Source organism: Blennius ocellaris (genome assembly GCF_963422515.1).
Source record: "Blennius ocellaris genome assembly, chromosome: 20".
NCBI lineage: Eukaryota > Metazoa > Chordata > Actinopteri > Blenniiformes > Blenniidae > Blennius > Blennius ocellaris.
In genome coordinates, this window is record NC_137669.1 from 11,389,945 (window position 1) to 11,514,785 (window position 124,841).

Below are 124,841 nucleotides of genomic sequence, written 5' to 3' on the forward strand. Positions count from 1 at the left end.
GTCAGAGGAGCATCTTAAAGACTGCTGATCAAAATTACATTCTGTGCATTTTCTTTTAGTTTGCATGTTCTTCATCTGAATCAGTAGGTTCTCTCAGGTTTCATTTGAAGCAAATTGGTGACTTTAAATTGCTCGTGCATTGAATGTGACTGCTTTCATCCATTCAGCTCAAATCAGCTTCCATACGCCGCGATCCAAAGATGTACTTGTACTGAATACAGACTAATAGAGAGCGAGAAAGCCATTGAGCAAGTGTAGAAATGCGATATTCTGTACCGGGGGCCCAAATTTCAACCAAACATTATTAAGGATGTTTAAAATGTATTCTTACAGATTTTACAAGACCAAGAAACGTTACATCTTCATTTCTTGTTTATGAAATCAGCAGACTTTGAGGTTTTCCTCTTAAAAGTCACCTGTGAAGTCAAGAATTTATTGGACTTTTGAATCTGATTTGCCTCAAAAAAAACGTGGCCTGAGTCTGCAATGGAAAATCATTAATTGTTCTATAAGTTTGATTTAACTTCACTGTCCAGTTGTTACACGCACACACACACACACACACACACACACACACACACACACACACACACACACACACACACACACACACACACACACACACACACACACACGCGCGCGCGCGCGCGTGCGCGCGCGCACAGCCAACGGCACACTTTTCTTCTTTTTCTCCTTAAAATCCTCCTCCCTCTGACTATATTCGGGTTTCACAAGCTCCACATCATCACCCCCCCCCCCTCCTCTTCTCAGTATCTCTTCTTCCCGGCCTATAACACAACTCGTCAGACTCCATGGTTCTAGATCTCAAGCCAAATGTTGAGGTTTGCTCTCCAGAGAAAACACCACATGAATTCAAACGCTGGGAGGAAAAAGAAGAGGAACTCTAGTTAGTTCCGAGACTAGTTTACTGGTGATATACGTATTTTGCAGAAATGCCTTTAAAGCCGTTTGAACAGATCTTTGAGAATTCAGAGAGAAAGATTGATTTGATTCCACTTCGTGTTAATGACAGCGGTCTCACGCCAGATGAGGAGGCTGATCTGATGCCATGGTATGAAGTCTCTTCTCTCTGCTGCAAGTTAAATCTGCAACAAACGTTACACTAATAACCCCACAGACTGCACGCTAAAGAACCCCCAGCTGTTTTACTGACATGAGGGAAGTTTGACTACATTCAGTAAAGCTCTTAAATCTGACACAATAGTGGTATGGAGTAAAATACTGAGACACAAAACTTTGAATCTCCATTCCCAGCATTAGATTGGGAGGGAAATCCATCTTTTATAGCTCTTAATCCAACAATCCTCCTGATCCCAGCAGACTGTGGGTGACGACTGCGTGCACCAGGACCCCAAAGCACACCTACTTGCAATATAGAGAGTCCAGTTAAACTCAAAAAAAGTTTTTTTTTTTTTTTTTGGAGAATTTGCAGAAAACCTTCTGATGAAAACCTCCCACAGAAAAGCTAAGCATCATGCAGGCCTACTTCAGTTGGACTGTTGTTGGTATTAATTAGTGAAAATGTGGTTCGGTGCAGGAAAACCTCAGGTGTGTTCCTGCTGGGCTGCAGTAAGTGAAGGTACTGTACTTTGTATGGGGCTTCAGTCTCCTCACAGACATCCGGGCCTCCTGGTGACTTGTGGTTTGTGCAGGTGACATGAAACCAGCATGGGAACCGTACTGATAAATGCAAACAAGACCCTGTAAAGTGTCAAATAATAAACCTTTAATGGACTGTTTTCAAGCAGGGTCATACGCTGCAAGAAACTCCAAAGACAATTTCCTCCATGTTCATTGTAGACCTGGTTGAATATTTAAAAAACGAGGGCAGGACAAATAGAGGGACTTAACAGGGGTAACGAGCATTACATATCCTGTACTTCCTGCCTGTTTGTGTGAACAAGTGTTATATGATAACTTGACAGTGATGTGGTGTCCTTCCTGCAACGTTGAATCCAGCAACTTTACATTTCAGATTTGTATGCATTGCACATGCATGAGGGGATGCCTCCATGTTTTTCTGTACATTCACAAACGTCATGCAAAACCAGCACCTGGAATGCATTACAGACTGAAGGAGCCATGTGTCGGGCACGTACGTTTTAAAGTGGTAGGGCTACTTTTTCCCACATTATGGTCATTAGTAAAGTCTGCACCCCCCACCAGCCTCACCATTTCGACTGGACCGGTGACGTCGCCACATGCTGCCTGAGGCGACGTCGACCCCTCCTTGTCTTTTTAGGACCAAATTATTTCCTCAGTTGCTTCCACTTATTAGCCAATTTGTGTGGCAACGTCTACCTGCAGCTATTGGCTCATAGATTTGGTCTTTTAATCTGACGTTGGTGAAGTTTGTGTTCACTAATGCGACCAGATTCTGTATGTGTATGTGTGTGTGTGTGCTTCTGGTTACATTTGGAGGTTTGGCTGATGATGGAAGAAATTCCATGAGAGAATTACAGATGGTTTTATTTTTTTTTCCAGTTTCTTTTGTCTAGTCCCTCCCATTCTCTCTCTCTCTCTCTCTCTCTCTCTCTCTCTCTCTCTCTCTCTTGCCTTCTTTTTTTCTGAGTACTGAATGGAAAATCACCATCATAGCAATTCCAACCTGTTTTCTCCCAATCCTACAGACTGTAGGGAGCATTGCATCAAACTAGTTGCTGTATTTCAAGGCTGCATGTTCATTTTTCTCACTGGACGAGCAGAATTCACGATGACAATGCATACGTAGCCCATGGCCCATCTTCGTCAGACATCTGCTTATGCAGCGGTGTGACTCAGAAGCTAGTTGGGAGAGGGGGGGGGGGGGGTTGAGAACATGGCGAATGGAGAGGCAGAGAAAACAGGGGTTACAGAGGAGAGATCGAAAGAACTGGAGAGACAGAGGTGGGGGGAGTAAAGGAAGGGGAGGAGGTTTAAGGGTAGAGCAGGCAGCCCATGACATAGCTGAAGCATTAGTACATGCCTGTTGGCTGACGTCCACTGTGGAAGTTCTGCATCTGGTTGAGATCTACTGCCTTTGCTTTCCTTCTCACTTCCCAAATACTTCTTTCTTTCAATTTGTCTTAATCTTTAATTCTGTTTTCTGGGTTTTTCTCCCTTTCTTTTTGTACTTACACTGTTTTCCCCTTTGATCAGTTTTTTTCTGTTGTTTCTCCATTTTATGTCCTTATATATGGAAACTCAGACAGATAGGATAGGAAAGAGGAGGAGATCTAAAGCGTTTAGCTGTTTTTCAGTTAGAACACTGCTTGTAATCACCTTTCCCTACTTTAAACGTGTTTATTTTTAAAGCTAAATGTAACGACGCCACTTGACTGAGCTACACACAAAGAGTGGAAACTGACAAAGGCACTGAAATGAGCGACGTCTGTTGAGGTCATTTCTTAGAACGTTCTATCTAGTTTTTGATTCTTTCAAAACGTACTTACTTTTGGCTGTACGTGTGAATGTGTGAGAGGGATTGTGTGTGTGTCTCTCTGTACATGTGATGAAGTTATGACCTCTCACAGAGTTGTACTTGGCTTTTCGCCAAATGCCAGGTAGGATATCGGCTCTAACCCTCCAAATCCGAACTTGGATAAAGGAGTTGTAGTATATGGAAGCTGGTTAACTCCATGGCTTGTCTATAAAAACATCGTCTTCTGCCTCTTTGATGCTTTATGTCAATCCCTGCCATTCTTCTTTTATTGTAGGAGTCTCAAGTCTGTCTCAACTGATCGACTACCAAACCATCACAGGGCTAACCTTTTAAAGTAATGATTTCCACTTATGTGTCTTGGTAAAATAATCCAAGAGTAAGCAGAGAAATCCCAACCAAGCACAGGGAGAACATTTCAACTGAAAGGCCAAACATTGACAACCACCGATCCACCGGGAACATATCCACCGTTGTTCGATGGACAATCACAGTCCTTTTTATAATGAATTATTGTGAAACAACTAAATCTTCAATCTGAAGACTTTACGTGTTAAGTTCTGAAATGATGATTTCTGCAGGTAAAGCATATTAATGAGTGAGAATTGCTTTGCAGTGTGTTTATTTACATCTTCTCTGACCCAGGCAGCTGAGCACCAGTTTATAGTGTCAGTAAAGGTTATTAGTTAAGACCACTTGCTGAAACATTGCGGTGGTCCCGGCTCTTATTAACTCAGTCATTCCAGGGTTTTCATGGGCAGTGGGACAGGCAGGGGCTTGTTTCTGTCAGTCACACGCATAAATCCACACGCTTTGTCTCAACTTTACCCAGAAATAGTCTTCATCTGTATAAGTTATGATGATTAATGAAGAATCATTTAATTAGTTAACATATTTTCTTATTCATTTGAATCTATAGAGATCAATGTCAACTTAACCAAGACTGCATCTCATTTTTGCATCTTTTCTTCAGTCTCTTATTGTCTTTCCCTTTTTTTCCCCTCCAACACACACACACACGCTCACGCACACGCACACATACACACGGTTTCAGGGCGTGTCGACACTTCACCAGTTCAGTTTGCTGACCAGATGATCTCCCGCAGCCAGTCGTCACGTTGAGGCGGAGACTGCACTTCTTTTTTGTTTCCTCCTCTGCAGTCTTGCTTTTTTGTCTGTCTTTTTTTTTTTTTCCTTCCCCCAGCTGAACCCAAAACTTCATGATGATCAGAAAATTCTTCCACGTGTCCACTGCAGGATTTGGTTGGAGGAGGGGAAGAAAAGAGAATGTCTGAGGATTTTTCTTTTTTATATCTCTTGTGCTTAAATAAAGATTTTGAAATGTGTATTTTCAGTGGACAATGAAACTTCTCTCTCTTGCATACGTGGCTGGCAACAAACGGATGACTGGGCCATAAAGAGTTAATGCTTTTCTTTGCAGTGCAGCTAAAATGTGTGAAATTGACTTTTTCTCTTGATTGAGATTGAAATGATCTCCTCTAGCCAAGCAAACTCAATAAACTATATTGTTATGAAACACATAATAAAAAAAATGCAAAGAAAGCTGTCAGACGAGGACAAATCCAGGAAGAAATAGTTGACTATGCAAACTGTAATTGGCTGCTTTCACTAGTTTAAAACTCCAAACATATCTTTATTAATGTGATGATGAACTTGGGAGATGCTGAGTTCAACACTGCTTTCTTTTGACCCGGGTAACCCGGACTGTGAGGGGAGGAGAGAGAGCGAGAGAAGAGGCGGTCTGCCTGGGGGGGAGGTTTGAGACGGGACAGGCCCCGGCTGGTGATCGAGGGAGGAAGAGGGAGAGAGAAAGAGAGAGACATATAGTCACACTCCTTCATTTTGATTTTATTTAGGTTAAGAAGGTGGAATACCTAAACCTCACATAGGCCACGTCATGTTTTTGATTCCACACGAATACACAGAGTGAACCGTCATCCTTGTGTAACTGTGAAAGTAATAAAGAAGAAATGATTGTGAAAACTTGCTTGAAAGTGGAAATAGAGTAAATTTGTCTTCTGGAGTGACTAAAATGAGCGGAAGATCCTCAATCCATGAGACAGCTCTTTTGTGAAGCTTAAATGATCATTTCTGCAAAGCCCAATACTCAAATATCCACTTATATATTAACGATACTATTGACAAACAAGAATTGTTACATTTCTACAGGTAATCAAACATGGATTTATCCCTGGAGCTTGAGCAGAAATCCAAGAGAGGACATCATAAGAAGGAGAAATAAGAGATGTGACATCCTTTGAAATAAAACTACTGTTATTTATGAAACCTTCATACCTGTCTATGATCAAAAAAGCACCCTCAGGGTTTCTTCAGTTGCTTCATTTTCACTTGCATTAAAAGAGGGAGGAAATGACTTTGAAGGAAATGGCACCATGTTTTGATCTAAACAGGGGAGTAATAACAGTCCAGCCAGCGGTGGGCTTTAATTTTGAATGGAGGTCTGTTTTCCATTCTATTTGTACATCTATAGACTTCACAACGCAACTTGTAATCGTCTCAAGCCTTGTCGTTTGATGTTTTGACTGAGATCTGTGCATCTCCTTAAAGCTGCTGTTGTATGTGGATGCATTTCTTCTTTTGCAGTGATCACATGAATAACATGAGTGGGTCTGCTCTGTCTATGTAATGATGAGAGTTGTAATGGGACATGCTATATTGTGACATCATATCATACAGGCCCTAAAACCCTAACATTTCCCAATCGTTTATAAGGCTTAAATGTGATATAGGGCATTAAAATGTGTGTAGAAAAAAACCCACGCTCACAATTTTTAAGGTGTATGAAGATAACGCAACAATGCATCTATGGTTAATGTCCAACTTGGGCTCACCTGACCCTGGAGCTGATCCTATGGCTAATTATTTGAGTTTGCAGACAAACAGAGAGAAACATGCACTCATAAACACTCACTTTCACACTCTAAGTGTATAAGTCTACAAGTCAAGGCGATAATAGCCTACACACCCACACACGCACATACAGGTGAGTATGTCTGCATGGTGGGGGGGGGGTTGGGGGGGGTCGTGTTTCAGTGTTTTCTTAGCTTGTGTCAGACAGGATGGCCACACTGAGCAGAGATCAGTGGTGTTTCCTCTGACTGCTCCCCAAGGTCTGCTGTGTCCACACACACACACACACACACACACACACACACACACACACACACACACACACACACACACACACACACACACACACACACACACACACACACACACACACACACACACACACACACACACACACACACACACACACACACACGGTGCATGAGTCAGAGAAGAAACACATTTATGCCACCAAAGACACGTGTTCCTCTCTACTTCTTTTCTTTTCTCTCTGTTCATCAAAAGGATGAAGGATTTTGCAGATTCTACACGGAAACAGTTTAAAAGAAGCTTCACTGTTGTAATGATGTTAAACAGTGAATAGCAGGAGCAACATTTTGACCTCATCCAGTCTTTATTTTGGTTTTAAGGTACTTATTCAGCTGCTTTCATACGGTTTAAGTGTTATTTTGTAATACATCCCTTGACTCTCTTTCTTTTATGATTGCATAGCTTAATCTATATACTACTGGGTTCAGGATACACACTTTGTGCCTCAGTGTGTTAAACCTATCTGTATGATGATAAATTCAATGTTTGCCATGGAGGAAACTCCAAAGCATGGCGCCTTCTCTCTGCTGAATCTTTCAGTGCTTTGCTGAAGCACCACCTCGTTTTGTTCGTGTTACAAGACTTACATTTCACAGTAAATGTTGAGAAAGATATGATAAGTTAAAGCAAACTTGTAGTCTGAGCTCTGAATCTGCAGCCTCCAGCCTCACAGATCTGGTCTTCTTCCAACATGTCTGGAATTCTCTCCCCCCCCCTTTCTTCTTCTTCTGTCTTTTCTTTTCCACGTCTGTTGACCACTCCCTCTGTGGCACTAATTACAGATGAAAAAAAGTATATGGCATCTTCCTTTTATAATCAAAAGGGGTAGCATTGCTGCCAAGAAAAATCTACCCGTTCTCAAAGTCATGCATGCATTTATATTGGATTTGGTTGCAGAATAGTTTGTTGAATAGATTTCGTTCTGTTTTTGAGTCCCATTAGTTTAATCGATAAACTCATTGCAATGTTTTAATCTTTAGGTGTTGAACAAAACTAAGACACGCGGGTCTGAGACACACGACACGTCAGTGAAATTTGCACCTTCGATTTAATTTTCTGTTGTTTTCTGTGTAAAGATGTGATGCACAGTGATCGTTTTCCTCCACGCAGACTTTCAGATGACGTGGCTGGGTCGGGCTCTGCATCTCATAGCTCCAACCTATTTCTAAAAGAGAAACAGAGGTGGGGGAAGAAAAAAAAAAGGAAAAAAAAGAAAATCATAATGACAAGCTCCAGCAGCCAGAGTGAATACAGAGCTGGCAGCGGCGGGCTGTGCTTCCCTGCCTCTGCTCTGATGGGGAGCAGTCGGTGTTTAGGGAGGGACGGCGTCGCCACTTTAGAATAACATGGCATTAAAGTCAAAGACGACACTCTTCTGACTCCGTTTCCTCTCCTTCTCACTGTGTAAACTTTCAGCTTTCTCGTCTTCATTTCCCTTCACACAACATCTCCCTTTTTGCAAACAAGAAACTTTTTTTTTTATATTGTTCCAGAATATAAATGTTTTCAGCTATTCTCTCATTCCTCTTCTTTTTCTCTCTCTTTTTTCCCCTCTTTTTTAACCAGATGTGTTTCTCCTCTGCATCTCCCCCTTTGCAGGCCCCCATGATTCATTTTCCACAGACATCTTAAAAGGTCCGGCGTTCTCCCCTCCCCCACGCCGCCTCCCTCCCTCCCTCCCTCCCTCCCTCCCTCCCTCCCTTCTCTCTGTGCTGAAGCTCCTACTGCTGGACTGTGGCAGCAACAGTGGAGGAAAAACTTGGGGAAGGAATGAAGCTCATGAGGAATCTCCATAGCCAAAGGGTTGGAGTCTGAGGGAAGATCCTCTTCTCTCCGCCCCGTGTGACGGCGGAGGGGAGGCGGGGCCTTCCTGCCCAGGTGTGTGGGTGGTATTGGTGGAGGAACTCACTGGCTGACGCCCTCTGGGAGGGAAACACGCCTCCAGGCAGAGAGGAAGCCTGAAGGGAGGCGGATGGGACTTCTTATGGGCGACATAACTTTCACTGACGGGAGGGAAGAGAGGAGCGTTGGAAACGTGTATTTACAGTCGCTCCTCATCTTCCTCCCTTCCTCCAACCTCTCCCCACGCCTCCCTGTCCCACCCAGACGCTCCTCTTTCCTGCCCACCTCCCTCTTTTACTTTTCCAGGCTGATCACGTGTCTTTGTGATTGGTGGAGACGTTCCCTTTGTGGATTATACCTGGTCTTGTTTGAAAAAGGGTCAAACAAAAATCTGCATACTTAGTTTATCTGCAAAGGGTGTTTGTCGAGTTTGAAATTGTTGTAATTGAGTTTTGAGAGGCCGTCTTTAAGCTTGGCTGAAAATGTTGCCGTTTTTGTCGAGGCAAAGTTTGTGCAGTGGAATACATTGCTCACTTTAGTTTTACACTTATAAGAATAACAATAACAGTATATTGATCTTTGTAGGGAGTTTTCCCTCAATTAGATTTTTAAAATATCGTTTCTTTTCGTGTTTTCTTATTATTTCTCAGCTGAAATAACCACAATAGACTTGAACTCATCATCCATCTTGTACAATACTTCCTCGGCTCAGGATCAGCTGAGTACAGGTGAAGGTAGAGTTCACTTATAGGGAGGTCATTCTCTGTTGAGTTTTCATTTTTTTTTTTTTCACGTCACAGGATGAGATGCAAACGTCAGGACAGGACTGGTGCAAAGCCGCACACATTCACACTCACCGGATTAAACACAGGGACATCACGGAGTACACATAAACCCAGAGAAAACATGCAAACCACACAGAAAAGGCCCCCGTTTTTTTTTAATGAAAATACACATTTCTGAACTGAATGTAGTCTGAATATAATGAAAACTCATTTAAGAAAATGAAATGACCTATTATGAACAACCCTAACTGAAACAGGAAGGACTTGTGCAGCTCTATACAGAACTTAACTAAACTTTGCCAATTAGTGTGACATGTGCAATATGAGAGTGATTCATGTGAATTTCACTCTCAACGTTTAATATTTGGAATCCTGTTTTTACTTTTCAAATGCAAGTATTTGACGTGTTTCATAGGTCTGTTGGATATTAAGGGTTTTGTTTTTTTGTTTTTTACATATAAACAAAAGTTTGTTGTTTGCAAAACTGTGTAAAACTTTCACTGTGTGAAAGGGTAAGTAAGCCATAAACACACCTGTAAACCTGCGTGTGAAGACTGTGAGTGTGTCTGCCTTGTCTTTAAGGGCACGTGGCCTGTGATTGCATGTTGAGTGAATCCCCCCCATTTCAACAGCAATAAAGGGTAAAATTGAAAGGTGGGACACCAGGAGGTGAAAGCCATAATTACCTGCAACCTGCTCAGCAGTATATCAGTTACCCACCCCCACCCCCCCAGTGGTAAAATCTTAATGTGGGGTCAAACTGAAACCTGTGTCAATGGAAAATGATTGTTTTTTCATATGTTTGCTCACTTTTATAATTCATAACCCACATATAAAAAAACAGGAACTATTCTATAACTTCAGTAATTTAAGAAAGAAGAACCGGGATATCAATTTTTTTTGGCATTTCTCCCAAATTACTAATTGTAAATCGATGATTAAATGGTGGTGCCACACACGAGTGTATTTGATTGATTGATCCATTTGGATTAAAAAGAAAAAAAAAAATCTAATCTAAATGGTACGCCATATAATAAACCCTAATAGTCTGTTTCCAACCTGTTTTCGAAATACAAAAAAACTCCCAATCTATCTAGGTTAGATGATTTTGAATGCTAGAAATGGTTGGATATATATTGAAGTTTTTGCTGTTTGATGCAACTGATTAATGAAACGTGCATAAAATATTGATTTACACTGACTTTCAAGTTTCATTAAAGGGCTGATATGGGCGAAAAGACATGAAGAAGTTTTATTTATTCAGAAAATTCAAACAAGTCATACTGTGAAGTATGACTTGTAAATCAAACTTATTCCAACTGCTGCGCATTTAATGTTTTTATCTCAGCGTAGAGTCTGTAATAACTGTGAAAGGGATTTGTTGTACTTGATTAAAGTACATTATTCACATTTTGAATTGCCGTTTATTGAGCCTGGATGAAAGTAGTGAGTTTGTTTATTTTGTTGTTGTCGTCCTTTTGACCGAGCTCATTTTAATGTATTCAGATGCACTGCCAATAGAGTTCCATTCTATTCTATGACAGACTATGGTTAAACAGGAAGCCTCTTTTCATTAGGATGGTCAGAGTACAGTGATGAAGTCTCTCCACCGAGACACAACTCGAGGACAGGAGAGCGCTGTGCTTTGAAAACATAATAAATGCAGTCCAACCACCACATAATACTTATGCATTACATTCTGGTACTGTTATTATGAATGTATTATGCTCATTTTTGGCTTCATTGATGAGAAAATGGCTTATATTAGGCATCAGGCAGATAGCGAAATGTGAATTACACTGTATGAAAATGCCTCATCTCCTGAACGGCGCAAACAGCAGTTAAGGAGGTTTGAAAGTTAATGACTGTTTAGTCGCGGCAGACTTGAATGAGTGGCTGCACAAGAGATTTCTACCGCCACTCATCCTCAGATGAACCCGGAGAACTATTGTCCCGTCCAAGGTCTACATCAGAAGAAACCTCCTGCCACGTTGTCTCTGCTCTTTTCTCTCCCCTCCCTGTTTCTCTCTCTTTTTCTCTCCCAGTCTTCCGTCTCTTCCTCATTCCCTCAAATCACATTTCTCACAGCAATTTGGAAAAAAAAAAGGATTTTTTTTTGTGCCTATCCCTACTTTTGCACTATATTTCCTTAGCTTACCTATAAATACCTATTCTCTCTCTCTCTCTCTCTCTCTCTCTCTCTCTCTCTGACTGGCTGTATGATGTGGTTTCTGCAGGGTCAGGGCAGTTGACCTGCTTCCTGTGCTCGGCTCGCTCTAAATGCCACCTCGGTGACCACGCAGCAGTGCATGCAGGGAGCACTGATGCTTCAGCTGCTGCTCTTCAGCAACAGGCCATTCTCACCACTCTCCGCTCTCTCATTTGGTTCGAGACTCTCAGACGGAATCGCCGTCGAAGCGTAAGCGCCTTCATACATAAGTGATCGCTGCTCCCTTGACTTTGAAGTTTGGTTTGAACTTTTAAAGATTAAATGGGCAATTTTGAAAGCAGTCCTGCAGTATCACTTAGTTTTTTTCACTCCATAAATGAACTCATCTTCACTTTTAACCATCTGCTACAATATCGTAAGGGTACACTACAAATCAGCACACAATTCTATGTTTACTGTAATCTCACTGAGAGCACATTTGGTTCGATATTATTGATTTCATGAGAATCAGTTTATTATTTCTTTGTATTCATTGTACAAATAATATTGACTCAAAGGGAGACTTCTTCAGAAGACCACATATCAAGGTTTAAACTCGACATCATGTGACACAGAGACCAAAGCTGCAGGTTATTCATGTCACTTCCTGTCTCATTTATAAATGTTATATATTGAAAGACATGCAACAGAGAATCTTTTTTTCTAATTAACTAGTGAAAAGAAATTCAGTCTCCCAACATAAGAAGGCACTTTCTAGAATCAAGAGCAGAGCTGATGACTTTGTATGTATGTGAAATGGAGTGTTCGCCAGTGTTTGGCTTCAATATAACATTGCATGCAAACTAGCCATCAGAGAAAGTCTGCAGCCTTACTGGGGGAGCGGCTCTAAGAAAATAAGGTTGGAAACCCGTTATATATATGTGTATACTGTATATTAATATCAACCTTTTTTTTAATTCCCTTAGAAGTATTAAAAAGCCAGTGATCAGTGGGGACATAACAGCAAAAAACGGAAAATATTGTTCTTGTTCATAACATATTCAACATTGACAGGGCACATCACGGCCCTGGATTATGGCAATACTGCAACAAATATCATGCCAAGTTAGATTTAAATTACATTATTCAAAGTGACTTGTGTGTATCTCCAGCCAACAGACAAACACTTTCAGAGGTAGACAACATTTTTCATCATTTCACATTGTGAAATGTATAAAAGAGAGTAAAAACCATACATATGCTTCAAAGGCACATTCATGTGGTTCATTTCACCAATTCACTTTATCACAATCTCCTCCGCTGTTGCAGTCGGCTACATGTCTGTAAACTGTAGCTCTCGCTACCTGCCCATTACTACATTTAAACATATCTCAGAGAGCCATCCCTACCAATCACCTCCTGCACCTCTGGCAGCAATGTGAGAAACGTGAAGAGCCCATACGCCTCCCACAAGTTTCCTGAGGGCCCGCCTCAAACATCTGTAGACTGAAAGAGAGAAGAAAAGAAAAGAAAAGAAAAGAAGAGGAGAGGGAAAAAGTTAACAGCTTCTCCTAAAATAAATGCAGGGAGAGAAGCAAAGTGAGCCACGAAGCCCAAAAAAAAGAGTTTAGTCTTTTAACATTGTGCAAAAGTATTAGAAAGAAATCGTCCCTTTTTATTCGATATGCCATTAAAAAAGAAAGAGTTTGGGTTTTAAACAAGAAAACCTATCGTATTGAATCAGCTACGCGTGGAAGTCTTATTGTGTGTGATTATTTTCCTTTCTTTCTCTTCACTCGTTGACAGTGGAACAAAAAGTTTCCACCCCAGTGATACTGTAAACTCTCCTGTCCAGCCTCAGCTCAGTTTTCTTCCTCTTTCTTTCCATGAATGAGGGAGCAGCATCCTCTTCTGGTAAAGCACACTCATAAACAAGACTCTCCCCATGTTAAAGTCTCTCCTCTTTCACCATGTAGAAATAGTCTGGAAACCAACTGAGAAAGTGATCGTTTCATTACTGCACTATTCAGTCTGCCACTGCAAATTAACAAGTGTCAGGTTTTGTGAACACACACACATGTATTCACGCAGGAGGAACAAACCTCTGTTTTGGTTTTGTTTAAGTCAAGTTGTTTTCTGAAACTGATCCAAAAAAAAAAAATGTTTTTTGTTTTTTTTAAATCACTGTGATGTTATCCACTAGGGGGCACTAAAGTATCACTCACAGACACCTCACCTGTTGTTTTTTTTCATGAAAAAAATCCAGTAATTTCACTCACACACACGCGCGCACACACACACACACACACACACACACACACACACACACACACACACACACACACACACACACACACACACACACACACACATCACTTCCACATCTCTATATTGAAAACTTTTATAACTGAATTTCTATAAAAGATTGTCTGAACACCTTTGAATGTAAATATTGGACATTATACCTTATTTGCAAAAACTGACCTGAAAAAAAAAGCCGTCAACATGATTTACTATAAGGGATTAATTTGGCCTAATAGAATATGGTGAGAGTATCACTTGTGATTAATTACCCACACTGATATTCAAGGACGGTTTCATAATGGCTTTGGAAAAGTGGAAAGCATCACTCATGCTCTGACTGGGAGGAAAAAAGGTTTTAACAAGCAAAAACATCAACAGCGTCATCTCACTGTTCAGCTAAAAAAGTCAATCTGTTATTTTCATCAACTTGCTTGCAACAAAAACAAATATTGTCACTTTGGAAAAAAGGTCAACACTTCAGTCAGGTGAGTTCGGAAACAGGACTTATTTTATATCGACACAAAATGTGTTCATGACCCATATTTACCCATTTATCTGATTTCCAACATCTTCGTAAGAACTGGAGGCCTGGCCTTCCGGGCTCTATCGCTAATAATCCTTTCAACGATAGTGAGAGAGTGTATAACAAATAAAGAATTTAAAAAATAACGAAATGCCAGGGCAGCCTAATCCATCTTTGTCTCTGTGCTTTCCGCTCAGTAAACCACAACATGTCTCAATCCTTGACAGTATTACGAAAGATGAAACCTTGAACACTTTCATCTCTGGAATATCTAATAAACAAACAAACAAATAAATACAGCTGTTATCGTTTTTCTTTTGATCAGTAATGGTCAGAGTTGTAACAAATGCCAAGATAAGCACAACCAATATTACATTGTTTGAGTTTCAAATTATTATTTTGTCTCTGATCATCAACCAACATGGTATTCTAATTCCTATATAAAGGATAAACAACTTTTCTTGAACCACTGTGGATTTCTGAGAAACACTCAGGCCCTGTTTACACGACAACGATTACGAGTCGATCCGCAAAACTTTCTTCACTGTTGGAGGGTTCGAGTACAGCACCAGTGTACGGATGCATTTTACCCGTTAAATTTTTAATTTTTGCTCTCAAGGTGGAAAGTTTCTTTCACGGCCACTAATCCCTCCTGCAGAGACTGCTGGACGCTACAGAGCCTGTTACTGCGCGTGCGCAACTTTCCCTCCCCAGTCCCCTTCTATCCCTTGTAAACAAACATGGCGACCCGCAGTGGTATGACTCGCGGTTGGTATTCTAGTTTTATCGTCCATGTCAGTAGTTTTATAGTTGAGACTCACCCCTGATAGCATCCGATGCGTCATCAGTCCATGCAGGTGTCGGGTTCTCTCCAGTTTCTTCACGTTTGTAACGTATTCTTCTCTGCATATTTGTCTGTGTGGTTTCATTACAAAATCAAGCAACAGCGCCCTCCCATGGCCCGGCATACTAACTACATCGTTGTTTCTGTGTCCACTGCTGCAGCGTAAACACACCTTTTTTTAACGGATGAAGTGTTAATATAGTTACAGAAAAGTATAATACAGAACATATTTTTACACAATTGAAAGGGTGAATACGTCAACACGGCCATTTATTTTTACTATGATAATTGAACTTTAAATGATGATTGAACTGAGATTTAAAAAGGAATTTTATTTTCTTTTCGAGGATTTGGATGTTTTGTCAACCATTCGTCAGACTCTTGTATTGCTATTGTTAAAACTAATACACTTGATTAATGCCTTTAGATTGATGTCATGGAAACTTTAAAAAAAAGCTTAAAATCAAATGAACTGGATCATTTTTTAGTTAAATTAGAGTCAACTTAAATAAAGTCCCTTTTTCCACTTCCTTAACCTTAAAAACCACTGAAATCAGAACTGACTTGAAACAAGAGGACATGCTGATAAATAATAATAATTTATTCAGTGTATCATAGTGTTTAATCAGCAGGTTTTCAAAAACGTATCTATCCCATGATGAATTTTTCAGCATAACAAAACAGTAAAAGATATAATGATGATTTAAATAAGTCCAGGCTTGTAATAAAGGAGTTCATAATATTGTTTTTCATAAAGATATATATTTTTTCAGTGTCCAGTCAGTTCTGATTCATTTTCTCCACTGCAGGTTTTGCGTTGTTGTTGAAGATGTAATATTTTCTCTCTCTTGCGACTTGCCTTAATGCATCCAATCCAGCTGCAGTCTCCACCGAAAGTCACAACCATATATTACCCTTCAAGCTTTGTGAACACTTAGAGAGACTGCCCCCCACACGGTAGATAAAGCTTCTGAGTACAGTGTGACCTGACTGTCAGTCAGCAGAATAAATGTTATTCCATTTCTATTTTCTCCCGCGGCAGTGTTCGACTCTCCTCATGCAGGATGACAAACAGGTCAACCGAACTGTCCGATGAATGAGCGACCTGTCAATCCGCATTTTAGGTACTGTAAGGGGACAATAAATCATTTTGTATTCTGGGCTGGACAAAAGCAGCCACATATTGAGTGCCTGGAGAAGCGTCACTTCAGAGAGGAGACGAATCAGAATGAGATATGAACTTTGCTTCACCCAAAGTGGGTAGAAAAAAATTTTTTCTTACTATTTATGCATGTAAAAGAATAATCTACTCATTTATCTTTCATACTGTTTTAGCCAGTTTGTGGCCAAATGCCACGCAAATCCATCAGATTGACAGGGATTCAAAATAAACCTATATGAGCAATTTAGAGTCCCCAATAAAACTCTGTAAATCTGTCGTTCTGGAAGTATCTTCATCTTTATGACGCTGATCTTCACTTGAAAAGTTTGGTGAATGTCTGAAAGGTTAGAAACTAAATCACATTTTTTAAGCATTTTATTGTTGTTGTTGTTGGAACCCGAATGGTTCTTAAATAGCAGCTCTTGCTTGTGTTCAGTAATTACAGGGAGGAAGACATATAACTTTATAACTTTATTGATACTGATGTACAAAAAGAAACCACAATGATTTGCCTCAGATCCAGTTCTGCAGCTGTATTCTGCTCTCTAAAAAGAATCCTCTCCTCAGTCTGTCCTGATGTATGTTATGCTAAAGGTGCGATTCAGTCATTCGAGAGTCTCCGGGAGACACGGTGTAAGGAAAGGAAAGCTTCATCTGCATAAATTAGAATTGTAAATGTTGTCAGATGCTCACGACAGCAGACATACATAAAGATTAGTTTCAAAAAGTGTCAGTTTTTAATAGACAAGCTTAAGGGAGGGAGAAAGGCAAAAATCAGCTGAGTAAAGACAGGTGGGCCACCAGGACACATAAATAATTACCTATATGATAATCAGCTCAGGTAACTCAAATGTGCCCTTGATGAGGGTAAAAGTATTTTTGGAGCTTTAAAGACTTTAATTTCAATGATAATGGGTATCCTAATGGGTCGTCACTTTAATTATGAAGCTGGGAGACAGCAGAATAAAGACGCCATCGACGTCTGAATAAAACTGCGATCTATGAGTGTCCTAACTCTTATGGTGTGGAAATGAACTTTATTTTATAATTTCACTCCCTTTATTTCATTCATGGTGTGAAAAGGTACAACCCTCCCCCTAAAGTATGATGTTTCTTGCTCCTGACCCCCCCCCCCCCCCCCCCCCCCAATCCACCCCCCCGAGGAGTTCGTCGACCCTCCACATCCTCGTCTGTTGGCCACTTCTGCTCCCCGTGACCCTGAAGATTGCAGATGAAACCATGACTAACAGATAAATGTATTCATCGCATCCTTGCAAATGAATTCCCGGGAGGAGGACGACCATGGCTGTGTCCGCCGGCGCCCCACTGACGGGCTTCTGCCCCCTGCTGATGGTGCTCTTCATCAGACGCCAACGTGGACCATCAGGGGGCCGACGGTTTCCAGCCCCACTCTCGTCACCCTGAGTGAAAGTGTGCAAACGATTGACTAGCTGAGCGTGAGTCCATGACACAGCCAGCACACAGGTGATTACTGTCGGCCTCGCCGGAAAGTACGCTGATTTTTAAAGTACGCTCTATGATGAGGTGAACTGAAAATACAGTTCATTGTGAATCCATCCGTTTCTTAACGTCTGTTGTTTCGGGTTTATCTTCTACGCTTAAACGTACAAGTATTAAAGACTTTAGTGATGTTATTTTGTGCACTAGGTGGCAGCAGTGAGTCGATTCAGTTACAGGAATAAGTTGTCAAGAGATTCAGCAAAGTGTGAAATATCTAATTCTGATTCTTATAAGTCTACAGCTTCATAATTTCTCAGATTGAATGCAGAAATACATGTACGAGAGCACACTGCACCCACTTGTGGTGCAAAGTGGTATTGCAAGACTAATGAGACCAGCTTATTGAAATTGGTAGATTCCAACCTATTTTTAATCTGTTTTTTTTTAGCTTGTACTTGATTCAAAATATATTTAAACCTTTCTAAACACCCCCTCTCCAGATTTAAGCGGCTTTCACCTGTTCACTTATCACCTCCTCCGAGGCTGTCTCCTCCAGCTGGATAAATCAGGCATGGAGGATGGATAAACGAATGGAGATTACCTCTTCTGTTTATCACCTCATACGCTCAATTCCTCACTCCATCTTGTGCATTTGCGATTGTGGTCCACAGCTCAGTTCTGGCAAAACATCAGTGAGCAATCATTGCTTTGTTTGACCTCCATCACTGACCTGAATATGGACGAAAAGCAGGTGGAGAATTATCTTACTACCTTTCAAATCTAAAAGAGCGAGAAAGTGCTTCATGACTCAGCACAGACGCAGTGTCGGTGGCTTGACCAAAGAAAAACAGCTGCTCTGAAGCCATAAGAGAGAAAAAAAAGAAATAAACAAAACAATTAATTTTTCATATATGACCATATTTGCACTGCTGCTTGGGTTATTTCCAGGTTATGGTAATCTAAATTTATGAAGATGAGCCTACTGGTGCCAAGAGTTGCAGCAAGAGTTTCCCCTGTTTTCACATAACTTCTCTGACGACTTAAGGATTCCGTTTCAAATTGAAACATCTTTTTAAAAACTGTTTTCAGAAACAGTAATCTTTCCTCTTTGTTGTCTCATTTCATACAAAAGCACTACGTTTATAAGAGGGATGCTATATAAAAACAGGTAGTCTTGTTAGTGGGGAAAAAAAAAACCCAACCTTATTGATGACTAAAAAAGCCTAATTATGGTAACGTTGCATTATATGTTAACTATTGCTTCCAATGGATAATATAGATTCATTTCTTTTGATCATTTTACAATTCTTTGTCTGCCTTGTTTTCACCTCCAACTTAAAATTTTGTGCACATTTGAGTGACAGTCCACCGACTTATTCCCAGAGACATGGCAGGAGATTGGATCGAGGCTTTGGAGACAATATCTGGAGGAGTCCTTTGATTGAACTGTTTAACTTTCCCTCGCACCGCGGCCCTCGAACGCATCCGTCTGCATTGTGTTTTCTAACGCTGCTGTCAGCCTCGCCATGACTCATCTGACCATGGATCCACCTCAACTCTGCCATCCACCCCTTCTATATTTAAACATAAAGCTCTTTGGGTCTGCCTTTCTAAAGACACGATGTGAGAACAAAAAGATGAGGGGAGCATTGAAGCTGAGAGACAGCTTTCCTGCAGTACAGAGCAGAGGGGGGAAAAAAAACCCTAAAATGAGGCAAAAAGAAAGGAAAAGATTGGAAAACATGTGCGGCGGGGAGAGTGCATATCTGCATTCACAGTGTTTGCATTTCAAATCCTAAGAAAGGAGCATCAAAAGAGACACTTCCCCGGTGTCTCCTCATCAGCGTCCAAAAACACTGCTGACTTCTGATTGATATCTTTCAACAAGCAGCATAGCAGATCACTTTTAGAACCCCCCCCCACCCCCAAGCCTTTTCTATCAAAGCTCAAGACAAACACTTTTCCCCCAGGTTTCTGTGGTGAATCCAATAAATCATGCTCTGCTTTGGAAGGGAATTCTTAATGGTGCTTTTAATATGATTGTGTTAGGTGAGAAAGTACGACGACAAGTCGTCTATCCATTAATCTTTTATACCGTTTTATTCAGTTCAGGCTTGTGAGGCGCTGGAGAAGCCCTCATGTTAACTTAGGAACGAGGGCAGGGTAGAGCCTGGACAGACCATCACACACACACACACGCACGCACGCACGCACGCACGCACGCACGCACGCACGCACGCACGCACACACACACACACACACACACACACACACACACACACACACACACACACACACATCGACAGGTGATTTAGGGTCACATATTAACCTAGCATGACCCAGAAAAGGAACAGGCTGAAGTCATTGGTGAATTAATGCCGATCTTGTCTGTAGAATAACCTGGAATATGAGTAAAGAAGCACAACAACAACAACAACAACAACATAAATAGTGATAATCACCTCCACTTCCCATCAGTCTAAACTGTCACCCTTAATTATTCTGTATTTTTACAGCTTTTCTGTAAGTTAACAGCCAGCTACTAAATCTAATTCCCTCAGTCACAAATTAACTCCACAGTTCTCACTTTACACAGCTGAAAGATAAACTGCCGTCTTCAATTGTATTTGATTCCTCAAAACACGCACAGGAAGGTTTTTTATTAATGTTTTGGTCTAAAAAAAATTATGCAAGTGTAGAAACTGAATACATAATTAATAATAATGATTGGGCAAACATGAAAATGATGGTTATCTTTCTTTTTTTGGGGTGGGTCCATATTTTTTTGTATGTTTTTTAATTTAGATTTTTTAGCAAGTTTTACAAAGCATACATTCATTAAAGCACTTCACAAGCATATCATCCACAATCCATACAGCGACAACAGGTTTTACTTAACAATAGGTCTGAAGAAAGAAGAAAAGTATAACCTAAGAGAATGGGGAGAAGCAAAAATAAATAAATAATTTTTTTTTACTTTTGTATAGAACAGCAACACATTTTAATAATTTTTGTGACTTTTGTTTGTTATAGTCTTTTTTTATTATTATTTTTATTTCTTGAACTTGCTCAAATTTCAAGCAGCATGTTTGCAGGAACCTGAGACTAAAGAGAACAAATTTCAGCTAAAGGATTTGGGAAATCTGAGATGTCTGAAGACTAAAAGATGCTGTTGGACTTTACTCCTGTATTTCTCCCTCTGTGGGCTCTATTTGAATAAAAGCATTTTAATGGATGTGTGGCATTAGCGAGGTGGCGACAGCTGATCAGTCTCTTTTGGCCTCGTGCCATTTGAGGTTTTGCCTTTTGCTTTACGATAACGTGGACATTTGTCAGCAAACCGTTGTTTATGAGAGATCCCTCTCGAAAAAGAAAGATAGAAATGCCTCAATTTTTAAGAGTGCCTCCTTGGAGTGCTGTTGATCTCCATAAATGTTGCATTTTCAATATAGGCAGAAAGAAAAACCCTCTCCAAAATATCAGCGACAATGTAATGAGGGAAGATGATGGTTCTTCGCTGAAATAACACCGCAGGAAAATGTTTTTTATTTGAAAATAGGCCCTATTTCTCAAGACCGCATAAAAGCCCTTGAATAAATGGAATGGGTGCTATACATGTGGGTTTAACATCTTCTCGTCTTTTATGTCTTTGTCTGCCAGAAACAGTCTTTCCACTTTGAATAACCCTCTTTCTCTGGGACTCTCTCCCTGAGTTCAGAGTTTTTCTTGTAAATAAAATATACGGGACAAATAATTTGCTTTTGTTTCTTTGTGTAACTTATTCACAATGTTTGAGACGTATCATTATGACGGTTGGTTGGAAACGATGTCGAACAACTGACAAGCAGAAAGGACTTAATTGACGCGCCAATCCGAGGGCTTTAGATTTAAAAGAAATTAGCAGAAGATCCATGCATCCTACATTTTTTTCTTCTTCAGTGACTTCAAGCGCAAACAGAAGCACTTAAATGTGCCTGACGTGTGCATTCTGCTTTGTTTATACTGGGAGCTATACTGCTGCTTGTGGCCACAGCAGAGAGCTGAGCCTGCTCCAGCACCGCCAGTGTCAAACAAACACTGAAAATCCCGAGCTTGTTTGCGTCACCGTCTCATTTGGGTAAGATCTGATCCAATAATAAACAACACAGGCATTTTCAGTGGTCACACTGGCAATGGCAGACAGATCTGGCTCACTTAAACCTTAAAAGTTCTCTGGACTTTAAGCGAATGAACCAATGTGGGTCTTCTCTTTAAATTTGTTGCCATTGACTTGGGACTTTTTAGTGCTGATCCGTGACATATTGTCCATCAACATGCCGGAAGTGTCTCTGACCCTCTGACACATTCCTCCGCGGTGCGATTTAGATAAACAAAGTCACGAGCTGAGCAGTTTCTAAATTAGCCTTGAGACTCACTCACCCAAACAAAAGGGGGATAATGCAGCCTGAAAGCTTCCCTTTCAATGCAGAAAACACTGAAACATTCACACTTAAATAGGTTAATTTGTGTGGTCTTGAATAACAATGACAGGCAAAGTAAGGGCTTTATTTTTTTTTTGCCACAGTTTCCATTTGTTTGCTTGCTCCCTCGACAGTGTTGTGATGACTCACTGTTTGAGCTGCTGTGCAAAGGATGTTGGGAAGACATCATTTGCATGCCTTCAGAGGAATTAACAAACCAACAAGGAGCGAATCTCGCACTAATTAGTGTTGTGTCCGTCGGTGGCCATGTCCAATGCGTCCCTCCAATAATTTTCAAGAAGGTCATGAGTAAATGTCTTCCATACAGAAATATATTCATGTGAACTTCACTTCTTTGACACAGCGAGAACAAACATGCTGTGCCAGCAGATAATCACGCTCATCCATCTTAATACACAAGACGCCTGATTATAGGTCCTATGATTGAGGGACAATGCACCCTTTGACACAGGAGAGAGAGAGAGAGAGAGAGAGAGAGAGAGAGAGAGAGAGAGAGAGAGAGAGAGAGCGAGAGCGAGAGCGAGAGCGAGAGAGAATCATATTTTACTTTAAATGAGGTGTCACTGTTGTTCTTCTCTGAATATCACTGTTCTCCAGAAGAGAAAAATACATCCCTCTGTAACATATTTGGAATTCAGCACTGTGCACATCTTTAACACTTATTAAAGATTTTACCAAAGCTAGCTGCTATAACATTACTCATTTAAAAACCTGAGTCTTGAAAATGACTCATGCACTCAGACTCAATAGGCTAAGATTGACTTCATAGTATTTTGACTTCAGAGGAAAGTGGGTCAAAATGTTTCATCATGATAAAGGCCGCAGAAGGCCAACTTTGTTTTTGTGCACAAAGGTTATTATCGAAGTTTATCAATGCTCTCCAGATTCACTCATTTATGATACGATGAGTGTGTCTTTATCTGTTCATGACAGGATGAGTCAAAAATGGCTGATTTCAAAACTGTATAAATTTGCTACAATAACAATCAAGTGTCACTGATATGGATGTAAAAGATGATTGAAAGCAATAACAGATGATGAATGGGAGCGGAGATTTCCCAATGAGAGAATTTCTTTTTAAAACCTGTGAAGAAGGAAACAATAAAAAAGTTGAGATATATTGAGTTACACCAAGACCTGACTATGCACATATTGGAGATATTACCTGAAAACCTGTCACTTAATAGCAGTGCTGTGAGGCAAAAACTGTAATTTTAGAGAAGAGGGTATCTGTGTTTTTGAGATGGTTTCTCTTGTGACGTACACTCCTCTATAAGAAGATTGGATGATGGATGATTTGTGTTATCACTGAAACTTGAACGTTTGTATTTGGATATATACTGTATTCATCCATACATCCCCACCGCAGGATTGTGACTTGGGATGGGTGTGACTTATTCCACATCTCAATATATGTTCTGTGTGTGGAAAAGCCATAAATATAGTCAATAATCAGAAGATTTATCCTGAAAACATTATTTAAGGATGGAATCTGGCACCACACAAGCTGTGGTTCAATTCATGAAAAGGCAAACGTTGCCAAATTAAACAGGCTGCAAGAGTTTTATCTGTGTGAATTTTGCAAACAAGCCGTATTATGTGACCATATGGGTCTTTCAGTGCGGCGCACAAGGCGCCTGGGTTTAGAGGGGATTCTCTCTACAAACACGGCCTGAGCCCGTCCTCCCCGAACATGAATACACACACTGAGCCCGGGTCAGGCCTCCAGCCGTCACAATAACTATTCAACGGACACAACGTGACAGGAGGTTTGACATTATGCCACATCCCCGAGGGAGGCGTCGTTGTAAAGTAATTCATTGCGATACTCAGCAAACTATGAATTACTTGTCAAAGCTTGTCGTGCGGAGCACCTGGAATTTAGGAAGGTGTTGGAATTGAGCCCCGGTGATACTCAATTATAGCAGGACAAAGGGTGCAGCAGGGTGACACATTGAGGGGAAGAGAAGTGCAGCAAAGCAAAGCTTCTGCGACATAAAGGACACAGCCGTGCATAAAATTGAGATTCAGTTTTCGGTGCGTTAGTAAGCCCTTCAAATGGGATTCACATTGGGGTGGAGACTTTGTCTGGTTTGCTCTTTTTTACTGAGGGAGGGGTCTTCATCACCTTTAATAGAAAGCTGTCAGGCCGGTGGCAGCAGTGTTATAATTCACTGGTGTATCAACATGTCCGCAAATTCACTTTTCCAACTTTTATCGCCCGTAAAAGTGAAAGTGCAAGACTCTTGTATAAAAACGAGCACATAAGCAGCTTGCAAACGAATACTCTCGTCTCACCGCATCGATATGAAAGAGCCCCACTTGGCTGTGGGAATTAAAGGAGATGACAGAAATGTTTAACCAATACGATCAAAGAAAGCTCGCTCAGGCTGCTCCTGGCTGGCTCATGACTCACTCAGCTAAATCGCTTCTCAGTGACTTGCAAACTTTCCTCCTTCAAGTGGATGTAAAGGAGCTGCTAATTAGCTGCTTGCTTGATATTATTATGCTGTTGGTGTGGAGATGCGCGGCACTAATTGTGACCCTGAGGTTCAGTGAATAGCACAGTAGGTCACGCCTCTCATACGTGTTGCATAAAAGTTATTTCTATGTGCAACAGTTACATCAAACATGGGTCAAACATTAAGTAGGAATATGAGAGATACAGTAAAGTCCAAAGATGCCATTACTCATGCTAGGAATGATGTCATTTAACGTCAGACATTACTGTAACACTACTACCTATTGGCAGTAAAACATTGATTACTGATTACCATTAGTAAACTATTAAAGTGATTCCTTAAATTTCTTCCTTGTCATTTGCTCCCAAAGACATCGGGTAGCATCAGTTTTAACTACAGTTTCTTCCTCAACCTGTCTGCATGTTGGTAGTTTTTTTTGTATCCCGTTTTGTTGCTGCTCCTTGTATTTGTCATTAATTTAGATATCTTTTGTAAGAACAGCTGTCATGCCAAGTTCTGCATCACGGCCTGAAATGATATCCACTAAAAAATACAAGAGTTCAAATTTGACTGATTAACTGAAACGGATCAAAATAAGATGTGTGCACCACAATCTGTTTTCCAACGTCAGCTGAATAACTGGATCATTAGCAATGAGTCGTGAGCAGAGCTGGAGTGAAAAAAGGACAAAGAAAATTGACCCTGGCATTATAGTCCAGACCAGTGGGACACCGCCCTCTATCACGGTTAAAAAAGTAATAATACTGATTTCTTTAATAGAATATATGGATCTATATAGAGGTTGAATGATTAACGTCTTTATACTGTATGTAGGGCTATTCTTCCTGCTGAAACCTACTACTACTACTACTACTAAAGAGTGAGTGAGGGTAAATTAATGTACAACACAGTAGAAACCAGAAAAAAAGTAAAATGTTTTGAAAATAAAATACCTTCTAATTTTGACATAGAAGCACAACTCATTGAGAAACTAGTGAAAGGGACATGTGATTAGTTAATGTCTAGAAGTGATGAAAATATAAAGTGTAAAACTCTTTCACTGATTTAACACTGCGATTATTTGTTTTATCCAGTTTTTATGAAATTAACTTCTCTTCTGTTAAAATAATTGAATCAGGTCAATTGGACATGGCCGGTTCTCTTAAGAAGACATTTATTAATTTATTATTTTACTCGCAAAATTGCTTCGCGTCTGTTTTGTGTTTAACTTGTAAATACTTCTTAGGAGCTTTTAGTTTATTGCTTTCATGGCTTTGGTACCCCCTTGCCCCCAGTAGGGGGAGCTCTCTGGCTCAAGAGTGGTGAAATTGGCCCTTAACCTCAAATGGGAACCAGTTCCAGCAATTTTGATCCGCCTCACTTTCACTTTCTTTCCATCTTTGTAAAATGTCCACTGTGCCAGACGGCCAATCCAACCCTGATCATGACCCACACTGTGTTCACAGCTCAGCCAATCTGCACACCATTAGTGTGTTCATTAGTTTGGATTAAAGGGTTCACTGTGGTCGTAGCCATTGTTGTTTACACGTTGCCCTCTGCACATGTTGAAACTGCCTGTGGCTTGATTCTTGTGACTACAGTGAGATTACAAGCGAAACCACTAAGATTAGTCCAACCTTGTCTATTTGGTTTATGTGGTAAAGGTATAAAGGTAAGAAACATTATACTTACTAGTTAGTTGGATGTTTTTTTTTTTTTTCTTCCTCAAAATAAGTGAGAAGGAAACTAATACGAGTAGATAGTAGTAGATTCACTCACATCCTGTTTCATCGTTCTTTGAAGAAAACAACCTGCAGCGAGTGCTCGTGTGAGGCTACAGTGAAGGACAACGTGTTGAGCAAAGCCTCTTTCAAGTGCAGCCATCGACCGCACACCATAGTTCTGGATGACTCAGTGCAGTAGAAGAGCAATAACTTATTGAATTCTGCAGACTGTCCGTGTGCCAATACGGTCCACGATATGATGCAGGTCAATGCTCTTATTCATTAAGCATTTCCAACAGTCTTAATTAAATATTTCATAGCATTAGATGGTTGTGGTGGAAGCATAATGATTATTTTCACTTCTGTAGATTAAAATAAAAGTTATTCTATATTCTTTTATTGAATTAGCCATCTGCAGACAGACTGAACTGGATCCAAAGCCCAACACACAGACACACATATTTAGTTTCCACCCAAACTAGATTTATCTTAAGACTTATAAACAATCCAGTTTGAGGCATGAGGATAAAAAAAAAAAAAAAAAAAACCCCAGCTCAGACAGGAAGTGAATCTGAAAACCAAATGCTGTTAAGAATGCTTCCATTTTCTTTGGCCAGTACAAGCATTATGGAGAAAATGTTGCCACATGAATTATCCATCAGTACAATGGACTGGTGCTGTTCAGGGTGTATCCTGCTTTCAGCTACATGTTTGCTGAATTAGTCTCCAACCCCGTGGACTATAATCTAGATTAAGCAGGGATGGAAGATAGATCAACTTGAGTTATGCATGTTAAAGGAAGTAAGTGTGCATGCTTAAAGAAAACCCAACAAAACAGAGTGGAATGATGCAAGACAAAGACTGGGAGCTATGCAAACGTCTATTTAAAGGTCACAGTGCTGCAATGTGCGATCTGGAGCACAAATGAGTGACATTTATTGATTGAAGAGTCCTCAGTGCGAGAGGGCTAAACACCACTCTGCACATCATAATCAGGCTGAGAACAAACCCACTCGAGCCCCCGGCTCCCAGCGGGCTCAAGAGCACTGCGGGGAATCAATACCTCAATTCAACTGTAAATAGTGTTGCATCACCTTTGTCAAGGAAAAACTGGTGTTGGTGTCAATCAATGATCAAAGTGCAATTTGACCAAGACAATAAGGAAACACGCATGTTCAAGGTTCTTTTTTTTTTCTCCTCCGTGCTTCTCTGGTAATCAAGGGAGTCGTTAAAGTTTGGATTCACTCATGTACACGATCGCCCTTAAGGACATTGGCAGTCCAATGGGATGAGTGAATGACAACATTAGTAGAATGGTGCGACGGCTTTCTTTAGTCTGAGTAATAGTCTTGTTCATTAGGACTGACGGTGAGCCCCGGGGGAATTTAGCCACCTCAGATCACTGTGAATCTATAGTGCAAGCTTTTAAAGAGAGGAATTCTTCTCTCTTGCTCCGAACCCTCTTCCACCTGCACATTTGCAGTGATCATTCCTATCAAACCATTATTTAAATGACCCCGATCAATACAACATGAACAAAGTGGGCAGAACTTCTAGACTTTGTATGAAACACAAGAGAGTTATTAGTCTTAGACCTTGAAAAACGAGACCTCTCGGATCCTGGCCAAGTCGTGGTGGAAGGATTTGCATTGTTTGTGTCTCCAGAGCTAATGACGGACATCCAATAGGAACACAAGCAACTGTGTAACCTGCCTGGACGAGGAGCCACGCTTGGAGCCAGGCCGGAGGCTGACGGATGCCCTGGGGTGGAGGAGGTCCTGAGAACCCACTGGACAGATTCTTAGTTTAGAGGCAGCTGCAGGAAAGCTGAAGGACGTTGCGGGGTGACTGCCTGGGCGTCTGCGCTCTCCGGACTCCCACTGTGACAAGTTAATAGATTTTCATTTGTACATGGAGACTGTTTCCAGCATTTGAAATGAGAAGACATAATATAGTTCATTACCATCTCTGGGTCATAAACGGATTAAATAAGTTATATAGATATTTACTTTGAAACAGGTTCAGCTATCAAGAATGGTTGTTTATTTTATTGCATGCAGTCTTTTTATTTGTTGAACTATTCTGTGATCTGATTGGCTCCCCTCGTCACCTTCATCCTAGTCTTATAAATTAATGAGGGAGCAGGAAATCTTATTTAATCCAGGGGTGTGACACTTACAGTATATGTGAGATATTCGATATAACATTAATTACTTGGTATTACAACTATTACTTGACAATACTTGATATTTACTACTTACAATACTGACTTTCAGGAAACAGATAAAATGAAACTTAGTATTACAGTTGTTGTTTTGTTAGATTGATTTGTATATAACATGAGATAAGAATTAAAATATGGTGAAAAGAGGATCGACTCTTTTTTCCATCTTTCACCGGATGTTTTTCTGTGATCACCACAGCAGATCATGGAATCCACTGGCTGAATCGACAGCCACACGGTCACTTCCCCAATACAAATCATAGGCGGCATGAAATAAAGTTGAATTTAAGAAAGTGATAGAAAACACACACATTCATGCAAATACAAGCCTCCGTTTTGAGAAAGCTGCTTTCCTGTCGTGACAGATGTCGCTGTGTGTTTAGAGACAGCTTCTCTTCTGGCTTTTTTTTTTTTTTGTGTGTGTTTTTTTATTTAGAAAGGAGAGCAATCTGGCATTTTGGAGGCTGCAGAGCACCATGCTTCATCTGATTACCACACAGATTTATCCATAATTACTTAGGGTCCCACTGGTCACACACGCCTCCAAGAGCTATGAAAAAGTCAGTAAATCCTGGTCTGGTGTCTTCTCATGGTGTCTTCTCCATCCTCCTGCAAACCCTCATGCGTCGCCTTTCTGGAGCTGTTTCTTGTTTGTTTGAATGACTCAGTGAGCACACTGCCAGGTCTGCGTGGAGCCCTAACATAATCAGTAATTTATTAAACAGTGGGAGACGTTAAAATAATGGTCTATTGGGCCACTTATGTACATACAGCAGGATTTTTCACCCGTTCATTTACACCATTGGAATATCACAGTAGCATTATTAACATCTCATGTCGACACACTTAATAATAATGAACGAACGAATCTGTGCCCATTCTGAGCCGTTCGTTAAGGCACAGATCCGCCATATATTAACCATTTACAGCGGCGTCGGCACAGTTCAAAGCGATGTTAAGCGTGAGAAACAGAATCCTTTCTCCTGAGACTAACAGTGGGGAGCACAATAACGTCTTTTTGATCCTCTTTCCCTCCACATTTTCTCCTCCTCCGTCATCTGACTCATACAACGCTCCGCTCTCTGGAGAACTCATGCTAGTCAGATCAAGAGAGACACCGTTGCGCATCAGTGGCATCCAGTGAGAGGTGCAGTTCATTGATAGGTGAGGTTCTCATTTTCAACTATTTCCGAACCCATTTTGACAAATCATATGCAAAATTCACCGACTGATGAAGAACATCTTAATGGCATCATTAGAACAATACGAGAACAATAAGTTATGTGTGGAGTTGCCAATGGACAAATAAACTCTTATCTTCTTTCACTATTCATTTTATAAATTGCCAAAAGTTGAATCAGCAGGGGTTTTTGTTGTTGCCCTTTTTATATTTTGGGGTAAAGCTGGATTGAGAAACAGAAATCGGTCACATTTAAGACAACAATAATCTTCCCAGTCGTGTCTCTAAAGCTTGGGAGCAACATCACAGTGCATAAATGACATTTCTAAGTTTTATTATGGGACTGAATTTGAATGAGCTACATCCATGATATCTGCTGGCTGCAAAATGATTAATAGCCAAGAAAATTCCGAATCTGGTCCTGCACAGTTTTCCTTCTGATATAAATGAGTTTTTCCTTTCCACTCATGCTTCTGATTGCTCGTGTCGAATTTTTAGATTTTACTCTAGAAAAGTGCCACGAAGACGATTATGTCATGATTGGTGTTTTATAAAATAGAATGAATTGAAAGAAAATTGTAAGGTTTAGAAATAGCTTGTTTTCTTCTTCTAGTAACACTTAGCTGAATACAGGTTCACTATCCACTCACCAGCCTCAACATGAGGTCCATCTAAATCTACATTTTGGCTTCAGAAATGTCCATTCTTCACGTCACTGATCAAACCCACTGAGTTTTCCTCTGTAGTAATGCAACAGCATTGTGCACATGCTGCAGATTTGTCGGCTGCACATACATAATGTGGTTGTCGAGTTCGATCACATCCCAAAGGTGAGCTTCTCCATCTCTTCTCTATCTCTATTGATCTTCTTGCTAAAGCAAAGCCATTGACGTCTTCAAGTAATGAGTTTTGAGTATTTTTATCGTGGTGTGTAAACCTGCTGGATGTGGCCTTTAGAAGATGGTACACATTGGTTATGAAGGAAGAGACCTGGCCAGCAATAATAGTCAGTTATAGACTGTGAATTTTAAACCACGCTCAGTTAGATTGAAGCCCATTTCACCCGCCGCAGCAAGCTGATACAAACTACACATGGATTCATGCTTTCATGTTGTTTTTGCCCAATTCTGAACTGATTATTTGAACGGTGCAGCAAATTTGTTACTCATAAACATTTAGTAAACCCCCCCCCCCCCCCCCCCCACTGGAAAAAAATGCACCTAGAAATGTTTTCTGCTGTTGTTGATCATCTGGCTGTTCAAGTTCCCTCTTTTCTTTCCTCGTCTGATTCAAATTTTGATCATATTTATGTTCCTAAAGCACCGAGCTTGGCTGATTACTTACTTCAAGTAGTTGAATAGGGCCACTAAATGCTGTAACTATTGAGAATTGGGCCATGAAGGGTATTCACTTTATAGATTTGAATGGATAGTGTGAATGACATCTCTGATTAGTTTGTTTTTTTGGTATGGAGTTTATTGTGATGTACAATTATTCTCAGCACAAAAAGAATTTCCTGACGGATCGACCTGTGATTCAGAGATTAAAACAGACGTAACATCTACACAACATATCAAGAGCAGGAAACACAAAGTCGTCATTGTGTGGAGGGCTGCTCTGGCAATGTGCATGCAGATTATTACATCAGTGCAGATCCAAATCCACCAGGATTAAAACCTTCTAAATGTCCAAATGCCTTCCTCCACTTTAAAGACCCCTTGTGATAAATCCTGTCTGCACAGATCCACTAAGGCAGTGGAGATGTGTGCAGGCAGTTCAATCAATATCCTTTGTTTCTTTGACACTCATGTCAAGGTCATGCATACAGGCAAAGCCTTTTGGGCAAGACATAAAAAGATGACTGCTGTGGCATTGAAATGTATTATGGAAGATGGGAGCTTAAAGTTGCATTTATTTATGAGATATTGGATTGGAATAAATTAATGTCATATAAGTCATTTTTATCTCTTATATCATATTAGCTTTCTCCTGTGATATTGGCGCGAGGCTCATGGAGGGATGATGTATGGGAGGATAAGGAAAGCTAATCACTGCTAAACAGCACCTCCAGGATCGTGGAAATATTGAGAAAGTCTTTTTCAGTCGCATGAAGCCCAGATGGATGTGCCAGTAAGCTCTGTTATTAAACCCACAAAGAATATTTGTTTCCATCATTTTTTTCAAAAAAAAAAGACTCAAAGGAAACAATCTGTCAGCGTCTAAAAGGAACATCCTCTCATTATATTATCATGCTCTGCCACCAGCAACACACTAAGGCAGCATCGAAGACCTGTTGGGTTTCAAAGAAGGGCAATGATGCAATGAGGAACCAGAAGTTTCATTGTTAAGATCATTTTTTCTGATTTTCATTTTAATCTCTGTACATATAAAAAACAAATTTAATGAGTTTTTCTGTCATTTAATATGACACAATGTTTATGAGAACTTTCTCGTAAAAACCCCAGGAGACTGAATTCTGAGGAATCGTGAGAGCATTTTAAAGTTCAAGAGGATTTTAATACATTATTCTTGTCAGAAGAGACAAGGTTACAGTACAACTGTTTGTCTGACAATTAAGTCGCAGAGCGCTTTCTGAAAGGCTGAATTGTTTTGAGAAAGATCCACGCACTGGAACTCCAGACATTGAAGGTTCCAAATGTGCTGACACAGGCCATCCTTGACACAGACTGTGAAAACAAGAATTTATTCTCTATGAAGCAAAACAAGCTTCCTACAACATTTTCAGGACTATATTGATACTGTATACTGTTGCTTGTTTAAAACACTTTTTTTTAACATCACGAAGAAAACCAATTTCCTCATGACAATTTGCATCTCACTCTCCTGGGTTATTCTAAATTATCTATTCAACCCCTTTTCAGGCATGTGAAACTAGATATATGTGCTATGTGTGGATTTCTTTGTGAATGTAAACAAGTATGTTTGTTGAGATAAATCACTTAAGATTGAGAGTCTCAATTTCTTGTTTTAATGTATTTCCTGTAATTCCTTGTAACGCACTTGTACCTGAATAAATAAACTTGTCTTGCCATATTAAGGTAAGAGTAGGCCTTTTCAGTTTTGGGGTGGTTTATTCAAAAACGGACTATTTCTTTTTAAAGTAGGTACATTTTATATTCATGTCTTACATTATTATTTGTTATCTAACGATTAACTCTGCATGTGTTTCCTCATACGCGCTTCAACCAGAGGAGATTTGAGCTCCTCGGCCACCGTATGATGTCGTGGCGCTAGCTTCTTTGATTCCTCCTTTCCTTCTGACTCCTTCCTTTCACTTTATTTACTCTTTACTCGTTTCTCCACATCTCTCGTTCATTCGAGGACCGTGCGAAGCACCAGAGGCTGAAGATGAGGCGCGCCGGGCTGGGTGAGACTCACAACACGACACATTAGCTCGTACCTCCGCGGCTAGTCGGAGCTAGCTCACTGTGGACCTGGTGGACGTCAGGCACCAACACGTTCTTTTATATTTGAGGAGAATAAACCAACAGCGGCGTGTTACGGTGACTTCTGTGACTCCTGGTACAGGTGAAGGGGGATCTGGGAACTATGTGGCGAGTGGATACAGCGTGTATGAGGAGGAAAACGAGCACCTGCAAGAGGGACTGAGAGATAAAGTCAATGCCTTGAAAAGTGTAAGTAGCACCCATCAAGAGTCAAGCACCTAGTGTGTGACTATGGAAATGTATCCATTGGAAGTGTTGCCAATCGTGTGATGACGTGTGTGTTTACAGTTGTCAATCGACATCGGAACTGAGGTCAAATACCAGAATAAGATGCTGGACGAGATGGTGAGTGTTTTTTCTCTGAACTTAACACAGCTACATTTTTCTTGTCCTTGTTTTCTATAGGTGTTGCTTCCATCATGTTCAGACAGTTGTAATGACACGGTTATTAAAATGTCATGTTTTAAACGTCTCATATGTTATTGGGGCTTCAGAGTGAATAATGTCTATAGACTAGTCTAAGTCTAAAGTCTAAGTCTATAGACTTACATTCTTTAGCTATAGAATGTAAGATCACTGTCTACATAGAGTCCCAACTGTTGTGGATTTTTGATTGAACAAGGATTTTAGTAATTTTTTTATGATTTATATTAAAAAAGTCTTACACAAACTTATGCTCCATTGACTTGAACTATAAAGTTGCTCCATAAACAATGTCATTAATACACCACAGTGAAATGCTGAGCTTTGAGTTGGTGGTTAAAATTCCTCTCTGCGAGCCGCATCATTATCTGGCATATCAGATGAGTGTCGCCTGCCAGCTGGACTTCGGACTTCTTAAATCTCTTTCCCACCTCAGGACACAGACTTCGACTCGACGGGTGGGCTGCTCGGCGCCACGATCGGCAGAGTCAAGCAGCTGTCCAGAGGCAGTCAGACCAAACTGCTGTGCTACATGCTGCTCTTCTGCCTCTTTGTCTTCTTCGTGCTGTACTGGTTCATCAAGCTGAGGTGATGAATGGACTCTGCTGGACTTCTCCCTCGAGCTCCTTCCCAGTCAGTGCCACTTTGATGCAACTCCAAACTGGACCAACTTTTTGGTGATTTACAAAAAAAAAAAAAAAAATACTTTAGATGTACCCAAGTGTCCGAGCATTTCATCCAATGACTCTGATGTGAGACGCAAAATTACTTTCATAGTTTTTACTTGATTGAGGAAAAGCTTAGAAATGTGAATGTGGGCTGAAATGATAACGGGAAGTATTTAAACTGGATGTAAAGCAGAACCTGGCTGATTCACAAACTATAAGGTGAAACCTGGAGATGAATGAGATCTAACCTAAAGATACAATCACAAGATGAATGGTGGCATTACATAGCTTGCCATCCAGTAGTAGTACGTCTTATTGTCTCTATTGTAAAAATGTTGTTAATGTAAATAAAGAAATTTTATGCAAGTACACACAAAGACACACACACACACACACACAGTATTGTGTGCATTATGACGCTTTATTCTAGAAAAATAGGGAACGTCTTTTAAAAGATGATCATTAATTACAATACCTTTTTTTAGATGTCAAACACATTCACATTACATACAATGTTCAGTCGTACAATTGTAAGTGGAGAAATAAAGAACCTTCATTATTTGTTTCTGCTTGTGAGAAATCATTTTATTTGGATGGAGTAGTGTTAAAACAGGAAATTGTGTTTTGTGACTGAAGAGATTTAAGGCTTTATATTCATAACTGCACTTTGGTGAGTTTTTAAAATATGTCTGGTAGCCAGGCCTTCCAGAAAAGTGTAAATAGGTAATTGCAAACAAAACAACTGCTCAATAACTGTTAACTGTAATGCATGCAGAGTCATTTGAAGCCTCATCAACAGCTTGTAGTTTATGTAAAATACCAAGTTGACTACCAGAATCACGGAAAGTGCTTGAAAAACGTCTGTTAACATACCGAAGTGTCTGACACTTACTTTAAAGAGGCTGTCCTCCTAAAAGATTGTAGATTTTTTAATGATTAACTGCAAAATCAAAGACAGAGAGACGGCAGTCCTGGATAAGCTGATCAGCCCTCCGTCACATCAGTTCTTGGGAAGTGTGTCCATGTACTTGCAGATGATTCCCAGCATCACCTCGTCGGCTCCTCCTCCGATGGACAACAACCTGCCGTCTCTGCACAAAAGACAAATGACGCTCGACTGGGGCAAAATCGTGTGCAGTATCTGCCACGTCGCTAGATGTCAGCACAGTGCTGTGGTGGTGAGCACGTTTTCTCCCCATGACTCGGTTTTATAAAGTGGAAGATTGACGGATGCATTTCTTTTTGTTGCAGTGAAACAAATTAACAATCAGATATCTCACCCATCCAGACTGAAATCCAGCAGCTTCTCACTCACCTGCTGCTGAGGCCGCTGTTTCCATGGAAACATTACACCCTCACATTCTCACACTCCGCAATAAATAGCGTTAAAGTCACTGGTGCTGTTTTGTCATGTGGTATGATGTGGTGAAAGAGCTCCTCTGTGATATACACACACTTATTGTTTCTCAGCATTCAGAGTAACAAAGAAAGTGCATCTTCGTCTTACCTGAAAAATCTGCTCACTGCCACTTCGCTGGTGAAGCCCATCCCTCCCCAGTACTGCAAACAGCTGTCGCTGATTTCCCGAGCCAAGCGGCCCCCCTTTAATTTAGCCATGGATGCCAGTTTGGTGACATCGTGGCCTTTAATGTACAGTGCTGCGGGAAGACAAAGACGCACAGATGTATTCAGGCAGGGGAGGGTGTGAAGAGAATGTGCCACCCTGGTGAGGAGAACGTAAAGAAGCAAACAAAGACCCCCCCCAAAAAAAACAACCATACCCAAGACTCAGTCACCTGCAGCTGGCTCCACTTCAGAGTTTTTCTCATTCGGCAGCTCTTCTAAAGGAAACTAGAGACCCTCGGGTGGAACATGTGTGAACCGCATGATTTTTCCTGTTTTAACGTGTTCGGAGGTTTGCGTGTCCGTGTGCGCGGCGATCGATCCGTGCCAAACAGACGCAACGGCTTTGATTTGTAAGCAAACAAACTGGACTTGAACCGCTATCGGCCAGATGAGTCCATTCGGAGCTGCTAATCACGCCACAAGGTTATAAACAGGACCAGGAAATCACAAGACCTTGGGCGTTTGCCCGGCGCATCCACCCACAACACTGGTTTCATCCGTCTGCATTAAAGTCAAACTGCGATATTGCTGCTGTCGGCCCCGTGTCATCTGTCAGTCAAAATACAATGCTTCAGACAAGGAAATTCAAGTCTGACATCCGTATCTTTCTTGGGAAACTCTGGTTTCAGTTATTGAGGTTCTAGGGTCATCTCCTGCTCATGATCTTCCTCAATACAATGCACAGGCTTTGATTCAGGATGTGACTGATGTGAAAATACACATGCGAGGAAACGTTATGCACAGTAAAACAAAAGGAGAACACATTCATTGCATAATTTCTTGTAGGCATGAATAGAAGTGCGTGTGTGTGTGTGTGTTTGCTCTCTGATGGGCTGGCGACCTGTCCAGGTTATACCCAGGAAAAGCCCACACACGGTCAACAGGGATCGTCTCCAGCAGCCCAAAGTTGAATAAAGTGATACAGAAGATGGAGGATAGTGCAGTAAGGTCACATTTCAAAAACCCTTTACAGTGCATTTACTATTGGAGGCCCGTCCAAGACTCAGTTGCGTTCCTGACTTCTGAAAAGCTGACTAAATAAATACTAGAGTAGAATAGACTTCATGGTTTTACAGGTTCTAACCATGGAAACACTAAAATGGAATACATAAATAATGTGAACACAGACTGTTAATGCAAAAGAACAGTTAAGGTTTCTCAATTCTAAACTTAAAAAAACCCAATATAATGTATTTATTTCTCAATGGACTACAGATTATGTTTGTCCTACAATATGATGTGTTTGTACTGACTGTGACTTCATGGATGTACTGTGTGCCTGTTCCATAAAAATGAACACAATGTTTTATTTCCCCACACCATATGCTCGTATTTAGTATTTTCAATTTTAGGACGTCAATAAAATTTACTGGTGTCCTGAGGGGGAGCATAAATTACAAATATGCTGCGTGTTATTAATTTAGCAAGTATCAAAACTCCTACATGTGGTAGATCTAACTCAACATTTAGTACAACTGTTCAGTCTTATACTTAGTGACTATGAAAATGCAATTTTGTTGAAAGAGGACAAAATGGTGAAATTAGCTTGATAAAAAAAAAAAGTTACAAGAATCCGGTTTTGCGAAAGTTCCGGGTATTTTAATCCTGTCTCTGTTTTCTGTCTCTTCACTTGAACCCAGACTGACATCATAACACCCAGACTGAGGCCAAATGTAGATTTATCCTCTGACGTCGGAATACTTTGTCTTGATTCTGAAGAGAGATATTTATGGCAATAATCCCAGACTGTGTGGAAAAAAGTACTTTTGTGAGTATGGCACTGTAATTGATGGGTACATGCTCTCCACAAGGTTGATGATATAAAAAATAAAAATAAAAAACCTGTCGTCCTGTGAATGTAATAATAATAGGGTCACTCTATGAAGGGACCTTACCAACAGCGTTGAAGAGGAGAGCGCGGAGCAGCTCCACCTCCGTCTGAAGCTCAGCCAGCCTGAAGTGAACGGCCTGGTGGTAAAGGACGGGCTTCTGGAAGATCTTCCTCTGACGGGTGTACTGGATCGTCTCCTGGATGACGTTTTCCATCATGGGTAAGACTGGAGGTGTGGCAGATGAGTATTAAAATGAAGCCTCGGGTTATGACAGTTGCAGATATTTTACGAAGACTTAACTCATATTGCAAATTAAAACCACAGAATAGCTTTTTATCGCCTATGTAGACATTGTCCTTTATATCTTATAATGTGAATAGCACCAGGAAATAAAAGTAATGTGCTGGTGGGAGTGCTGTGAGGGTTCATCCTCCCACATTTTGAAAAACTGTGTTCCACAGAAAACCGGGAATGACGCTTATTGGAAATAACAACTCCACAGAAGAATAATGGCTTGAACTATGAGACCTCAACTCCCTACTTTTTGTAAACCCGTATCACAAACTAGAATTCTGCAGTGAAATCAGCAGTACACGACTTTAATGTGACGTAAAAAAGCAATGACATTTAAAAGCAAAAGACACAGAGAGCTGATAAAAGACGACTGAGAAGACAAATGACTTCTCTCTGTGATGTGCACTCACCGCTGGCCACGCCCCACAGCCTCTCTTCCTGGAACTGGAGCATCTGATAGGTGAAGCCCATGCCTTCCTGGCCAATAACATTCTTACAGGGAACACGGACGTCATCGAAAAACACCTCGGCCGTGTCAGACGACCACATCCCTATTTTATTAATCTTACGGGCAACCTGGACTCCTACGGTGGGGAAGACGGGAAACAACAAAGGGAAACATCGCCAGCAAATCCACGAATGTGAAAAATGTCACGTTGCCTCACGTAAATAAGGCAGTAAGAATGATTTCGCCATGCATTAAGAGAAACAGCTGGGCCGTACCTGGCAGGTTCATGGGCAAACAGATGAGAGATTTGTTCTTGTGGGGGGGTCCGTCGCTGGTGTTGGCAAGGAGACACATCCAGTCCGCTTGAACCCCATTGGTGGTCCACATCTTTCCTCCATTGATCACAAACTCGTCGCCTTTCCTCACCGCCTTGGTCTTAATGCCTAACGCAGAAGCACACGGCGGCGGGATGAATATGCCCTCCCGATGAACTGGACCAACTGTGACAGAGAAAATGAGTGAAAGGGAACACGTACTGGAGACATCGGATCCAGCTCCGACCTCACTGACTCCCAGGCAGGCCACTTTGTCCCCCGCGATGGTGGGAAGGAGGAAATCTTTCTTAAGTTCATCTGTACCAAATCTGCAGAGATGCACACAAAAATACACCGAATATAAGTGACTGACACCACATTATTACATTAATCTCTTAAAGATTGCCTATTTACTAGGATTTCACTCCATTTACAAAATGTAACATGGAACAGTCGGATCCTACACCAGGGGAGTCCATCAACAACTATGTCAGTGCACAAATCCTCTGCGGGGCGATTTGTAGCTGCATTTTGTTGTGTTGTAATAAGGAACTACAATACTGCTGACTTACGTTAACGTGGATGATAAATTATGTCACACAAATATTGGGCTGAACACATTTGTGTCTGGTAATAAAAACTGAGCTTTAAAGCAGACCTGTTATTGTTCCAAAAGACAAGAAACCTTGGCTTTTCTTTATGAGGTTATGTATGTATTGTTCCGCAGGGAGCAGTGAAGGAGATACTCTCTCGCCATCACGTGTAATTAGTCGTCATAAACCTGCATTGTTGTGTAGTGGGGGTGGAGAATTCAATTCAGAGGGGGGGAAAAAAACTTCACATTGACCAACGCTCAATCCTGAATAGAGCGATGACATGACTTTAGATAACAATTCCGATGAATGTTCACTACACATTGATTTCTACAACGGTCTTATTGACTTGCGAAGGCGAGATACACATTGGACAGGTCGTCGGTCAATCACCGAGAAAATTCAATCACGCTTGGATTTGTGAACGTACCTGGCCAGAGCCGGAGTCGACATGTCGCTCTGCACCCCGATGGCCATGGGGATCCCTCCACACCGGATGTGACCCAGTTCCTCTGCCACTGCTACGCTGTAGCTGAAGTCGAGTCCCAACCCTCCATACTCTGCACGGGACCCAAAAACAAACAACACATAGTTTACTGAATGTTATCTGGATTCTTAGAGGGCATTCTATGCTTGTCTTATTAACGCTAACAAGATAAGAGATGTGGAGTGAAGTTCAAAGAAACAAGCCTGTTTTAGATAAATACACCCCATCACCACATTAGTCACTTCAAAAGTAACCTCGCAGCAAACCACCTGGTCTCACTTAAATCCTTCCTGTTGCTTCTCTGCTAAAATCATCACTGAACTGGTTTTTAACTCCCCCCCCCCCCCCCCCCCCCCCACCCTGCACTCTGGCATACATTGGTAATATTTTGAACTGATCCTTAGGCGCTGTAGCGTTCACTCAAATTAATCACAGGATGTTATCATTAATTCTGTAACAACATGTGAAAAGCATTGCTGGGGGATCTGCAGCTCAGGGTCACTTTCATCTCATCTGTTGTACTTACTACTGATTTTGATCTCTTCAACAATGAAAAAAATGGGGGGAAAAAAGAAATGGAAGCTTGTTTTTGCTTCATTCAGGCAGCGGAGACATTTGTGAGGACCTTAGGGTCTTTAATGGACTTGAACAGAACATAATAAACTATCCTGAAAACACCACTTTCATAAAGACACGTCTCTTCCTTTCTTTTGCCTTTGATCATCAGACGCATTGTGAAATGACTTTTCTACTTTTCATACCGACACGTTCATTGCTACAGGCCAAATTTCCATCTGCTCTTAAGTTAGCTTGGTGGGAAAAACAACGATTTTGAAAACAATATGAAAGCAAGTAATTGTGTTGCACCAGTCGTCTCATGCAAAGCAAATGTAACTTGGCAGTTATTCATTGTGGAAAAAAGACTTTCATGACATCTGTGTGCGCGCAGTTTTCCCACGACTAAATTCTGAATGTCCGCCGCTGAACGCAGGATACCTCCTCAGACTGACAGAGAATAATGGTGAATGCCTTTGCCACATGGAGGCCAGCGAACTGAGCAAAGTGGTTGAATATCACCTGTCAGAGTCGCTATTGAATAATGGACGGCACAGTCTGACAAACTGTTAAAGAGACGGCCGGGGGAACCGAAGAAGAAGCGGGGGGAAAATGAAGGCTTGGGACATGGAAAAATGGGAAGATATAGCAAAGCGAGACGTAGCAAACATGGGAGTCGGGGTGCCAAAAATAAGAGGAAACAGGTGCAGCTGTGCAGCGATAAGTCTCCGAGCATTGGAGACCCCGCGGCGGATAATGTGAACCAAGGGAAGCACCGAGGTTTATCCCGCTTTAAACAAAACAGCAGGCCGTCCGCTTGAACAAGCAAGCAGAGGAAAGACAAGCAGAATTCAGACGAAGATGTCAAGCCCGTACACACGTGTTTCTAGGGAGCAGCAGATGTTCCCCGCCGGAGGTTCTGATGCGGCGGATCGCCTCGCGGAGCCGAAATTGAGGGATAAAGAAGCTGAAATTTTAAAAGGTGCAGCACCAGCAGGTGCCTAAATGATTTTGTGAGCCACATTATGTGCGTGTGTGTGTGTGTTTTTACAAAGAGGTGACTTTACAAAGAGGCGAAGGATGGAAAATATTCCCTCTCCCCAGAGTGAGTGGCTCCACGGGGAGATGAATCACTGTCAAAAGCCCCTTCCCCCTGGACAATTCTGTCACTAACCACTGCTACAGACCGCACATGTGTGATTGTGTAGAATTTGATCGATGAATAAATGCATCATCATCACACTGTGAGCTCATAGAAAGTCACTACGTTAGTAATGTAGAAAAAAAAAAAAAAAGCCAGTAGAAGTAGAAATGATGAGGATGGAAACATACCGGACACAAATCTAACAGAAAGGCCGTTCGGCCGAAGCATTAGCATCACAAATATTCGGTTGCAGGGGAGAGAAAATATGCAGGCTGTCAGGTTTTATCTGTCAGGCAGGACTGGAGGTTATTTCCATGGTGTGATGTGCAGAGCCTTCTCTGTCAGAGCAGAGGAAATCAGGCGCAGAGCCAGAGGTCATCCCGATCCTCTCCCTCAATGTGGCAGCGGCAGCAAAACTTCCTGTTCTCGTGTTGTTAAAGGTAGCCGTTCCTTTCCCGCCAGCATGGGAAAAAAAAAAGAGGGAAAGTTCATTTTGTCCATGGGGCTCATAAGAGGACATGCTGCATGACTCAAAAAAAGCTGTAAACAGACTCGTTAAGCACATCTTTTTAAACATTAGGCCACATGAGGTTCAAGAAACCGCCTTCATTCCACAATGTCCTGTTTGACTGTTTTTCCAAACAGAACTTCATCAGAGGGCCTTAAAAAATGATAACAGTAACTTTCAGGACACAAGCATAAGTCATACTGCTAAACTCCTCATTTGGTCCTTTTGAGATTTGTGTGCAGCCTTGTCTTGAGTTGGGACATTTTATCTTGAAAGTTGCAGAATAGACTGTTGATAAGACACCCTCCCTGGATTCTAATTAATTCCAAAAATGTATTTAATCCACGTATATACATTTTTTACATAATTGTATTTGCTTTGTGAAAATAAGCTTTTAACAAACTTCAGATGTTTCACTGCAAAGATATGTTTTTGTAGTGAATCCATCTTTTGCTGTTGGACTTTTTGTCCAAGATACATTTTTTTTTCATTATTGTACTTGGCTTCATTTATTTCCCGATCAAGGTCGAGAACTCATTCCATCTGATAGATCAGTTTTTCCATTAAGCAGACGCCTAAATCCCTGTTCTCACTCTTGTAATCCAAGCCTCTAAATCAACGAACCCACAGCACCGTTCTCAGAGAGTCTGTTCTGTTAGTCGGCAAAAGAAAACATCTCACCTTGAGTGGTTGTGTTGTTGTTATAGCAACTGCACACTTTCTTTTAAAAACCTGGCCCCGCAAGCATGTCTTTTTAACAACATATATTCTCACTATGCATTGAAAGGTCTGTGCATGAAAAGAGAATTGCTCGTAAATAAAACCATTTGGTTGGAGCGGTATCACCAACGTGGTTCTCTTGCTGTACACGGCAGTATTTAACCTACCTCCTGCTCATAAAGTCTGTCTTCACTCAGTGTTTCACGGGACCGATCCTCCGCTCTAATCTTGTCAACGGGCTAATGCCCACGGCTTGTGCACTCAGCACATTGTAATTCTGTTGTCCTTCCTCGCCTCTGACCTACAGACCTGTGGCGGAGTTGTCCTCGTGATAAAACCAGACCAAGTGCACATGTTTCCTGAATTTCATATTCTTGATTTTCATGGAGAAAAGTCGATCTGCTCCGTCGCTGTGGGGAGTTTCGAAAGAAAATATGTGCCCAGCGAAACCCGTTCTCATTTTCAGAATGCATTACACATCCCAACCGCACATAGTTTGTGGTCCTGTACTGCACTTAGCCCAGTCCCTCCTGCACCTCAGCAGTGACCCAGCTGGCTTCGCGTCAGGAAAATGGGGATTCATCCTGCAGCAGGCAGCTGTTGCGGGATGATGCTGTGACACCGGCACCCATCATCGCAGTGGGAGCATTTGAACAGCAGAGCGGCTGCAATGTGAGGGTGTCAAGACAGAAAGCAAACAAATGGAACCTGAATTCAGCTGTAAGAAGAAAAAAAAAAAGATGTGCCGAATGTCTTTTCAAGCAGAAATGGGTCAGAATGGGGGAAAGTATTAAGGGATTTCACATAAAATAGTCATCCATAATCTGAGGGAAACTCTATCCTCCATCTGACAGCGTCCATCACGAAGACTGATCAAACCCCCTGGAATCTCCAGCTGTGGATCTTTTTTTTTTTTTTTGCAAAGTCAAACCAAACTACTGTCAGAACTATATTTAGAGTGAACACACACATTATTCTATCTATTCACTCACTTTTTTTTACAGTAAAAATTCATCATATTGCACAAAACCCGCAAGAAAAAGCATTTTTAAAGGGTAACTTGAGGCACCTTGATGTGATGGTTGTTATCAGTACCCAAGAGGTTTGTTATCTCTTTCAGAGGCCAACATCAAGCGTTCTGAGTATCAAAACCAAATGAAAATGAACGACCCTCTCTCTGTTCCTGATAAACGATGAAACACACTAGATTAGCGTGTCCCCTAAATTTAAGCACAAAATCCCTGTAGTAAATTCTAGACAGGTTGGATTGTATCCCAGCATGCACTGAGTCCTCACCAGATGGAATGACCGATACCAGACACCAGGCTAAAGCAGAAAGTTCATTTCTGTTGTCAAAGTCGCAAAAAGAAAAGAAAAGTGGGTTTATGCAAATAGTGTAACAATGATATTGTGGCTTCTTACCGACTGGCTTGTTGACACCAAGAAAGCCGGCGCTTCCCAAGAGCTTGAAGATTTTGTGGGCTGGAAACGACCCCTCGGCTTCCCACTGATCCACATGGGGGTTTATCTCCTGGTCGATGATCTGCGACGCAATCAAAACATGTCCGTCATTTCTTTATCGCTTATTTGTGACGGTTCAGGATAAATGCAGGTGTCTTGCATGTTGCTGAACGAACACATTTCTTCGCCCCTCCATCGTAATGCCATTCAGAAAAACAAATGACAAACCTGCTATCCTGTCTCTGGGTATAAAAACAAAAACGCACACACAATGAGTTTTTATGCATTCGTCGGGCGGCTGTTGTGTGGAGCACACAAGTCTGTCTAATCTGTCTCTGCAGACACAGACATAAGGTATAACATATCAATGAATGTAAAGCAGCCTGGAAAAATACATTACATGCAGGCTCTATGATGAATGCTGTGTCAGTAGGAATGATACTACAATTTATTTATTTTTTTTTAAATATATCCATAGCATAATGTGGAATTTTGAAGGTTGCTACTGATACTTTAGTACAAATGCAGCATGAAGCCAATGTTGTGCCAAAATTGACAACCCCTGAAATGAACCATTTTTATGCCAATATTTAATGACTCAGTGATTCCCCAATCATTTTGTTCTTTGGCAGCGGAGGAAAAAAAAAAAACTAAAAACCCTTTAAAAATGATATTTACATCGGCTGGCACAACCGGGCCCAGTCCCGAAACCCAAACTAATGACATTCCCTGTGAGTTAGCAGTCACTCCATCTACTCAGCCACAAACTCCGGGACGCAGCTGCTGCCGAGGATGAAGGATGACGATAAACCGTAGCATGCTCTTTCACCGGCGAAGAAAAACAAGACAAAAAAAATAAGCATATGCAGCCATGATGGCACAGCTTCCATCAGATAATCAGATTGGGGGGGGGGGGTAAATGATAACTCTGCAAATTCGCTACATGATAGTGTGCATCACGATTAAATATTACCAGGGTAGAGTCATTAATCTTAATTAGAAATGAACCTTCCACATCAAAGGCTGACCCACGAGAATATTAAGTCAGAAGATTGATTTTTTGCTATTATGTGTTCTTTAACTGTGAACTACAACATTTGTATCATAGACTTACACAATAACGAGACTTTTGAAACTGTATTTTCCACTTTTTCGGCAGCAAACTTGAAATGTGAAATGTAACAAACGTGAAATGAAAAGTCAGTTCAGATGTGGTCCTGAATCTGAGATTGTATAAACATTATAATATTTAATACAACACACATGAACCACTCTGACTCCAGGAAGTTATCAGTAACTACATATAGACGCCATCTTCACGATTGGCCTCATTTTTCAAGTCTTCACCTGTTTTGACAAAGCAATAATTAAGTAAATCAGACCCTGATGCAATGAAATCATAGAGGGAGAGTCTTGGATTGTGGGTATTTAGTCATTAAATTTCATGAACTTCTTCAAAATTGAGCAGAGTTTGGTTTTGCGATGCGTCACCGTGCCCGCGTTTGTGAGTCACGGAGTTAAAAAAAAAAAAAGAAAAGAAGTCTGCAGTGAGTGACGAGTAGGTGGAAGCCTGCTTTTGGAAGAGACGCCCGAACCTTTCGACTGTGACTCATTTCGAGCACCTGGAAGTGGTCGCCAGCTGGAGAAGCACTTGTGAATGGCCAATCCATCTCCCCCCTTTCATAGACAACAGACTGCGGCGATATCGTGTGGGCTCCAGTTCATGTGGTAGCGCATTGTAATTCTTTTCAACAACAATTCTGCTTCTCACAGCGGGAATTAGATGGCAGGCGGCTACGGCGCACAAAAGATTATCAACAGCTTCGGCAGAACAAGGGCTGTCATGCGGGAAAGAATCAATTAGCACATACATATGGTAAACTTTAAGTGCTGTGACATTTCGCTTCTACTTCTTTCAAAATGCTGCTAAAATTATACACAAACAATGCCAATTGAAGGCACAACCTTTTTTTAATGAGCCACATTTTTAATAGACATGACAATTTGCCCCTTGAATGTGTTTATCTGCTCAGTGCAATGCGCTCTGGATGAAGCCGATGAAAAGTAATGTGTGTAATAAAGGAGGGGATTTGTTGGAAACGGGAAATCGTCAAATTTCAGTCTCAACCAATAAAACTGTGCCCCGCATTTGATTTGTAAAAAAAAAAAAAAAAAAAGCAGGTGCAGTTTTATGTTGTGATGATAACTTATTAAATAAAGTACGGACAACGTGTCCCACCACTTTACTTTCTTCGGGGTTGCAAAAAAAAAAAAGTCAGGTTCACTTTCCAAACCACTCAAGACTCAATGGGCCAAGAAAAACGAACTGGGTGAGAAACATCTGAGCACGAGGCAGCCAGAAAACACTGTTTCCCCCATTCAGAACAGAACAGTGACACGAGAGCCAACGCATGAGGCGAGAAGGACTACGACTAAATCCGTGAGAGGAAGGCTCACTTACGGAGAAAAAAAAACAGGACGCTTGTAAAAAGAAAAAGCGAAGGCAAGTCATTTGTGCTTTTTGACCTGCAGTGAACCTGTACAAGGTTGAGATTCTGAGGAGCAAGAGGGAGGAAGGACTAGTTTCTGGAGAGGAGGACATAAAGGTCACGTGGGAGTCGACCCACACCTCCTGACAAAGGTTACTGTGAACCGTTTCTACTGCACACCACAACCATTTCACATCCCTGACATGTCAAGTCGTCGGGGGTTTGGGGTCAAATACATTGCATTGCGTTCAGTTGAGTGAGAGGATGGTGTGGGTTTAGAGTGGGATCACTTTTCTACGCAACTGTATGACCGACGCGGCGCTCGTGACTAACTGAAGTGGGGAAAGTTCCAACTTTCAAGGAAGTAAAAATACTCATGGAGGACATCTGACAGAGGAACTTCCTGCCCGGAAAGCAGGACGTTTTGATAACCCCTTTTTTTTGTGTCTACTTATTAACTTCACCAAAGCATCAGAGTTTGCCAGCTACAAATATCTTCCGTCATTTGAAGAGTGTTCAGAAGGTCAACGGTACTTTACGTTTCATGTGTGGTTTGGCTCAAATGAGCAATTATTTGCCAATTTTTCCAGTTATGTGGACATTTACTTGCCCTTTCTTGCCGTCATGTGGACGCTGCCCACTGGGGACTTTCCAAACTGCCCTGTCATTGTGATGAGAAGGATCAAGACATTAGCCTTTTTAACGGATGTTACAAAATTGTATTCAGTCATGCATGAAAAGAGATACCAGGTGGGAGGCACTTCATGGGGGTTACTGGTGCCTTACAGTATTGTTTCTTCCTGGGGAAGCAATGGCTTATTTCACATACTCCAGTTTACTTTAGACAAGCTGAAAGATCTCGGCAGAACTACCATAAGATCTGTGACACAACTCATACAAAAAGATAGTCGTTTTTACACAAGCAACTTTCGTTTCTCCTGTACGTTTTATACAAAATGTCTTTCTTTGGAGACTTTGGTTTGTTTGTGATTTGCTTCTGCGTCCGGTCAAAGCTTTGTTCGCTCAACAGCTCGGCAATATTGCAGCGAGAAACAGTTTCTGGTGGTCCCTGTAAGTCCCTGGTCCTCCCTACGGATCCACACAGACTCACTCGCCTCTACGTTTTTACAATTTTGTGCCATTTTGTGTGCCGACTTGTCAACAAAGTCTTGTTGCATTACAATGATAGTTTGACGTTGAGCCAGTGGAAACACTAACGCTGCACACATGATGTCTGGATGAAATTGACAGCCCGGGATTGACATGAAGGTATTTCTTAGTATAAAGCCAGAGAATAAATGTACAACTAACAGAGAAGGTCTTTAACAGCAGATATGTGCCGACAGTTTCTTTGTCCGGTGGGGGGAAATCCCAGTCTGACTCCAGTGAAGGTTGCACATGAGTGACCTCCTTCCTAGAAATGTTTATGAAATATTTTTTGGCTCTCTAATGACAAAAGCTGGCCTCCCATCGGCTCTGGACAACTTGATGATGTGCACACGCCTTTTTCAGTTTATAAATGAGCGCGGTCCCACCCACTGATTGAACATTTCTAGTGGAAACACAGGCACTCTGGGAGTCCAGCCTTGACAAGTAACTGGAGGATTTCCTATTACTTGGTTTGTATGCCGTCTATAAACACACACTATCCTACAGTGAATTGTCAGGTTCCCTTTCCGGCGCCGCCAACTTATTGTTCCACATTTCCTATTCACAATTTCATCCTTCCCAAAATTCCCATGGCAAGTTTATTTTCAACCTCTTGGCATCCTATGCAAGGTTAGTCAGACAACAAGCTTCCCCTCATTTACTGAAACATCTTTGCTCAGTGCCCTAAATTAGGCTCCCATTGTTATTTTTGTAGCTTTTGTTGACAAAGTCTGTGGCTCAATATATATCCACAATGAGTCACACTTGTTACCAATTCTTTCCCTCTACCTGCATTTTGTCAATTTCTCAAAAATAATTGCTCCGCATTTCAGAAATGGCGAACTGGATCCGGAACAACATGCAACAGACTGTGAAAAACTACATTTGGTGATAAATTTGAAAAACAAAAAAAAACTAAAGCTAATTTAACAGGAGCGATGCCCTGATGGATAAACACAGGATTTGAGGTTTTGGATCGGGTGCAAAGCTGCTGCCAGTAACCCTCATCTGGACTGTCTGGCAGCAAGAAATCATGCAAATATGCAGCTGATAGAGGTTCAGCTCTTATACAACTTGTGTGTCACAGAAACAACAGTAGAAGTCAATCTAGGAAGGTCAAATGCATACTTCAGATTGAAACCCTACAACTGGTAAGAAAGAAAAGAGTTATGTTTTCCATTATCGTTTGGCCCCATCGTCTGTTAACAATAAGGCCTTACAATGTGGAAAACATCAGACACTTTGAAAATTAATACTTGGCGTGACACAGTGTGTGTGTGTGTGTGTGTGTGTGGGGGGGGGGGGGGGGGGATCTGTTGTGAGGAGGCTTGAAACAATTAGTGAAAAGCCGACAAAAGGCGTTCATGCATTTAAACTATCCCCTCATTGCACAATGCCAATAACTCGTGGTCATGCTGTCTGGCTGTTAATGCACCAGCCAGAAAACCAGAATACCAATCATTAATTCTGCATCTATGATGTTTGGCTTCGAAGTAAATGGGATGCAATATTTCATTCATGGCCAGCTATGAATGGGACGTAATTGAAATGTCAACGCCTCAATAACTTGCCAAGAGTATTATAGTGACCAGGTCTCACTCAGTCATCCAGCCGGTTTCTACTACTTACTCAGAGATGTTTTCACCATGAAAAATGGATTTGTAATAAATCTGGACGTCACCAAGACCATCACGCACTTTCTTCTGCAGAAAGCTGACACCTAATTTGCTCATCTATGATCCGCATGGACCCAGGGTGTGTAACCATACATAAAGGAAATGACTAAAAGATGTAACTTCTGCTGCTGCACTGACTTAAATTCACCTCGGGGGATCCCTGCAGGTCATACCACAGCTTGTTCACATTGATTTCAGTGGGATCGAACTCCATGTTAAAGTGTGCATCCAGGCCCACCTGTACAGAGACCCTGTACATGCAGGAAAACGCACAGCTGACGTTAATACAGCTGGACGTGGGAGTGAACACTGGGTCATGAAAACACATCCAGCCGGCTGATGTGTCCACGTCTGCCTCACACTCTCCTCCTTAAATAGTGTTGGCGCCGTCAGAGCATGGATACTGTGCAAACAGAACCTTAAATGACACTCTCAAGATGTCAAAAGTTGCATGTTTGCGCAGAAAGCGGTTCAGTGGAAGACGAGCTGCACCGTGACCTCTCACCCACTTCCAATCTCTTCCGCTTATTACTTCTTTATGTCACGTCGGGAGGAATAACACTGCTGTATTCCACGGAAATGAAATTTCTCTACACGTCAGCAACAGACAGAAAGAGAGCAAAAGAAAAGCCATATGTAAAAATTCTTTATAACACAGCCATGGTTCGTGTGAGCGTACCTTTCTGAGCGACTCCTGTAAGGCAAAGTGCTCTCGTGTGTAGATTAAATGATGTCCCGAAGTCTCTGAGACACTGGACGTGACTGAGTGGGACGACCCAGTTACAGACAAGGCCCGGACGCCCTGGTATGAAGTGCGTTTGTAGAGAAAGTGGTTGTTGAAGAGCAGGTTCAGACGCGGAGACCCCGCACGCAGCGCCATTACTGTTTGCAGGGTTGATAATCTGCGCATGCGCACCATGCAGCGGCTCTGACCTGTTATGAAAGTGCGCAGAGGATTCTGCTTTTTGGTCAAATATTTATCCTGGGGGAAAGTTTTGTAAAAAACATTTGGAATATAACTTCAAATCCTATCATTTGAGGAAATATAAATAAGTATTCTTTCAGTTATGGTACAGTATCTCTTATGTTCAAAGTAGAGATGGACTGAAATGTGGGTCGGCAGTGAAGAAAAAGACATAACTGCTGCAATACTGGACATTTTTGGCACCTTGACCTCTGAAAAAACAAACAGCGAAAGGGAAAGATAGTTCAATGAAAGTCCCAAAATTCATCATTGTAATTAAAACGAACACATTTTTTTTTAATGGCATACTCCTGAGAGTGTCTATCGATTGTAATGAATTGTACTGTTTTACAAAAATGAAATGTTATTTTTCTATTGGTGTGGCATCTACTGCATTTAAATGATATCAGATGAATTGTAAAGTATATTATTGAAAAAAAACATTTTATTTTATTTTTGTAAGCGAAGGAAAACTGACAGAACAACAATACAATATATTTTGTTGCCAGGAACAACTGCTTTTGCTATGTGAAAAAAAAAAAAAACCTGTAAAGATGTGCAATCTGAGTCATGAAATTGTATGTGTCTGCCTTGTGAAACCTTCAGTAAATTACAGAGACTGGCTGAGTTGTAAACATGCACATTTAATGACAATTGGGTCTGGGTGTGATACAGCACATGGGCCCTTTTGCACAGACTATATACACCACATTAGAGAGAAGCAGTATGCAATCTTTTCCAAATACAACAATTATTTATTGCATCTTTCCAAAGATTCGAATCATAAGGCTACAAATCTGGCCAAAACATGGGGGGATGGTTTATATGGAAAAACACATGCAGTTTTACAATTTCTGTTTTATCGTGTCCTTCTAGTTTTCTCAGTTTGCAAATCCATTTCAGGAAGGGAGGGGGATTGTCCTTGGGTGCTAATCTGAGTTATGAAAAGCTTCTCAAGTCCAGTCTAGCAGATGACACAGCCACCTTTCTCCTTGAAGGGGTTCTTCTCCTCTGAAATGCCTTTGACGAGGGTGTCCTCCTCCACTCCAGCCTGAATATATTCCTTGAGTTCCTCACAGCATTTAGATGTCTAAAAGAATCACACACAAGTGATTAAATAATGTTCTATACAGGCTTGTTCCAGTTATACATTTTGCTCACTGATGTGATTAACTGAGATTTGTATGACAATACTGACAAAGACTAAACGTTTTTTGATCCTGTGAATAACTTACCAACAACCTCTCAAGTTTCACTTCGATTTTAAGTTGATTTACTTCCATAACAGCCTTGTCCTTGTCTGTCAAGTCCTCCACATTTATGACTGGCATTTTCTGTCAGACCAAGGATAAAATTTTGCATTATTTCAATGTTCATGGCTTCAAAAAACTTTTTTTTAAGGATTTGACCACAGATAAAGAATAAAAAATTTACTTACGAATGGTTACAGGGAGCAGTCCTTCTCCCTCGAAATCCTGCTGAAGAGTCCCCCTGCTCTGCCTAAATCTGGGTTATAAAGTAATCTGTATAAACAGTTCTAATCCACTAATCTGATTAAATCAGGGCCCTATTTAATGACCCAGTCAGTGTGTCATCTACACTATCAAAGAAAGAGGAAAATCACACAAGTGTCAACTTCTTTCATGTAAAAACAACAAAGTGTGTTCAAAGAGTTTTAGAGAACAAATGTTGGTTTGTTATTTGCGTTTTCATAAAGTATGGATTGGGCTTATGGGTGGTGCTTCCTGTATGCGGTCATTGCAATAAGTCGATTAATCTGTATTTAGCCTCCACCTGTCAAGGTGGAGACTCATCATTGCTCCAAAACATGACTGCACTGCAGTTTTCCTGTAACATCCTGTTCAGAAATGAGAATAAAGCGAATAAGTAATTCTACAAAGTTCACCTTTAAAATACAACAAATGAGCACCTTGAGTGCTTTCAGGTGTAAGACATTGGAGATACCTGTAGTGATAGAGTGGTGTGGTGATATAATGAGCTCGTAAGTGAAAGTGAAGTGTGTTTGTGGGAACTTGTGTGTCAGATCCAGTCAGACTGGTGTAATGTGGGAATTTGGCAGGAAGGCTCAGACGAGTAAAGACTCGGTGTAGTCTCCAGTAGTAAACTGGTGTTTCTCAAGAGTGTCTGGCCCTTAAGAGTCCAAAAAGTGAAGCTCCAGTCAAGAGTAAATGGATCTGTATCGTCATTTTATTCTGAATAGTGACAGTAACTGCATGACTCTCCTCAGTCAAAACTTGTTTTTTCACCTGAATGTGCCCTTAGTCACTTCATTAACACTCTTTTACGCAAATATCACGACGCAACTCTCCTGATGTCATAAATCAGTTAATCATAACCCTGTAATTTAGTTGCACAGCAATATGGAAATGAGTCACTGCATCCCCGCCCCTACATTCCCCCTGGGAAACACTTCTATAAAGCTGGAAGTGGCTGGGATTGTCTGCAGAGCAGAAAAGACGGAAAAGGACGCACTCCAAAACCTGCACAATGGACTTCTGCATAGTGGCGCTGTTTACTGCCCTCTCCTCTTTTTACAACGTTTTCGCGATTTCACCAAAAGGTAACGTCACTACAACTCTCTTATTACTGTTTCCAAAGCGAAACAAATAATTATAATAACACTTTTAAAATGTTGTCAAACTTATTGTCACACACTTGAGGCGCGTAATTGCGTAAAGTTGCGCGATGGAGAGAAAAACAAAAAACAAAAAAACAAAAAACAACGTTACACGTTAGTTGTAGTCATTTTGTGAAAGTTTTAAAGAAAACGTGTTGCTTTCAGGCGTGTGTCTGCTTCAAGTGGACGAGGGACCCTGCAGAGCGGATATCGAGCGCTTCTTCTACAACACGATCACACAGAAGTGCGAGATCTTCTACTATGGAGGATGCCAAGGGAATGCCAACAACTTCAAGACGTACCAGGAGTGCCAGAAGACATGTTTCAGAATACCAAGTAAGACACCCAGTGAAGTTGAGGTTCATACATGTTGTGAGGGATGAGGATGAGGACGATGATGGTCGCTGTGGTGGTGACCCTGGCCACGTCAGACAGTTTGATACTGGGTGTGGTCTTTCTCTTTGTTAAAAGTGACATTTGAAGATTGGTGATTTATACATGCACCTTTGGGCGCCATACGCATACATCTTGGAGGTTTGCACTCAAAGTAAATCTTCTGCATTACCAAAATTCCCATTACAAGTAAAATTACTGCGAAAGAAATAGTAATTTCTCAAAGTTTTCCCAACTTTTTTTTTAGCCACATTTAAATGCAACATCAGTTGCAGGCATCCAACCTATAAAGAATAACTGCATTTAAAGCACAGTTGTTAGGAAAATGAAGCAAATTAAAACTGCATAGAAAACAAATGCATGTTACTTTACAAAGTGTTTTTTTTCTCCAAATATTTGAATATGAATTCAGATTACAGATGTACACAAGTGAGTTGTAAAATGTACTAGAGACGTCCACAAAAACATGTTTATATTTGTATTTCCTCACTTTCATTCCTGCATACATCTAAAGTAACCGTATTCTTTTCTACAGAAGTTCCCCAAATCTGCAGATTCCCCAAAACTGAGGGACCCTGCCGTGCCCTCTTCCCACGTTACTTCTTCAACATGACCACCATGCAGTGCGAGCCCTTCTACTATGGCGGCTGCCAGGGGAACGCCAACCGCTTCCAGGACCTCACCTCCTGCAAGGAGTACTGCAGTCCCAAGAAAAGTTAGTGGACATGGTGTAGAAATGTGGAAGCCATTTTGAAAGAATGTTATGGAGCATCTCCATTCATGCATGTGAGCTTGCCCAATAAAAACATGTGGTCATCAGGAGAGGAATTCAATTTAATTTGGGTTAATAGAAAGCAGCCAACAACACCACTTCAAAGACTTTTTTTTATTTTTTATTTTACTGGCTGGCTCACTTCTGCGTCTTTTGTTGTACAGCTGTCCCTGTGCTGTGCCTGGATCCTCTGGACAAAGGCAAGTGTTCAGCCTCCATCACTCGCTATTACTACAACACAGCCACCAAGATGTGCCAAGAGTTCGTCTACTCGGGCTGTGGAGGGAGCAGCAACAACTTTGTGTCGCGGCAGAGCTGCATGGACGTGTGTGTTAAAGGTATGCAACTTTTTAAAGTCCCATGTCCCGCAGTGCAGTCTTTACTGGGGGGGGGGGGGGGGGGGGGGGGGGGGGGGGGGTGCTGCTTCATCCATTAAGGACAGAGTTCACACTCACTGATCTGAAATTGGAGAGCAAGCAGAGGGGGATTGGGAGGAGACCAAGCTATGCTCAGCTGATTCCATTATCAGGCTGAAAAAAAAAAAAAAAAGCTTGGCATAAAAAAAAAAAACATTAGCAATAACACAGGGTGGACGATGTCCTCCAAATAAAGTACAGCCGGTCACGATGATGTGAAACTCTTAAAATGTGGGTCTCGTTTGCATAATTACAAGTATGGGTTGCCAACAGTCTTTCGAGCCATACTAATAAATTATTGCCCCTTTTCCTTTTTTTTTGCAGGAGAGAAAAAGCACTCGGCGCAAGTAAAAGGCCGGCGGATGAGGCGGAACAGGCACAACTACATTAAGTTCATGCAGGCGTAAACCTCCGACAGATGATTTCTGTCAGCAATCCTCACATGGACAATATCGTTGTGGAAAGCTGACATGCAGTTTATGTTAGAAAAAAAAACAACATTGACCAGGTCAATTTGGTGTGAAAGAAAAAGCCCTCACACACAATTTTGGCTGGATTTATGATGCCTTATGAGCAATTCTTCAAAATGTGATTTCACTCTATGCTGTTGATGAAGTTTGTTACTACTGCACTATTGTTCTTCAGTGTTTTTTTGATACTGTATGTTTTTTTAAGTAATTATTAGTTATTATTATTATTACTATTATTATTATTATAGAGAAAGATTTTTGCGACATATTTGATAAACTACAGAATTTGTTAAAGAATTTTGCCTTTTTCTGTACTTTGACGCTGCTATTTTAAGCACTACACTGTGTGGTATTTCAATAAAAAAACAAACAAAAAAAAACAAGCCTTGTTTGGGTTTCAGCTCCCGAAAGTATTTGCGTCCTTGCATGTGACCTTAAGCGGTATTTTATCAGCAGAAAAAAAACAAAGATAAATAAGTGGTTCAGCTGGTTCTCTGGCTTTCTTCGAGTCATATTCACTTTTTCTTCATGTTCCGTCTCCATTTCTTACAAGAAAGTTGAGCGTATGTTGATTATATCGCATTCGCTTTGAATCAAGAAAGGATGCAATCAACCAGCAATAAACAATGCTGTTTATGCTTGAAGGAAAGTGAGCTGCAGGTTTACAGAATGTGAATCAGGAGCTTTCGGAAGAAAGGCATGGATTGCTTCTAGCAATTATAATGTAATTACAGTGGGGAAGATACAATAACAAGTGCCTGGTAGAATACACCGAGGCAGACTAATGCATGCACACACATCTTCTCTCCCAAGCTCGACCACTAAGAGGCCTTTTAAGGTTTGTATCTCCTTTTGGTCAATACTACCACTCCAATTTTCTTATATAGTGCATCAACAGAGAAATCAGCACAATTTTACACAAGTAGGAGAGGGGTGATATTAATGTCAAGATGCTCCATGTTTCCTGAATATCCTAACTGACCTACATTTGTGCTTTGCTCCATCTCCTACAATAGAATAACACAAAGTGCTGCTTGTTTTTTTTTTTTCAGACAATACATATTTATGGAAGATATTAAAAGAAACTACTCACAAGTTTATAAATTTCAATTAAAATGCAGTACAGCTGGGTATTTGAACTGCAGTTAAATCATCTCTGAGGCAGCACTGTGAATGAGGTCGTCGTCTCGAGAGTCAGAAAGCTCCATCATCTTCAAACGTCACGGCGGCTCCACTGGTGGGACAATTGAGGTTAAGGCTATTTTAGCTTCCTGCCCTGTGGGAGGCAATTTTCTCTCCAAACTCAAGCCATAAGATACAACCAATTGCATAATCCTTTATATGTATTCATTTTACTTTGACTTTTCCATTAGTACCGCCATCATGTCTTGCCTATCTTTCATCTTCTTTGTGGCTTTCTCCATATTTAGTGACGTGTGGTGCCGATTCCAGCTGACTATGGTTGAGTTACAAGGAGACGCACGCGCACATTCACACCAATAGGCAGATTTAGCATCAACAATGAGCCTCAAACACATGATTTATGACTGTGGGAGGAAACTGGAGTGTTAAAACCCCCCAAAAGACAATGTCTGCACAGGGAAAACATGCAAACACTGCATCCACAATGAAACCCACAATGAAACCCTGCCTCTTTGAGGCTTTGGGGTCTGCCCTTTGCTGTTTGAGTAATGTAATTATTTATTCCTTCTTATTTTTTGCTCATATTTTCCTAATTTTATGTCTTAATTTATATTTTAAAATTTCATTTACAGTATTAATATCACATTTTAATGGTTTCATCTGATTTCAAAAATCACCTTCATCTTGTTTAATTTTTTGTTATTTCCTTTTGTTATTAATCATATTGTATCATATTTTTAATCGACTTCTTGCACACTCATTTTAAACAATTACTATTGGTTACTGTAGGACTGCATTTTTCTTTGTTTATTGTTGTATTGTATTTTTGTTGTACTGTATCAAGCACTTTAAATTGTCTTTACCTGAAATAAAATAATCTCTAAACAAAGTTTAGCTGATTGAGTTTGAGTTCCATAAGCCAGATAGTTAATAAATCCAGCTCACAGATGTAAACCTGTAGACACAAATAAAACAATTTTGGCATGAACTAGTTTAAACCAGCTTGTATTTTTGTTTCTGAACATGTAAAACATTCACAATCATAATTAGCCTTTTCTCTTTGCCTGGTTACGCCTTATATCTTCCAGACTCATCACCTCCTGAAGTCAATCTGCTCAGTGACAAACATTAATCATCCAGAAGTTCCCTCTTCGGATCATTATTAATGACACTGACTGCAAATGGTACAGTGTACTTCTAATATTAATTGATCCTGGTCTGGTTATGATTAGCATTTATTTTAACACAAATGATCAATAATAAATACAGGGATTTTACAGAGAAACATGACAAAAACATTTGTGTTTCTATTAATCCAATAATGAACTGTAAGAGAGAAGGAGCGCCTTAGACGCCCCCTGGTGGCACAAGTACAAACCTTAAAATTAAAGAGGTTGGTATGTTTGCAGCACATATACTTGTGCTTTTCTAACTTCTAGTTAAACACTGATTATTCATTGAAATTCGATTTTTTTAAATGTTGATAGTCAATGTGCGTGTTCTGCGATTTCTTTCAGTAGATATGATAATCTGAGTATTCGAGCAACAACAATCCAAATTAAATAGCCTCAGACAACAGATCCAGTTTATTTGTGTGAGTGAATATTTCCCTCTAAAATAAACAGTAAGTTGAGTTGATGCTTTGGATAAGGTAACCCTGAAAAACAACAATGTAGAGCCGTAGCTATTGGAGGTGATTTATTTAGGCACAAAGACGTCAACAGTCACTTTGTGTTTTTGCCTAAGAAACGTGACATCTTTAAATGCTCAAAATACTAATCAGCACTGGTGATGTTCGGTCTTTTTTAAAAAAACAATATTTTCCACACATGGAGAATCAATTGGAGGTATTCGTATTGTCAACAAAAACAACTTTCCAATTTCATCATAGCCTTTAACTAGCAGCAAACACCCCCCCACCCCCCCACCCACAAGGTAAAAAAAGACCACAAAAAAAACCTAGTCTTATAACACAGATTTGCTGAAAGGTTATCTCAGCATAGGTCTTCGTAGGTGGAGTGATTAATTATTCATGGAGTGAGTTAAAAGCAGAGAAATAATTTCCCCAGGGTGACACAGGCTGTGGGAATAAAACAACATGATCTCTTCACTTAAGGATGTATGCTATTTTACTGGAAGTGGTCCGCATCACCAAGAGCTGTTCTGGAAGAAAATGACAACTTCTGTGTTAAAGAAAAAAAAGAAAAAGAAAAAAGAATAGTTTATGAATGTGTCGATATGTAATTTTGGCTCCACTGATCAAAAAAGTGTGAGTGATTGTTGTTCAGAAGAAAAAAACATATTTGCTTTCAAAACTCTCATTACACTGGACAGAAAACTGCAAATCTTCAAGGAAATTGTGAACCAGTCAAAATGTTTATTCCTTCCTCTTGTTTGGTATTGATGAATCCTTTAGAGAGGGATATTTAAATCCATAGCAGTGTGTATGTTATCCTTTAACGCTGAAAAAGACCCAACCTGCAAACAGATGTTGAACCACAGACGCAACATTCTGCAAGACAACTTTCTATTTGCTGTTCCACTATTCCCCTGACTGTAGACCAAACATGTCAGCTGGCTTCCTTGCCCCGACGCCGCATCACAGTTTCCCCAACGTTCGCCGCCCCGTGTTGCATAAAGTGGAACGTCTCGGTCCTCCTCTCTCCTCCTTGCCGACAGGAGATTGATGTGTCTGCTGATGAGCTCCTGGGCCGTTCCTCAACCGTCCATCTGGCAGCCAAACACATGTGGCTGCTGAATAAATAAGCACGTCCGACACCGCCATGCTGCTGCGTCTGTGATGTTTCTGAAGCTTTTGCAGGTGAAGATTACGAACTGATTCCCAGAAGGATGTGAAATTTGAAGAGACAGGTGTGCACATGCATGTAGTCGTGTCACATTACCTCCACGAGACCTGTTTAACTTCCTGTGGCTCAGGTGGTGGTGCACCGACAGATTTAAAACATTTTTTTAAAGGTGAATTCACATTTATTTCTGTTTTTTCTGAATAATGGGCTCTAAAATGTTGCAGAATATATTATTTTCATTGATTTCAATTCATGCAAACGACTGTTGTTTGTAGGCAGTCTTTCACAGCCAATGACTCATTGCTGTGAATAATCCACTGTGCCACAATCGTTTTTCACTAAGTTCTGGAAGATTAAAACTGATTGAAGCACAGCAGCAGAGAGGATGCTTTTTAAAAAATATTTTCTCTCACTCACAAAGTTGGATGATGACTTTTTTCCCACATAGTTGAAAAGTGTTGAGAAAATGAAATAAATAAATGTAAAGATTTCCATCTGGGCTAGAGCCTCTACTTCCCTTTTGCCTGTATGCTTCAATTACTTGCTTCCCAGAAGTCAAAGACTCCATCCTGAGCCCTTCTGCAACAGATCTCTGCAGATTTGACAGCACAACACATGGGCATAATTGCATTTTCTGTATTATAACAATATGGTTTTTAAAAAAACGCGCACACATTTTATATTGAGACAGCTCAAATGGTTGATCAGCGAAACCTGACGGGAGATCTGAAGAAGCTGTTTGTTTTACAAACAAGAGCAGAAGCATTATATCAGGATAAAAAAAAATAAAATAAAAAAAAGATTAAGTAGAGCATCGTAAGATTTGGTCGTCAGTATTTCTGAACACTGGACGGTGAAAAAGCTTGGATTCTCTACCTTTTCATTTTTCTCAAGGGTCTCACATGGCTCATTTGATCTTACCCCATCATTTCCAGAGGCGATTTTGCATCATGGCAAGCATGTCACGGTTTGAAATCTGGGCGGGGCCTTTTCAAAAAGTCAAAGAGGTTAAATATTTGATGAGCCATCTGAAAAAGTGTTTGTTTTTCAGTCTCCGCGGTGGCTTGGCTCCCTGTCCCTGCTTTTGCCCTCAGTTAGATGGAAACGGCATCAGTGACCCTGAACTGAATGAAGCAGTGCAGAAGATCGATGGATGTCAGGCCAAAGTACCATCCTCCAAGCAGTCAGTGCGTTTTGGACTCATGTTTCCTGAAAGGACATATACATCAAGAAGCATCATTAGTTTATTAAAAATGAGCATAAAATAAATGCAGTTTGGCTGCTCAGTGGCTTCTTTTTTTATGACAGACTCTGTCTTGATGCATTTTCTAGTATGAGACATTCCCACAGGATCCCCTTTCTCTTGAATCATTTTTATCCAGGGGGAGATACATTTGCTGCTAATACTGCTCTTTCAGTTACTGAAGCTGTTTCACCAGTCGAGCAGACAAAACATTAAACAAATGTAAACGTGTCAAATGTTTTTACACCATGTAAGGTCATCTTTCAGCCCTATTGGACCATCTTGTGGTCCAATTCTGACCCACTGGCTGCATATAAGACACTTAAGAAAAAAAATCAACTCAGCAGTAAAGCTGCACCTTTTTTTTTCTTGCAGAATAGATTTATGACAGTTATGTACATAAATGTTTGAGATCTCAATATTTTTCTGACTGCTTCAGTATGTTTAATGGCGTCATTGGTATGTTTACACTGACTTCACCTCAGCAGATGTTTTGGTTGGACCTCTGCAGATTGATGTAAAAGTAAACCATGATAATGTAACTCTGAATGACCCGGTGTTAAAATCTGAAGCGGACAAAAATTACGATCAGTATTGCGTTAGAAAAGCTCAGCAGGAGCTAATGACATCCAGGTAAAACGCAAATATCAACTCAGGCAGACCGGAACACAGAAAATGAAACACAAAGGACCATCTGGCAAAAAGCGGCCTGAGACTGTAGCTCACTGTAGATCTGATATCGACAACTAGCAATTTATAAATGTTGGAAACCTAAGCTGCTGCTGACCAGGTGAGGCTGAAATCAAAGAGAGCCAAAAAAAATAAAGATAAATAAGTAGAGTGGCTCAGAATGAAAAGTGGAGGCTGAGCACGTGTCAATGATCACAATGAAGGATAAGGTCATATTTTTACAAGTGCGGCTTAACAGGGATCTATTGTGCTTTTTCAGGGATTGTGTTCATATTCAATAACTCAACAAGAGCAGTTTCCAATCAAAACAATCTCTAGAAGTACTTGTTTCTCCAAAGCTGGCTTGTTGTGCAGCCCCTCAGCTCATCCTTTTTCTTAATGAAGCCTTGCTGGATCAGTTCATCCATAGTTATAAACAAAAAAAATACTGACTGCTCTGCTTTTGATGCAAATGTCAATACGACACAATCCAGTGCACTTCAAGGCCCCATGAGAAAACTCATTTTGGACAGGTGCAATTGCAAAAAGGATTTAAATCAAATTAAATATCCCATTTCATTATTTTTTGTATTGTTTGTAACGTTGCTCTGAAATGTTTTTGCATTGATGAAGGCGTGACCAGGAACATGAAATACAAATTAGCCTTGGCTTAAAAACCCTCATGCATAACACATGTAATGTTTAATGTTTATTATAACTCATTGCACTGCAAATACATCTGAAACATTTCAAGTAATGCAGACATAAACTGGTGCACAGATTCATGCAAACAGTTGCAACAAAATGAACTGCGTATAGTTAAACGGCAGCCTTGGTTCAGGTCCTAGTTTCTGAGTCTGAGTCTCTGAGTATTCTGTTTAAAAATGGGTTTTTGGGGCCATATGGTGATTCAAAATGTTCCATGCATGTGAATGTGAGCCTGTGTGACAGTCTGTCTCTGTGCTTGACCTGTGATGGACTGGCCAACCTCCCGGGGTGTAACTTGCCTTCGCTCAAAACTCAGCGTAGGACATGGATGTATGGATGGATTGTGGCAGAAAACATACAAAAAGGGGTTCTTTCATGTCTGCGAGCATGCTAAAATATAGTACCATATGAATTAGCCGACGAAGTACAGACACAATCTACATTTTTTTTTCAGAGGTCCGAACTGTTTTTTCTGCTCGACATCTGTGGATTTCAAATCTCATCACACACAAGTGAGCTGGAGAGGGAGCATGTTATGTTAGCTCTCTCTACACCCTCCAGCTAAACTGTGCCTGCTGGGTGATGGAAAAAGACTCTTACTGGTGATTTTTTTTTTTTTAATCAGGAAGGGCACCACCGACATCTGGTTATGCGGGTTCTACTTCAAATCTAAAGTCTGGCAGTGGGCAACATGCTCTATCGCCACTGTGTGACCATTTATTGATTGGAACTAAACAACATTGATTTAGTACTAAAGAAAATCGTACAAAAGGAGGTCTTGATGAAATCCAAAGAAAATGCTGATTTGTCAGAAAGCTTTTTTAAACCTGTATTAATGGGTTTTCAGTTGCTTGAAGACGGTAAATGTTGGGATCTGTGCTTTTGTGGATTCTATGGAAATAATCTGTATTTTAGCAGAATGCTCAATAATGTCCTCCAGATGGTTCCTAAATGTCTTTGTCTGATGTTCAGTGCAGCAATTTAAAAAAAAACTCCCTGAAAAGAGTTGACCTCCTGCCACGATGAATAACGCTGATTTACCTCAATCAAGAAGCCACATACTGCATCATTTAACAATTTAATATCGAGCTATTGATTGTGGGCGCTTCACTTTTTCATTTCATTCCAAATGTGTGTGGGCTGCTTCAAAAATATTGTTGTTGGTATTTATTTATTTTTCTCTTCTGAGCTGAGTCGCAGAGAGAGACTAAAGCGATTATCTCAGGCAGAGACAAATCGCAGAGCTGAAAATACTGAAGTCTTTGACAGTGAAGGTGATTCTACTCAAATATGGGTTTGTATTTCTGTTTCATAGTTGGACACTAAAATCCTCCCTTCATACATGACATCCCAAACAGTCAGCGAGCCCTCATTATCGCATGACCAGCCTCCATGCTGTTGTAAGTTCAGCAGTGGATCCAATACTCTTCTCTTCTGTTGTGTGCAAATTATTAGTCAAGCAGTCTCGGGGTTTTCATTCGCAACAAACAACATTCATTTCAGCTTCACGTATGGATTTCAGTGAGTCCTAAACAAAAAACAACAACAATAATTGCATTCCTACATGCAGGCATGCGATTTACTGACGTCCTTTTGAGTTGGAACAGAGCACGGATGCTGCCAGTGCACTGGCACAGACTCAGATAGGACCTTGCTCTGCCTTCATTATCGCCCACATTCGCAACACGCAGCAGGTCCCACAAAACGGGCTTCACTCCAGCTCGGCTTCACTCATCCGTCCTCCACCATCCGTCATCACCGTGGCTGACCATAATGAGGGAGATTCGCTGAGGACCTTTCAAGCAAGTGTGTCCTTGAACCACAACGCCACCGTCAGCACAGTTCCAGGAGTGACCAGGGAAAAGAGCGCATTCTGCCAGAAGGGTTTTTTTTGCTTCACAACAGGATATTTGGATTGGATTCATTTTCAAATTCAAATGGACACAGATTGTAGCTCTGTGAAAAAGTTTCTTTTTTAATTATGTAAAAATGACAATTTATGGAAACCTGGAGAAGGACTGACAGACAAGACGAAACAGTGACGGGTGCATGAACAATAAGCTCAACAAAGTGAATGCACCAATAATCAGAAATGTGGGAGTCAATAGTTAGAGACTGATTCAGCAGAGTGATGGGCAATTTGGATGATTGTGAGGGTGACAAACATTTCTTTGTTACTGCCAAAGGCCACCAAGTACATCTGCCACAAAGACTTATTCAATTTATGACAGCAAAAAAGGATTTCCCTCTGGTATTAATAGAGTAATTCTATTCTATTCTATAACAATTACTCTACTCTTAACCAATATGTATGCATTTGGTATTTTCTGTCTTTAAGTAAACTCAGTCAATTATAAATGACACCAGGTTCAAAATGGGAAAAAAAAATGTTATCATACTACTCCTACTTCTAAAACAATTCATTTGTTTAATTTTGGAAATTGGCAAGCAGTTTCTTATTTCTGGGACAGCAGATGAAAAGGAAATCCAAGGGCACCGGCTGTGTGCAGGGTAAAAAAGAATGACCTCTCCATATCTTCTGGTGAAGCCTGAGCGAGACTGTGAGGTGAAGCCTGCATGTGTGGATCCATTCTGTGAGCATGCAGGAGAAGGTTGAGACCACACAGGCAACCCAAGTGATTAATGGGCAAAAATACAATTAAAGTGGAAAACACCAGTTACTGGTACCACAGCCAACTCAAATACAAGTGGTTTATCTTTGTCAATTAAAAGTTTTCGTTCACATTTTTCCCCCTTCTGTAGCATAATTTAGAGCTCATTAGTATGTGCGCAGGCCTGCATGTCGAATGCAGCTGACCAAGCTGACAACTTTTGCTGAATGATTACTGACATTCCCAAGTAGATTGTGTTTGTCCACTCCTCTCTTTCTCCTGGCTGGATGTCCTGTCTTCCTGCCAGTTTGACGGCAGCACTGCTTGTGTGGGGATCGCGTGGCTTTAGGGATGACAGGCTCATCATGTCTTTCACTGCTATAATGTTCTATAAATATGCAGCTACATGCTCACTGCTGCATTGTCTCTTGTGTGTGCGTGCGTGTGTGTTTGTGTATGTGTGTGTGGGTGAGATGAAGAGAGATGAATGTCAAACTCGTGATGACAGTAAGAGCAGAAAAACAGCTGCTTGTGTTTTAATTAGGCGAAAGCAGAAAGTTGTGGAACAAAAGACAACAATGAAATCCATCCTGTCTTTTTGAGGACTGCCTCAAGTGCTGGTTTCTACAGATGTTTTATGTTACGTACATTACTTGATGACAAAATTCAGAGTTGGGGAATGAAACACTGGAAATCATGGTCAAGGTGGACGTTTGCTGTCGATTAAATTATCATGATAATTTTTAAAAGAGAAGATCAATAACTTCTCCAATTTACTGAATCCACCAACCGAAAATCTTCGGACCTGCTTGATAGTTTGTTTTGATGATTTTCATTGCAATTACCACAGGCAAAGATGATGTGGGTGGGTCAGAGGGGGAAAGAGTTTAATAACGTGGGCAAAGTTGCATTAAGAATATTGCAGTAATGAGGCTTCACCCCTTTTAGTTCTCCCTTCAGTTAGCAATTACCACATGATTATTTTGGGTGTGATGATTTTCTGGTCTTTTACTGGACCTAAAGATTCACTGCTGCCTGTAATGCCACTAAACAGTGTTCCACATTTAAAGGAATAGATGAAGTTTTTAGATTTAATGACTTCACGAGTGCTGAAAGGAGTTAAAGCAGCATTGTAGTCATGGTACGGAGTGACCTCTCAGTAAAATAGATGGGTTCCGTATTTATAATTGTTGTGCAAGCTTTTACCAGTTGATTGTTTTAAAAATAGTAGCTATAATGCAAAAATGTAACTAGTTCATCAAAAAACAATGTTTTCTTCTTCTCCTCTGTCTTTTGATCTATCTTTATAATGTGCCCAGAGCTGTATTCTTATAATGTTGCTGTGACACATGAGGTGACCTGACAGCACTGTGTGAGTCAACCTAATGGGCCATTCACTCATTGGATTCAGCTACAACTCCATCAGTTCATTCAAGAACGACACTCAGAAAATAAGATGAGCAGCAAGAGTCAGAAGCAACCAAACAGTCGAGGCAAACTACCAACATGCAGACATGCGCGACGACATCAGTGGACACAGTTTAATGTTTTACAGTTTTACAGGAATTTAAGTTTGTTCATTGTCCTGTAAACAGGACCTTGCTAGTATAACAAGTGTTTTAACAACCACATTGATTAATAATAAAAACAGTTTCCAGATATGACAAAAATAATTAAAGCGTGCATACAAGAAAGTCATTGAAACCATTGGAACTAGTGTTATAGTGACAAAACACCTCAATTTAGATTGCACCATTGTGGGATATTATAGTTACCAGTCGGGAGAGGTCCAATTTCCCATCTTGAAGGATTCACACAACAATAACAAACCAGGCATTACTATTAATTCCACTAAAGCAGCTACCAGGTTAAGCAACATTAGACCTGGACCAGGGAATCCTGAAACCTCACACTTTTCATGTGGGAAGCTTCCCTCCGAGACATTATTCCTACTTGGAAGGGGAACCTTTCCCAACCAGTAACTCAGGAATGCTCCATTATTCATAAATTAGTGATTTCATATAAAGTTGTTATATCACACATTGTTACATTTTATGAGGGGCGATTTGATAAAGAGGAGAACACGAGAACAGCAAATTTAGCATAATGATTCAAATACAGTTGTTGTTTTTTGTTTTGTTTTTTTAAACGTAAACAAAGGAAAGAAGTGATTGAGGATAACCTGGTGATACATTGAAGTCACACAGTCAAATTGCGTTGTGTCACATGACTGTGGCCTATTATTTTTTATTCTCAGGGCTGGTGTTTGTTTTAAGAGCCGCGGTTCAGAGGAGGGTCCAGTCGCGCGCGCACACCCGTGAGGAGGTTTCTCCTCTCCTCTCCTCGCGCTGTGTGTGTCTTTAACGCAGAGGACGAGGTGAGGCGAGGAGGAGCTCCGCAACCACACGCTCGTCCGCGTAAACCGGGGTCTGTACAGACGCCGTTGGATTACCGGCAGTAAGCTGTCACCGCACTCAGCCGCTCCACACGGGCGCCGCGCAGCGCGCACCGCCGGTCCACACCTCGTCTCAGAACGTCACCGATAACAGTACAGAAATTAAGACAAAGGGACCAGAGGAGACACCCGGGAGGAGCAACGGCGACAGTAGAAAGCGTTTGATTGATTTTTATTGTGTGGATAAAAAAAGGAAGAAGAAAAAATAAACTTTTATGCGTAAAGAAGAGCGCAAAAGCTGGGAGCCGCTCTCCGCTCATTGTCCTCAGCATCTCAGTCTTTAACTGGGGCTTCAGTCTCTGACATCTGTAGAAAGAAGGTAAGTCACATTTAGGGTTTTGTTTAAGTAAGTTTATTAAACGAGTCATTATTGCTTACTGGAGACAGTGACGTGGGTTTATTCCCTCATTTCTTCGCATTTGGCATAATTTTGGGGCTGATGGAGGTTTTTGCGTTTGGCTGTTGCACTGCGCTGGATTTACAGGTTTCTGTGTTTCTTTCTGCACAGCATGTAGCCTGGAGGAAATTAGTTCATTAGAAAAGGAGATTGACCTTTGATTGTTTCAAGGAAAAGATAATTGAGAAAAGAGCATGTGCGTATTGCAGCAGTCTGTGGTGGTCTGTTAACAGTAAAATACTCAAAGTCATGTTGAAAATAATCCACCACAGAGGTATAGTGCAATAAGGAAGAAAAATATTCAGCATTTTCTGGAAGGGAGATGGGATGTGGTGTTACTGAGGGAATCCTGATCCACTGGGTATTAAATACAGAATTACACATGCACACACAAAATCCATAATTAGGTTTTGCATTGGACACTCTGTGATGGATACTTGCACATTTAATGGATTTCCAACAGTAGAACACACACTGCACAGTGAAGAACCTCGAGAGTCCTTTTAAATGTGTCTTCTCTGTAGCCAGAACCGTGAAGAATTGTTTTACGTATAATCCCATACATCACACGGAAATACTCTCTGCAGATTTACTTGCTGGTTGGTGTCCACACAGAAGAGTGACTCCTATTCACGCGGGCGACTGTTTGTCTTCAGAGAAATTAATGAAAGAAAAAAAGAGGTGTGCTGTACAATACATTTGCAATAATGTCCATTACTGTTGAACATAATTCACAGAAGTGGTTATATATCAAGGGTCAGTTGAATGTAACCTTTCTGCACTGCGTCTGTCGAGCAATAAAAGGAATGGAGTGTACATGTAGATGGGATTCCTTGCTCCCACAAAGTCACATTCACACGAGCCAAATCCACCCAAGTATTTCTTCCCTTCGTTTTCTCTCTTCTCTTCCCCTCTTTCTCGTTCTCGCATTCATTTCAATACAGCTTGAAGCCAATCTCATATGTTTGCCTTCATATCGATTATATTAGCAAATTCAAAGAAGGGGAAAATGGGCATTCCTTCGTGGATCCATCGGCCCACAAGCCGGAAACACACCGAGCCAAGATCCCTGCTGAATGCTGCCCGACTCACTTCAGTCTCCAGTAGAGGCAGACACAGCGCCGAAACAGAAGCCTCTGCCGAGAAGACGTCTGCAACTATATCGGGATTCGTGTTTCGGGGATTCCTTTGTGTTTGCATAACCGTGCTCAGAGTAATAGCCTGTGTCATGAGGTTTTATTAGAGGCAGCGGTAAGGGAAGTGGCTTCAATGAGCTGATATGACTCCAAACCCCGAGAGCTTCACAACACACCCAGAACGACGATGTGCACATACTGCGCAACACAGAGGGAGACGAGAATAGCAACAAACACACAGCCAAGCTGTCAAAGAAAGAGCGTGAGGCAGAGATAGGGAAACAGCACCGAATGAAGATGACGGCCGTGAGGAGATACGTGCAGACAGGCAGGCGGCGATATGAACTGTGCCCCGCAGTGAATTGGGCCGGGCTGGCAATGTGTCTGGCTGCTTTCTGAGTCTCTGAGATAAGTTTGCTATTCATCATCCCACACGATGTCTGTCCACGCATCTGAATGTCTGCGTGTGTGGTCAGAGAGTGGCAAGCGGATGTGCAAGCAACCGTCACGTTTGCTCCTGGAAAGGTCTGAGAATCAGAGGAAGTTAGGGCTCTCCTTGAAACACAGAAATATGGGCCCCTGAAGGAGCGACGTGCCTCAAATTTAAAAAGGTGGTCACTATGCTTTATGTATGAATACATTTGAAGAGTTTTGGGTGACATTTTTGATTAGAAGTGAAGATATCGAGTCTTAAAATCGCTTGTTCGTGGGCTTTCTTTGATTTAAAGTAGTGTGGTTCTGCAGCAGTCGCAGTGTAAAACGACTGCGACTGCATGTGTTTTGATGTCAAATTAATTACCTGCAAACTCAATGTAAACTCAGGTGATTTCCATAATGGAGACTTTAGCATTTTGTTCCCACGGTGTCATGAGTGTTCATGGGTTGGTGATCAGGTGCCGGTCCCCACAAGAATTGAAAAACAAGGTGCCAAACACACAGATGCACGCAGGTTTTGTCTCCTCTCCCCTCCCCTCCCCTTCTCACACTCACAAAGTCATGTAATTGAGACCCATCAGTCAGAGAAGGTCAGCAGACTATCCTTATCCTGTTTTATTCCCCAATATTAATCAAGCTAATGCGCCATGTTTTATTCATCGGTTACTTGCAGGGACCCTAAATGTCAGTCTCTCTCCAGCCCAGCATTGTAAACCACACAATCATGAACACGGCTATACTTCATTTGCTTTTTAGGGCTATGAGTGACACTTGTTCTGTTACCTAATGCGCTCTTGGAAAAACAAATGCTGGCAATCAGGCCTTGCGCTAATTAACACAAGGGTAGTCGAGAGTGTGGAAATGATCGCGTCGTTCTCAAGCCAGTTGGAATATATAGACAATTTTGATTTTGCACACTTACTTATTTATCTTGGCTCGCAGGCTACATGCCCCGAGAGTCTGCCTAATTGGGACAAATGCCTGAACGTCGCCCATTAGGGCTTCGAGTTCTCAAGGCGGCGAGCCATACATCTGGCTCAGACAGGTCCGAGTCCAAGGGTAAGCTTTAACCTTTTCAGTTGCATAAGTGTGACTTTGTAGTCTGAGTCAGAGGCAAGGATTTACTACTGCATTTGAAACTACTGGGGGATGTGTTACTTACCAGCACACTTCTGGTTGTGTGTAAAACGATGAAGACATTTATGGAGCACAAAGAGACACTAAAGTCGACTGAGCTGATAGCGTCAAGCGAGTTGCCCTGGTTATGGGATGTGATTAAAGTTAAGCGTTGCAATATGTGCGACACAGCTGCAGCCGTTCTGCAGAGCTCTGCCCATCCTTCATGTGCCTCCGCTCTCGGCGCGCCGCATGACTCAGATGTTACCTTGATTCAGGAGAATCCCGTTACTCACCATTAACCATAAAGACAAGAGTTTCTCTTGTCGCAAAATTTAATTTCGCCGTCATCTGTTTCGGTTATCTCTGTCATGCTGTTTGCTCATTGCAGGTGGCTGGGTGAGGAGATTTGATGAAATGGGGGGATGCAGCATTTGCAGGTGATTTGAGGAGTGAAACTCCAGAATTTAAGTACGCAAGACATAGTTGAAGGAAAAAAACAATTCTTATTTCAGCTTGGCAGTAGTGCACCACTTCATCACAAGCGCTCCATCTATTGCATTTGCACAGAACAACTGGGGTTGCATCAATAGGTGGTGCTAGAATAGAGCAAATAGCTGATGGCTTGATAAACAGAAGCCCGTACAGCAGGGGAGAAGTGTGTATTTGTGACAAAGACAGACACAGGGAAGGGTATAACGTTTTCATAAAAATGGCTGTGTCTCCCCAGGTCTCTGATTTACACCCCCCCCCCCCCCCCCAGTAATACCTGAATTGAATTTGTTGTACCACGACGCAACACACCTCGTAGCTGGTGGCAAAACGTGCCGCCTCACTATCTCCACTGATTGAATGTTCCCTATTTCAAATCATGAACATTTGTTATTACAGCTCAGGAACGTGCAGTTCCACATCACCTTTCAATTGTCTTGGCAGTTTTTATCACATAGGTTGAAAAAGAAATCACATTACTGGTTCTAATACACAAAAATCAATGTGAGAAAATGTAATAAAATGGTTTCCTGGTCTCTTTTTTCAGGACCTATAGACAGCTGTTTTCAGTGATAGAGCAGCTCATTATGAAACAGTGTTCTGTGCAGCAGTTTGATTAAAACCTCTTTTCAGCTGATAAATTGGGCTTTTAATGCAAATTCAGTACTGCAGGACGATTCAGGCTGGAAAAGCTGTTAACCTTCTTGAACATCCAAAATCTTATTGTAACACTGATTATGGGAAAACAATTAAACGTTTGTCTATTGAAAAGCTGCTCTGAACAGCAGTGTGGCAGAGTGAATAACAGCAAAAACACTTTCGATTCCAAGACAAATGTGTAGTTCCGGGTTTTTCAAAGTGTGGCGGTACTTTCTTGTGCTGCACATTCATCATTCAATCTGCCTGTCGTCATTTAAACAGCACTTTTCAGATAATAAAATGCAACTCAAAGTGCTGCACAAATGATTGAGCAAATTCTAAAAGAGAAAATATTGGAAAACACACGTGAGTGCACTTGCGCATACTTACGCATTACGACATTAAACACATACGGATTGGAAATAACATTGCAGTTTAAAACTGTTGGAACAAATGTGTATTTTAATCAAATAAATATTAGTTTTAATATCTGGTTATTCCTTTTTTATAATGGTTTTTTTCACATATACTGGGAAAAGTCAACCCCTTTTTCCTATGTTGATCTCTCCTCACACTTTGCAAACTGCTATTCCTCCAACGACTTTGTGAGTGTAGTAACTAAGCATATGTATGTAAAGTAGCAAATTAACATCCTTATGTCCATGTGTCTATAAAGCTTGTTGTCATGACAACAGGCGACATAAACTGACTATTTTCCTCACCTCATATGGTAATTTTCTCTCCCTTTCAATGTGTCATTCGTTCATATGAATGTCTAAACTTTCGCAGTTTATCTCAACATCTTTACTTCACACGTTTTCGCCGTCATTCGTTTTCTCGTTTCTTTTCTTTTAATCAGATCGGTTGATTTCAGCTTGATCTCATCATCTCTGTCCTCAATTTTGTCCTTGTCCTCCACAGTTAATTACATTCTCAATATTTCCCGTCTTTCAGCCATCTCTGTGTGGAGGTAAGCGAGGACTCACTTCCTCAGGGATTTTTCTGTGCCTTCGTGTCAACCTGAGACGGCTTTTGTCGCTTGGGGAGACACACAGAGACACGCAGTCACCAAGCGAGCATAACTCGGGGTTACTGACACAGATGGAGGCAGTGTTGGCTCGGTAACTCTCTTCCCGAGAGTTTGAACAGAGTTTTTTTTTACAAAATCCCAAGTTCTTGATTACCATTAAAATGAGCTGCTGTCGCGTTACTTGTCTTTTCTTACTCTTTGTTTCCCAGCGGGGTGTCCACAGATTATTATTGCAGAAAGGCTTGCCTTCCTCCAGCCTTCCAATCACTGACATGTACAGTGATGCAGGTGAATGTTTTTGGAACCACTCTCTGACAGTCACGACACACGGATGTATCTGTCTTCATACATGTCTCTGCAGTCTGTGGAGATGTTGCAATAGATTATGATTAAAAAAATCTTTTTTTTTTTTTTTTTTTTAGCAAAGCTCAACACAGAAATGGAAATGGAAAGGTCATTAAAGGGCTTTTATAAAAAGCATGAAAAGGTCATTAAAGAAAATGTTGGGGGAAATATGCCTTCTTGCCTTCAATTAGGGAGGTGAAATTGATGTGAATTTTGTGATTGGACAATCATCATGCAGCTGGAGCAAAATACCTGAGTTTGGTTGAAAATGGAAAGTGGAATCAAATGCGAAGCTGCTTCTAAAAGTGATAATACACCCAAGCTGTGGCTTCATAGGGAAGATTACTTGAAATGAACAGGGTATGAACCTGTGTGGGTTTGTGCAAAAACAACAAGCATTACTCAGGATGCAATATACCAATAGGAAAAGCCAAATGATGGCATTGCTGGTATATTGAGTGTCAGCGATATTAAAGTATGCATGATGCGATTTATGTGGGCGAATACAAATAACAGGTTTTGAATAATAATCCGAGAATAATGTTCCATTACATTTACACTGGAGTTGTGAATGCAAAGCTACTTCCAATATCTCTTGAAAGTAAATAATGCCCGGGTAAATCTCTGCTTCGACTCACTACCCTGTTCATTTAAAACCAATACAGCTGAAATGTGTGCAGTCTCCTTTCAACTTGTGCTGATTCAGCATCCTGAACATACACTGGCGAGTGAATAAAGCTTTCAGAAATATACATGTTGGGTCTCCACTGCATCCAAGGGTTTAATATAAATATTACAATTTATTGCAAACAGCACATTTCCCATCAATGAGACTACTTTAGCTCTAATTATCATGGTAACTACATTTTCCTTGTTTGCTGTAATTAATCTAAAAGCAGAATCATACATTAATATAAGCCAAGGCCACAAGCACAAAGCTAGAAAAAGTAGGCGTTTGCATTTTACTTTAGCTTGTTCTCATTCCTTATTTGAAGCCGTTGAGAGTCTCAGGAGTTCCATCTGCAGTATAACTTTTATAACCTTTAGATATAATTTGTGATTACTACTATTGGTTACTTTGTTTTCGTGCACTTAGCCCCTGGTAGGCTTACACTTTGCCCACTTTGGAGTAGCGTTATTCTTGGCAGCTGTCTACTTTTTCTTAATGGCTGCGCCAGCACTGGTCGGTTGTTATGTCCTGTCTAAGTGTGGCTGAGACACAGCCTGAAATAGAAGCATCTTCCAAGTAGCCACAAGCACACTCTGTGTAACGGAATAGTTGTGGTGTGTTCTTCACAATGAGTAGTATTGCAAATTCTTTACAACAATGACAGTGAGTCTTGCTTTACAATAATAATCAATTAAGAACTACAGACCCCCCCTTCAAATATGCTTAAGTTTAAGATCTAGCTACTTAAAGGGCCATACACCATTTACCAGCTCCCACACTGCAGTAAAAGCCAGCAGGCTGGCATTTTACCATTTTAGCTGCTTGGAACATGAAAAATAAGAAATGTCCTTCCATCTTTGCTCCTTTAATCATACCACCTTCAGTCAACATCACAGCTCCCTCCAACAGTACTATTCCAAAATGTCCATCTTTTTGCATTTTTACACCCGAAAGGGAAAAGAATGGACACACACATTGGTAGAAAAAAAGAATTTTGCATTTGAATGGATCCGAGTTTCTCCATCTTACTCCACACTGAGCTGAACAGGTCCGACCCCTCCTTTGCTCCTCGTCATTTGGAGCGCTGGAGATGAGGAGGAAAAGTTCCTTCAAAGTAAATTTTCTGCATGAGATAATATGACAAGCCAGTGGATCAGGCGCACATTAGCAGAGAGAGATCGAGAGCCAGGAGGTAGAGCTTAATGAAATCTTCTGACAATGGGGGGGGGGATCCTCTCATCCTGAAGAAAAGACAATAGATAATTTTGGACGCCCAATGAAATTTTCTAAGAGCATTAGTGACACATCGGACTCTGAGAAACCCCTGCTGCTCAGCACTGAAGTCTCCCTCTGAGGGGGTCCTGAGAGAAAAGCAAAGTGAGGTTGGCAGTAATTATTGCTGATTCTTTCTCTCCAAGGACAGCACTGACTGTGCCGGGAGACATTGTTAATTCTGACTTATTGCAATATGCCCAACTAACAGAGCCTGCACATGATTTTCCAAGCAGTTCGGCTCTTTTTAATCTTCATTTGATTCACGTTGGTTGTAATACAGCATGTGATAACCCGCCATTAAACCCTCCCTGATTGATTGGTGGCACCTTGTGAAAGTCGTTACACCGAGTTTAGCATCTGCGGCCAATAATTTGCTCTGTTCTCGACACAGTCGGTGTCAGTGTTTTCTGCGTTTCAGGCATTTTTCTGTAAATCTGTTGATGCAATTTCAAGTAAAATGCAATTGTACTTTTGTTTTAAAGCAGGGAGATGCAGATGTTTATCTCAGTGCCAGTCATCATCATGCAGCAAAAAACCTGCTGACGTCTTATAGCAGTGGCATGTGTGATCTTGGCTATAATGACACACTGGCGTCTCCTTAACTCTCGCTTTACCCATTTTTGATACAACAGATCCGACTGTGATGATAGAAACGCACCAAAACAATGTTTTTGGTAAACAGCCGTCACTGGTGGTGCAGTAAAAGTGAGTTAGAGTTGTTGAAGAGGTCCGGGGTGACTCTTTCTTCCTGAGGGGTCTTCACAAAGCGACCGCAGTGGCTCGTTGTACAAAGAGAAAATTATCTGCTGCATAATGACACTCTCCCGCAAAGCCTCCCAGGTCACCCTCAGGTCCTCGTTCTCTTGTTTTTTTTTTTTTTAATCTTTTATTTGCGTCTTCTAACAGCAACTGCATTTTTTTTCACTCATTGCACTCATTATTTCTAAATTAATTGATTCCTTTACTGGGTCCCCCCCTCAGCCCATACTCATATCGGTCCTCGGTGATCTTGCTGGCCACTCGTGATCGCAGCGCTCATCTTTCAGACTCTGTTGGTCCCCCTTTCTTCCTGTTTACAGCTTGTAGTAACCAGACACAGCCCACTGCCTGACCCATCAGAGCGTACCAGGGACACTTTGCCCAGGAGGGAACTGTAGTTAATGCCTTTCAGCTGAACTAAAGCAGCAAAATACTTTTTTTTTTTTAATTGCTTTCCCATAGCCCTCAGCTGTACTGTGCGTCCTCTTCAAGTGCACACTGATTCAAGTGGAAAATAGCAATGTATAACAAAAAGCCAGCCGTAATGGGGTCTGTTTGCAGCTATCAGGCTTATTGAAAGCCTATTATTAACTGAGCCAGATTCTTCGGAGTGTGTTTTGTTGTTGATACACTCATTAGGTGATGAGTTTTGCATCCTCTTTAGCAAAGATATTACCTTCATTTTGCATCATAATTTCTGTTGTTAAAAGAAAAACAAACATTTTCCAGCATTTTTATTTATTTGACAAGTAGTTTGTGTTATTTCTTGTACCTGCATGTTTTGAAAAACTGATCCCATCTAGATTAGTTTTTCTGCTCGATTGTTGCAGTGACCAAAAGACAATTTGAATTATTTTGGTAGAAAAAAAAATAAAAAACACATTTAAAGAGGAAAGAGAAGCATAAGTTGAGATGGGGGAGGCCTCCCGAGACAAAGTCCTCTCTTAATAGTAATTTAGAGCATGCTGTGCAAGAATGTGCTCATGGCTTTTTCTTTAATTTATTTTTATTTCTGTGGAGCAAAGCAAAACAGCGAGGCTATCTTTAGGATGTGAGTTATGATCTGCAGATGGGGAGGAGGAATGTGGATTCTGTACTGTAAGTCACCTCGATGACGGCGCCGGCCGGGGCTCAGTCCATTCGTCATCATCTTACTTCACTTTCAACCCGCGAGTAAGATCTTGTGGGCGATGTTTCCCTGCTCATGCAGATCCAGATTTATTCCAAAGTATGCTGCTCTACAGTTAATAGAAAACACAATTTCTAGGAGTTTTTGACTCGTAATGTAGTTAAGGAATGAGCAAAACGATGTTAAAGCTTTATCAGATGAGCCGTGGCAGTGGTGCATGATTGGTTTAGACTGATGCAATTCTATTCAAGTGCTTGTTTTCCACATTAATATTTATTTATGTTTTTGAGGAAATCCAGAAACTGTTTTGTTTGATGACACAAAGTCAAGATAGTATGAAAAATCTTTTAGTAATCATTGAAAAGGTCTCATTTATTTGAGGTGTAATGGTGTTCAATTACAAAACATTCAGTACAAAACCAAGTGTGGGACAGTTGCAGACGTTCTATATTCAAACTAACAAGATATTTAAGATATGCCTGAGAACATCCATTCATAATGGATCCTGACCACCATTAACAATATCTTATACTGTGTAAAAGCCAAAAATTATTTAATAAAAGAAAAAGTGTGTGCTGGGAGAACAAAATGTGGTTGAAGCTCCATCGGGGCTCTGGCACTGTAAAAAACCCCAGATTAGTTATTTTGACTGATCAAATAGTTTTTATTAATTGTACAATGTTTGTTAAATATAAGCATTAAAATAAATAGACTTATTAATCATCTCATATGGCAATCAGAATGGATAAAAAATATTTTTATATATTTGTATTTCTTTAACAATGCCAACATTACAGTGTGGTGTTTTGAAGTGATCTTCCATTGGGCGACCGTGGCTCAGGTGGTAGAGTGGTCGTCTTTCGGAGTCGGAGGTTCGATCCCAGTCTACACCGGTCTATGTGTCGAAGTGTCCTTGGGCAAGACACTGAACCCTAAATTGCTCCCAGTGGTCGACTAGCGCCTTGCATGGCAGCTCTGTCCCATTGGTGTGTGAATGTGAGTGTGAATCGGTGAGTGAGCTGATATGTAAAGCGCTTTGGGACTGCACTCAGTGTGGTTAGAAGGCGCTATATAAATCTTTACCATTTACCATTTCCATTAAAAAAAAAAAGTGATAATAATGTCGTAAAATCTCGCTCTTCTTATTGTCAACATACTATAACAACATATTTATTAGTTTTACAGTGTATTTCCGTACATATAGACAAACTGTTCACAAAAGGCAGTTGTATAAAATATATTTAAGTTTTAGTAGAATGTGTTGCAAATTTGGCCCTACTAAAATGGAATCATGGATAACATTATATATATATATATATATATGTATATATATATATATACATATACATATATATATATATATATATATATATACACATATACATATACATATATATATACATATACATATATATATATATACATATACATATATATATAATATATATCATGGAATTTATTACAAAACAATCCTTATTGGTGTTAATACCAGAAATAAGCTAACAAAAAACATTTTTTTAATTATAGATAGATTTTTTAATTATATAAAGATAGAACTAAAAGATTTCTCATGCGATACATTTGAAGTGACTATTGCCAGATTTAGCAGCCAATTAGCCATCTGTGTTTAATTAGTAGAGAGATGCTTTAGATTAAGCAGTGTGGTGGAAGTTCTTCATGCAGTCCCATCCTCAGACTGAAACTTCATTTTGATCGCGCTAATGGATTATTATGAGGCTGACTGTGATCATGTAAGTGCAGACACATCAACGTACATTCATCCACTGATTAGTTAATAGTAGAGCAATTTGCTGCTTGCTTTGCCGGCCACACTCTCCCTGGAATGGTTGCAACGAGCCACAGATAATGGTTATGGCATCAGAAGGGGAGGAAATGGCAGACAGAGAGACTCTCTTCACCTCAGCAAATGTATGCAAGATTTGTGTGTGTGTGTGTGTGTGTGTGTGTGTGTGTGTGTGTGTGTGTGTGTGTGTGTGTGTGTGTGTGTGTGTGTGTGTGTGAGTGTGTGTGTGTGTGTGTGTGTTACCACTGCACTGACTGTGTGAGCACTACAAAGCCAGCCCCACAAATGTCCTCTCTGTCTAATCCACCAAAGAAATACTTTCAGTTGCGGCAGATAAGGAAACTGTTGTGATGAACTACTTTGAACTCGTCGACTAAGTGAACCCACATGTGGATCAAGCCAACAAAAAAAGGTAGAGCCATTAAACAGATCTGCTGCCCCCACTTTCTATTTCTATTTTACGCCTTTTAGGCCTTGAAAAGAACATCCAAAAAACATCATTCAAGTTATTTTTAGAGCCATGACTTCAGGTTCGCCTCCGTTGCATGACCATGAGGTTTTGATCTATGCTGCAGGTTTTAAATCCCCTACATTCATCACGTTGAAGAAATAATACTCAGATTATTATTTTTCATATATATAGAGTGCATAAGGGATAAAATATCCACAAACCAACATGACTGATGTATGTTTTCACACACACACACACACACACACACACACACACACACACACACACACACACACACACACACACACACACACACACACACACACACACACACACACACACAGAAACGTGAACAAACACATTTTCCTTGCAATGCAATCATTTTCAATAAATAGGATTTTTAAGTAGACATTCCAGATATATTGTTTTAAAGAAAAGTGAAAGTTTCACAAGATGCGCATCTGTTGATATTGTACAAATAACAATTACAGAATCGTCACATAGACAAATCGCCCATAACATTATGACCACTGACTGCTTATGTGCATTTGTGTATTCGAGTGCTTCCATGAACAAACAAAGACTCTTTATGTAAACATATTCATTGGAAGATTCTGGTTTGATACGGTCCAAAGAAATCTAATTATGAATGAGTTAGTTTATTGGGATCCTTATTCCCAAACGGGGCTCATGTAAACAATCGACCTGATCACATCTCTTTGGTTGTCAAAACCTTTTTGTTTTTGGAAAAATGGTTGAGTCAAAAATTAAAGCTCTCAAACATAAAATGTTATTTTCCCGATGAAAAGCAAAATGCAATAAGTAATAATAAAATGCTACGTCAATTTAACAAAACCATCGTCAACATTGGCGGCTTCCAGGTAGAAGTGGAGGTGAGATCATGTACTCGTGTCACAAATGGAAAAACATGGCAGTATACTGCATTATGGAATTAATCCACTGACTGAATCGGATGATATTTTTGGTGCATGTAAAGCCACAGGTTATTCAGCGTGGATGTAAACAGAAAGATCTATGTCTAATTTCGTTATGATGGCAACTGCATTTTGTATTCCAAATTGATATCTGTAAGAGCAGGAAAAATGGGCAATATTAATATTTGACTGAGTTTCTCAAACTGCTGAAGAATTGATACTGTCCGCATGACAGAAGCGGCTTGACAGAAGAGAACTCATACAATATTGACTGGTCATAATCTTATGGCTGATCAATGCTGGCATGAGAGTGTGAGTTGTTTGATTCCACTTAATATAAAGTTCTGTCACGAACAGAGTTTCGCCGTGATGATTGTTTAATGAGCACATACATTTTTATTCCTGTTGTTTTGAATATCTTTAGTTTTAGATGCCGTTTTCTTTCTCACTTCAATAATCGGTTGTACCACTGAAAATATTCACGGAGGGTGAGGAAGATGAGTGGACTCAGCAAATTCCACACAAAATACACAACTTTCATTTTCACCACTTATTTAAATTGCAGTTAAAAAAAAAAAATCTGTGTTTGAAGTCAAAGCAAGTTTAATATGGTGCCAAAAGCTGAGGCATGGCCAATCACGAATATATTACTTAACATTGCGCAGCAACGACTTGAGAAAAAAATTATTACATTCAGTGTAAGTCGTAGCACAAGTCAGAACAGAATGCACCTTCAGCACCTTTTCTATTGCCAATAAGCTTTACTACAAGATAATATATATACATTTCCAATCACAGTTTGGCAGCATTAACATGATAATGTGCTGCAGGTAAGAAAATCTGGGCTGCAGTGGTACTTCACCGTGAAGTTTATAAATGGGAAATGATGTGTCCTTGTGCAGGAGAGCTGACTCTTCTGCTTCCTCACTGCTGTTATTAAATCTATTACTCAGGGACAATAATGTCCCATTATTGACTCAGGCTTCTTATCAATATGGGTTTGGTTTCATTCCAGTCAGACCTGCCCAGGCAGCAGCCCCCGGGTCTGCCACCGTCTGCTGCCTCCGAATCGGGGTTTGATCTTTTTAATTCCGTCTTTGTTTCTCTTCCTTCAGTATGTAATAGTATAATGATCCATTTCTGTGGAATTGAGCTTCCATGGTCGACGTGGTCTCCAAGGGATTAATATTCCTTCTCTAAAAATAACTTAGTATCTGCTTGTATAACGTAAATGACGACGTTAGTCACGTTCTGTCTGAGTGGTTATGTTCTTCCTCTGTGTTCAATCATAGAACTTGGCATTTCATAATGACATTTTCATTGTATTGTTTTTCCCTCTGCATCACTATGATCAAAATAAATCCACACATAGATATTGGATAATTATTTATTCGGCGGAGACAGTTAAAAAAAACAAAAAACAATCAGATGTTGAGTTCAAAGTGGAATTTGTTTCACTGATTTCAACCACAAAATATAATTTTTATTCTTATAAGCAAAATGCTATATATTTATAGCCCAGTCAGACGGTCCTTGCAGATAAAACAAGCACATTATCGATATAACCCTCGTAAACGGTGCCATGGATGAATACAGAAGAAATATGGACTCCTCTCAGCACAGAGACGCATTGCTGCATTTTGAATGAGCTCCATTGAGAGTCGGGATGAATGGCTGTCAGTTCCTTGGCAAGAGACACCAAGATGAAAAGCATCCATGCCTCTAAAATGTCAACAAAATTTCTGCCATGTCTACAGACATTTACAAAGGGTTGTGCACCCCGTCATTGACATTCACAGGACCATTTGTAGGGTCCTCTGTTTTTCATTAAGGTTGGGGAAATATTTCATCCAGCTTTCACAACCTTCACACAGATCTGTCATTACCGCCACAGATGAGGGTTTTTGTGCAATGCAAGATTCATTTTCTACACTGCTTGATGCAATATAAAGTTCCAGGTTACACCCTTAACAGGTCATCAGTTAAAGAGAGTCATCCACACACATACACATTTAGCTGTACAGAGAATTTAGAATCCCCAACTAAGCACCCAGGGAAAACCTTTGCATACACATGAAGAACATGCAAACACAAGTCTGAGTACAGAATACTTCGCACGGAGCACAGCATATGTCTGCGTTTCACTGGAAAACTCTCCTGCACTGTAACTTATTAGAGATGTAAGCATTTGATACTTCACAAAATCTTTTCTTGCTACCAACACATCAACTTTTGGAACAAATTTTGCGAAATGTACAAAACAAGTGCCATGATAAATAAGCTAGTCAGTGTTATTCACTCTACCTGCTGCTGATTGGCCGATACTTTAACATTTTACGTTATGTTTACTTTCCTGCAGCTGATTTATAGAAGTGTAAAGCAAATCTCCATCACACACACATGCACATATACACTATATAAGCTGCCATTGACTTGTTTATGTGGGTGTTAAATATGTTTCATCACATCAGGTTGGACTGTAAACACATGAGTGCATGCAGTAATACATTTTTTCTGAGGGTAAATATAGATACACTTATGTTGTGCCTTGGCACACGCATAAGAAGCAGGAGCCACTGTAATCTCTCGCATTCATACTCATTGACACGCAGCCCGAGAAGAAGCATTTCATAACACCCCGCTCATTCATTTGCATATACTTTACTTTTTAATGGGTTTTGCAAAATAGGCTATTGTATCTCCATATCCTGCAGAAATTAGCTTTTCTTTTCATGAGTATTTTCTGTTGCATATACAATTTTATGCATTGTCAATCAGTTTTTTTTTTTAATGAATGTCTTTGTTGACTGCTACAACAATCTCAATTATGGTGGTGTTGTAACTGAATAAACAGAAATGTCAAATTTTCTTTGGTTTGTGTGCCTGCTGAGATGTATTTTTTCCTAATTTTGTGTGGAAATGTTTTAGGATCATGCAGGGCTTAGGTGGAGCCTGCTGTAACAGGGATATTTGTCTTCTTTATTTCTTCCAACCTAATCTGATTTATCATTGAGCGGTTAATTGGTGACCATAAATTGCCCCTTGGTGGGAATGTGAGTGTGTTTTTGTCAGTGTGCTGGTCCCGTGATGGACTGGCGACCTGTCCAGGGTGTTTCCTGTCCTCGCCCATAGTAAGCTGGGATCGGCCCCAGCGCCTCCCGACCCTGCACAGGATTAGTCGGTATGGAAGATGGATGGAGGTTTGTTCCATTCACCCGGCGTACATCCCAAAGCCATTAGCTGTTCCAGTCGGTGCCTCTCATTTTCCATCCGAGTGAGACCTTTCTTTCTGATGCTTTTTAAACTGTCTTGTTTGAGTTCAGGATTGAGTGGTCGGATTACGTGGGACGCCTGCCCTCAGGGGCCTCTGGTCTCCTCCTCAGGGGGACGTTCTCTATTTGATTGCCATCCTTGATCCCGAGGGGGGGGGGTCGCATATCTTTCATCTTTGATTTGTAGCCCCCCCGCCCCTTGTCTGCTACTCCTTTGGGAAGCTGATCTGTGGTCATATAGTGCTTGTTGTCCGGTGGTTTTTCATATCACTCACTCGCCCGCAGTTCTCTTCTGTTCCATTTTATGTAATCAAGGATCCGATGTGAGTCTTTGGAGTATAGATACAGTCTTTGATCTTGCTTAAGTGAGGGCTCGGTTTGCAAACCTAAGCATGGGCTTTGAAAGCCTGTAATAGGAAGGTGAACAAAAATATGCCAGGAGTCTTCAGAAAGGTCACGTTATTGATTCACACATACGTAGAAAGTCCAGCTGTTTTTCATATTGTGGCGTTTATTTCCACTATTCAGTGGGTGTTAAATAGAGATGTAAATAAAGCTCATGTTGATCTGTTTTGTTTAGAAATTATTAAAGAACAAAGTTGCAGTAGAGGATTGGCGTGTCACTCTAACCCCAACACTTCCTGCAGTTCCCGCTGGTCATGGATACGGTCTAGTGGTTGTCAACGATTCCAAAAAGCTTTTGTGTCAAGCTAAGCAGCAGCAGCATCCCCCCCCCAACCACTTCACCCACTCTAAAAAGCAGATTTTCAAAGCTGAAAAAATGACCTGTGTAATAAAATCTTGTGGTCTCTAAAGGTTGCTGTATAACACACAATCACAAGAAATATCAAGAAGCTGTGAATTCGGAGGAGGTTTGGGTGTTTGGAAGGTTTTACATTTAACAAACATGAATGTAAGTGTGGCGATCAGAAAAAACAGCCAAAATTTGTATAAATCTGTAATGTGATGCAACAAAATTTGCATCATTTCCTGAAGCTGTTCGAATGTGACATTATTACATTTTTGACAAATATTTTTTTTAAATCCTGCTCATATTGCCATGGAAGCAGCTTCAATGTTTTTATTTTGTTGAAGCAACGAAGCAAATATGTCTATTTCCCAAAATATCTATTTATTTCCTCCATGTTTTAGAGGATTTCATAAAAGGGTAATTTTGAGATAAAATGATGTTTCCTCTGTTCTGTAACATTGGACCCAAACTGGAAGAGGTCAGGCTGCATTCACCATCTGTCCTCGGCCGTGTGCTTTGGGGAAATGAGACTAACAAATGTCATTCGTTGGTTGACAGATGAGATAGCTGCTCAGTGGAAAGTCAAGAGGAAATCAAGAGGCTGGGGAAAGGAAAGGTTGCCGGATGAAAGGACTTTGTTCCCCTGAAACTGCCCTCTCCTAAATGGCAGATGTCTGTAAGCACCTGAAGCCCGCCATGGTGCTGCCGGGGGGGCTGGAAGTATAAAGTTACATCTAATTGTTTTGGGAAATAAACAAAAACTTAGTGAGGAGATGTCAAGTGTCAGGAAGGGATCTGCTTATTTGACAGTGCAAAGCCTGCAGTGATAAACAAACTCCTTTGTTTACTGGTATATGGGGGAGGACTTATTATTCGGGGGATTACACAACTGAGTTGATATTTAATAAACTCAGCTGAGTGGAATTTAAAAATCCTGGATGTTTACTGACAGTCTTAAAGACAGGTGTATTGTATGTTAATGGATCACAAAAGTGGCATTTTATTTATTTGTTGCGTGATATGAGAGATTACATATTACCAGATCACCCCGTACATTTGTGCACCTCCAACTGAAACCTTTCAAAGACAGACTTAAATACAATAAAAGAGCTGCTTTCAAGAATACTTATCTTCTGATAAGCAAATTTCGGGGAAAATGGACTTTTGTAATTGTGGGTGACGTCTCAGCAAGTCAAAGAGTTCTTTCCTGCCAGACACCGTTCCACTCCAGAGACCAAGAGATAATGTCAGCATGAAACTAAGCATTTAACAAAACGCCATCTCGGCAGCCACCGTTGGGATGCGGTGACATTACTGTGAATTAATCACCTGTATGCAAATCAGCTGGAGCTTTGAAAGCAGTAATCACTGCCAGTGTTCTTCTCTTGTTAGCCAGGCTGGTTGCATGAGTGACACTGTTAAACATCTGATTATTACACTGTGTAATGATGTTGTTTTCTTGATTGGCGGATTCTCGGCCTCATCATCAAAGCAGGTGATTGTGCCGCGGGATCGCAGTTGCCAAAAAAACCCACCAAACAAACAATAGGCTTGCAGTCATTACGATGCGAGAAGTGCTTGATGCGTCATAAAACCTTTTTCATTAATACTTTACTGTCAAATACGGTACAGTGTTGAAAGTAGACGTGTGTATTCATCAGGGTTGTAGTTTCTTGAAGTTTGACAATTTCATAAACTGAAAACTTTCCCTGGTCTCTGTATTTTCCTTTTCATGTCTCCTTCTGTCACCTCTGTCTGTCATCCGTCAAACGTATTTATATTTGGCAACTTGCCTCTCACTCATGTTGATTAGTGCCTGATTGTGCTCCCCGTGTCTGGTTTTCCCCTTCTGCTTGCAAGCATTTGAACTGTGGTAGGAAGTGCGGAAGCCCGGAGAAAACTCCAGGCAAGGAAAACATATAAACCCATCATTGAAGGGTTTTGGGTTGAACTGGTTCTGTGCTGGACTTCAGCAGCACCTCAACATACTTTTATAGAGAACGTGAGCTTGGGTAACTCACTCTTAGTGCTAAATCTGGAAATCCCTGCATTTGCTTAATCCTATATTCTCTTCCAGTTATTTTTCTTTGGGCTGTGACTGATGAGTGTCCTTGATTGTCATCTTACTTTGATTTGATGTTCTATTTCTTCAAACACCCTGCACAGTTCCCTTTAAACTGAACATGTTTTGCCCCTATCCACTTAGCAGGGAACTACAAGGTGATCAGAACACTCTCATTAGACCTTCCAGCTGAGAGGTAATAGTGTGAACCGTTGCGCCACTGTGAGCTTTTATATTTGCATTATAGAAAAGTAGAAAAAAAGGTGCTTTAAAGTGCTAAATATGGTCAGATTCGCTTTATGATCTATCAGTTCAGAAACACTCCAGAGAAACGTCATGTAATCCCCCCGCGGAGTAATCCAAAGACCATTATGAACATAACATAACCTTGAAAGACAGACTGACAAACTTAAAGGGCAAACAGAGTAATGGATGAAATATGCTTGCAAAAAGCAAAGCTTGATACCTGTCAGGATACGTGCAAAAAAGACTCCACGGAGGCTTGTAGCACCATTTGTCTCATTGCTTTCAGGTCACTTCTCCCAGATGATGTATTTTTAAAGCTCTTAAAGAGGCAGAGTACAAAATAGAGGTGATTTAATTTTGGGGAACCCCCACAAAAGATATGATGATGCTCTGGAACTGCTGGATTCATAAATGGGCGACGGTTGCCAACCAGTTTGACGCATCGATTTTAGAAGGCGATAATACGTTTTCTCGTTTTACTGTCACTGTTCATTGCCCTCATGGGGCTGCTTTGCTTAAATGACTTGTAGACAGCATCCTTCAACCAGATGGGCTGATTTCATGAGACAAACGTTTGTTCTGCTGTCCTTCGAGCAAGCCGGCGAGATCTCCAGTTAAAAGCTTCCTGGCAGCAGTCCTGCCTCTACCTGCAGATCTACGTCTTCTTTACAGACTTCACAGTCGTCACGGGACAGATTCCGGCAGTCTGCATTTTGTTGTGCGACAGGGGACATGCAGCAAAGAAGCAGAGATACACACTTTGTTTTATTTATAGCAGGAGAACAGAGTACCCTGCATAGACACAGTCCAGACCTTTTGCTAAAAACTACCGTGAGCATCTATTTGGAGATGTAAGAAAAATGGAAAAATCATGTTCACTTTGGGGTGTTACCTCACCACAAAAAAGAAAAAAAAAATAGCTATCCACTACATATGTGGGCACAACTAATGCTGTTCACTATGTTTGAGTTATTAGCTGTTGCTTTGGCGGCCTCCAACCTGCTCCATCTAGTGATATTTAGGCATATGAGAGGTGAAATGGTAAGATGGCTGCCTGGCAACGACCAAATAACTCCATTTCACATGTGATGGTCTTTGAAAAGAGCTCATGGGAGCTGGATGAAAAACTAAAATGGAGGCATCACAATTCAGGAAAAGCCACATTTAGGGTGGCTGAAGATAAAAGTCGTCACTAAAGGGTTTATTGTTTTACTATCCACTTTGCACTTCTTAATCTGCCCTCACAATCCCTCGTCTTTTTCCTGTCGGCTCATCTGATTTCTCTCTGGTCCGGGAAAAGGGAGCGCGTTGGGACGTCACAGCATTAGAGATGAAGTATAAATCAGCTTGCACAGATCTCTGGAGAGGTCTCCTGCTACACCCAGATGCTTGCTTTGAGCAGCTGCAACACTACAACACATCATATTTCCTTGGTTCACCAGCAATAACCACATTGTTGACAATTCACTGGTAATTGCTAGACATGACTTTAGAAAGCTCCTTCAGCGAAGAGAGCATTTAATTTACACACTCAGTAGGTAGTCATTATGCAAATCTTTTATTTTTTTTGTCGGTTTGAAAATGTGATGCATGTAATTGGAGGTTTTTTTTTTCCCCTGGCATTTTTTTACAATGACCTCGTGAAGATGAATCACTTTATGCTTGAAGAAATAACTGTCCAATCAATCCAGGCTTTTTATGTCCAGATGCTTCTTAATTTGTTTACTCATCATGGAGATGAGCTCCCTGTCATAATGTATTTGGATTTCTACTGGTCCAACGTCTCCTCGTTCTTTGTGGACAATAAATCAAGCTTTAACCGTCCTTCACTGCACTGCCGACTTCACTGCTTAAGACGGATCCTCATTCAAAACAATAAGCAAGAGGACCTTTATTGCGTCAGCGACTGAGTCTACATTTAAATGGGGGTCTTTACATTGCATTGATTTGTTTTACAAAGAAAATCCATGGCATGGTCTTTTCTTTTTCATACAGATTTTTGTCGCTGACACAAAAAAAGGAGCTTGAATACAATGTAAGTGGGAGAAATGGCTGCTGGAGTTCATTGGGGCAATGGTCACACTTGTAATACGATTCTCAAGGTTGAATTAAAAAGAAAAATGTTTGCACTCAAAACAGGTTTGCTTTGTATTCACACTCCCTCTGTAACCATCAGACCAAAAGGATGTGAACAAATCTCATGCTGACCAGCGGTACTAACATATTCTCTACTATGCAACTTGCACACAGCTAAGCTAAATGCGTGATGGGTTATTATGGTGGGATTTCTTTTTTTACAAGCTAAGAAATTACAAACTGCAAATATATAATTAAAGAGTCAAAATAACAATAGGAATTGCTCACATCAAGAACGACAGTACTCAAACAGACTCCCGTCATGCGTCAGTCCTATCAGAGCCTGTTTGGACGTGATAGCAGGTCCTGCAGGTCTTGTAACACTTTGCTTTCTAATCTCGGTCCTCGCTGTTCTGCTTGTTGTTGACATCTCTCAGCTCAAACACACCTGATTTGAATTAATGGGTTGTTATCCAGCTCAGCCTCTAAAGCCGAGGTGTCAGACGTAAGGCTCGTGGGCCAAAATTGGCACAAAGCAAATGGTAATAATTTCAAGAGAAAAAAAAGATTTTTTTAAAACTAATTTCTTAAGAGTAGCAGACACAAATGAACCAAAGCCATGCTGTCAGGGTGAGTTAAATCATGCCCAATGCAACAGCTCGAGAAGAGGTCTTTTTGGTCGTTTCACAGTATTTAGTACCAGATGGTATCATTAAAATACACTTTATGTCGAGATCGTAGTCATTTGTAGTAGTGATCGTTTGGTTTTGCAAAAATAGAGACATTTCCATCACATATACTCTGCGCTAAGGATTAAAAATGATTATGGCACTATGGTTTTACTCGTCCAGCACACTTAGATGAATATGGGCTGAAGGTGGCCGCTGAACTAAAATGTGTTTGATACCGTTGCTCAAAAGCACACTGGACATTGGTCCCTGAGAGCCAGAGCTATGACAGTGCTGACTTGGTAAAGACGCTGTAGTAACTTTTCTAATGTTCTGTTACCTCTTTAAAATGGTGCTTCAAAAATGTATCATTAAATAGCAGAACTGAGAGAAAATCCAGTACAAAAATGTATTTATTTTTTTCCTATTTTCCTAAGTATTTATTGGATTATGGGCCTCATTACTGGCAGGTACTTAGTAATAAATTGATTTTTTTCCCCACATTTACAAAATGCTCAATATTCACTCAGAATGGTCCAGGGTTGTTAAACATGTTGGTTTGCTAAAACCAGCCTGCAAGAGTGTCTGACCCAGACAATAGACTTCTTTTGTAAAGGAAAGATGAAAATAACTTGATTAAATGGATTGTTTATTCATCATTTGTTCTTCATGGGAGATATCACAAAAAAAACATAAATGGAAAGGAGATAGCAGCTTTTCTCATATTACAGTCACGTACCAGTAAAAACTAACCACTTTATTGCTGGTGGAGTAATTTGAGTGTGAGTTTATGAAATATGCATGTTGAAGGCTGCAGGAATTGTTCTCATTGTTCTCATGAGAAACAAAATGTGGAAAATTTGTTTTAATCAGTCCAACTTTATTCACGCATCACTTATCATGTACGTTTGTAAAATTCAAAGTGCTTTACAAGAAGATTGATACAATAACAATGGAGTAAAATGAAATGAAAACGTACAACAGAAAAAAAGGCATTTTAAAAACGAAACGACAAGCGATTATTAAAAATCAGAAAAAGAAATGGATTAACGTACCTTTGAATTACATGAAATATTAAGATCAAATGATGAGATGAATGTAAGTTAAAACTCATAATGAAAAGTCAAACTCAATGAAACAATTCAAGTTGTCATTTGATAGGATTTTTGTCCTCTCAACGAAGTCGTGCTGCCTGCGGCTCTGAAAATGAGTTTGACACCTTTAAATTAATCCACTGGTTGCAATATATTTTACAGTATTTATTGCCATTAAAAAAAACAAAAAACAGTATTATAAACAATGCAGCCTAAAAACATGCATTTCTAATGATCCTAAGATATCATCATCAACAATTTGAACTGGATCTTTTAACATTCGATCCCACTTCATTACTGAACGGTGAACAACAACAGCTCGAAGTGTTGTGGGACAGATGAGCTGAAAATGTGAAATCTCACCGAGAGGAACCTGCTGAATGTCTAAAGTATGTGTGAGCTGATGAATCCTGCTTCTCTGACCTGAGGAGCTAAGAAATATCCTTAAAAATGTGGCTGCGAAAGTGGAGAGAAATGCATCTGCAGTGGGGAGGGAGGCAGAGCTTTTAAAGGGGGGATTTGTAAAAGAGAAGAAAGAGAGCGGGAGGGGTGAGGCAGGAGGGGGGCTGGGTGCGAAAGAGATAGCGAAATGAGGTTAGAGGGGAAATAGATTAAAGGAGTGGAAGATATATGGAAGTGAGAAAGGGGCCAGGGAGGAAATGGGAATGTAGAGAAACGTGGGATTCGATGGGTAGGAGAAGGTAAAAACACAGGGAGGAAAACGAAAAAAGGATCTTTTAATTTAACTGGCGAGAATGGCATTCAGTATATTTTTAGGCACATGTAAAAAAAAAAGAGAGAGAGAGAGAGAATAAGTCAAGCACGGAAGCTTTCACTGCTCTGGCGATTTACCTGTTCCTCCCCATCAACCCTCTAATACAGAAATGTGCCAGCTTCAAAATGTGACGCAGAGCAAAGTGTTGCAGCTCACTGGCTGAGTTCATCAATTTAAAAAGTCCTATACAATTTTGCCTCTTTATAAAAAGAAGAAGAAAAAAAACCTTCTTACTAAGGCACCAATCCTTTCTACATTGTACTGTACTATAAAGTTTATCTTGCAGGAATAATTCTGTGTTGTTTAGATGACGGAAGAAGTTGTGTTAAAATGTGTTTCATCCAATTATCTAATTGGCTTAAGTGTGCACATTAAACAATTAAGTGATGTTGTAACCACATTGTCGAGCCATGATTGTGGGGAATTCGTCTTAATAAAATCTCATCGAAAATGCTCTCTGGCTGTTGGCCTCAACCAGAGTGTGTGTTGCTAATTACACCCAGTCAGTGACACTTTTCTTAAAGGGAAACAGTTTAAAAGTGCTAAAGGTTCTGTGAAAGGGGACTGTGGTGAAAACTGAGGCAAGAACATTGACTTGTAAGTTGTTTATGTTACTGACACGCTTGCAAATAATATTTTAGGTGAATGACAGAAACAAGACAGTGAAATTAATCTCTGTATTACTCTGTGGTTTTCTACCAATTTATGACACAAAATGTCAAAGTTTTAACTACAACTAACTTATAAACTACAAAACTATTCATTTTATTATCTTATGTTGTCTAGATTCTTTTTCTATGAAAAATTTTGACTTCTGCACAAATGAAAAATGTAAATTTTCATGCCCAATTTACTTTACTTATGTATGTTAAAGTTAAATATCTATTTAAATTGTCAATTTGCAAAAGTGCACATTGCTACTAAATGTTTGGAAATGTCTTTCAAATCTCTGTGGGGGATAAAATCTCACTTTCATGTGGACATAAATAACATGAAGACAGTTTTCCTGCTGAATATTTTCTCATTTGATAGATTGAGTTGCTGAGTGGAGCTCAAGATAGAATGTTTGAATAATACCACATTAATCCTTGTCGGTCGTTCATTTGTCTCGTGATATCACGAAAAATATTTATGCAGTGAGAGGAAATTGCAGACTGATCTATTTTCCTGCCATTTACTCATATGCACATGTTGTGAGATACATTACCACAATGCTTGTGCAAAATACCATTGTGGCTTTTACGTGAACGGTAATCAGAGAGATCCTTGGCGCCGAAAGGGCTTTTATTTTGACAGCACAGTCAGGAGGCCGTCACGAGAAGCTTCATGCATGCTGTGATTATGAGTGCTGTAGCAGTTAAACCTCAATAGTGGGAAGCAGTAAACAGTCCTGAGCTTGTACATCATGCAGTTTGCTGTTCAGTGCATTTTGCTGTTTAGGCAATGAATTATGTGACAGCCCACTGGGCAGCATCCATAATCTGTCCATTTTTTTTTTTTTCAAACTAATCCACCTGGACGCAACATTGTAATCCAGCTCATTTGTCGCAGCCTGCGAGGACGGACGCCAGCTCACGTCTGTGTGGCTGCTCCCTTCAGACTGAGCGATGGGGTCTGAAGTGGCGAGGAGTCAGATCAAGCCTCCGCGTCCTCAATCGTCACCGCAAATCCGCGTTGTCACCGCGCCCGTGACCGCCCGCTGCAAGAGGAGAGAGAGGAGACTGGTGGCTCCGTGTGCTGCTGTCAGACTGATGTAAGGGTGACATAAAGAGGGGGGGGATGGAGGTGGTGGAGATAAAAACATAAATAATGATAATACCAATAATGATCAGAATCCACGAATGGAACAGAAATATATTACAACAAAGACTGAAAGAGCCAAGACCGCTAATTAAAAGCGCCCACACGTCATTAAATCTTTTTGTAGTGTGCAATTCTGTGCTGGATCTCACTTTTAAAAAGAGCTTCTTATTGGACGTGACAGTAAAAGACAGAAGAGATAATAGAGATTACAACAGCAATACTCTTTGACTCATCAAGGAAGCCAATTCTATACTATTTGTCACACTTTTCAACCTCATTCCAGTCACTACAAAGGTATTTAAAGTACCCCCCCCCCCAAATGATTTACAGTGTAAGTGCTCCTTAATATTGCAAAAGATTCAAATCCCCATTGACACTGTCTGACCTTTTTACTTAAACTACAGGAGCTTTAAGTGCTGAACTGTCCACTATGCTGTTTACTTTGCAAAGTCGCTCATGCTCTCTGAGTGCTTTCCCTTGTCTTCTCTGTGGGGGTCTTGTCTATTTAATGAGCGACACGTGTATCCTCCTCTACTGTTCATGTGACATAGGTGCTACTGGCTGAGGAAACGCTCGGGGGTCCGTGTTAAAGACTTGAAAAGCATAATGCTGATGGCTGAAAGACATTAAAGACGGAAACTCCCACGTTCGATGAATAGAAGTCAGACGTGGCCTGGAGCTTTGAGTTTCTCTAATGTATCTGACAGCGACGTTAAGATTTCAAGCAGGCTGTCAGCACGCATATTACTGAAGTACAGCAGGTGGGCTCCATTGTCTTAGATCATCCTGACTCTTAACCACCTCCAGCTATACACACAATTGATTTTATTTGAGCAGCAAACCATCGCTTGCATACAGCTGATGACAAAAACCACTTCTATGAATATGTATGTCTTTGCATTGACTTGGCAAAGAGACTGTAGTCGCCTTTCTAATATTCTGTTGCGTCTTCAAGCTGGTGTCTTCACACACGTGTCATTAAATAGCGGAGCTGATCATAAAACCACGACAAAAACTAACAGATGTTTTTTTTCTGGATTTTTCATTGGATTATGGGCCTTATCTACTATACTGCAATGGTTGGGCACACTTGCAAACGTGATAGTGTGCGTGCACGCGCGCGCACACACACACGTTGCAGCATGATAACACACATTATCCAGTTACTGTTTTCGCCTCCATGAATATGGACTGTGACTGTGACGAGTTTATCCTAACCAAGATAAATGTACCAGAACTCCCATGATTTAAAATGTCTCCTTGTGTTGGTAATCATTGCATCTGTTTTTTAATGTGTTTAAAAATTGCAACTCGATGCACAAATGCCGCTGTTACTGGGGTGAGAGTCATTTCATCCCCTGGCCCGTGATGATTTTTGTTTGGGGACTTTATTATTACATCATAAGATGTGTTGCGTCTCAAATGTTCGGTAATGTTCTGCTATGTTCGATAACTGATGATGACATCCACTGTGTTTTTAAAAAAAACAGTTCACAAAGTTTACCCGCAACACATTCAAGGTACATATTCTTCCTTTTGGATAAACACCCAATTGTGTACAACATATGCCTTTCAATCCGCTATTAATCCACTTTTTGATGAATCCAGATAATCACCCAGCTGTGCTGAGCTGATTCAGATCCGTGCTAAAATCATGATAGCTTATAGATTGTATCTTCCCCAGGGGGACTTTGAGGGATCCATACCTCTACCTCATTTTTGTTCCATTACCCAGCATGCCCTTGATGCATGTTTTGTGTGTTTCTTTTCTTTGAGTTGCTTCTACACGTCTTAAAGGCTGAGTGACGCCGTTTGTCGCAGTGACCTTTACTTTGCTGTCTCGCACACTGGATCCACACTCCAGTGCAGTGAATTGTACTTTTCATGCTGGGAATATCAGGGAGACTTCAGAAGTGTGTTAAAAACTGCTATATCAGAGAATACTCAAATCGCAACATGTTTTTAGATATTTGTTTAAATAGGATTGTTTGAATTATGCTGAAATTGTTAGCATTTTCATGATTTAAACCCATTTATTGCCGGTTTCTGCAATTCAAAATGATCATACTTTACACCCAGAAAAAAATGGTTTCCATAAATGAAATAAATGTAGTATGAGTCTTTGATGGGAATTTACAACATCATTTATTTGTTTGCAATTGTTTGAATTTGTAGTAAAACAGTCAAACCGTACTACATTTTTTCAAAATGAAATTTGATCATTGCAGGAGGTTTTATACTGTAATATCAATCAGTTAAAAAAATATATACTGCTAATGGAAGTCAATGGCAATTTTTGGCCTCACAGACAACAAAACTGAGGTTCTGACATGACAATGAAAAAAATGCAATGCCATCAAATCAGTTTCATTATCATTCATATCAATGCAGCGTATTACCACCAAAGCCGGTTCTCGTATTATTCATCATGGAAACCATTTCATGCTGGTATTTTTTTATTTTTTTATTTTTTGCTGGTATAACCTTCGTTTGGCTTTTCATTTCTGGGTCTCTCTTTTTAGTTCAATAGTTTAATATTTTACAGAGTCGCTCTGATTTGTAGCTGCAGAGTAGCTTTCGCTGATTTGTAATGTTGTAAAAAAAAAAAAGATAAAATAGAATAATTTAGTTACAAAACTCCTTAAAGGCATATATCCTCACAATATGGGAAAGAGTAAATTATGCATGCATTTTGATTTATAATCGTTTTAAATAGGTCATCACGTATTGAAAAGACAATGATTTGGTAGTTTGGTAAAGTTTATGCAGATGATCATTGTTTGACTTTGTATTTGGACCTGCGATTGAACAGTGGCTTCGATTCAGCACTGACAGCAGTTCTGAAGTTAATATATCCACTCTTAGTTTGTATTTCAGGAAAGCATGAAAGAGTAATGGGAGATTTTACCAAGTTTCATCAGATCCTCGGTCAGAGATCAGTACTCCGAGCCTTCAATTTTTGGCAGATGCGGGTTTATTTGTCATCCGAAAGCTAAGTAGCCTACCATCAGTGCGTCTCTGAAGCCAGAGCAAATACCATTAATCCTGCTGGCCTTTTTTATTTTTGTGCAGTGACTTAAAGGACTTGCTCAGGCATGTCTATCTGCTGAACAGATGGCCCCATGGGGTGCTGCACAGTGTGCAGGACAACCAGCAGGTCGCTCTCACTGTTCAAACCGTGGAGTGATGGTTCCAACTGGGACTCTGTAAGCTAAAAGCACAGAGACCTGAAGTGAATTTTAATCTTGGTGGGTTCTTTGAACTGCTCTCACAATCCTGCAGGGCAGAGACTCTGTGCACAATGATTAATAACCATTTTTTTTCTTTCTTTTTTTTGGTGGGGAGTGGGTAACGAGACATAATTGAATTATGTCACTTTTTCTCTGTCATGCTATCGTTTGGCACATTGATGACCGTCTCTCTGTGGCTCCGTCAGACAAACAGAGTGCGATGCCACAAACTGCAGTGTCTGTGCTGCAGCGTTTTGCATTTCAGATGAACGATCGCCGCGGCTCTTTCCTCCTGAGAGGCTGTAATCCTGGTTCGAAACAACAACCCGATGTTTGCTCAGTCAGTCACTTTCACGGGAGACAAATGATTCAGGTTAAACTTTTTGTTCCCCCTCTCTTTCTCTCTTTTCAGAGATTTGCCTGTGAGGAGAAGATATGAGGTTAGCGGGCTCTTTTCGGATCCTGTGGTTTGTCCTGTTGGTAAGCTCTTTTCTCACTAATTCAGAGGAGGATGTGCCGTGAAGTGAAGGTGGGAAGACCCTCCCTTTCATTTTGTATGCAGAACATGTGCAAAAAGCACAGGCGTCAATTTTCATTAAATGAACATGTAATGTTCTGTGCTCTAGTGGTTTTCTTTTATCAGCAAAATCTTATAATTAATTTTCTCTTGTCCTTTATAATTGAGATTTATAGTTTATAATTAGCTCAGCATTATGAGATAACTTGAGAGATAAATGATCCATGACCAAATGCGTTTCTGCGAGTATTGACTCTACTCTTATTGGATCCAATTCCTGCATTATCATGCAAAAGGTTACAAATGAGGATTCCAAAATAGAAATCTGAATCTTAAATGATTGTAAGAATCATTGTTTAACTGTCTTGAACCATATTCTCAATGCAACCTTTTTTGAAACATCATGTAACTGAACCAATTTTGCATATTTAGTCTACAAGTCAATGAATTCTTTCCAAAATGTGTTGTAGAAATACACTTATAAAACAATATGTATGGAAATCAGACTAAAACAATGTAGATGTATGTATAATGAAGTAAAGACCTGCGATGTCAGCATCGTCCAATTTTTTATGTTTCCTTCAATTTCATGCTGGAATTGTCATCTTTAATCACTGAACAGAGGTGACCTGGGTCAATTTTAAAATGATGTACTATAAATACATGAGGCAAGTAAAACCCCTGATAAAACCCGTTTTTAATAATGCGACTTTGAGAACTGATTCATCCACACCAGGGTCTGCAGCCTGTTCAGCCGGTCACCAAATTATTGTGATGCAAGATGGAAAAGAACAAAAGAGTGAAAAGAAACACAATCAGAGACGAGACAACGTCAGAAGAATGGCTTCAATTATGCGTTTATGTGTAAAAGTCTCAGCCTAATACTGCCATAGTTTATTATTTCCTCCAGGGCTTCTCAGTATAGCAGCGCTGACATCTCCCATCACAACCCACACCACTCTGGTCTTGCATGGGTGAATTACTAATAAAGGCTGAGTGATGACTCTATTTTAAGAGCTCTTGGATGTAAATGAGCAACATGATGATTCCAATCATTCTAGTTTGCATATACAGTAATTCCAAGCATGTCATCTGGTCCAATGACTATATTTTGATATATTTCTTTGAACTGAATTCAACTGTGTATAACAGTACCAGGTGTACCATCACAGTGCTTGAATTCATTCCCTCCACATCCGCAATGACTGATCACAAACTGTATACCCCACGGCACATTCCTGACATGATTTGGTTTATATTGATACACTCGTGTGTGCGTGTGTGTGTGTGTGTGTGTGTGTGTGTGTGTATACAGACTGTATGTTTTTCCTGTGGTTTCTCTCCGTGTGCTTGTTCAAGGTAAGTACTGTAGTTGTGTATATGTGCATGCGTGCATGTGTCTGGATGTCTCTGTGTTTGTTCTCGTGAGACCGATCCAGAGTGTATCTTCTTCTTCTGCTGGTGGTTAGTAGATGGACATCATTAGGTGGCCCACAGCACAGAGATCTTCACTGAGGATTTCATCTAACTTAAAATTCCTCTCAAGCTCTGGATATGATTTCATCTGGTATGATTTCATTGCACCCTGGAGGTTTGTGTCACATTCGCCATCCTCCCAACGTTTAAGAAATTGTCTCAATTATCCAAATGGGGCTTTTGTAATTATCAGTCAAAGGTCTTAACACTTATCTGATATCGCAGGAAAATTGTGGCACTGTGATCTGAATATAATAATTTCCTGATGGGACTGTGATGAATGCGACTTTCTGAAGCTGCAGCGGAGGGGCTGAGGGAACTTTTACTGACGGAAAATCTTATAAAGACACACTTACTCCATTGTTCTCAAGTGACACTGACAAATGAACGTTCCATTGCTGGTCAGCATCATGCTTGACGTTGAGGTTTTATATCATTTCATATATTTCATTTCAGTTGCTCTGTCTTATGTGTGGTACTTCCATGAGGAGGTTTTGGACAAATACTGCTCAGCTGATATTGGTGGTGGCCTAGTGGTCGTATGTATGACGTCATTTACTTCAATGCTTGGAGTGACATCATATGTACGGCTGCTAAACTGCTACATGGGACGTCAGAGCTGTCACCTCCTCAGACTGTCTTGTTTTGGTTTTAATCAGACCGGTATGAAAGATATCGTTGCTCTAATGAGAAGTCTTGTTTCCCTCCGCAAACAGCCAGTGGGTTGCAAGTGTGATAAGGCATCTGGACACAATCTCCCTGCCAAATGCACAGATTCTTCAAAAATGCAAGAGCACGAGCCTGACACTCCGAGAGGTTTAAATTTCAAAGAAGACAGGAAGATAAGTCACAGTAAAATAGGCGGTTTATCCTTCAGTGAGCAGCGTGATTGAAATCAACGTTTCACACAGCAGCCCTCTTTCTTTCACTGCTTCCTCCAAATACAAACAAAAGAGATGAGATAAGGTGCATTTAGAAAATATCAGCTGCTTAACTTCTTTTGTCAGCCTCCCACACACATTAAAATGAGTTACATGAATGGAGAGAAATGTCAAAGGCAGAGAGAAATCTACATCACATCAGTTCTGGAAACGCTACCGAAATGCAAATTGCAAATGTTGACAAACTGATGATTTTGAGTCTGAATCATCCCGGGCAATACTGCATCTACACTGGCATTAATTCTGATTGTCGAAAAGAAGAGTTGAGTTTCATGGGTCTTTTTGGTTTTTTTATGTCCTTTTACTCTTAACTCGAATGTGATGTTTTCTCCACAGCACAGGGCATCGCCAGCTACCGAGCCAATCTCGGACCCATCACTCAGCCCTGCACGGATTACTTTAGAGGAGCTGAGTCAGGGTCAATACCAGTGTTTGGAGGGCTCCGACAAAGACAACCAGCCGAACAGGACCGGTGAGAGGCCCACGTTATTTTCAAGCTCTCCAAGATCGATTACCTTTAGGGTAGCATCGCAGGTGTAGACATGTTGTAAAACAGTTAAATGGGATCAAAACACTATTGACGTTCTTGTTAAAGGTGGTGTAGTTTTGCCGGCTGTGGCTGGAGCACAGCTGAAGTTTACACAGGCTGATGATTGCTTTCATTGCGGTAGAGGAATGATGGAAATAGTACTGAAAATGTGTTCCCAACTACAACTAATGGTGCATTTCTTGTATTACTTGACAACTGTACCTTAGCTTATTGCAAGTACTGAAAGTAACATCTGTTGCAGTATCTGATTCAGTGTATCAGTGTAAAATAGACATTATTTTCATTTTCTCAGCTGAACACTAAAATGTCCTAAGACCAGTCTTTGGTGAACAAACTGCGACAACAAGGAGGATTTGTATCTTTTAAAGGACCACACTTGGCTAAGAAATTGCAGAGTTCTAATTCCACTGGTGTATTGTACTCAGTGTTAAGTTAAATTGGTACAAGACACAAATTCCTATTAAAGTATGAATCCCTGAAAATAGCACTTAATTTGTAATTTCAGCACTCTGTTTTTCACACATAGTGTCATGTATTTACAACCACTGCACTGACAATAGAAATAAATGTGTTCCTTAAAACTGTCAATGGCTTTTTCCCCCATTCTCAAGGGATATTCTGTGGACATGTGTGGGATGGGTTCTTGTGTTGGGATGAAACACCCGCTGGGACATCTGTAACGCAAAACTGTCCAGATCATCCTGACCTGGAAGCAGATGGTAAGAAAGTTTTAGTACATTTGTCAAAAGACTACAACAAGCTTGAGACCTGCAGAGAGAGTTACTGTGCCCCTGTGAATGAAGTCAGATCAGCCAGTGTGCTCCCTATCTGCGCTGAACCTTTAAAAACCTCAACATTGATGAACTGCAGAAATGGTAGCTGACATTATCATCACAGATTTTCTCCTTGGACCTGGCGTCCACATATGTGGACATCATTTTGGGTTTTCTAGACCACAATACAAAATTAGTTTGGGTCTTAGAAGGTTAAGAAATAATAGAGCCGTGCTCCTGTCTCAGCAGTTTTATAACCTGACATTTGCTTTTGTTATGCACTTTCTACCGCTTCATTTAAACACTGTCTTACTATTGTTGTTTTAGTAACTTTAACAAAGTTCTAGTCTAACTGCACAGACATCTCACAGAGCGTCTTGTTGTTGAATGTTTCAGATTTATTGCTTGATCTCATGCCTCTTATCCTAAATGGAAAAAACATTTCGATTAAATTGCATTTTTATCAAGCCACCCAGCTAATTCTGTAGTGGTTCTGCTTTATGTCTTCTTCTTGGCCATTTTATTGGTTTAGAGTATCAGCATTTTTGTTTATTAGTGGCCATTCTCCAGCTGCCGGGGGGGGGGGGGGGGGGGGGGGGGGGGGTTAAGACTCTGTGGGCCACTCAGTGAAATCACTTTGGCCTTGATTGAAATAACTCAACAACTATTGAAAGGACTATTAGTGATTAGGTTCAGATTATTATGATTCTCAAAGTATGAATGTTTAATCTTCGCATCATGTGCCGAGGTCCGAAGTCCAAACTGCATTCAGTAATCTTAACAAAAAATCTCTGACTTTTCTATTAACATTTCCTAGAAAGAAGCAGTACGTGGACGGCATACGATCCAGCTGTTTACCAGACTCTGTGTTCTCTGTGTTCTGACCTTGCACAATAATCAGCAAAAGACCAAACTAATGCACAGTTTGCAGACTGTACGTGAGGCACTTGAAGACAGCTGAGTCAGCCAAGTGCTGCTTCAGAGTATCCTCATGCATCCTGATTACGCCAAGACATGCTGCGACTTGCTTTATCAAGGAGCAACATCGATAAAGTGACCGGCTCAAAGGATCCGGTGACCACAGTGGGCTTTAACCTGCACACTACTCAGACCCTCTCTGGTGCTCAGACCCTTGAACACACAACTTTAGAGTTAAACAACTTTTGTGAGCTAACTTTTCATCAAATTTCCCAGACTCACATTTGATTGTTTGTGCACTGAAGTTTTGGTAAGACCTTAATTGTCTTCTTTGGATGAAAAACAGAAATACACACACACACACACACACAAAAGAAAAAACCCCAACCTGATTTCATGTTGGGCAATCAATGGATCAAGATTGTAATTTGTCTACTTATTCAAGCAATGTGTGGCTTTATTACAGAATACATGCAAAACTGAAGCCTCTGTAATTTATATTCTCACGTAGCCTTGCATGGCTGCGGCCTCTAATAAATCAAAGAAGCTTCTCTGAACCACGGGGAAGGGAAACCTTTCTCAAGATTGAGCGGAAATGCCAGCTAGTATTATTGATTCATATCGGAGGTAAAAGGCAAATCATTAGCCCGTTGTATGGTATCAGCCAAAAAAAAGAAAACAAACGGACATTTACATATCGTGCAATCTATTGTGAAGTAAGCAACACTGCTTTCCATAGTGTGTGCAGTTTTTTTTTTTTTTAAGTTCTGAGTAATGCGAGGCTAAAGAACGTCTATGTGAAGAGCTCCAGCGTCAAGTCATGTCTGATTTAGGAGATGCAATATGACGAAGAGCGGAGAGGTGAAGAAGAGGACAGAGAGATGAATGAGGACTCTGTGGAGAAAAGAAAAGAAACAAAACAAGAAGCAAAGGGAAGACGAGAGCGCAGTCGTTCAGGAAGAGACAGGAAAGCTGGAGTCTGGGAGATGGATGGGGAGAGACAATATGAATGAGGGAACAGAGGAGGTGTTTTCGTAAGAGATGGCTCATAAAGGATCTTCCCAAAATGGCTGTGACGCTAAGCAGCCCCTCACTGGCCTGAGAGAGTGGAAGTGCTGCTGCGAGACCTTCAGGGAGGCTTGGAAGCGATTGGAAGCGGCGGTCGAACGGTTGATGAGCTGTCAGAGCCAAGCGGGCAGCCGGGCTGCAGTTGTTGTTGTGGAGAACAATGTGCTCTCATTCTTTAGCTGAATCGTGGATCGGCAGCACATGTGGTTTCAAGTCTGACATCTTAGAGTTTTCCAGAAAATTACTACAAAGGTGCACTTTTTTCTTTGTTTTTTTGGACATAACCTTAGATGACGGGTGCCAAGGTAAATTATTCACAGTTGTTTGGTAATGTCAGGATTCAAGGTTCAATTTACACTTGTGGAGTGTGCCAACGTGGCACTGCTGCAAAGCCCTGAAGGACAAAGCCAAGAAATACAAATATTCTCCCCTGAACTCTTTACTAAACAAACAGAAGCTGTAAACTGTTCCTGTAAGTAATTTAATCCTTAAAGTAGAAGCTTTCAGGGTAGCCTTTGATGAATTATGCAATTGTCAAAGTAGCAATGAGTCGGTTTCTTTATTCTCTCGACAGAAAAATCGACCAAATACTGTGATGAATCAGGTAACTGGGTCCCGCCTGGCTCCATCTGTCAGCCTGCATCAAAGGACAATTTGGGGGTAATTACTGATTGGCTGTTTACAGTAAATACTGGACGAAAGAGTCAACGCTTGTATCGGTTTCCCCATGCATTCATTTGTTTAACTTCTTGGTTCCCAGAAGGAAATTCACAGCTTTTTAAGGGACGATGCTCGAGAGCCAAGCACAGCGGCCATGGGAGTCAGCATGGAACAAATTATCCTCGAAAATGAGAAGAAATGCCAGGAGAAAATGAAGAATGATCCACCATATAATAAATCAGGTACTGATTCTGGCTACTCAAGCCTATCATCTAAATCTAGCGCTCACTCGAAAAGTAAATAGCAATTTATCATGGTATCACCGGCCTGACAAGAATCTAAAAAGAAAATCTTCAAAATCCAGGTAGGCATAAGTGAATAATGAATGTTGAAAGTATGTAAGGGAAAATTGGTGTACTCTTGTTGGGCTCGTCTTGCTATGTGGAGTTTGCATGGATGGATGGATGGATGTTGATGGTTGTAAAAATATACAGTGACCAATCATAGCTCATGGTTACATGTAGACGACATCACGCGAGTGACTCCAGTAAAGGTTCTTATTCATCCGGTCATTCATCGGTGTGTTGCTGGTATTGCAGGTCTGCACTGCCGTCGTACCTGGGACAGCCGACTGTGCTGGGACGACACTCCAGCAGGAACGTCTGCCTCCCAAAACTGCCCCGATTATTTTCCTGACCTCGACCCCCACGGTGAGTTGATGTGATGGGATTTTGTTTTTTTTCTTCTCAGTTGGGAATTTGTGCCACATAATCCTACTATATACCAATTTTTTAAATTATTTTTTTCCTAGAAAAAGCAACTAAGTACTGTGGAGCAGACGGTCAATGGTTTCACCATCCAGACAGCAAGAAGCCTTGGACCAACTATACACTTTGTACAACCACTTCTGAGAGGCGCCTGAGGGTGAGGCTTTAATGTGATGATCACATCAATATGAACTCACTGAACTTGTCACAAGCTATATTTTGGTAATTTGTCTGAGCAGTTTTCTTTTTTCTATCAAAACTTCCATTTGATCCCCCAGAAGTTAAAGATGGTTGATAGTGAATACAAATGTCTCCTGAAAATAAACCAAGACCCCCCTTATAACAAAACAGGTAGGCTGGTTCTCTTCTCTTTATGTATTCTTGATAAACTTCTTTTTTTTCTCAACTGAGTGGATTTCTGAGCTGGTGATGTGGTTTAATTTGTTTTTTGATGCTGCAGATCTCCACTGCAGTCGTAACTGGGATGGCTGGCTGTGCTGGGACGACACACCAGCAGGAAGTCGTGCATCCCAGAACTGTCCTGACTACTTTTTGGAGTTTGACCCCTCCGGTGAGTTCAAGTGTGACTTCCTCTCGTCTTCTGTTGACTTTCATATGCAACTGTTGTCCAGAGGTAGTTTTACTCTTCACCGACTCGGTTGAGTCAAATCAGAAAAAAACTACTGAAGGGTTTACTCCTCGAGATGATTCAAGAAATAGTAACTGTGATGTTTGAACGTTTAAATGTTTTGATTTTCAAGTTGTAGTACTATGGGGTGGGACCAAAGGAAAACCTCTGATGAAAGTAATTAGGGACTTCAGTCGATTAATCATGAATAATTGCATCTCAGTATTTAACTGATGTGGCAATATCAACTGATATGTTTACACAACAGAATCATGTTTATTCATGTGTTTGTTTGTTTTTTAACTTCTAATATCTTGAAAGACTTGAATTGCTAAGCTGCATCTGTTGGCCTGCTACTGTTTTAAAATGCTTTCAACACAATGGATTGTTGTTGAATGCAATCTGCTTCAACTAAAGGCACTCTCAGTGATTCAGAAATGTACTAATTACATTAATTTGTAAACCATAATTTCTTTTTGTTATTGTTAATAATAATATGATTTCTCTTGCTTTTATTTGTCTTTGGGTTGCGGGTTAAAATTACTTTCACTCATGTTACACAAAAATGACACAATTATCTTAATATTGTGACTTTTAGAAAAGGCCACTAAGTACTGCGGTGAGGACGGACAGTGGTTTCGCCATCCAGAAAGCAACAAGAGCTGGACCAACTACACTCTCTGTCTTGTCAACATCAAGGAGAGGTTGAAGGTAATTTATAGTTGAAACTGTGGGAACTCTCTTCTTGGAACGCCCCCAAATTGCCTCGAAGAAACTTTGAGGAGCCCTCTGTGATCTCTGGTTTGCCAAATCATTAAAGTCAAGCCAGATTCTGGGTGGGCACATCAATTCTCATCAACATTCAACAGCAGGAGCCTTCCAGATAAATGTGATGGACTTTCCATTTTTCCCAGGTCTGCTCCAGGTTCTAGAGTGTCTTATTATAGTTTTCTTTGACATTTCCAAATCAGATTTTGATACACATTGTGCCTGCAGAAAACTTAAATATCCATCGTTTGACAATGTTGAGACAATATTTGATCAAATATTTTCAGGCCATATGTCCAAATACCATTATTGTAGCATAACATATGTCAGTGCTTGGTCCTAAACCTTCCTTGTCTTTGGTTTTATGTGCTTGATAATAACTCTGAGGGTACACGTTTGTGTTTTGTGTAATCCCGGCTTCACTGAAAATGAAGGCAGCCGCCCAGTTTTCCAGGGAGTCAGACGTCGAGCCCATCCTGGAGGCCACGATCGGTCCCGTGGTCAATCGAGAGGAGCAGGAAATTGGGACCAAAAAAATTCTCGACAACCAATACAAATGCTTCGAAAAGATGAACCGAGATCCTCCTTATAACAAATCAGGTATCTGCAGGATGGCTCCGTTCCTTTCTGTTAAGCCTTCTTCCCTGCGTGTTTTGCTCTGGCTAAAGCTTCATGGATGTTCCAGGTCCGCACTGCAGTCGTAACTGGGACGGCTGGCTGTGCTGGGATGATACTCCAGCAGGAACCTACACTTCCCAAAACTGCCCCAACTATTTTGATGACTTCGACCCCACGGGTCAGTGTTTCTATTGTGCTTAATTTGATAACAGGCATAGATGATGTGAGGCATTTAGTTTATGTTAGTTTATATCTGAAATGTCCCAGCTTCTCTCTTGTGCATTGATCGCTGAAGTTACATAAACATAGTTATTAAGTACAGTTTGTTGTGACTTCTTTTGAGTTTAGTGAATTACTGGCCTGGATTTAATAAAAGGGAAGATGCTACTTGGAAATGTAAAATGCCTTCCCTCAATTCAAGCTTTATGTTATAAACAAGCTGTTGAACTAATAATGTGAGGAAACAGTTTTGATTACCGAGAAACATGGTCAACACCAGGCAGGTCATATAATGAAAACTATCATTCATTAAAGGCTTTATGCTGCCCACAGTAAGACAAATTTCATATTGCTGCCAGATGACTAAGTCATTTCAGGATGAATGAAAACAAGAGTTAATTGAAATAGTCACAGGAAAGACAACAGCTATGAATCATGCAAACAATTGGTTAAGAGACCACCAGCTCTCTGAACTGTTTTCATATAAGGAAGGAGTAATGAGCCCAGATAACTTCTATAGTAAATGTTAAATAGCAATCTGTTATTAACTTGTTATTGCCAAAAGTAGTTGCTTTACAATCTCACTGTGTAATTCATCACTCCCCACACTATCATATGATTAAATGCTCTAAAAGAACCTCCCAATAATAAGTCGCTGACTAGATTTATTGCTTAATTGTCACTTTCAGAAAAAGCAACTAAGTACTGTGGAGAGGACGGGCAGTGGTTCCGCCACCCAGACACCAACAGGACTTGGTCCAACTACACACTGTGTAATGAAAACACTAAAGCAAAGCTGAAGGTAATTCATTCAACAACATTTTTTTGCGTAGTCATTACGCTCCCAAACAGATACATTTAACCACGAGATAATAGCTGACATTTCTTGCCACGCAAAGGTTGATATGCACATGTTTACCAGAAGAAAATTTTCAGAATGTCATTTGGTTAAAGGTTACTATTTACCTGCTTAGAGCTATGATTTGAATTTCACTCATTTCTTATCGTGCCGAGATGATGAACAGACAAAGCAGGTCTTTCTAAAGGAATCCTACTGATTTTTACATTCAGTGGAACAAAACCACCAAACTATCCCAAACCGTCTGTCCCTCAGACTGTCGCCTGAGGAGGTCTCCCGACCAGCAGCCATCTGCGGGCATCCTCACATTAGCCACCGTCTCATCACGGGCGACACCATGTTGCAGAGAGCTGCTGACAGCATTTCCCACATGGAAAACAGAGCAGGACGCCATAGAGCTCAACTCGCTGTGTTTTGCCAAATGTAACCTCAGAAATACAGAAAGTGGCTCCAATATGTCATTTTAAATTCCCTTCCTATATTAAATATAATTATTCATGTTTGTTTTGTTTTTCTTTGGCCACTGAGAATGATCTATGCTGGTGTGAATTATTCCATGTGAGCAAAAAACAATAATTATTATTGTTCGTTCATTTATTCATCGTACTTTTATGTTTTCAGTCACAAAGAGTAACGGTAAATAACACTTTTCTGCCACTTGAACAGTTCACCCATTCACACACATTCTCACTTACACACACACCAATGGAGGCGGCTGCCATGCAAGGCGTAATCCATCCTTCGGGAGCAATGTGAGGTTCTGGGACTTGCTCAAGGACACTTCGACATGTGGAGATGGGGAATCAAACCAGCAACCTTCCATTTGAGAGACGACCACTCTACCAACCAAGCCACAGTCACCCCAAAAAGAAGTTTTACATCAACACATGTTATTTATGAAGCACAAAGGTCCCCATTCACTTCAGCGCTTCAGTTAAACTTTGGATGATTGACATAAAGATGAAAAAAAATTTAATTAGACAAATAATTAAAGCAGATATAAATGAATTGAATTAAGGGGTGATAAAGTACCAGACATTGGATTGCTTCCAGGACAGAAATGACAGGTATACAACAAATGTACATATTATTATATTGAAAATAAAATGTAAATTCTAACAAAAAGAGGAACATTAAAGAAATGGTAATCTGAAAGGGTTTGCTTTAAACTGTTTCAAATGATCAACAGTTCCAGCTGTCAAATCCTCTGGTGGTTGTTGTTTGAAGTATACAAACTGAAATAAGCTTTGTGAAATGTTTAACTTCTTGTATTTTAGAACAACTAACAGCGACACGTATGAGTATCAGCTCATACACTGTGGATGGTAAACTTCAAAAACCAGTATGAGAAATAATTTATCAGGTAGATCTCAGCTAACCATTATAAGGACTATAGAAAATAGTCAATTATGTTCTCTTTTGTTGGTTCTGCTCAGCTCTCTTGTTGCATTTGTTTGGACAAGTTAGATTCATGAGTGTGGTGTTTTCACAGTTTGTTTATTTTAAAGTGTGGGAAGAAAATTAAAGCAGTTTAAAAGAAACTTGGCAGAAGAAAAGAAAGAAGCTGATTGTCTTTTTTTGTTCTATTGTTACTTTCACAGTCTGCGTACATCCTGTTTTACTTGGCGATCGTGGGCCATGCTTTATCCATAGTCTCCCTCCTCATCTCTCTGGCCATCTTCTTCTACTTCAGGTATTTTTTTAATTGTACTCAAAAAGTTTTGGTTGTTATTTGTTCACTCCCCCTTGATGTGAACAACAGACCAGAGTGTTCACTTGAGGAGTTAAAGAGGAAAACCATTACTATCTTTATTCTCAAGCTATTAATGTGGAAGAAGGCCTTGCGGCTTCACTGAGCACAATTTAAACACCACATAGCTGTCGCTAATTTCATGCCAACTTAACTTCGTGGCGCATCGCCTTTATTTCATGGATGTTTAAGATTCTGAGCTGGAGAGCTGTGGCGTCCTTCAACTGCAATGGCGCATCGCTCCCGTTGGAAACGTGTCCACCGGAGTGCGTTGCTCATTATAGATGTTCATCCAATGTACTGCTTAATCCCGGAGGGCGAGAATCAGAGAGAGAGAGAGAGAGAGAGAGAGAGAGGGGGAACAATTAAGCCAGCTACTGCTGTTGAAATTCAATTAGAGAAGAGTTCAGCATAACAAAATGTGTAAGTGAGAGCAGGGTAGAATATTCAGCTCGACTGTGTGGAATTTGGAAAGAGAAGAAGCCGGGGTGAAGCTGTTGATGCCTCTTTAGTTTTAAGTTCATGTCCAGTCACAGCAGCTACAAGACGTCCTATTCAACCGTCCATCTTAATTCCTGCTTAGTTTACATGAGGTCGCACCAGCAATATAAAGAGAAAAAAGCCCAGAAACTCTGGTCCCTGCAACTTTTTCCAACTACTCTCGTTTCTGGACCAACCGGGAGGTTTAATCTCTCCAACAGGTCCCGGCCCGACCCTGGAGCCTCAGAACTTTAGAGGAGGGAAACAGAGGGGACGTCCTAATCAAATGTCTCAGTATAATCGGTAACAATTTAACTGCTCTGTCTTTTGTTTGACGAAACCAGGTTTAATGAATACTGTGCAGAGAGAAATGCTCTTCATGTTTTCCAACAGTATTTAGAAAAAGGTTTCCTCGTTGGCGAGCGCTGCCGCGATAAATTTTGACATGCTGACGGTTGCTTACCTCCTAAACACAGCTGTTATCCATAGCAAATCTTGTCAGAGACGGTCCGTGTGCTGCAAACTTTTAAACACGCTCGTAAATTACGGGGCCATTTTTAGGGCAGGTGCATCGTTATAAAACCGCGTGACCTGCTGAGAGTCAGACGCCGAAGTCAGTTAGAGAGCAATTTAAAACACCATGCACAATTTATCAGCAACAAATTCCTAATACATTAGGGTTTCAATACAGCAACAAAATTATTGGTCTGAAAAAAAAAAAAGGCTTTTTGAACTCATAACCATAACTTAATATATTTATAGTCAAAGCACTTAAAAGTCCTGCAGGCTTGCTTTTGTGTTATAAAATCCAGATGTGAGACTCACTGTGGTATGTACTGGTGTGTAGCTGCACTACACTGTTATTTACAACTCGGCATCAACACTGTCAGGCTTCCCAGATAAAAATAGTCCAGCTCACGGTGGAAAAGCAGGGGTTTGTTGAGCGTCCGATCCAAAGAAATCACCACCTGTGACAGTCTAAACTACACTGCCATAGGGATTCAGCCTGTATTTTGACATCTCCTCAGAGATAAAGACGTCTTGTGGATAAACGACAGGCCGCGCTCGCCTTTCCTTTTATGTCTTGATAGGTTTTTGATCTCTAAATGAGAAACAGAAAAAGTGGCTCTTCTGTGTTATTGTGAATAGCTTGGAGGAAAATTAGTGCCCTTCCTATTTTCAGTGCTCTCAGAAGGCTTAATGATTAAACAAAGATAAAACTGGCTGTGCTTGAGAGGTATTTATAACTCTTTTAACTGTAGAGAGGCTATAGTTGGTAAAATAAAAAGAAATTGCCACTGGGACTTGTTCAGGTTCAAACCCTCTTCGAGCTCCTGTTGGTTTAATTTTTGCTCTGAAATCAAAACATTATTTAACCATTGCAAACAATAAACGTGATGGTGTATATATGACTTGTAGCGATTTCAAACCTAGTAGTTGTTTCCCTTTCCCCGTCCTGCCTTTTATTACACTATTAATTCTGAATGGCCAGCCAAGCTAATGAGAATGCACCCTCGGGATCCATTATGCATTATTTAGCAGCACTTCCAGCATGTACAGTAGGCTACAGGCCATTAAGAGGCCTTCAGAGGCTCTTTACCCACGTCTGACATCCCAGTTAAACAGTTACTGATTTTCCTTCTTATGCCATCAGTTGCAGCAAATGTTTGTGGATTGTATACGTGAACAAATAAGTCATGGTCCACAGGAGCCTGAGCTGTCAAAGGATCACCCTCCACAAGAACCTCTTCTGCTCCTTCGTGCTCAATTCTGCCCTCACCATCATCTACCTCGTCAGTGTGGTCAACAATCCTGAAGTGGTGGCCAGAAACCCGGTGAGCACATATTCATTTATCAATATTGTTGATATAGCTCAGGTGCATAGCTGGCAAGTCTTGGATGGGGGAGGGTGGGTTGATCCACAGGTGTACGCCACACGTTTTAGACTTATTTCAAGTCTTTTATTGAAAGCCAGACTAAATGATGAACTCCAACTGCGTTCATTGTCGATAAGTAGGTCATGACTTCACATCTGAATACGTAGATTTAAACTGGCACACTTGGTACACTCTCAAACTATATTCTATTTTATGATGTTTATAAGTTAAATTCACTTCTATATATGTATTATTTACGTACATATTCATATTTGATCTACAGCTCTGCTCAAAAATGACAAATCACCACTCAGATGATTACGAATAAAAAAAACTATGTGAGGAATCAAAAATAAAACAGAAACCGTCCATTGTTTTATTATTGAAACAACTGAATAGCAAACGTTTTAGTAGCTATATTTCTTCTTGATTTTCACCCTCTTCTACACGCTCCTCTTTTGACCCTTCAATACTTTATGCAAATTCTCAGTAACCCTGAATTCTGCTCAGGTCGAGGTAATAAGTCTGTCTTTCAGGAATGTCTCACTATCTGGCCTGAGCATAAATTTCTGTTTCACTCCTTTTGGATATCAACACAATAAAAATGTTTTTTAACCTGGTGCGTACTTCTTTACTCTAAAGTTTTTCCCAACACATAAACATATTTTTTTCAATTTGATTTTAATGTCACGACATCGAAAATAATAACACACAATTAGTTTAATCAAAGGTAATGAATGCATGTGTGTATTTTGATCAAAGCTTCAAGACGAAAAGAGGATCAAAGTGCCAAACAACAACAACAACAACACACAGGATTGTGGAAGTTGGCTCACACTGTATGCAATCCCATCAGCCCCGGCCTGCTTTCAGCTGGAGTATTTCTCTAGCCTGACAAAGTACTGGAAACATTGAGGACACAGCGGAGGCTTCAGCCGGGTTTGGACTTGATTCTCAGTGCTGCTGCTGCTGCTCCTTTTCATCCCCTCACCACGTCTGCCTGGCTCGCCCTGAGCCGGATGGATCCAAAAAGCAGACGGGAGTGACAGCCATTATCATCATCCCCGGAGAAGAAATATTTATGTATTTGTGCTGTGGCTCCCTTTCAGAATTTCCCTTGTCGTCGTTGCGCGTGAAGGCCTCTGTTGAGTGCGGGTCACGTTGTGCTCACTCGCCGCAGCGTGTCAGAATTAAAGCAGCCACCGCAGCCCAAAGCACCGCTGGTTGCGACTCATGCATGTCCATTAGAAAACATTTTGCATCATCATCAGCTGCTGCCAGAATGAGACTTATGAGCCTGTTGACACTGCCGGTGATTTAGTAACGGTGGGCAAGTGAGGAGATTTGCTCAGACAGAGAAAACAAGCTCTTTTTATTTTTTATTTTTTTGTCTACTGTGGCAAGACAGAGTCTGGTTTGACTTTCCAGCGGTGTGGAGGAGTGAATCCCCAAAGCTCATGTCAAATCAGGGAGGAGGCTGAAAACACAAGAATCATCGACAGCGCAGAGTCCATCGCAGCTTGATTTGTTATCCAGATTGTTGTGAATAGTCGATTTGACCCAAACCTCGTTTAGCTGCAGTATGAACTTGATAAGAAAGTTAACTCAAATGCAAATATCTATCAGTCTGCTGTGGTGCAGATCTTTCAAGTGGGGATGGAAATGCAGGGAATTGAGGGAGAGACATGTGGCTAAAGGTTTAGACCTGAATGACTGTGGTGTGTTCTGAGCTAAGCAGACCCCTGAGAGAAGCACTTAATAGCAATGCCAGCCTCTTTGAATTATATTGTGGCTGCACGCACACTCTCCTTGCACAACGCTGACAACCAGAAACCCGGTGTGAATATTTGGTTTTCAGTATTCACGATGGGCTTTCTGAATCCCAACATTATCGCAACAGTATATGTGAACATGTTTAGACGCGGGTATTTACATTAAGGGGTTCATCAGTTTAATGTCTCTGTGAATCTGGGGAAAGAATTATGTTGGAGCATGTTTTAGCTTTCGTTTCGAAGCCTGTTGTGAGAGCCGCTGTCCTGTTTGCTCTCTGCCGAGGACATTCAATACTTTAGATTGCGCTGCCGTCTGAATGAAAAGACAGGCAGGCGGGTGTCAGTGAGAGCCGTGCTCCCTCGTGATTGAACTCACAGAGGCGACTGATAGCTATGATGAGCAATAAATCAGCTGGCACTCTGGTGAATGGATGGTAAATCAAGCAAAATAAGGGTGTTAAATTAACTTTTATCTCAATGTGACTTGCATGGCTAAACGTAATTTACAAAAAAATTATTTGGAATTGATTTTTAATGGGTTTTGTAGTTTCACACAATCCAGAGTACAACAGATAAACACTTTCAAAATCATTCAAAATCTTTTTTGAGGGGCCTCCCCTCAAAGAATAGTTAGGGACCTCATCTCAGATTTGCAGAAAAACATAGTAAAAAAGCTAAAGTCAGTGACGGGGCAAATCCAGTGCAGAAAGGGGCAGTTGGAAACAGTGGGTGATAGTGGTAATTTAACATCAGCGGCATATAAACAGACATTGCTATATTTTTGTTAGAATTGAAACGTAATTTGTGTAATGTGAAAAAGCTCGACAGCATTCCCTGTGGGACTCCTTCATTATTTGTTCAGTAATTCAATTCAACACAATCAGCTTCCCTCAAAAGAAACTGGAAGCTAAAAATTCAATTCAGCGATCATCAAATGTCTTTTTGAAACACCAACCTAATAGTTTAGTCTGATGTTTGGCTTCTGGAGAAACTTTCATGTATCACAGTAATTATTATGTGTTATGTTACCCACAACTTTTTTCAGTGAATATGCAATTTATCTTTAGCTCTTGCTGCTATTCTGACTTTTACCCCAACCACATAATCCAAATTTGGGCAAAGGGTACGAAGAAGATATCTAAGCTGGGATAAGCAACATTGAAGCTGGTGGTTTTGTCCGAGCTGCATTTTTGTATAATTTTTTTTTTTTTATGTCCAAAAACATGTTCCTTAACAAATCCCCATAAGATGAGCAACCACAAGTCTCTAAATGTCTGGTAACAAATGGGAACTGATAGGCTACTAACTTTTGGGCAAGACAAAAGTATGTGGGATTTTTTTTTTAGCACATTTCCAGCACAGTCTGGTTCACTGGCGTTTGCCTTTGAGTCATTTGGAAAATTATATCTTACGCTGCATCCATAAGTGGTTATAATTATAGCGTTAGTACAGTGTGGTTAAATGAGATTGACACGGTAATAATACAGCGTCAGAGTCATCAGCTCTTATTGTAATGACTCAATCAAAGAAACTGATAACACAATGAGACATGTGGCCTTGTCGCACTAGTGGTACGAATTGCAGATTCCTGTCTACGCAGCTATTGTACACTGCCAGAGCACATGGTGATCTCACGCCATCGCATCAAGTGGAACAAATACAATGAATAGAAAAGAAAATCTTAATTACAATCAAGACTCGAAAGGGGGTAAATTAATATGATCAGGAGAGGATAATACGGGCTGATGTCTTTGTGAAACGTCTCATTGAATCCTGCCGGGATGATCGCTTTATTTTATTTTTTGTTATGGGATGTCCAAAACAGATAAACAGAAAATAGCAAATATTTCCTGTCTTTCTTTCTTCAGGTGGGCTGCAAAGTCTTGCACTTCTTCCACACGTACATGCTCGGTTGCAACTATTTCTGGATGCTGTGCGAAGGCATCTACTTGCACACGCTCATCGTGGTGGCTGTGTTCGCAGAGGAGCAGCATCTGCACTGGTACTACCTCCTGGGCTGGGGTGAGTCACGCTCCAACGTATCTTTCCTTTCCTTTCATCTATTGTACTCTGCTGTGTGTCCTTAAAGATTTAAGTCCTCGCCGATGTCCATTACGGAGTGAAAGCTCTCAGACGAGTAGCTCAATAACACCGGACACTATCTCTTGCACCCGCTCAATCCCCGGGCAGCATGTCACCGTGGACATGCTGACAGCTTTATTGGCAGCCGTGTTGCTCGGAGGTGCTCCAGTGTAGTTTTTCACTCTTTCCAAAGTGTGCACTCTGTCAGACAAGTCGGGAACAGATACTAAATGAATGGTCTTCATTACAAACGTTACAACAACCAACAACAGGAATGTATCACCGTTGCGAGGGACTTGAATCTGTTGACACACTTGCATTGTGGGACGTTTGTTAACCTCGTGGGGATATAAAGCAAGTCCACATAGGGCGAACCAGGTTAGACTAAGGCGAAGGTTGAGGTAAGTGTAAGGCAGTTCATGGTGACATTAGAGAACTCTGCAGGAAATGTATGTAAGTCAACACAATGTTCTGTCTTTTTATGAATATTATATGAAGCAGTTTATACGTATATGAGGGCATATAAAGGGACATCTGAAGTACTTTTCATGCTAAGATTACAGTCAAACTGTGGTTGGTGTAGAAAGGCTGTTTTGTCAGGTCTGGTTTGAATCTGATATATTTCAGTTAGTTATGTGGTTCAAGTCGAAGGAAAACACCAAGTGAAACTAGACAGAGAACGACTCACGTGTAAGTTTTGCTGTTTACATGGAACAATGCCACTGTAAGTGAAAAGAACATTGAAGCCACAGCCTTTCTGATCATCTAATTACTTAATGAGGAGTTTTAAGACCAACAAACAAAGCAATTTTGGTTGTGTGTTTTTAACTGTTGCATGAATGACAAATGAATTTCACTGAGATTCACTCAAGACCTCATCTGGCTGCTATCTTTTCCTGTTCAAGGCTTTCCTCTTGTGCCTGTATCCATCCACGCTGTGGCAAGGAAAAAGTATTTTGACGACAAGTGAGTAATGTTCCAGAAACCTCTGCAAATAAACAGGAGATGTTTGCATTTGCGCTGGGCTGTGTGCGGTGGAGGGAGAGCGCGCAGCAGAGTCGTACATGTGCGGTCTTTTGTACGAGTGTGTGTGTGTGTGTGTGTGTATTTTGGTCGACAGGCAGTACTGACAGATATGTTTTTCTTTCTGTAGCTGTTGGATGAGTGTGGAAACCCATCTGCTCTACGCGGTCCACGGTCCAATAATGGCAGCACTTCTTGTGAGTCTACTATTCTGATACAGCATGAATTTCACATGGAAGAATGTAGGTTTTGTTTTTGTGACTTGCGGAGTAGCGTCACAGCTGAAAACACAGATATTTTCCTCCCAATCTTTTAAATCCTCTGCAGGTGAATCTCTTCTTCCTGCTGAACATTATAAGAGTGTTGGTCACCAAGTTGAGGGACACGCACCGGGCAGAGTCCAACATGTACATGAAGGCGGTGAGAGCCACCCTCATCCTGGTGCCCCTGCTGGGGATACAATTTATCATTCTTCCCTGGAGGCCAGAGAACCTGGCTGGCGAGGTCTGCGAGTACATCATGCACATACTCATGCACTACCAGGTAAGCACTCAGCTGATGGCGGGCCACAAAATTAATCAAAATGTCTATTATAGTGCCAGGGCACGAGCTCATTCTAAAAGTAATACAACATTAGATTAAAAAGCGCAATCGTGCAGCCGTTCCTGCCCTGCGGATTGAGGCTTTTTTGGCCAGGCATGCGTAAAAAGTATCAGGGGTAATAGGGAAAAAAATATTAAAAAGAAGTAGAACGTGTGTACTCAACATTGAAACTCTTACTTTTACCTTGGTTATGAATTCAAGAATCCACTTGCTTTTGAGTTGGCATGATTGAACTTTCCAGTCTCTTTTCTTTTACTTTCCTTTAATTGTTCTTTAAAGAGCCAGTTAGACACTCGATTGACTCCATTTTACTACCTGTTAGGCACTTAATCAAACACCAGGCAACCAGTCCATTAAATATCAGGGTGAGCCGTCCATTCATTCATTCAGCCACTTAACAGATTGTAATTTCACAGCCCCACCAAAACGCTTTTGTTTTCTCCCTCTCCAAAATAAGATTCCCTCCCTCACAGCCATCACCATAGCCTATCATTACACCTCATTACAGTTCAAAAAAGAAATAAGGAAAAGGAAAATTAATCATTTTCTAATTGCTTTTTTTAAGGGTTTGCTGGTGGCAACAATATTCTGCTTCTTCAATGGAGAGGTAAGACATTTTTAAACACATTAGCCGTTATCTCTCTCAGTGCTTTACTATTGTGTAAAATCAATGGAAAATAGAGATAGTGGAGAGTGGGGTAAGATGAGCCAGAGGGTAAGTTGACCCACCCCTTGTATCCAGGTAACCGTACAGATTTGTGTGTCAGATGAGCATAAATCCAGGAAACACTTGTCATTTCCTTCTTGCTGTGATGCAGAGAAGCACATGAGAGATGGGGCCAGTCATCATTTACACAAGAAACAGTGTTTTGCTTGTCAAAGTGAATTTTCTGCTTAAAAGGTAAAATTACTGTTATGCCAAACCAAATTTATCCAGGTTTCAACTTAGCTCTCACCTGGGTTAAGTTGATCTAAAGGAGCATTTTTATTTTGACAAGTCATTATTTAGGGCGGCTTTGTCAGAGATGCATTTTGTTCATTTCATATGAGAGCAGACATCCTGAAATAATGGTATATGTTTTTATTATTTGTTACCCCACTCTCTTCTAATATATAAAAGCTTGATATGGAAGAATTGAGTGGTACATACATTCAAAATATGAAAAACATGGGACCCTGGTGCCATGCCTGACATTATGAGGTGGATATTTAGACACAGCGCTTGACCTTTTATAAAGATCAACCTGCACATGTTACCCCTGGAGCCATCCCGTCACGGGGCAATAGGCCTGCTCACAGGATTTGACATTATATATGAGACGTGAGATTGCTCTCAGGTACAACATTTCCATATTTTGTTTTTCAGGCCAGATATCATATCAAGAAGTGACCCGTGAATATCAGACCTTCAGAGTTTGGTTTTGGCTTTGAATACTTGAGTAAAATCTCTGCACCCTCACAGAGATGCAACAATCTGTCATTAATTAAATTGATAACAGGTTATAAAACACCGTCACCCCCGGGTCCATTGGGGTGCGGTGGCTGTAGAAACCTGAAGGGTCACGTCAGGTGAGCGGTAACACAGTTTATAAATGACTGTGTGGTTTCCAGGCTCAGCTGGAAATTGACTCTTCTTTCAAGTCCCCCCCCCCCCCCTGTCAGCCTTTCCAAGTCTGTCTGAAGATGCCCGACTGCTGCGAGCATCCTTAACTCAATTCAAACCTACAAGCTACATTTCCATTAAGCCTCAGATTCATGGTTAGTGTTGCTGTGAAAGCCTTTCAGCTCTGCACACTCTGAGAAAGATACTTTTTGTTAACTCGCCGTGTCCACAAAGAATAGATGCTGCAACTCAGATCTGGCTTGTTTTTCACATGCTCTCCATTCTAAAGTAAACTATTTCTATGTGTGACATATAGTTGGGGGGGAAAAAGGCAGTGGAGTCCGTCCACACAAACACTCACTGACATTGTTGTGAGGCGTTTTGTTGCATGAGAAGAAAACAGGGCAAATATGCAAAAACTGAGTGAGGCGCAGATTTAAATACCCAGCATGGGGCGCTTGGCAGAGTGAACTACCGTTGAGTTTTATGTATTCGACATGGAAAATAGGTCAGCTGTTAGTGCGAAACGCAGCAGCATCACAATAAATGATGTAAACGATTTGTGGAGTGAAAACAATGTGCAGAGAAAACGTTTAAAGGGCTAGGACGCCAGCAGTCACATGTCGGGATGAGAGGACTTGTTTACTTTGCCCGCATGAAGCTCAGTTCACGCTTCCGTAATCAGGACACGGACTTCTGGGACCGGGTTCAATTCTGTTGAAGATTTTTCTATTACAAGGCCAAACTACACAGACCTGCCTCATTTTCCTCAATGGGCCCCATTGTGATGTTGGGTCAGTGAGACAAACCGCTTTTGAGCTGGGTTGTGATAACAAGCTTGCTGTACTGTACACTTTTGTCCCATGGAGACAATTAGTGACATAATTTATTAGATCGCTGTGGTTTAATTTAACTGCAGTAATTATAGTGTTGTTTGGGTGTTACAGAGTTAAATGAGACTTGCAGCTCTGGCTCTTTTTTCTAGTAGACATAGCTTTCTTTTCAGTTTTTGATAGTTCAACCTGTGACCATGTAGAGCAGCGAGTTGATGAACATTTCTTCTGCTCCCTGTGGCCTTCACACTTAATTCCAATTTGCAACATTATATGCCCTCTATACATCTTGACATGTAAGATAGAGTTGTGAGAGCTGCAACATTTTAGATAGGGATTCAGCTATATATTTAGTCTATACTCATCAGTTTACAAATATATCGTATTGATCGCCAGTATTCTTACACTGAGCAAGAGCCTCCAAGCATTATTGTCTCTTTGGTCCACTTTGACCTTTTAATGGCTCTCAAAATGTCCGGTTTCTGGTTTCTAAAGCTCTAAGACTTTTTCTACCGACACAAAAGGCCTATTTCTCTCAAATGCTGTTCACAAATGTGTCTCAATCAGTGTTAGTGAGCACTTCTTCTTTGCCAAAAGAATCCTTCCACCTCACTGGTGTGGCAGATCAAGGTGCTGATTAGACAGCAGGATTATTGCACAGGTGTGCCTGAAGCTGCAAACAATAAGAGGAAGGACACAAAAATGTTGCAGGTGAATCAGTTCAAATAAAGCTTTTAGTTGACGTCCAAACAATCATTAGAGAAAACACTTGATTTGACGCAGACTCTTGATTCACGCATAAACTCCATCAACAACTATGAGAGCGCATTATACCAGCAAGCTGGCGAACAAATAATGCGCTCTGCGAGATACAACGTCACGAGAGGAATTACAATACGGTGATGATTCATCTCCTCACTGCGGACCTCCGGGATAATGCAGCAGGTCAACAACTTACAAGACAGCTGAACACTGACTGGCTGATGGTAATTAGCACCTTGCTTCCAAATACACAAGAGGAAATGGTCACGAGGAAATCAACATCAGTTCAGATATCAGCATAATGAAACACTTAGTGGCATAAACATGGCTCCCTCTCAAAGCGCTCAAAACTGCAAAGATTAACACTTATAGGTGCTTGTGAGACGTGTTGCCTCAACAGGTTGCTGCACGTTTTCTGAGCCTTCCTAGGTTTAATGAGAGTCGATCCGATCTGTGTCAAACAATTACCCACAAAAATAGTATTTTATATCAGGATGGGTATTATTTTATTATTTTTCATATCTAATGGATTCCTTTTCTCTTGCTGTAAAGCGATGCCTAATTTCAGGTGTCTGACTGCACATTCACGGGTCTGGACATCACAATATATTCGAATATATATATATATATATATATATATATATATATATATATATATAAAATAATATAATATATTCCCTCTGAGTGCTTTCTCACTGCAAAAAGACCAGAGCAGGAACAAAGAAAAGTGAAGGAGAAATGTCAAAGAGCTGTCAATTTCTCCAATCAAACAATTTACTGTTCTTCTCTTTCTGTTTTTCTTCTGAAGGTTGCTTGGACATTATAGGCGTACTTTAGATGAGACTTTGTGTTCCCGGAAACTGTAAGGACATTTTTCACCATGTTCTAACATTTTATTGACAATTAAGCAAATAACAGATTAATTCTGAACATTGCCGACAGCAGAAATAATTATATACAACATTTGTCCTGGATGCTCAGCGGGTAACAATCCTTTTCCAATTCAGATTGAGTTGTGACTCTCCAAAGTGTGAATGTTGGAGCACAGAGTACTCCAACTGCTCCACCCAGTACCGAGAGAAAGCCGGGTTTTCTCAATGTATCCGAAATGTGTTGTTTATTTCTGAGGTTTTCTGAAACGCATTATCAGTGTCTTGTCAGCCAGAATTAATGGTGAACTTTGTATATGGGACATTAATTAGATTTCTGTGTATAAGACCATGATGGATCGCGACACTAAGGGCTAAATAATAGAATTATTATGAAACAGTCACTTACAGTAACTGTATAATAATGGATATCATTCCGATGCAAACTGCATTTGTTTCACATGCACATAAATCCAGTGTCAAATAGTCGCAGCAAAATAATGATAAATGAGAATACGCCTGTTGAATACATAAGGATCTGCTGCTTGTAATATCAGTGGAGTTGTTAGGAAGAGAAAGAAACTGTGTTCTCCTTTACTTTTGTTGTTGATCAATACAGATTTACCTCAACACGCATTACTCAAACAAAATGTACAGTTGGGAAAACATAAACACGTGTCTCAATAATGTGATTATATTTGTGCGGTTTGAGATACATGGGGTATGTTTTTAACGTTTTCACCATCAGGCTCAACGTGGATTACGTCTTGCTTTCTCTTTTATGATGGGATGATGTGGCCACATGCACGACTTGGCTCCATTTCAAGTAAATTGACTTTGGTGTTTACATTTCCCCAACTGGCAGCTGCTAATGCGATTGAAATCTTAGCGATCCACATATGCTGCGGCAATTATGCACGCATCACTTACGATCACTGTCAGTTGGATTAATATTGCCACAAGCTGCTGTTTACATGGGCTCTGCCTCACTCGCATTGCAGTGTGGCCACACGTTGACTTGCATGTAAATGTGGATGTCTGCTGGAACCATTCGGTGGTCACTGGAGGAGAGAGACAGGCAAAACCAAACTAAGGTGCTTTCATAAAGGATTTTGAGAAAAATATTATTTCGGCGAAAAGAAAATGCACGAGGTTACAGCATTTGCACAAGATGGATGATGTGAGAATGACGGGTTGTGTTCATGTGTCTCCTCGTGTGACGTTCAGGTGCAGGCGGCTCTGAAGAGACAGTGGATGCAGTACAAGACCGAGTGGGGTCAGATCAGGAAGGACCACTGCTCCATGCGCTCCACGTCATACACGGCCACCTCCATCACTGAGGTGCCAGCCTTCATGTACCCTCACGACTGCAACAACGAACACGTGAACGGGCGCCACACGGACGACTCCGAACTGGTGGCGCTAAAATCCGGAGACACATATGCTTGAATCACACTCAGGACGCAGAGTGTGAAGCAGTGGAAACAGCCGAAGAAGAGAAACAGAGCGACGGGGAATGTACAGTCAGATCAGAAATTCAATCCGTTTTGCCCGCCATGTCTCAGTGAGTGAATCTCAGAGGCTATTGTTGGTTGGTTGACCACAGGAGGATGATACGGGTCTGGACACAAAGAGCTCATCGAGACTTTCTATCGCAGTCTGAGGCGGCTTTGTGAGGACTTCCTGTAGCTGCTATACTGCACGCTGGTGATGGCGAATGCAACACGGGTGATAGTAGCACTTCAAGGGGTGGGGGCGGGTGAACATGATAATGGTGATTCTGAAGGCGAAGACAAAAACTAATCATTCCTGACCTCACCTATACCAAAGGGTCGTGTTTGTTGGTCAGAGCCACGAGGGCGCACGATATCCACCTGAGCACAGGCGTGGAACCATGAAGCAAAACACACAGACACTCAGTTAACAAATCACACAAAGCTGAACGTATGTGCCATGGAAAAATACCTTCTGAGCTTGGAGCTCTGGAACTATGTACATACTGTATGTTTACCATGTATGATTTGGAAGAAAAAAAAACAGTGTTCAAATGTTCAAAAATGAATATATTTTCTTTTTAATCTCGCCAGTTATCAAGTACGGTATTTGCTCAGTGTACGTCCTGTGATGCTGCATTCCCGACTGCTTTCTTGTTTTTTGCAGTTGCTGTATTTGTGCTGAAGATCACAGGGCTGAGAGGTACATGAAGAAATACACGAATAAAAATCTTTATTTTGAGGTCAACACCCACAAGAGTTGTTTCACTGTGTTATCAGTAAACGCGCCGTCAGTCGGTTCGATTAAAGAGCTTGTTCTCAACCATCTTTTGAGGACGCCCGTAGTCTCACTTCTGCTCTTAAAGATTTGTCACACACACATAAACACACACACTCTTAAGCATTTGTTAAGTAATCAATGCAAAACTAAGACCATACCCCTGTTGGATGAAAAGAGTGAAGTCAATAATGTCTTGAAGGCATGCTCATATTGCGCTCACAATCTTGCACAGACTTCACCTCTAAATCATTACTATTTTCGTTTACAATAGGCACAGTCTTTTTTCATGGTTGGACAATTTAAAAAGGTTTTTTGAAGCTTTAATAGTCTTTACAGCTTCTGTACTTCTATAGAGGAGATAGTAAAGCTTCTGGCTGCTCACACTCTTAACAGAGAATAGACATTTCTAGTGTTGTTCATTTTGATTCGTTCAGAAGAAAACAATCTTGAGATTATATTAGCTAAAACTTATGTACCCCCCAGGAGGATGAAGCTCTATCACAGTCTTGCCTGTCAAATCAGACCACGTCACTCAAGAAGTCTTAAAGGTCTTTAATAGGGCTGCCATTCATCTGCAAAGTTACAGTCAAACTGCTTCGAGTTTCAAGGATTGAAACCATAAATAATAACCATTCAACAGAGTGATCCCACCAAAGTGTGATTCCTCCAGGAAAACTGAGCAGTTTGATTTTGATTAAACATGACAAACAAACCTTCAAACAGAAGTTGTTTAAAGGAAGCCTGAGGGCATTATTCACCCTCAGGCTAATAATCAGAATGGAGCGATGGAAACACCTTTGCAGTCAAACAAATAATCTTCACCCATCAGTCGTTTGTGAAACCTTTTCAATTAACTAATTTCAACAACACAAAGACCTTTTGAAAACTTAAAAAAAAATCTTTGAGAAAAGACTGAAGGCCAATCTAAGACCTGGTGGTCATTAGAACAAATTAGAGCCGCTAATGCCTCATTGTCAGAATATGAAATTCAAACAAGTGGAAGCGGTTCAGTCTTTGAATATCTGAATCGAATAATATCACAAGATATTTTTGTTACTCTGGGATATTTCTGTTTTAGGGAAAAACAGGTAACATTTAAATGCCGTTATTGACAGTTCCATTGTATTTATCAGCATGTGCGCACAGATCTCGAGGTATTCTTATCACTGATGAACTGGCTAAACTATTGTAAAGTTGTTTTTTTATTATGGCACTTGAGATATTTAGAGGGCTTCAGCAAACAACTCAACACGTGCTTTTTCCACGGACCTCCATTATAGGACAGCACGGGCATAAGTTGCACATTTGATCGTACGGTACATGTTGACCTTTAACGCAGGTGCATTCTCTTATAGAGCGATGAGCCGGTCAACAAAGACTGCAAAATCAGCTATTTTTACACATTAGGTTAAGATTTATCGGAACACTTTGTGGTTGTAAATAAAATCATATTGAATGCAGGGATGGAGCTGGCAGTGCTGGAGCCACACGGGCTGACCCAAGTCCTCACGCATAACAACGCTTAACAATCCTCTAATTTCATTTCTCTTTTGAATGAGACACATCGTGAACCAAGAACTTTTTTTTAAAGAAATATGAGAGCAACAATCATGATGGTCCCTGGTGGGAGAAAAATGTGTGTTATGGTTTATTTTTATGGTCATTTGTCGAGATCTGGAACAAACTATACTATAAGGTTTATCGCTAGTCTTTTGTCATTTTTTTTTTTTATGTTGATACTTGTGTAAATAAGAGCAGACACTGTGTTCATGACAGATTCTTGCACTGTGACATTTTCTTGTCTTTGTATTTGTTACCCTCCTGTTGTTTCTTTCGGCCTGTGTTTGTCTGAATTACTTCCTCTGGGCTCTCATCTGAAAAACTGATAAAAAAAAAAAAGAAAACTATTTTGCAAAAACCAAACTGATGTTTCTTTTTCCTCTCTTACTTCTTGTTTTCTTTCTGCAAGTCATTCAGCACAAGAATACACACATGAAAGATCCTCTGGTGTCGCTCTTTATTTCCTGAGCAAACTGAAATCACAATAGCGAGCAGCAACATGTGTTTGGAGAGCGGAAGAGAAGATGAAAGAATTGGATGGGGGAGGGAATGGACAATTTGCAGCTCTTAATGACTTGATGATGAAAGAAATATGTAATGTTGTTTTGTTAAAATGCTTTGAAGAGATTACGGAGACAAAAGTAGAAGTTATTTTTCCAAACACACCCGAACAAACTTTGTTTTTCGAGAGATTCGGTGGCACTGTCGGATGATTCAGCCGCTTCGACGCTATTCTTGTCAATGTTTCAGGGTTGAGAGAGTTTGAATAAAGAGTGCAACGAGGACACAAAGGAAGTCTTACTTCATTTTACTGTCTTGCTTGGTGTTTTTTCCCCCGAGCTCTGCAGCGCCTCGCAAGCCCTGTTTTTGTTTAGTTTCTCTTCTCCTTTTGGCAGAAGGAAAAAAAATTATAATCTGAGGGTTCATCTCAAAGATGGATGCCTGTTCACATTCTACTGCATTTTATGGTTGTTATTGCCCACAAAAAGACAGTTATCTTTTTTTATAAGAATATATTTCACTTTTTATGCAGGCACCTACTGTATAAGTCACAATTTCAAGCTCTACTGGATCCC

The 124,841-nt window shown here is 40.6% G+C and overlaps 5 protein-coding genes across 5 annotated transcripts; 3 read left to right on the top strand and 2 right to left on the bottom strand.

The window, feature by feature from the left end:
• The first annotated feature begins 33,032 nt into the window (after positions 1–33,032).
• On the top strand, positions 33,033–34,604 carry bet1 (Bet1 golgi vesicular membrane trafficking protein). Its single transcript, XM_080516312.1, has 4 exons — positions 33,033–33,169; positions 33,331–33,437; positions 33,537–33,593; positions 34,108–34,604. Exons 1-4 carry the CDS (start codon positions 33,151–33,153, stop codon positions 34,261–34,263), a joined length of 339 nt encoding a protein of 112 aa, XP_080372438.1. The 5' UTR covers positions 33,033–33,150; the 3' UTR covers positions 34,264–34,604.
• A 137-nt stretch (positions 34,605–34,741) lies between these two features.
• Positions 34,742–50,531, bottom strand: LOC308144997 (putative acyl-CoA dehydrogenase 6). The gene is made up of 9 exons (XM_080516311.1): positions 50,315–50,531; positions 44,283–44,403; positions 39,877–40,006; positions 39,076–39,182; positions 38,815–38,982; positions 38,502–38,675; positions 37,861–38,022; positions 35,847–35,997; positions 34,742–35,430 (listed from the first exon to the last, which is right to left on the bottom strand). Exons 1-9 carry the CDS (start codon positions 50,513–50,515, stop codon positions 35,340–35,342), a joined length of 1,305 nt encoding a protein of 434 aa, XP_080372437.1. The 5' UTR covers positions 50,516–50,531; the 3' UTR covers positions 34,742–35,339.
• A 1,032-nt stretch (positions 50,532–51,563) lies between these two features.
• On the bottom strand, positions 51,564–51,930 carry gngt1 (guanine nucleotide binding protein (G protein), gamma transducing activity polypeptide 1; the record flags this gene model as incomplete). The annotated part of the gene is made up of 2 exons (XM_080516595.1): positions 51,564–51,689; positions 51,835–51,930. 2 exons carry the CDS (start codon positions 51,928–51,930, stop codon positions 51,564–51,566), a joined length of 222 nt encoding a protein of 73 aa, XP_080372721.1.
• A 1,147-nt stretch (positions 51,931–53,077) lies between these two features.
• Positions 53,078–55,658, top strand: tfpi2 (tissue factor pathway inhibitor 2). The gene is made up of 5 exons (XM_080515830.1): positions 53,078–53,180; positions 53,403–53,573; positions 54,166–54,345; positions 54,567–54,740; positions 55,143–55,658. The coding sequence occupies exons 1-5, from the start codon at positions 53,108–53,110 to the stop codon at positions 55,223–55,225; spliced, it is 681 nt and encodes a 226-aa protein (XP_080371956.1). The 5' UTR covers positions 53,078–53,107; the 3' UTR covers positions 55,226–55,658.
• An 11,247-nt stretch (positions 55,659–66,905) lies between these two features.
• On the top strand, positions 66,906–121,380 carry calcr (calcitonin receptor; the record flags this gene model as incomplete). Its single annotated transcript, XM_080516079.1, has 22 exons — positions 66,906–67,244; positions 95,928–95,995; positions 98,786–98,921; positions 99,611–99,718; positions 102,333–102,418; positions 102,519–102,660; positions 103,018–103,128; positions 103,230–103,342; positions 103,464–103,536; positions 103,646–103,756; positions 104,412–104,524; positions 105,016–105,181; positions 105,267–105,377; positions 106,108–106,220; positions 107,879–107,970; positions 110,216–110,342; positions 114,025–114,178; positions 115,144–115,204; positions 115,392–115,458; positions 115,589–115,804; positions 116,430–116,471; positions 121,159–121,380. Exons 2-22 carry the CDS (start codon positions 95,951–95,953, stop codon positions 121,378–121,380), a joined length of 2,409 nt encoding a protein of 802 aa, XP_080372205.1. The 5' UTR covers positions 66,906–67,244; positions 95,928–95,950.
• Between the last annotated feature and the right edge of the window lie 3,461 nt (positions 121,381–124,841).

Excerpts from the sequence above, each read along its gene's own strand:
- bet1 (XM_080516312.1), top strand. Across the intron at positions 33,438-33,536 it reads AAGTCAATGCCTTGAAAAGT|TTGTCAATCGACATCGGAAC; the intron begins GTAAGTAGCACC and ends GTGTGTTTACAG. Across the intron at positions 33,594-34,107 it reads ATAAGATGCTGGACGAGATG|GACACAGACTTCGACTCGAC; the intron begins GTGAGTGTTTTT and ends TTCCCACCTCAG.
- LOC308144997 (XM_080516311.1), bottom strand. The coding sequence starts at position 50,515 with ATGGCGCTGCGTGCGGGGTCTCCGCGTCTGAACCTGCTCTTCAACAAC. Across the intron at positions 38,676-38,814 it reads TTTGCCCATGAACCTGCCAG|GAGTCCAGGTTGCCCGTAAG; the intron begins GTACGGCCCAGC and ends TCCCCACCGTAG. Across the intron at positions 35,431-35,846 it reads GCAGTGAGCAGATTTTTCAG|AGACGGCAGGTTGTTGTCCA; the intron begins GTAAGACGAAGA and ends TCTTTTGTGCAG.
- tfpi2 (XM_080515830.1), top strand. The coding sequence starts at position 53,108 with ATGGACTTCTGCATAGTGGCGCTGTTTACTGCCCTCTCCTCTTTTTAC. Across the intron at positions 54,346-54,566 it reads GTACTGCAGTCCCAAGAAAA|CTGTCCCTGTGCTGTGCCTG; the intron begins GTTAGTGGACAT and ends TTTGTTGTACAG. Across the intron at positions 54,741-55,142 it reads CATGGACGTGTGTGTTAAAG|GAGAGAAAAAGCACTCGGCG; the intron begins GTATGCAACTTT and ends TTTTTTTTGCAG.